Source organism: Pleurodeles waltl, chromosome 4_2 (genome assembly GCF_031143425.1).
Source record: "Pleurodeles waltl isolate 20211129_DDA chromosome 4_2, aPleWal1.hap1.20221129, whole genome shotgun sequence".
Lineage (NCBI taxonomy): Eukaryota > Metazoa > Chordata > Amphibia > Caudata > Salamandridae > Pleurodeles > Pleurodeles waltl.
In genome coordinates this window covers 691,104,669-691,248,847 of record NC_090443.1, presented here as the reverse complement: position 1 = coordinate 691,248,847, position 144,179 = coordinate 691,104,669, and the positions used below count along the sequence as shown (strand labels likewise).

General features: G+C 40.8%; 1 protein-coding gene across 1 annotated transcript; it reads right to left on the bottom strand.

The window, feature by feature from the left end:
- Nucleotides 1-33,447: 33,447 nt before the first annotated feature.
- Nucleotides 33,448-110,202, bottom strand: LOC138293930 (vitellogenin-A2-like). Its single transcript, XM_069233208.1, has 28 exons — nt 110,163-110,202; nt 109,884-109,904; nt 109,613-109,764; nt 107,453-107,704; nt 105,959-106,120; nt 105,719-105,867; nt 102,618-102,768; nt 100,121-100,278; nt 99,868-100,033; nt 87,544-87,762; nt 85,136-85,279; nt 81,541-81,642; nt 75,576-75,695; nt 75,295-75,484; nt 75,052-75,145; nt 61,432-61,579; nt 60,585-60,810; nt 60,286-60,458; nt 59,369-59,926; nt 56,835-56,885; nt 56,060-56,164; nt 46,099-46,241; nt 44,343-44,481; nt 44,115-44,250; nt 42,771-42,957; nt 35,389-35,477; nt 33,690-33,787; nt 33,448-33,600 (listed from the first exon to the last, which is right to left on the bottom strand). The coding sequence occupies exons 1-28, from the start codon at nt 110,200-110,202 to the stop codon at nt 33,448-33,450; spliced, it is 4,326 nt and encodes a 1,441-aa protein (XP_069089309.1).
- Nucleotides 110,203-144,179: the final 33,977 nt, after the last annotated feature.

Below are 144,179 nucleotides of genomic sequence, written 5' to 3'. Positions count from 1 at the left end.
TTAATGTCTCAGAGCGAGGCTATGATCACTTCCTACCTTGAAAGGACTTCAAAGTTCTCACACACGTGGAAGTATGCAATGTAAATCATGGACAATTCCATAGTAAAGCTTGTATTTGTAGTAAGGAATGTCTTTTCTTGCAGGTTGATCATTTGGAAAACGTCGGTTCAGACAACAACATCCCAATTCTGCTTGAAAGGTTTTCAAAAGTTTATGTTTCTGAGATTAACTGTGTAAATGAGGGAATTGCGTGCATTGCACCACTTTGTAAACCCTTGTGCCACGTTATGCCTGCACCAGGCATAATATATGCAAGGGGGCGTTCCCCCACTAGGGGAGCTAACAAAATGGTGCAAGGAATTCTAAGAGATTTCCTTGCTCAGTTTGTTTCACCACTTGTTTCATCACTTTGAATGCCTGCTCACCGCAGGCATTAAAAGTGGGCTTCCATTATTCATAATTGGCCCCTGTGTACTCAGCAGGAGTAGCGCCGAAATTTGGGCGCTACTCTTGCAGAGTACATGAATGGTGTAAACAAAAAAGTACTCTATTTCCCCCTACCCAGCGCCATATTTTAAATACAGTGTACACATGGTGGGGGTAGGGGGCTCTAAAGGGCGCAAGGAAAGCGGCACGGCACTAGGTGGTGCGTCACTTTTCTTAAATCTGCCCCATAGTTTAGTAACACTTAAACACTTAAAGGAAATGCCTTATTTGTAAGTCTCATGAAGGTGGTATTTTTGGAATATGTTTGAAAGCCAAGTAATGAGGCAAACATTTCCGTTGTTAGGAATAAATTAGCACTTTATTTTCCAGTCTTCCGGTTCTAGCTCAGGCATCAATTGGATTCAGGTTACAGAATGTCCCCCCTATACAACCAAAAAGAGACAACAGATATTATTTTTTTCAATAAAAGAATTAGCATCAAAAGTAAAGTGTTCTTGTCATTAGGCCATATGTATTTCAGCATAGATCAACTTCTGGAAGGCCAAATAAAGTATTTCGAACCGTCCTCTTGGTTTCCCATTATTCTGCTGCCCTTCCGTTGGGTTCTGCATCTGACACTGCACCCCTGTTGCCAGTGCCACTGCAAATTAATTCGATCACTCCTATTTCTTTGTACAGAAGTTGTAATTACTTTTCACACATTTATTACTTGCTAACTGACGTGAAAGAATAAAGTCCGTAGTTCTTTTTGATATAATGCATTGTTTATTTGGAAATAATATATTTACATGTAATTTGACATTCTATAGTTGGAATAGCAAATCACGGGCTGGCTTAACTTTAGAATAATTTAAAATGACACACAGGTGAAAGATTGATGTGGAAATCTTATCCTCTGAGTGGTTGTTTTATGCTGCGCTTTCATCATGTCACCATCATGTTGTGTCAATCAAATCTTCACTCCTTGCCCACTTTAAACTATCAGCAAGGTTCAGAGTAGAATCTGTGAAAAAAAGAGTCTTGTTATCAACATGCTACAGCCAGATTGATGTTGAAGCTCTTACAAGATTTACGGGAAGAAGCCTCAACAAATGCACAATAAATGACAGATAGATTTGCTTTTAGTGGCAGAATCCATTTGAAGTACATGCTGTGTTTTTTTTATCTGTACACTCCCAAGCCATTTGTGAAATCTGCTAAAACACTACCAAGTGCGTTATTTCACGTATCGCATTATTTGGGGACTTTATAGCACATTCCAACACACAGGATGCAATTTTTACCGGCTATGATATTATCTTCCTATGCTACGTCCCTCTTTTATATCCTGAGAAGCAAAGACCATATTGTGTTTTCCTCACAAATGTACACTAGGTTTTACCTTGCAAAACATGTGTGGGGGGGAAGAGGTTATTACAAGACAAGCTGTTTTGTATATGTGATATGACAAAATAAGTTGCTATCATGCTTTTGGGTGCAGACGTCCATGTTTGTAACTGCCTTTTAAAACAGTTAGGCTAAATTATAAGCAAACATCACTTCATAGTCAGTAAAGGCTGCATTTGCAAGATAACATTTTCCAACAGCGCACCTTTTTTGGGAGTTCAAATTTTAATTGCGCCCCCACCCTTACTTTCATCTAATTGCAAAGTAGGTGAATCACAAGCAAAGAAAAAATGTAAGTATCCAAGTCCGTTGGCTTTGTTCAAATGACATAATTGCCTTGATCCCTCATACAACTTATCATCCAACATGGTAATCCCCTTCCTCTCATCGGTATATGAATCCTCATTTCAGTCAAACAAACATAAAGCTCCCTGCCTTGTGAAATATATCACCTCCCTAGGGTCACTTGGGCCTAAATAATATAAAGTTAGTAGCAGGGGACTCAAGGTACACCTTTTGAAACAAAGCCCAAGGAGGCTGTCAACCATCTACGGTCACTTGCTTGTCTGTGCTATGGCATAATTGGTTCTTTCTCCCATTGAGTGTGATTGATTTCTATATGTGCGATCGCCTCTTGTGCGGGAAGCGTGAGTGGCAGTAATGTGATGTAACAAAGATCAGAAGGGACACCCAAGATGATAAAAAGTACCTGTCACAATATACTGGTGGCAGTTTCAGATCAGTAATTGGGCATCCAGTAAAAACTCTTCTGAACTAATCTATGAACCAATAGGTTTAGTTGGAAATTTCAAACTCAGAGTGGGTTGCAATTTAACCTACCTCATTAATATTTATCAGGTAGGTCACACATTGTGAGTTATTCCAATTGGAGGCCATCAATAAGATGGAGGCCTCCTGGGTTTAGCAGATCAACATGTCTGTGATTGCCTTTCAATAAAATAAACCTTTTTTTTAATACACTTGTTGTATCCAAAAGAAGGGAAAAACAGAGAAGGAATATTCCTGAACACGAAGTTTATTTCCACATCAACACCAACGTCCTCACAGCTCCAAGTACAGCAACTGACTCAGGAGCCGATGAAGTCATCAGAACTCCACGCACCCAGCATTCCATAAAGGTACACTGCCCACCCCCAACGACAAATTACAATTGCACATTTTAAAACACAACACATCTTCCCCCTTAACAAACAGAACAAATACTAACACATATGCTACACATTCCCTTATATGCTACAATAAAATATACAAAAGATACATTGGAAATGAAAAATCCCAATAAACATTCTAAACCTTCCATACATAGACTAAGAAATGAAAAACAAGTTATACTTAGGCAATAACGGCAAGTTGTACATAAGCAATAAAGGCAATATCCCACTGCCTCCCGAAATACCTAGTACGTCACAAACTGATTTAAATATTTGGGTCTAACAGCACTTCTTTTGGGCCTACCCATCACACCCTCCAGATTAGCACCTTCCTCCAACCTTTCAACTTCACCCTCACCCATCACCCCCACAGTATTTCCTATGCCAAAATTTCCACGACCGTCATGCATGTTATTTTCTCGTATGTCTTCTCCTGACCCTCTTCCTAGATCACTAAATTGCCCAGAAAACACACATCCTCTTTCATGTGGAGAACTACCACACCCCACATTCTCACCTGATCCTCTACCTAAAGCACCGCCATCATACCCACTATCTTTCAACTCAACATCAGCCCAAACACCTGAATGTTTTACCCCAGGGGCTACATCTGTCACTTTCGCCACATTCCTCTTATTCCACCATTTGCCACCCTCAACCATAACAGAATGTTTGGATACTCTGACCACCCTGGCAGTGGGAAGAAAACTTGACAATCCCTTTCCCTTCCCCTGAGGTTTTTTTACTCTAACTACATCACCTATACCAAATTGAACCTCCTTAACTCTTTTCAGATCGTCATATCTCAATTTGCTCTTGACCTGTTGCTTAATCACCTTGTCTTTCACCTGATTGATATCAGAAGCAACAACACCTCCTAAAGTTTCCTGTACAACCCACTCTAGAGACAGTTCATTGCAAGAATGTCTACCCTTCAAAAGTACAAAAGGGGCAACACCAGTAGAAGAATGTGGCGTGTTGTGATAACACCATATCCTTTCTGACACCATCTCCTGTATACTCTTCCCTGACCTGATGGCCAATTGAATAGTTTCCTTGAGTAATCTATTTACTCTCTCCACAAGCCCATTACCCTGCGGACTATACAATGCAGTTGTAAGATGCTTAATCTTAAGTCTTCTCAGAAATTCAACCATCTGGTGCGATACAAATTGCACCCCGTTATCTGTGACCAAAAACCTGGGAATACCTTCCCAATGAAAGATCTCTTTTAAAAATCCAATCACATTGGTGGTGTTAGGTTCTCTTAAAAACTTGTACGAAACCCATTTGGAATGATAATCTACTGCAACCAACACATATTTCTTCCCGTCATTATAACCCCCAACTGGACCAATGAAATCCAATCCCAATTTCTGCCAAGGTTTATCAGGAAACGGTACAGGACACAAAGGCACTTCTCTAGTATGCAAACCTTTATCCGCCCCCTTGCAAATGCTACAATTCTTAACTGCAAATTCCACCTCTGTGTCCATACCCGGCCACCAATAATATAAACGCAACCTCTTCCTTGTGCCAGTGATTCCAACATGCCCATCATGAGCCAGCTGTATCAACTTGTGCCTTAATTCATTAGGAGGTACCAAACGTTCCCCCCTCATGACAAGGTCGTCCTCCACATTCAATTCCTCTCTAACCTTACAAAAAGGTTTTATTACCTCTAAAACACCATTCCCTGCCGGCCAACCCTCACAAATATATTTTTTAAGAAGCAATAGAGAATTGTCCTTGTTCATAGCTTCCGCCCAAACCTGCCTGGAAATGACTTCCCCAGAAAAAAACACTCCGTCTATCATTCCCACCATGACATCCTCATCCTCCATTTGCTTCCCCTCAATTGGATTGTGAACCGGACACCTGGAAAGAAAATCTGCTCTACCATTGTTCTCCCCAGGAATATGTTTCATTTTCATATTAAACTCATAAAGTTTAGCCAACAACCTGGTCAATCTAGGACTAGTCTTATTGAAAATGTTGTCATTCCATAGATAAACCAATGGCTTGTGATCTGTTACCAAAGTAAATTCTCTCCCCCAAACATACATTGAAAAATGGTTGACACCCCAAACACAAGCTAGTGCCTCCCTCTCGATTGTGCTATAATTAACTTCGGCCTCAGAAAGTCGTCTGGACGCAAAAGCAATGGTAAATTCCTTGCCTCCTATCATTTGACTTAAAACAGCTCCTAGGCCAATCCCACTCGCATCCACAGTAATGACAGAAGGTACGTCTTCATTGAAAGGATGAAGAGCAGGAGCCTCAATTATGAGAGTCTTAAGAGTTAAGAAGGCTTGAGCCTGCTCATCCTGCCACAGAAATTTCTCACCCTTCCTCAGCAACTTCCTTAATGGCTCTGTCAGATACGCAAAATTGTGAACAAATCGCGAGTAGTACTCACAAAGACCCAAAAAGGATCTCAACTGGTCTTTATCATTAGGAGATGGAGCATTTCCAATAGCCCCTAATAAGTCCTTCTTGGGTAGGATTCCCTGTGCACAAATTGTGTGACCTAAATATTCAACCGTCTCAACCATGAATTTACATTTCTCTTTTCTCACCGTAATCCCGTGCTCTTCCAGAATTTCAAGGACTTTATCAAGTTTGTGTATGTGTTCCTGAATAGACTCTGAGCCTATCAGAATATCGTCCTGATATGCCAACACTCCGTGTACTTCCCCAAACAATTGATACATTAGCTTCTGAAACACAGATGCTGCGGAAGCTAAACCGAAAGGCATCCGCAAAAATCTGTAAGCCCCAAATGGAGTGACAAATGTTGTAAGAGAACGAGACTCCCTACTCAACTCAACTTGATGATAGGCGGACTTGAGGTCAATCGTGGAGAACACTTTCATACCCCCCAATCGTGCCAATAACTCCTGTATTTTGGGCAGCGGGAAACAATCAACTAGAATATTTTTGTTCAAAGACCTCAAGTCCACACATAATCGCAAATCCCCCGTTTTCTTAACTGCAACCACAATCGGAGAAACCCATTGAGACGAATTAGTCGATTCAATGATTCCATCAGCACATAGCTCACGTAGCTGCTCCTTTAACTTCCCTCTGATGCTCAAGGGCACATTACGCACCTTGTGTACCACAGGTATCGCATCAGGTTTGAGAATTATTTTATGCTCATAACCTTTTACAGAGCCTAGTTTATCCCTGAAAATCACAGTATGCTTGTCTAGGACATCTTTAAGAGTATCAAGTTTTATGTCCACTTTCTCAATCAGGGTGATAGGTCGTTCAGTACCTGGTCTCAGAACCATCCCAAATTGTCCTTGATCTTTCCACCCCAGAATATTGTACCCTCTCTTGGCTACATATATTTTTGTACTAATAGTCTTCTGTTGATAACAAATCCTTTCTAAGAAATACCCCATCATATCAATTTCTTGACCATCAAAAGCTACTGTTTTTATGTCAGGAGCTGACAAGGGAAGGTTACTCCAATGTGAATGATAATTTGTATCAGATACAATTGATATAGGTGAGCCTGAATCCACAGTGACTCTTAGCTTGACTTCCCCAATTTTAACCTCACATACTGGATCCTTAGAAAATTTGCAATCAGAATTAATATCATCGACAATCAAAACACATCTTTTTGAAAAGTCCACCTCCCCTCCATCTGTCAGCTTGTCAATGGCTTGCTGATGCTCAACTAACATTACTTTTTGCGATTGCTTGCATACACGAGCAAAATGACCAGACTTCCTGCATTTTATGCACACTTTCCCCAGTGCAGGACAATTTGAGGAATTGGCAACATGTGACTTAGAACCACATCTGAAGCATAGTGAACTTTTAACATTATTTTTTTTTAAATCTGGAGTGCCCGACATAACTGTCTTAGACTTCTGTAAAACTATGTTCACATTTTCTGCCTGACTTACTTTCATTTTGCTTAACTCTCTGGAAGCTGTTACTGAACGCTCGATGCCTCTAGCAATTTCTAGTGTTTCACACAAAGATGGATTTCTACAACATAAATTTTTTTCTTGGATTCTAGAATCATAACAATTCACCACTAACTGATCTCTTAGGTACTGATCGAGGGGTCCTAAAAATTCACAAGTGGCTGCTAATACCCTAAGCTCAGCTACAAAATTATCAATCGATTCGTGTTGGAATTGTTTTCGAGTAAAAAATTTGTGTCTTTCAACTATTATACTAAGGTCATCCTTAAAATGATTTTCTAACCTCTTTACAGCTTCAGTAAAAACATCCCAACCATCACTGGATGAAGGTTGCACTTGGGGTTGATGATCAAAAATTCTGTGACCTTCTGTACCAAGGCAATTATACAAAATCGCCCTCTTTCGAACCGCAGAAAAATTTACCCCATCTATCGCCACTAAGTAACTTTCAAAAGACTTGAACCAGTGTTGCCATTTTATCATGGGAATACCGGGTTCAGGCAAAAATGCCAGTGGCAAATTTGCTGTTTGCATACCGAGGAATAGACACTGTATGAACGTGTATATGACTTATAAGACACCACTAAAGATAAAAATTGAATAAGTGTGCGAATCAATGTACAAATCTGCAACCGCCTTCAATGTAGAGTAGTCGTGATACGTGCGTGAAATATTGCAAACAGATTCACAGGTCTGCAGATCCAGAAAAGCAGATGAATGTGCGAATCACTGTGCGGATAACATTTTAAGTCCACATGTCCATACAATTTGTACTTTCACTGTAAATTCACAGTCAGAATAGAAGTGTGCGAATCACTGAAAAGATCCGCAATTGCGTAGAAATATCTTCCATTCAAAAGCACCAGTGAAATAAATACCAGAATATGTACAAATCCGCAAGGAGCAATTAAAATGAAGAGTGCGCCAATTACTGTGCCCCTGTCCGCGTGATAGTGGATTCTTATTTTCTCGCAGTCAGAATAGAAGTGTGCGAATCACTGAAAAGATCCGCAATTGCGTAGAAATATCCTCCATCCAATAGCAACAGTGAAATAAATACCAGAATATGTACGAATCCACAAGGTGCACTTAAAATGAAGAGTGCGCAAATTACTGTGCACCTGTCCGCATGATAGTGGATTCTTATTTTCTGGTGCAGAAAGTCCAGCACAGGTTTTCTTTGTTTATGTGAATAAACACAGTAGAGGCACACAGAATTCCTCTGACGATTTGCGGATTTATATATCACTATTTGTAAACCAAAACATACACTACAGTAACCAGAATTTGCTCCACGTTGTTTAAAAATATGTAGATTTCAATCTCTGTAAAGAAAATATTCTTGATGTCTTAACCCAATGTCGCATTAACTACAGCAACAAAGAAGAGTTAAACCGGTTCCTCTGAGTAAAATGTTTGTTGATCAGGCGTAACTAGGCAACAGGAACTGAAACCAGAGGACTTCGCCGGGCGCAAGCAGGCAAAGGCCCTTAACAAAATACCTGAACGAGATTGTAATCTGCTTTAAAATAGATTTAAAAACACCAGCATACTCTGTCAGCTGAAAGATTTCCGCTTAATATAACCATGAAGTAAACGAGTGTGAGGACAAGAAATAAATATCATAACAGTTACGTGGGTCCGGATGGTGTTGATAGAAGCTCGTCGCCAATTTATGTTGTATCCAAAAGAAGGGAAAAACAGAGAAGGAATATTCCTGAACACGAAGTTTATTTCCACATCAACACCAACGTCCTCACAGCTCCAAGTACAGCAACTGACTCAGGAGCCGATGAAGTCATCAGAACTCCACGCACCCAGCATTCCATAAAGGTACACTGCCCACCCCCAACGACAAATTACAATTGCACATTTTAAAACACAACAACACTGTCTTCCGTAAACGAAATGAGGCTGCATTTAAAATGACAAGTTTACCTTTTTGATTGTTTTTTTTTCTCCATAAAGTGTAAGTGGTCTGAATGGGACCCTTTACTTTTTGTGAGTGGTTACTATGGACACCAATGCGGGGGGCGGGAAGTTAGTAAAAGTTCAATAATTTCAACAGGGTTTTTGTTATACAAAAAGCGAAATATACCAACGTGGTACTGAAAGGGACACCCTTAACACACTTCTTTCAGATACTGGACTGGTATCCATTCAAAATTCTGTTTTAAGAGTTAGAAAACATTTTCCAACTCCCAAAATGGGGTTAGCACATAGGAAAAAGGATTTTAAGTGCGGCACTTGCTGAGTTGTAGGATTTATGAGGTTAATATGCTTTGTACTCTACAAGCATTACCATCCAAGAGTTTTGAAACTTGAAATTGTTTGAAACCACGTTAGTGTTATATTTTAATCCCTTTAGAAAACTGAAGACATAGATATTTATATTTCCATGTCTGTAAGTGTGTTTATTTGTGACAGCTTGTGTTCATGTTGTGTGTGTGTGTGTCTGTGTTGGGGGGGCAGTTAGCAACAGCATTCTTTCCCTGGCAGCCCCACTCAACCTCATTAAGAAATATGCAAATCATTAACCTTCAAGATAGATTGTGATATTATTAAAATCTTACCATCCTACCATCAAACAAATTATACTCACACTTTGGCATTCTAGATACTCTTTGGAAATGGAGATGAAATGGGCTTAGATACCAAAGTATGATATTCGATACTGACATGGAATATACCAGGAAGCGAAATGTGGGAAAACTACTTGAGAGAGGAGATGTGACCATATATCTTTTATTCTGCGTACTGGCCCTGGACCTGTCAAGCAGAGCCCAGGGCACAGTCACATTCTGTTACCATCAGTACCAGTCAGAAACATTGGGGTGAACATGCTAAAAGGGTTACTATCTCACAATGTTCTTGGATAGATGGGCCTTCAGCCATTCTATATAGTAGACTTGGTTCTAGCAAACAGATGGCCACTCTGCTAGAGTTGCTGCAGTCTTCCAATTAATCAGTTTTGTCAACTCACCATTTCTGAACCTTTTATCACTGATCAACATGATTCTGCTGTAATCCAAGATTGGACAAAATGTTCCTCGTCTTTAGCAACAAATCCATCTGGCATCTGATATTCCTGTTCCCGCTCATCATCATGATGGCCACAAACTCCACAGGTCTTGCCCTTCATCCACAAAGCTGGTCTAACCTTTATGATTAAGAAGGAAAGAGACTTATGATTTAAAGTAATCTTGTCAATATAGCAAACTGTGCAGTGAGTGGAATGGACCAGAATACCTGGCATGTGACTCCATTGTAGTAAAGCTTCTCAATGCCAAAGTCAGGTGCAAGAAGTATCAGCCCATCAGTCCCCTTTTCAATCCTCACGTGAGGTTCTGGAATCAAAAGAAGTGTGCTGTGTTTGAATTTCAAGAGAACAAGGAACTACATAATACATTGTAGAACAAATGCAGCAGAAATCAAAAAAGTGCTATGGATGCAAGGAGGAATAGAGATTCATTTTTTAAGCAATAGGAGCTGTACATATAGTTTTATTTAAAGGATCCCCTTAGAATTCAAGGAGTTAGCTAATAAATACGGTTTCCATGAACAAAGGGTCTTTTGATTATTTTGCAGGGTTTATGCAGGGTTTATGCAGTCCCAAGAAAAAGTGGACCAAATAATAACTTCCCTGCCCTACCCTTGCCATCAAACTTGATCCACTAACTGTAAAGGCTCATCAATTGCAGGTTAGGTTCTTCTGTGTGAAACGTTGTGGCCACATCGTAATAATCCCTATGCCATAACCAATGTCTCACCATTCCAGTGTATGAGAAGTACACTGGTGGGTTACAAGGGAACTGTCAAGGGGATGGACATCCATGTAATCAACAACTTCTAAAGAAAGTACAAAACATTTTTTGACTGTGTTTGATAAGAAATGGAGTGTGGGGGAAGGTGTATTTGTGAAAAGGCTGGAGTGTTCATCCAAAGGCAAATCAAAGTTTTGGGAGCCTACGTGTTTTAACCAAGTAAAGAAAAATGTGGTTTTGAGTGATGGCAAAGTCTGGAGTATGTCAAAGTTGGCCAATTGTGCAGCTGAGGATGATCTCTTTCAAACTGCATGTAATTCATTTCAGAATTCGTCCAAAGTCTCGCTATTACCTTAATTACTCTCTGGGGCACCTTCTTTGCCAACACAATCATGGGAATGTTGTGAGGCCTGTCACACTCATGTTGATCTTGGTCAAGCCTCATCCAAGTATAAAGGGATCCCTAACAGTTCTTGCATCAAGATGAGTCTGTTTTATTTTAAAGACTACCAATCAAAGTGTGTGATGTCATATTTTTATCTTTTAATAAGTAGTTCTAGATTGGGGTAGAATTTCAGGAACTCTCCAGCATGTAATTACCTACTCTGGCTCTTTTCCAAGTTTATCATTTCATTGTATGAAATTTTAATTTTGTTCCTGTGCTTTTCATTGCAGCTTGTATTATTATTCATCCTATAGGTACAACTGGTATTTATCCCTATGATATGTACCATGTATGTTTTATTCTTGTTGTTTATATTCTTCATAGGTCCCTAAGGAAGGATATGTAACCTGCCAATTGGTTGGTTACACAGTGTTCCAACTAATCTCCACATTTGATGTAATGTGTATCATGGGATGAGAGATTGTAGAATGCTAGATTGAGCTGAAACAGTCAGTTACAGGAGGAGTGTTGAGGATGGCTGCTGTTGAGGAAGGTTGTGCTGTGTTGTTGGTGTAAACAATAAACTTAGAGGAACTTGAATGATTGCCTCTGCCTCGTTCTTACATTAAAGATGTGAATGATGTTAATGTCTCAGAGCGAGGCTATGATCACTTCCTACCTTGAAAGGACTTCAAAGTTCTCACACACGTGGAAGTATGCAATGTAAATCATGGACAATTCCATAGTAAAGCTTGTATTTGTAGTAAGGAATGTCTTTTCTTGCAGGTTGATCATTTGGAAAACGTCGGTTCAGACAACAACATCCCAATTCTGCTTGAAAGGTTTTCAAAAGTTTATGTTTCTGAGATTAACTGTGTAAATGAGGGAATTGCGTGCATTGCACCACTTTGTAAACCCTTGTGCCACGTTATGCCTGCACCAGGCATAATATATGCAAGGGGGCGTTCCCCCACTAGGGGAGCTAACAAAATGGTGCAAGGAATTCTAAGAGATTTCCTTGCTCAGTTTGTTTCACCACTTGTTTCATCACTTTGAATGCCTGCTCACCGCAGGCATTAAAAGTGGGCTTCCATTATTCATAATTGGCCCCTGTGTACTCAGCAGGAGTAGCGCCGAAATTTGGGCGCTACTCTTGCAGAGTACATGAATGGTGTAAACAAAAAAGTACTCTATTTCCCCCTACCCAGCGCCATATTTTAAATACAGTGTACACATGGTGGGGGTAGGGGGCTCTAAAGGGCGCAAGGAAAGCGGCACGGCACTAGGTGGTGCGTCACTTTTCTTAAATCTGCCCCATAGTTTAGTAACACTTAAACACTTAAAGGAAATGCCTTATTTGTAAGTCTCATGAAGGTGGTATTTTTGGAATATGTTTGAAAGCCAAGTAATGAGGCAAACATTTCCGTTGTTAGGAATAAATTAGCACTTTATTTTCCAGTCTTCCGGTTCTAGCTCAGGCATCAATTGGATTCAGGTTACAGAATGTCCCCCCTATACAACCAAAAAGAGACAACAGATATTATTTTTTTCAATAAAAGAATTAGCATCAAAAGTAAAGTGTTCTTGTCATTAGGCCATATGTATTTCAGCATAGATCAACTTCTGGAAGGCCAAATAAAGTATTTCGAACCGTCCTCTTGGTTTCCCATTATTCTGCTGCCCTTCCGTTGGGTTCTGCATCTGACACTGCACCCCTGTTGCCAGTGCCACTGCAAATTAATTCGATCACTCCTATTTCTTTGTACAGAAGTTGTAATTACTTTTCACACATTTATTACTTGCTAACTGACGTGAAAGAATAAAGTCCGTAGTTCTTTTTGATATAATGCATTGTTTATTTGGAAATAATATATTTACATGTAATTTGACATTCTATAGTTGGAATAGCAAATCACGGGCTGGCTTAACTTTAGAATAATTTAAAATGACACACAGGTGAAAGATTGATGTGGAAATCTTATCCTCTGAGTGGTTGTTTTATGCTGCGCTTTCATCATGTCACCATCATGTTGTGTCAATCAAATCTTCACTCCTTGCCCACTTTAAACTATCAGCAAGGTTCAGAGTAGAATCTGTGAAAAAAAGAGTCTTGTTATCAACATGCTACAGCCAGATTGATGTTGAAGCTCTTACAAGATTTACGGGAAGAAGCCTCAACAAATGCACAATAAATGACAGATAGATTTGCTTTTAGTGGCAGAATCCATTTGAAGTACATGCTGTGTTTTTTTTATCTGTACACTCCCAAGCCATTTGTGAAATCTGCTAAAACACTACCAAGTGCGTTATTTCACGTATCGCATTATTTGGGGACTTTATAGCACATTCCAACACACAGGATGCAATTTTTACCGGCTATGATATTATCTTCCTATGCTACGTCCCTCTTTTATATCCTGAGAAGCAAAGACCATATTGTGTTTTCCTCACAAATGTACACTAGGTTTTACCTTGCAAAACATGTGTGGGGGGGAAGAGGTTATTACAAGACAAGCTGTTTTGTATATGTGATATGACAAAATAAGTTGCTATCATGCTTTTGGGTGCAGACGTCCATGTTTGTAACTGCCTTTTAAAACAGTTAGGCTAAATTATAAGCAAACATCACTTCATAGTCAGTAAAGGCTGCATTTGCAAGATAACATTTTCCAACAGCGCACCTTTTTTGGGAGTTCAAATTTTAATTGCGCCCCCACCCTTACTTTCATCTAATTGCAAAGTAGGTGAATCACAAGCAAAGAAAAAATGTAAGTATCCAAGTCCGTTGGCTTTGTTCAAATGACATAATTGCCTTGATCCCTCATACAACTTATCATCCAACATGGTAATCCCCTTCCTCTCATCGGTATATGAATCCTCATTTCAGTCAAACAAACATAAAGCTCCCTGCCTTGTGAAATATATCACCTCCCTAGGGTCACTTGGGCCTAAATAATATAAAGTTAGTAGCAGGGGACTCAAGGTACACCTTTTGAAACAAAGCCCAAGGAGGCTGTCAACCATCTACGGTCACTTGCTTGTCTGTGCTATGGCATAATTGGTTCTTTCTCCCATTGAGTGTGATTGATTTCTATATGTGCGATCGCCTCTTGTGCGGGAAGCGTGAGTGGCAGTAATGTGATGTAACAAAGATCAGAAGGGACACCCAAGATGATAAAAAGTACCTGTCACAATATACTGGTGGCAGTTTCAGATCAGTAATTGGGCATCCAGTAAAAACTCTTCTGAACTAATCTATGAACCAATAGGTTTAGTTGGAAATTTCAAACTCAGAGTGGGTTGCAATTTAACCTACCTCATTAATATTTATCAGGTAGGTCACACATTGTGAGTTATTCCAATTGGAGGCCATCAATAAGATGGAGGCCTCCTGGGTTTAGCAGATCAACATGTCTGTGATTGCCTTTCAATAAAATAAACCTTTTTTTTAATACACTTGTTGTATCCAAAAGAAGGGAAAAACAGAGAAGGAATATTCCTGAACACGAAGTTTATTTCCACATCAACACCAACGTCCTCACAGCTCCAAGTACAGCAACTGACTCAGGAGCCGATGAAGTCATCAGAACTCCACGCACCCAGCATTCCATAAAGGTACACTGCCCACCCCCAACGACAAATTACAATTGCACATTTTAAAACACAACACATCTTCCCCCTTAACAAACAGAACAAATACTAACACATATGCTACACATTCCCTTATATGCTACAATAAAATATACAAAAGATACATTGGAAATGAAAAATCCCAATAAACATTCTAAACCTTCCATACATAGACTAAGAAATGAAAAACAAGTTATACTTAGGCAATAACGGCAAGTTGTACATAAGCAATAAAGGCAATATCCCACTGCCTCCCGAAATACCTAGTACGTCACAAACTGATTTAAATATTTGGGTCTAACAGCACTTCTTTTGGGCCTACCCATCACACCCTCCAGATTAGCACCTTCCTCCAACCTTTCAACTTCACCCTCACCCATCACCCCCACAGTATTTCCTATGCCAAAATTTCCACGACCGTCATGCATGTTATTTTCTCGTATGTCTTCTCCTGACCCTCTTCCTAGATCACTAAATTGCCCAGAAAACACACATCCTCTTTCATGTGGAGAACTACCACACCCCACATTCTCACCTGATCCTCTACCTAAAGCACCGCCATCATACCCACTATCTTTCAACTCAACATCAGCCCAAACACCTGAATGTTTTACCCCAGGGGCTACATCTGTCACTTTCGCCACATTCCTCTTATTCCACCATTTGCCACCCTCAACCATAACAGAATGTTTGGATACTCTGACCACCCTGGCAGTGGGAAGAAAACTTGACAATCCCTTTCCCTTCCCCTGAGGTTTTTTTACTCTAACTACATCACCTATACCAAATTGAACCTCCTTAACTCTTTTCAGATCGTCATATCTCAATTTGCTCTTGACCTGTTGCTTAATCACCTTGTCTTTCACCTGATTGATATCAGAAGCAACAACACCTCCTAAAGTTTCCTGTACAACCCACTCTAGAGACAGTTCATTGCAAGAATGTCTACCCTTCAAAAGTACAAAAGGGGCAACACCAGTAGAAGAATGTGGCGTGTTGTGATAACACCATATCCTTTCTGACACCATCTCCTGTATACTCTTCCCTGACCTGATGGCCAATTGAATAGTTTCCTTGAGTAATCTATTTACTCTCTCCACAAGCCCATTACCCTGCGGACTATACAATGCAGTTGTAAGATGCTTAATCTTAAGTCTTCTCAGAAATTCAACCATCTGGTGCGATACAAATTGCACCCCGTTATCTGTGACCAAAAACCTGGGAATACCTTCCCAATGAAAGATCTCTTTTAAAAATCCAATCACATTGGTGGTGTTAGGTTCTCTTAAAAACTTGTACGAAACCCATTTGGAATGATAATCTACTGCAACCAACACATATTTCTTCCCGTCATTATAACCCCCAACTGGACCAATGAAATCCAATCCCAATTTCTGCCAAGGTTTATCAGGAAACGGTACAGGACACAAAGGCACTTCTCTAGTATGCAAACCTTTATCCGCCCCCTTGCAAATGCTACAATTCTTAACTGCAAATTCCACCTCTGTGTCCATACCCGGCCACCAATAATATAAACGCAACCTCTTCCTTGTGCCAGTGATTCCAACATGCCCATCATGAGCCAGCTGTATCAACTTGTGCCTTAATTCATTAGGAGGTACCAAACGTTCCCCCCTCATGACAAGGTCGTCCTCCACATTCAATTCCTCTCTAACCTTACAAAAAGGTTTTATTACCTCTAAAACACCATTCCCTGCCGGCCAACCCTCACAAATATATTTTTTAAGAAGCAATAGAGAATTGTCCTTGTTCATAGCTTCCGCCCAAACCTGCCTGGAAATGACTTCCCCAGAAAAAAACACTCCGTCTATCATTCCCACCATGACATCCTCATCCTCCATTTGCTTCCCCTCAATTGGATTGTGAACCGGACACCTGGAAAGAAAATCTGCTCTACCATTGTTCTCCCCAGGAATATGTTTCATTTTCATATTAAACTCATAAAGTTTAGCCAACAACCTGGTCAATCTAGGACTAGTCTTATTGAAAATGTTGTCATTCCATAGATAAACCAATGGCTTGTGATCTGTTACCAAAGTAAATTCTCTCCCCCAAACATACATTGAAAAATGGTTGACACCCCAAACACAAGCTAGTGCCTCCCTCTCGATTGTGCTATAATTAACTTCGGCCTCAGAAAGTCGTCTGGACGCAAAAGCAATGGTAAATTCCTTGCCTCCTATCATTTGACTTAAAACAGCTCCTAGGCCAATCCCACTCGCATCCACAGTAATGACAGAAGGTACGTCTTCATTGAAAGGATGAAGAGCAGGAGCCTCAATTATGAGAGTCTTAAGAGTTAAGAAGGCTTGAGCCTGCTCATCCTGCCACAGAAATTTCTCACCCTTCCTCAGCAACTTCCTTAATGGCTCTGTCAGATACGCAAAATTGTGAACAAATCGCGAGTAGTACTCACAAAGACCCAAAAAGGATCTCAACTGGTCTTTATCATTAGGAGATGGAGCATTTCCAATAGCCCCTAATAAGTCCTTCTTGGGTAGGATTCCCTGTGCACAAATTGTGTGACCTAAATATTCAACCGTCTCAACCATGAATTTACATTTCTCTTTTCTCACCGTAATCCCGTGCTCTTCCAGAATTTCAAGGACTTTATCAAGTTTGTGTATGTGTTCCTGAATAGACTCTGAGCCTATCAGAATATCGTCCTGATATGCCAACACTCCGTGTACTTCCCCAAACAATTGATACATTAGCTTCTGAAACACAGATGCTGCGGAAGCTAAACCGAAAGGCATCCGCAAAAATCTGTAAGCCCCAAATGGAGTGACAAATGTTGTAAGAGAACGAGACTCCCTACTCAACTCAACTTGATGATAGGCGGACTTGAGGTCAATCGTGGAGAACACTTTCATACCCCCCAATCGTGCCAATAACTCCTGTATTTTGGGCAGCGGGAAACAATCAACTAGAATATTTTTGTTCAAAGACCTCAAGTCCACACATAATCGCAAATCCCCCGTTTTCTTAACTGCAACCACAATCGGAGAAACCCATTGAGACGAATTAGTCGATTCAATGATTCCATCAGCACATAGCTCACGTAGCTGCTCCTTTAACTTCCCTCTGATGCTCAAGGGCACATTACGCACCTTGTGTACCACAGGTATCGCATCAGGTTTGAGAATTATTTTATGCTCATAACCTTTTACAGAGCCTAGTTTATCCCTGAAAATCACAGTATGCTTGTCTAGGACATCTTTAAGAGTATCAAGTTTTATGTCCACTTTCTCAATCAGGGTGATAGGTCGTTCAGTACCTGGTCTCAGAACCATCCCAAATTGTCCTTGATCTTTCCACCCCAGAATATTGTACCCTCTCTTGGCTACATATATTTTTGTACTAATAGTCTTCTGTTGATAACAAATCCTTTCTAAGAAATACCCCATCATATCAATTTCTTGACCATCAAAAGCTACTGTTTTTATGTCAGGAGCTGACAAGGGAAGGTTACTCCAATGTGAATGATAATTTGTATCAGATACAATTGATATAGGTGAGCCTGAATCCACAGTGACTCTTAGCTTGACTTCCCCAATTTTAACCTCACATACTGGATCCTTAGAAAATTTGCAATCAGAATTAATATCATCGACAATCAAAACACATCTTTTTGAAAAGTCCACCTCCCCTCCATCTGTCAGCTTGTCAATGGCTTGCTGATGCTCAACTAACATTACTTTTTGCGATTGCTTGCATACACGAGCAAAATGACCAGACTTCCTGCATTTTATGCACACTTTCCCCAGTGCAGGACAATTTGAGGAATTGGCAACATGTGACTTAGAACCACATCTGAAGCATAGTGAACTTTTAACATTATTTTTTTTTAAATCTGGAGTGCCCGACATAACTGTCTTAGACTTCTGTAAAACTATGTTCACATTTTCTGCCTGACTTACTTTCATTTTGCTTAACTCTCTGGAAGCTGTTACTGAACGCTCGATGCCTCTAGCAATTTCTAGTGTTTCACACAAAGATGGATTTCTACAACATAAATTTTTTTCTTGGATTCTAGAATCATAACAATTCACCACTAACTGATCTCTTAGGTACTGATCGAGGGGTCCTAAAAATTCACAAGTGGCTGCTAATACCCTAAGCTCAGCTACAAAATTATCAATCGATTCGTGTTGGAATTGTTTTCGAGTAAAAAATTTGTGTCTTTCAACTATTATACTAAGGTCATCCTTAAAATGATTTTCTAACCTCTTTACAGCTTCAGTAAAAACATCCCAACCATCACTGGATGAAGGTTGCACTTGGGGTTGATGATCAAAAATTCTGTGACCTTCTGTACCAAGGCAATTATACAAAATCGCCCTCTTTCGAACCGCAGAAAAATTTACCCCATCTATCGCCACTAAGTAACTTTCAAAAGACTTGAACCAGTGTTGCCATTTTATCATGGGAATACCGGGTTCAGGCAAAAATGCCAGTGGCAAATTTGCTGTTTGCATACCGAGGAATAGACACTGTATGAACGTGTATATGACTTATAAGACACCACTAAAGATAAAAATTGAATAAGTGTGCGAATCAATGTACAAATCTGCAACCGCCTTCAATGTAGAGTAGTCGTGATACGTGCGTGAAATATTGCAAACAGATTCACAGGTCTGCAGATCCAGAAAAGCAGATGAATGTGCGAATCACTGTGCGGATAACATTTTAAGTCCACATGTCCATACAATTTGTACTTTCACTGTAAATTCACAGTCAGAATAGAAGTGTGCGAATCACTGAAAAGATCCGCAATTGCGTAGAAATATCTTCCATTCAAAAGCACCAGTGAAATAAATACCAGAATATGTACAAATCCGCAAGGAGCAATTAAAATGAAGAGTGCGCCAATTACTGTGCCCCTGTCCGCGTGATAGTGGATTCTTATTTTCTCGCAGTCAGAATAGAAGTGTGCGAATCACTGAAAAGATCCGCAATTGCGTAGAAATATCCTCCATCCAATAGCAACAGTGAAATAAATACCAGAATATGTACGAATCCACAAGGTGCACTTAAAATGAAGAGTGCGCAAATTACTGTGCACCTGTCCGCATGATAGTGGATTCTTATTTTCTGGTGCAGAAAGTCCAGCACAGGTTTTCTTTGTTTATGTGAATAAACACAGTAGAGGCACACAGAATTCCTCTGACGATTTGCGGATTTATATATCACTATTTGTAAACCAAAACATACACTACAGTAACCAGAATTTGCTCCACGTTGTTTAAAAATATGTAGATTTCAATCTCTGTAAAGAAAATATTCTTGATGTCTTAACCCAATGTCGCATTAACTACAGCAACAAAGAAGAGTTAAACCGGTTCCTCTGAGTAAAATGTTTGTTGATCAGGCGTAACTAGGCAACAGGAACTGAAACCAGAGGACTTCGCCGGGCGCAAGCAGGCAAAGGCCCTTAACAAAATACCTGAACGAGATTGTAATCTGCTTTAAAATAGATTTAAAAACACCAGCATACTCTGTCAGCTGAAAGATTTCCGCTTAATATAACCATGAAGTAAACGAGTGTGAGGACAAGAAATAAATATCATAACAGTTACGTGGGTCCGGATGGTGTTGATAGAAGCTCGTCGCCAATTTATGTTGTATCCAAAAGAAGGGAAAAACAGAGAAGGAATATTCCTGAACACGAAGTTTATTTCCACATCAACACCAACGTCCTCACAGCTCCAAGTACAGCAACTGACTCAGGAGCCGATGAAGTCATCAGAACTCCACGCACCCAGCATTCCATAAAGGTACACTGCCCACCCCCAACGACAAATTACAATTGCACATTTTAAAACACAACAACACTGTCTTCCGTAAACGAAATGAGGCTGCATTTAAAATGACAAGTTTACCTTTTTGATTGTTTTTTTTTCTCCATAAAGTGTAAGTGGTCTGAATGGGACCCTTTACTTTTTGTGAGTGGTTACTATGGACACCAATGCGGGGGGCGGGAAGTTAGTAAAAGTTCAATAATTTCAACAGGGTTTTTGTTATACAAAAAGCGAAATATACCAACGTGGTACTGAAAGGGACACCCTTAACACACTTCTTTCAGATACTGGACTGGTATCCATTCAAAATTCTGTTTTAAGAGTTAGAAAACATTTTCCAACTCCCAAAATGGGGTTAGCACATAGGAAAAAGGATTTTAAGTGCGGCACTTGCTGAGTTGTAGGATTTATGAGGTTAATATGCTTTGTACTCTACAAGCATTACCATCCAAGAGTTTTGAAACTTGAAATTGTTTGAAACCACGTTAGTGTTATATTTTAATCCCTTTAGAAAACTGAAGACATAGATATTTATATTTCCATGTCTGTAAGTGTGTTTATTTGTGACAGCTTGTGTTCATGTTGTGTGTGTGTGTGTCTGTGTTGGGGGGGCAGTTAGCAACAGCATTCTTTCCCTGGCAGCCCCACTCAACCTCATTAAGAAATATGCAAATCATTAACCTTCAAGATAGATTGTGATATTATTAAAATCTTACCATCCTACCATCAAACAAATTATACTCACACTTTGGCATTCTAGATACTCTTTGGAAATGGAGATGAAATGGGCTTAGATACCAAAGTATGATATTCGATACTGACATGGAATATACCAGGAAGCGAAATGTGGGAAAACTACTTGAGAGAGGAGATGTGACCATATATCTTTTATTCTGCGTACTGGCCCTGGACCTGTCAAGCAGAGCCCAGGGCACAGTCACATTCTGTTACCATCAGTACCAGTCAGAAACATTGGGGTGAACATGCTAAAAGGGTTACTATCTCACAATGTTCTTGGATAGATGGGCCTTCAGCCATTCTATATAGTAGACTTGGTTCTAGCAAACAGATGGCCACTCTGCTAGAGTTGCTGCAGTCTTCCAATTAATCAGTTTTGTCAACTCACCATTTCTGAACCTTTTATCACTGATCAACATGATTCTGCTGTAATCCAAGATTGGACAAAATGTTCCTCGTCTTTAGCAACAAATCCATCTGGCATCTGATATTCCTGTTCCCGCTCATCATCATGATGGCCACAAACTCCACAGGTCTTGCCCTTCATCCACAAAGCTGGTCTAACCTTTATGATTAAGAAGGAAAGAGACTTATGATTTAAAGTAATCTTGTCAATATAGCAAACTGTGCAGTGAGTGGAATGGACCAGAATACCTGGCATGTGACTCCATTGTAGTAAAGCTTCTCAATGCCAAAGTCAGGTGCAAGAAGTATCAGCCCATCAGTCCCCTTTTCAATCCTCACGTGAGGTTCTGGAATCAAAAGAAGTGTGCTGTGTTTGAATTTCAAGAGAACAAGGAACTACATAATACATTGTAGAACAAATGCAGCAGAAATCAAAAAAGTGCTATGGATGCAAGGAGGAATAGAGATTCATTTTTTAAGCAATAGGAGCTGTACATATAGTTTTATTTAAAGGATCCCCTTAGAATTCAAGGAGTTAGCTAATAAATACGGTTTCCATGAACAAAGGGTCTTTTGATTATTTTGCAGGGTTTATGCAGGGTTTATGCAGTCCCAAGAAAAAGTGGACCAAATAATAACTTCCCTGCCCTACCCTTGCCATCAAACTTGATCCACTAACTGTAAAGGCTCATCAATTGCAGGTTAGGTTCTTCTGTGTGAAACGTTGTGGCCACATCGTAATAATCCCTATGCCATAACCAATGTCTCACCATTCCAGTGTATGAGAAGTACACTGGTGGGTTACAAGGGAACTGTCAAGGGGATGGACATCCATGTAATCAACAACTTCTAAAGAAAGTACAAAACATTTTTTGACTGTGTTTGATAAGAAATGGAGTGTGGGGGAAGGTGTATTTGTGAAAAGGCTGGAGTGTTCATCCAAAGGCAAATCAAAGTTTTGGGAGCCTACGTGTTTTAACCAAGTAAAGAAAAATGTGGTTTTGAGTGATGGCAAAGTCTGGAGTATGTCAAAGTTGGCCAATTGTGCAGCTGAGGATGATCTCTTTCAAACTGCATGTAATTCATTTCAGAATTCGTCCAAAGTCTCGCTATTACCTTAATTACTCTCTGGGGCACCTTCTTTGCCAACACAATCATGGGAATGTTGTGAGGCCTGTCACACTCATGTTGATCTTGGTCAAGCCTCATCCAAGTATAAAGGGATCCCTAACAGTTCTTGCATCAAGATGAGTCTGTTTTATTTTAAAGACTACCAATCAAAGTGTGTGATGTCATATTTTTATCTTTTAATAAGTAGTTCTAGATTGGGGTAGAATTTCAGGAACTCTCCAGCATGTAATTACCTACTCTGGCTCTTTTCCAAGTTTATCATTTCATTGTATGAAATTTTAATTTTGTTCCTGTGCTTTTCATTGCAGCTTGTATTATTATTCATCCTATAGGTACAACTGGTATTTATCCCTATGATATGTACCATGTATGTTTTATTCTTGTTGTTTATATTCTTCATAGGTCCCTAAGGAAGGATATGTAACCTGCCAATTGGTTGGTTACACAGTGTTCCAACTAATCTCCACATTTGATGTAATGTGTATCATGGGATGAGAGATTGTAGAATGCTAGATTGAGCTGAAACAGTCAGTTACAGGAGGAGTGTTGAGGATGGCTGCTGTTGAGGAAGGTTGTGCTGTGTTGTTGGTGTAAACAATAAACTTAGAGGAACTTGAATGATTGCCTCTGCCTCGTTCTTACATTAAAGATGTGAATGATGTTAATGTCTCAGAGCGAGGCTATGATCACTTCCTACCTTGAAAGGACTTCAAAGTTCTCACACACGTGGAAGTATGCAATGTAAATCATGGACAATTCCATAGTAAAGCTTGTATTTGTAGTAAGGAATGTCTTTTCTTGCAGGTTGATCATTTGGAAAACGTCGGTTCAGACAACAACATCCCAATTCTGCTTGAAAGGTTTTCAAAAGTTTATGTTTCTGAGATTAACTGTGTAAATGAGGGAATTGCGTGCATTGCACCACTTTGTAAACCCTTGTGCCACGTTATGCCTGCACCAGGCATAATATATGCAAGGGGGCGTTCCCCCACTAGGGGAGCTAACAAAATGGTGCAAGGAATTCTAAGAGATTTCCTTGCTCAGTTTGTTTCACCACTTGTTTCATCACTTTGAATGCCTGCTCACCGCAGGCATTAAAAGTGGGCTTCCATTATTCATAATTGGCCCCTGTGTACTCAGCAGGAGTAGCGCCGAAATTTGGGCGCTACTCTTGCAGAGTACATGAATGGTGTAAACAAAAAAGTACTCTATTTCCCCCTACCCAGCGCCATATTTTAAATACAGTGTACACATGGTGGGGGTAGGGGGCTCTAAAGGGCGCAAGGAAAGCGGCACGGCACTAGGTGGTGCGTCACTTTTCTTAAATCTGCCCCATAGTTTAGTAACACTTAAACACTTAAAGGAAATGCCTTATTTGTAAGTCTCATGAAGGTGGTATTTTTGGAATATGTTTGAAAGCCAAGTAATGAGGCAAACATTTCCGTTGTTAGGAATAAATTAGCACTTTATTTTCCAGTCTTCCGGTTCTAGCTCAGGCATCAATTGGATTCAGGTTACAGAATGTCCCCCCTATACAACCAAAAAGAGACAACAGATATTATTTTTTTCAATAAAAGAATTAGCATCAAAAGTAAAGTGTTCTTGTCATTAGGCCATATGTATTTCAGCATAGATCAACTTCTGGAAGGCCAAATAAAGTATTTCGAACCGTCCTCTTGGTTTCCCATTATTCTGCTGCCCTTCCGTTGGGTTCTGCATCTGACACTGCACCCCTGTTGCCAGTGCCACTGCAAATTAATTCGATCACTCCTATTTCTTTGTACAGAAGTTGTAATTACTTTTCACACATTTATTACTTGCTAACTGACGTGAAAGAATAAAGTCCGTAGTTCTTTTTGATATAATGCATTGTTTATTTGGAAATAATATATTTACATGTAATTTGACATTCTATAGTTGGAATAGCAAATCACGGGCTGGCTTAACTTTAGAATAATTTAAAATGACACACAGGTGAAAGATTGATGTGGAAATCTTATCCTCTGAGTGGTTGTTTTATGCTGCGCTTTCATCATGTCACCATCATGTTGTGTCAATCAAATCTTCACTCCTTGCCCACTTTAAACTATCAGCAAGGTTCAGAGTAGAATCTGTGAAAAAAAGAGTCTTGTTATCAACATGCTACAGCCAGATTGATGTTGAAGCTCTTACAAGATTTACGGGAAGAAGCCTCAACAAATGCACAATAAATGACAGATAGATTTGCTTTTAGTGGCAGAATCCATTTGAAGTACATGCTGTGTTTTTTTTATCTGTACACTCCCAAGCCATTTGTGAAATCTGCTAAAACACTACCAAGTGCGTTATTTCACGTATCGCATTATTTGGGGACTTTATAGCACATTCCAACACACAGGATGCAATTTTTACCGGCTATGATATTATCTTCCTATGCTACGTCCCTCTTTTATATCCTGAGAAGCAAAGACCATATTGTGTTTTCCTCACAAATGTACACTAGGTTTTACCTTGCAAAACATGTGTGGGGGGGAAGAGGTTATTACAAGACAAGCTGTTTTGTATATGTGATATGACAAAATAAGTTGCTATCATGCTTTTGGGTGCAGACGTCCATGTTTGTAACTGCCTTTTAAAACAGTTAGGCTAAATTATAAGCAAACATCACTTCATAGTCAGTAAAGGCTGCATTTGCAAGATAACATTTTCCAACAGCGCACCTTTTTTGGGAGTTCAAATTTTAATTGCGCCCCCACCCTTACTTTCATCTAATTGCAAAGTAGGTGAATCACAAGCAAAGAAAAAATGTAAGTATCCAAGTCCGTTGGCTTTGTTCAAATGACATAATTGCCTTGATCCCTCATACAACTTATCATCCAACATGGTAATCCCCTTCCTCTCATCGGTATATGAATCCTCATTTCAGTCAAACAAACATAAAGCTCCCTGCCTTGTGAAATATATCACCTCCCTAGGGTCACTTGGGCCTAAATAATATAAAGTTAGTAGCAGGGGACTCAAGGTACACCTTTTGAAACAAAGCCCAAGGAGGCTGTCAACCATCTACGGTCACTTGCTTGTCTGTGCTATGGCATAATTGGTTCTTTCTCCCATTGAGTGTGATTGATTTCTATATGTGCGATCGCCTCTTGTGCGGGAAGCGTGAGTGGCAGTAATGTGATGTAACAAAGATCAGAAGGGACACCCAAGATGATAAAAAGTACCTGTCACAATATACTGGTGGCAGTTTCAGATCAGTAATTGGGCATCCAGTAAAAACTCTTCTGAACTAATCTATGAACCAATAGGTTTAGTTGGAAATTTCAAACTCAGAGTGGGTTGCAATTTAACCTACCTCATTAATATTTATCAGGTAGGTCACACATTGTGAGTTATTCCAATTGGAGGCCATCAATAAGATGGAGGCCTCCTGGGTTTAGCAGATCAACATGTCTGTGATTGCCTTTCAATAAAATAAACCTTTTTTTTAATACACTTGTTGTATCCAAAAGAAGGGAAAAACAGAGAAGGAATATTCCTGAACACGAAGTTTATTTCCACATCAACACCAACGTCCTCACAGCTCCAAGTACAGCAACTGACTCAGGAGCCGATGAAGTCATCAGAACTCCACGCACCCAGCATTCCATAAAGGTACACTGCCCACCCCCAACGACAAATTACAATTGCACATTTTAAAACACAACACATCTTCCCCCTTAACAAACAGAACAAATACTAACACATATGCTACACATTCCCTTATATGCTACAATAAAATATACAAAAGATACATTGGAAATGAAAAATCCCAATAAACATTCTAAACCTTCCATACATAGACTAAGAAATGAAAAACAAGTTATACTTAGGCAATAACGGCAAGTTGTACATAAGCAATAAAGGCAATATCCCACTGCCTCCCGAAATACCTAGTACGTCACAAACTGATTTAAATATTTGGGTCTAACAGCACTTCTTTTGGGCCTACCCATCACACCCTCCAGATTAGCACCTTCCTCCAACCTTTCAACTTCACCCTCACCCATCACCCCCACAGTATTTCCTATGCCAAAATTTCCACGACCGTCATGCATGTTATTTTCTCGTATGTCTTCTCCTGACCCTCTTCCTAGATCACTAAATTGCCCAGAAAACACACATCCTCTTTCATGTGGAGAACTACCACACCCCACATTCTCACCTGATCCTCTACCTAAAGCACCGCCATCATACCCACTATCTTTCAACTCAACATCAGCCCAAACACCTGAATGTTTTACCCCAGGGGCTACATCTGTCACTTTCGCCACATTCCTCTTATTCCACCATTTGCCACCCTCAACCATAACAGAATGTTTGGATACTCTGACCACCCTGGCAGTGGGAAGAAAACTTGACAATCCCTTTCCCTTCCCCTGAGGTTTTTTTACTCTAACTACATCACCTATACCAAATTGAACCTCCTTAACTCTTTTCAGATCGTCATATCTCAATTTGCTCTTGACCTGTTGCTTAATCACCTTGTCTTTCACCTGATTGATATCAGAAGCAACAACACCTCCTAAAGTTTCCTGTACAACCCACTCTAGAGACAGTTCATTGCAAGAATGTCTACCCTTCAAAAGTACAAAAGGGGCAACACCAGTAGAAGAATGTGGCGTGTTGTGATAACACCATATCCTTTCTGACACCATCTCCTGTATACTCTTCCCTGACCTGATGGCCAATTGAATAGTTTCCTTGAGTAATCTATTTACTCTCTCCACAAGCCCATTACCCTGCGGACTATACAATGCAGTTGTAAGATGCTTAATCTTAAGTCTTCTCAGAAATTCAACCATCTGGTGCGATACAAATTGCACCCCGTTATCTGTGACCAAAAACCTGGGAATACCTTCCCAATGAAAGATCTCTTTTAAAAATCCAATCACATTGGTGGTGTTAGGTTCTCTTAAAAACTTGTACGAAACCCATTTGGAATGATAATCTACTGCAACCAACACATATTTCTTCCCGTCATTATAACCCCCAACTGGACCAATGAAATCCAATCCCAATTTCTGCCAAGGTTTATCAGGAAACGGTACAGGACACAAAGGCACTTCTCTAGTATGCAAACCTTTATCCGCCCCCTTGCAAATGCTACAATTCTTAACTGCAAATTCCACCTCTGTGTCCATACCCGGCCACCAATAATATAAACGCAACCTCTTCCTTGTGCCAGTGATTCCAACATGCCCATCATGAGCCAGCTGTATCAACTTGTGCCTTAATTCATTAGGAGGTACCAAACGTTCCCCCCTCATGACAAGGTCGTCCTCCACATTCAATTCCTCTCTAACCTTACAAAAAGGTTTTATTACCTCTAAAACACCATTCCCTGCCGGCCAACCCTCACAAATATATTTTTTAAGAAGCAATAGAGAATTGTCCTTGTTCATAGCTTCCGCCCAAACCTGCCTGGAAATGACTTCCCCAGAAAAAAACACTCCGTCTATCATTCCCACCATGACATCCTCATCCTCCATTTGCTTCCCCTCAATTGGATTGTGAACCGGACACCTGGAAAGAAAATCTGCTCTACCATTGTTCTCCCCAGGAATATGTTTCATTTTCATATTAAACTCATAAAGTTTAGCCAACAACCTGGTCAATCTAGGACTAGTCTTATTGAAAATGTTGTCATTCCATAGATAAACCAATGGCTTGTGATCTGTTACCAAAGTAAATTCTCTCCCCCAAACATACATTGAAAAATGGTTGACACCCCAAACACAAGCTAGTGCCTCCCTCTCGATTGTGCTATAATTAACTTCGGCCTCAGAAAGTCGTCTGGACGCAAAAGCAATGGTAAATTCCTTGCCTCCTATCATTTGACTTAAAACAGCTCCTAGGCCAATCCCACTCGCATCCACAGTAATGACAGAAGGTACGTCTTCATTGAAAGGATGAAGAGCAGGAGCCTCAATTATGAGAGTCTTAAGAGTTAAGAAGGCTTGAGCCTGCTCATCCTGCCACAGAAATTTCTCACCCTTCCTCAGCAACTTCCTTAATGGCTCTGTCAGATACGCAAAATTGTGAACAAATCGCGAGTAGTACTCACAAAGACCCAAAAAGGATCTCAACTGGTCTTTATCATTAGGAGATGGAGCATTTCCAATAGCCCCTAATAAGTCCTTCTTGGGTAGGATTCCCTGTGCACAAATTGTGTGACCTAAATATTCAACCGTCTCAACCATGAATTTACATTTCTCTTTTCTCACCGTAATCCCGTGCTCTTCCAGAATTTCAAGGACTTTATCAAGTTTGTGTATGTGTTCCTGAATAGACTCTGAGCCTATCAGAATATCGTCCTGATATGCCAACACTCCGTGTACTTCCCCAAACAATTGATACATTAGCTTCTGAAACACAGATGCTGCGGAAGCTAAACCGAAAGGCATCCGCAAAAATCTGTAAGCCCCAAATGGAGTGACAAATGTTGTAAGAGAACGAGACTCCCTACTCAACTCAACTTGATGATAGGCGGACTTGAGGTCAATCGTGGAGAACACTTTCATACCCCCCAATCGTGCCAATAACTCCTGTATTTTGGGCAGCGGGAAACAATCAACTAGAATATTTTTGTTCAAAGACCTCAAGTCCACACATAATCGCAAATCCCCCGTTTTCTTAACTGCAACCACAATCGGAGAAACCCATTGAGACGAATTAGTCGATTCAATGATTCCATCAGCACATAGCTCACGTAGCTGCTCCTTTAACTTCCCTCTGATGCTCAAGGGCACATTACGCACCTTGTGTACCACAGGTATCGCATCAGGTTTGAGAATTATTTTATGCTCATAACCTTTTACAGAGCCTAGTTTATCCCTGAAAATCACAGTATGCTTGTCTAGGACATCTTTAAGAGTATCAAGTTTTATGTCCACTTTCTCAATCAGGGTGATAGGTCGTTCAGTACCTGGTCTCAGAACCATCCCAAATTGTCCTTGATCTTTCCACCCCAGAATATTGTACCCTCTCTTGGCTACATATATTTTTGTACTAATAGTCTTCTGTTGATAACAAATCCTTTCTAAGAAATACCCCATCATATCAATTTCTTGACCATCAAAAGCTACTGTTTTTATGTCAGGAGCTGACAAGGGAAGGTTACTCCAATGTGAATGATAATTTGTATCAGATACAATTGATATAGGTGAGCCTGAATCCACAGTGACTCTTAGCTTGACTTCCCCAATTTTAACCTCACATACTGGATCCTTAGAAAATTTGCAATCAGAATTAATATCATCGACAATCAAAACACATCTTTTTGAAAAGTCCACCTCCCCTCCATCTGTCAGCTTGTCAATGGCTTGCTGATGCTCAACTAACATTACTTTTTGCGATTGCTTGCATACACGAGCAAAATGACCAGACTTCCTGCATTTTATGCACACTTTCCCCAGTGCAGGACAATTTGAGGAATTGGCAACATGTGACTTAGAACCACATCTGAAGCATAGTGAACTTTTAACATTATTTTTTTTTAAATCTGGAGTGCCCGACATAACTGTCTTAGACTTCTGTAAAACTATGTTCACATTTTCTGCCTGACTTACTTTCATTTTGCTTAACTCTCTGGAAGCTGTTACTGAACGCTCGATGCCTCTAGCAATTTCTAGTGTTTCACACAAAGATGGATTTCTACAACATAAATTTTTTTCTTGGATTCTAGAATCATAACAATTCACCACTAACTGATCTCTTAGGTACTGATCGAGGGGTCCTAAAAATTCACAAGTGGCTGCTAATACCCTAAGCTCAGCTACAAAATTATCAATCGATTCGTGTTGGAATTGTTTTCGAGTAAAAAATTTGTGTCTTTCAACTATTATACTAAGGTCATCCTTAAAATGATTTTCTAACCTCTTTACAGCTTCAGTAAAAACATCCCAACCATCACTGGATGAAGGTTGCACTTGGGGTTGATGATCAAAAATTCTGTGACCTTCTGTACCAAGGCAATTATACAAAATCGCCCTCTTTCGAACCGCAGAAAAATTTACCCCATCTATCGCCACTAAGTAACTTTCAAAAGACTTGAACCAGTGTTGCCATTTTATCATGGGAATACCGGGTTCAGGCAAAAATGCCAGTGGCAAATTTGCTGTTTGCATACCGAGGAATAGACACTGTATGAACGTGTATATGACTTATAAGACACCACTAAAGATAAAAATTGAATAAGTGTGCGAATCAATGTACAAATCTGCAACCGCCTTCAATGTAGAGTAGTCGTGATACGTGCGTGAAATATTGCAAACAGATTCACAGGTCTGCAGATCCAGAAAAGCAGATGAATGTGCGAATCACTGTGCGGATAACATTTTAAGTCCACATGTCCATACAATTTGTACTTTCACTGTAAATTCACAGTCAGAATAGAAGTGTGCGAATCACTGAAAAGATCCGCAATTGCGTAGAAATATCTTCCATTCAAAAGCACCAGTGAAATAAATACCAGAATATGTACAAATCCGCAAGGAGCAATTAAAATGAAGAGTGCGCCAATTACTGTGCCCCTGTCCGCGTGATAGTGGATTCTTATTTTCTCGCAGTCAGAATAGAAGTGTGCGAATCACTGAAAAGATCCGCAATTGCGTAGAAATATCCTCCATCCAATAGCAACAGTGAAATAAATACCAGAATATGTACGAATCCACAAGGTGCACTTAAAATGAAGAGTGCGCAAATTACTGTGCACCTGTCCGCATGATAGTGGATTCTTATTTTCTGGTGCAGAAAGTCCAGCACAGGTTTTCTTTGTTTATGTGAATAAACACAGTAGAGGCACACAGAATTCCTCTGACGATTTGCGGATTTATATATCACTATTTGTAAACCAAAACATACACTACAGTAACCAGAATTTGCTCCACGTTGTTTAAAAATATGTAGATTTCAATCTCTGTAAAGAAAATATTCTTGATGTCTTAACCCAATGTCGCATTAACTACAGCAACAAAGAAGAGTTAAACCGGTTCCTCTGAGTAAAATGTTTGTTGATCAGGCGTAACTAGGCAACAGGAACTGAAACCAGAGGACTTCGCCGGGCGCAAGCAGGCAAAGGCCCTTAACAAAATACCTGAACGAGATTGTAATCTGCTTTAAAATAGATTTAAAAACACCAGCATACTCTGTCAGCTGAAAGATTTCCGCTTAATATAACCATGAAGTAAACGAGTGTGAGGACAAGAAATAAATATCATAACAGTTACGTGGGTCCGGATGGTGTTGATAGAAGCTCGTCGCCAATTTATGTTGTATCCAAAAGAAGGGAAAAACAGAGAAGGAATATTCCTGAACACGAAGTTTATTTCCACATCAACACCAACGTCCTCACAGCTCCAAGTACAGCAACTGACTCAGGAGCCGATGAAGTCATCAGAACTCCACGCACCCAGCATTCCATAAAGGTACACTGCCCACCCCCAACGACAAATTACAATTGCACATTTTAAAACACAACAACACTGTCTTCCGTAAACGAAATGAGGCTGCATTTAAAATGACAAGTTTACCTTTTTGATTGTTTTTTTTTCTCCATAAAGTGTAAGTGGTCTGAATGGGACCCTTTACTTTTTGTGAGTGGTTACTATGGACACCAATGCGGGGGGCGGGAAGTTAGTAAAAGTTCAATAATTTCAACAGGGTTTTTGTTATACAAAAAGCGAAATATACCAACGTGGTACTGAAAGGGACACCCTTAACACACTTCTTTCAGATACTGGACTGGTATCCATTCAAAATTCTGTTTTAAGAGTTAGAAAACATTTTCCAACTCCCAAAATGGGGTTAGCACATAGGAAAAAGGATTTTAAGTGCGGCACTTGCTGAGTTGTAGGATTTATGAGGTTAATATGCTTTGTACTCTACAAGCATTACCATCCAAGAGTTTTGAAACTTGAAATTGTTTGAAACCACGTTAGTGTTATATTTTAATCCCTTTAGAAAACTGAAGACATAGATATTTATATTTCCATGTCTGTAAGTGTGTTTATTTGTGACAGCTTGTGTTCATGTTGTGTGTGTGTGTGTCTGTGTTGGGGGGGCAGTTAGCAACAGCATTCTTTCCCTGGCAGCCCCACTCAACCTCATTAAGAAATATGCAAATCATTAACCTTCAAGATAGATTGTGATATTATTAAAATCTTACCATCCTACCATCAAACAAATTATACTCACACTTTGGCATTCTAGATACTCTTTGGAAATGGAGATGAAATGGGCTTAGATACCAAAGTATGATATTCGATACTGACATGGAATATACCAGGAAGCGAAATGTGGGAAAACTACTTGAGAGAGGAGATGTGACCATATATCTTTTATTCTGCGTACTGGCCCTGGACCTGTCAAGCAGAGCCCAGGGCACAGTCACATTCTGTTACCATCAGTACCAGTCAGAAACATTGGGGTGAACATGCTAAAAGGGTTACTATCTCACAATGTTCTTGGATAGATGGGCCTTCAGCCATTCTATATAGTAGACTTGGTTCTAGCAAACAGATGGCCACTCTGCTAGAGTTGCTGCAGTCTTCCAATTAATCAGTTTTGTCAACTCACCATTTCTGAACCTTTTATCACTGATCAACATGATTCTGCTGTAATCCAAGATTGGACAAAATGTTCCTCGTCTTTAGCAACAAATCCATCTGGCATCTGATATTCCTGTTCCCGCTCATCATCATGATGGCCACAAACTCCACAGGTCTTGCCCTTCATCCACAAAGCTGGTCTAACCTTTATGATTAAGAAGGAAAGAGACTTATGATTTAAAGTAATCTTGTCAATATAGCAAACTGTGCAGTGAGTGGAATGGACCAGAATACCTGGCATGTGACTCCATTGTAGTAAAGCTTCTCAATGCCAAAGTCAGGTGCAAGAAGTATCAGCCCATCAGTCCCCTTTTCAATCCTCACGTGAGGTTCTGGAATCAAAAGAAGTGTGCTGTGTTTGAATTTCAAGAGAACAAGGAACTACATAATACATTGTAGAACAAATGCAGCAGAAATCAAAAAAGTGCTATGGATGCAAGGAGGAATAGAGATTCATTTTTTAAGCAATAGGAGCTGTACATATAGTTTTATTTAAAGGATCCCCTTAGAATTCAAGGAGTTAGCTAATAAATACGGTTTCCATGAACAAAGGGTCTTTTGATTATTTTGCAGGGTTTATGCAGTCCCAAGAAAAAGTGGACCAAATAATAACTTCCCTGCCCTACCCTTGCCATCAAACTTGATCCACTAACTGTAAAGGCTCATCAATTGCAGGTTAGGTCTGACTAAATAAAAAAGGCAAAATTACAAGTGTGATTGTGTGTCAGAATATTGACTACAAACATACTGACATGCACAAATATTGTGGCCAAAATATTGACAACCAGAATATTGTGAAAGCTGTTACATGATGGAAAGTGTAGTTACTTTTCTTAACTTTACTTTTGTATCTTTAAGATATATTGTCAAGGTCTGCCTGAAATGTAAATGATCAAAATGATTTCAGATTTTTCAATGTTTCTAGCAAAGACAGAAATGAATATAGTGATATGTGTAACTAATGATTTATTTAACTGTCAAGGAAATATAGTTACTCTGGGAAAACTGGTGCAATGGAGTGTCTTTTTGGAAGCACAGTGAACATTTTGAAATTAACTTCCCACCTTGGAAATATACATAACTCTATTCCTGTCAAGAGCATCAGTAAGTGCTTTTTCAGCATAGTAGAGCAAAAAGAACATTCCCATATTTCACATAAGTGTAAAGAGCAGAACTAGGGAGTTCTACATTTGGGAACAATCTTGCTTCCGATGATAAATGTTACAAATGCAAACACACATTTGCTCATGTTTACTCATGCACATTATATGGGCAGTGAAAACTAAAATGAGTACAATTTTGGGAGTAGTGGTCCTTCTGGAATTGTATGACTGTCATGGATTTCCAGGATTCTGTCTGTTATTGGTTAGGCAACCCGAACAAGTCAAAAATCTGCTTCAAACATATTCCTAACTTTTTAAAGGTGGTGTTTGTGAATTGGTCCAAAAGAAATATAGGAATGTACATGATCTACTCATTGAAGGACCAACAACCAAGGTAATCTGCACAACACATATTCCACTTTTCATGTGTTTCATAGAAATAGAGTGCCTTACTTAGACTACTTTCTATGATTTGAGGTCATAGAAGAATATACAAGCAGAGGAAGAGAGCATAGCCAAAAGGAAGGGCATGTAGGACAGAGCACAAAAAGGGGACACGAAAGTGCCTGAATGCATTTATACATGACAGTGGAAAACTCCAGGACTCTTGAAGAATCCTGACTGAGCATTTTTCCCTGATGTTGATCTTGATAACATATGTGGATAGAGTAAACATAAACTGATAGCTGCATCTCATAACTGAAGAAAGCAAATCATTCCGACGCATTAGCTGTAACTGGGCCAGTGACCCTTATATGGGGTCTTCATTCCATTTGTGATGTAATTGATTATTTGATTATTGGTGCATCTAATAAAATTCTGTCACCTACCAGAATGTGATTCATATGGCAGGCTGTACACTTCAATGCCATTTATCGTCAGCTTCAGGGAGTCGGCAGATGGATACATATCAATATTACTGAAGAAAAACAGAATATATGTAAGTTTTCCAATGTCTTTTACTAACAAAGTCAAATCACAGGCTTTATTATGGTATATCTGCGGCCCAGTGCTTATAACAGTTTATTCTGTTTGTCTGATACGCTTGCCTTTTGCAATTTATGAAAACCATTTCTGTAAAACCACACATGGTCACTGCATCAATACTAAAATGTTAAAGTGGTTGCATTCCAGGGTTTTCCTGAAGTGTACATCATGCAAATCAAGGACTCCTTTATGCCTAATGGCCGTTCAAAAAAACATAATGTTGCACCAACTGATTGCACACCTGGCAGAAGTGCATCACATTTACCACCCAGAAAGTGGACTGTACCCACCACCAATGCTACAATCCTGTTCTCTGGCATGGTGTAGGCAATAGACTGGTCTTCATGGCAGGCCACCTTCCTCCCTATAGCCTGTATTGTGATTGTTATCCTATTGTATTCTTATTTTTATATCAGTTGTATTTGGGATTAGCCCAGCCCTGGTCAGTAAACAAGTGTCAGAGTGTTACCTTGCTTTTAATTACAGCATAAATCTATGCTACTTGTTACGTATGCTAGATCCTTTAGTTCATAAATATTTGGTCACAATATTTGTGTTTACATGGCCAAATTCAGAATAGGGGTTCTTTTACAAAATTGTAAACTTCAGGAGGCTTACCACTCTGTTATTAGCTCACTGACAACACTACTGGTAAAACATCCATTTATCACTAACTGGGAGGAAAATTAAGTGAAGTGGACAACTATTCTTAGGGTGTATGCTGAAAACAACTGGAATAGACCACCACAATTATAATGTAGGTAAAATGAAATATAGTCCCTTGCTGTCGATTGAGCCAACCCACTCCAATACTACATTCCATAAAACAATCTTACTTGATATGAAGTTTGTACAAAGTAGTGTTAGAAGTCAGTAAAATTTGTATTTTAGAAGGAAAATGGATATAGCAATGTAAAATGTAAAAATGTTCCCAGTAGAGACAAGCTGATCATCTTTTGTCTGGTGATGAACACAGTTAGCATCTCCACTGTATTAATAATACAATACAGATCACTCACCTATCAGAAAGCTCAGAAGAGAACAAACAAAGGGTGGGTATTTCTTGAGTTAATGTAGAACAAAAATCTAATACACGCAATTAATGTACCCATACTTATGAAAAGCTACGCTTTAGAGCATGTCCTATCTTTTAATTGTCATTAGGTAAAGCTTCCGTCCTACCCTCTGCCTATATGACCACCATTTTATGAAATTCTGGTTATTGTTACACTAGGAAAACCTGCCTTCCTATGCAATAAGGGTTACTTTGTTGTGAATAGAGCAAAGTCAACTGCTATTGCCAAGTCTCCTAATGAGACTAGTTTTTAAAAACAGAATTCAGTTGAGTCTTAATGGCTACTTTTCTTACAGTGGTCAATGAAGGCATTTAATGGGCATGCTCTTTTGATTACTAAATGTGCTTCTAATGACCTTAAACCTGTTCGATAGTACTCCTATGATTTAGCACAGGCCAAAGCCAAACCTCACTATCTACACTGCAAATTGAGTGGATCATTCAGTTATCATGCTAAAGAAGAGTTTAGAAAATACCTCACTGCATACAAAAAATATTTTTTGTTCAAGCAAATGTTTCTTTCTGTGTGATAAATGATTCTTCAAATAAGCACAAAGACACCTTTTTGATTGTTAAGGAGCTCTATGACACTTCTGGCTCTGGCCTAGATGTTGACAAATTTATTTGTCCTGCCTCCCTAGCCCAGAATTCAGTTTGGTGAACTCCTCTTTTTTAGGCCAGATGACTTGGAAACACCTACTCTTTATGATTTCCAAAATAAACTCAGGCACTCCAGTGGATCCTTGCCCACCACACATAGCTATTGCTATACCTGATCCTTCGCTAGGTTTAAATAAAGGCTCCACTTGGAAAAGGCTTAGTTCCTATCACCCTTAGAGAAGTTTGTGTTGTTGTACTGTTACAAAAGACAGGCAGTGAGTTATTAGATAGAAAAAGTATAATCCAATTTCCCTTTTACCAATCTGTGCCACAACCACTAAAAATGTGTGCAAAGGATTCTACATACTCATTTACAAAAAACACAATTCTTGGATGATTCACAAACTGAATTTAGACCACCAAATATTACTGAATCTGTTTTGTTACCTATTTTGTATGACCTACAAATGGACTTGAATCAGAGTCATATCAATGTCTCAATACTCCTGGCTCTATTTGCGGCACTTTGTACAGTAGATCATACTATCCTTCAATTCTGCCATATCAGCAGAGGAGGATGGAAGGGGTGTGAGTTTATTTGGTTCTAGTTCTTTTTTTACTAGGTATTATCAAACAGAAAGGTGGGCAAATCTCCGTGCTATTAAGCTCCAAATCAAGTGTAGGATACCAGAGGGACCAACTGTCTCCCCTCACTTGTTCAATAAGATCTTTGCTCCTCTTGCTAAGGCTTTACCCACAATGGACCTGAAAATATAAAAGTACACAGGTGAATAACAAATTCCTCTGAGATTGGTTAATAGCTCCTCTTCTCACAAAGCCTTTCAAAACCACATGCTTTTTATTTGGAACTGAACGGAAAACAGAGGCGTAAACCGACTGGTGAAACAACTGAGGTTTAATCATTAATGGGAAATCTGATCAGTCGCTGGACTCTTAATGGCCACTTGAAATAGAAGATCTCTTCACTCCTTTCCCATTAGTGGAACATCTGGGAATTAAAATTAACAGCTAATTAACTATGTCCAGTTGAATCACTTCAGTGGCTTCTGCATGTATTTTTTCTTTTAAAAGGCTTTTGGAAATCTTATCCTTATCTGACAGAGAATGGGAAAATCATGCACCAGATTCGGTTATGGCAATTTGCTTTATCTTGACCTACTAATTTAGCAATTGAAAAGATTGCAAGTGGTGCAAAATGCAACTGCAAATCTGATTTCGAGACCTTCCAGATTTCCTATTAGCCAAAGCATTCACTTTAAAACACTGCATTTAAAGGCTTTTTTCATAAATGTCTCTCCTTTCTTGCTCAGCGAGTGTCAAGATGTTGCATTGGCTGTAAGCTATGCTCCTCCTCAGTTAACAGCCTCAGTGTTCCTAAACTGTGTTCCTAAACTGTATGAAACCAGAATTTGAGTCAGTCTTTGAGTAGAATCGAATATTTTGATGTGAATTGAAGACCTGGCATTTATAAACAGAAAGTTTTCACTTGGCAGTCAGTACCATAAATCCTCACTGGTCAGTGTCAAGAAACCATTTGGTGCATGTTTGTTCTACAAATAAAATTAATGTAACATACCATAGCACAACTGGCCTTCAAATTTGAATCCCTTACTAGCTACCTATTTTATGTTGGCTATTTTTAGTACAGAAGACATTTCTGTGTTGCACATCAGCACCAAAAGGTTTACCACTGTAACATAAAGTGAATTTCTGGTTAAAGCTAAGTATAGATAAAAGTGTTTTAGTTCGAGTTTTAGGTAAAGATTAGGGTAAATATTTGGTAACGTCCAGAAGTTAATCCCACTGGAAATCCAGAAATGGCCCCTGGCTTTCATTCTGGGAAGTTAAATGAGTAATATTACCCCTGCAACACCAGTCAATTTAATTTTGTTGCACACACTGACTGGGAAAAATTCTGGTTTGCATACCTTCAGGTCCCGCTCGATAGTGCCAAACACTTGTAACTGACTGTAGTTCACAAGACTTATAACTGAATGCTGCCTTTATTTTCTTTGGAATAGCAATTCTGTTATTCTTATTTCTAGTACTTCATCCTACTCAGTATTAATTTTGCTAGGTGGCAATGGCTGTGCGTTGACAATTAGAAATGATTGACCTATGTTCCTCTGAAAGTTTATTTTTTGACATTCTTATGATATTTGCTACAAAAGTAAGGATCTTCTGTTTAGGAAGGTATTTGGATTATTTGAACTTGTATTAAATAGACACATCTAAACCACTGAAAAAGGAAGTTGTGACATGACATTTATGTGAATACTGCATGTTTATTACCAGAATATCACACATGAAATGTCATACAACAAAAATATCATGGACAAAATATCAGCTAAAAAATGTTGTGGAGATAAGCGCATAAAGGAAAGTATTGGTTTACTATACTTACAGGCAGGTTTATTAAAGGCTTGGGGTGCTTTTGTATCACACAACCGGGTGCAGGCAGGACGCAACCCTTAAACACCATCTTGCAAGGCCCTGAGTGGCTTGATAAATCCGGAGTAAAGAAGTGCAGCACAAATCACTGTGTCGTGTTACTTTGCCACAGGAAGGCATTCAATGGGTGGTAAGTGAATGGATTTTGATGCAATCCCAGATTTACCATAGGTAGTCGAATCTGGGCATGCCCCAAAACTATTATGCCTCCCTAGGTGAGGCATAATGGGAAGACATGTGTGCATTTCTTCTCGATTTTTGCTCTTTCTATGTGTGCTGTGTTATGCCTCAGAGGATTGTTTTTTTGTGCAGGAATATTCTGCACAAAAACTGTCTTGCTTACAACACAGGCACCCTTGCACCATGTGCAAGAGTGCCTCCATTGGCACTAGGCAGCACGTTGTGCACCAGCGCTGTGAAAAGGCAGGGATGCAACACATAATGTTAGATACAGTGCATTCTTGCACTTTCCCTGCCTGGCAGTGCAGACCAACAAGGTGGTTTGCTGCACTTTGCTGCATGACGTTTTGATAAATGTGCCCACTAAATCTACAAATAAATAGCTTGCAGATATATATATATCTCTCCAACACCATCAATTGTCACACAATTGATTTGTTGCACTCCAAGAGAATTTTATTGCTTCTATCAAAAGAATGTTTACATAAGTCCTCCAATATATAGAGGATGATAGATACATGTGAGATAATGAATACCTGGTTTTGAGAACTGTACCAAGTATATACAGCAGATTGAAAAATATAAGGAAGTCAAATGTCCCGGGAACTTGGCTAATAGCATTATTCTCATAACGTAAGTACCTCTCATTAATGTATGAGATACAACCATTAGTCCAATATCCTTCACTTGTGATAGATACGGCAACAGTTATCCCATTCATTGAAAACACATATTATCCGTTCCTTATTATATGTAAATTACTAGTATTACTAATCTCTGTTGGCATTACATATATTTCTGTATTTTATCGTATAATTATAGTTTGGATGTTCAACAATAACAGAAAAGTTTAAGCAGAATTTTTATAATGTTTTTCACTTGAATTTTCTTAGGGTGACTACGTGTCCCAGAGTGCACTTGGGTGGTTGTAGGAAAATGAACTATAAATAAAGACTCATGGGACTGTTTTCTTTGTAAACTGTGATCAAGACCGAGATGTAGAAACGCGTAGGTGGTGTCCTTTTACACTTCTTTTGATAGAAGCAATAAAACTCTCCTGGAGTGCAACAAATCAATTGTGTGACAATTGTTGGTGTTGGAGATTGTGGAGGAATGGTCCTTTCCCCACGTTTGCACCCGTGAAATTTGCGCTCCACATGGTGGACCTTTGGATGGAATATATATATAGATATATATATATATATATACATACAGATATATATATATATTTACACACACATATATATATATATATATATATATATATATATATATATATATATATATATTTTACTGGTTCAAGGATGATGAATTATTTTGTTCTCAAAATTTAAGAAACAACATTTTGGAAGACAATAATTATTTCATTGATATCCTGGTATATAGCCTTACTGAATGCACTTATGTCATTACACAGTTCCTCAGACTGATAGCTATGTGGTTTCAGTTCCACTAGTTATCTCGCTTAAGGTTGAGGAATGAAAAAATAGTTAAAATATTTGTAGGGAGTCATTTGTGAGAGGAAAAGATTCTGAAAATGTCAACTTGGAGCATTTCCTTCAACCATTCAAGTGTAGGTCTGTCCTATTATAGCCATTAGTAATCTTGTCATCAGTTCTTTGGAATTGGTCACGTCTCCAGTGCCATCACTTGTGGGTTACATAATTCCTTTAGGGTGTAGAGGGTGTCCTGCAAGTCCACCAGCTTGCCAGGACAGCAGAGGCTCTGCCCTCCACACTCCTAGCAGAGGTCACCCCAGCAATCACTACCTGCCATGCAGATGTCTGTGCCTTCAGTAAAGGTGCTGCTGCGGAGGCTTCGCTAAAGGCACCATATAGTTGATGAGTGAGTTCCAAGTTTAATATGCCTTCTAGCCAAAGTAATTTATTCTACAAGAACAAACTTCCAAAGTGAAAGTTTGTTTCTAAACAACAAAATAGCAATGCCTCCGACATGCTGTGTGATTTTTCACCGAGTGTGCGAGCCACAATGCGATTTTCCTAAGCAGGGCCAGAATTATCTCATATCAGTCATGCATTGTGCTCCCAGTGGGGAATACGAGTTACAGTTGCACTGCCCTAAAAAGGTTGGGTCCACTGGCCACTATGGCCCTTTGGTCCCCTGATCAATGGACCACCAGTCAAGGGTTTCCATCAGAAGAGCTAGCTGAGGTTCTACCAGTGAAAACCCTGTAGATCATTCCATCTCCACAGGGCACAGGACCTGCAAGTATTGCATAGAGGTGCATCTACTGGTTTATAGAGAATGCACTGTGCTGTCAAACTCGAAATACCCCCCTAAGTGTTTGCAAGTGTTTGATTTCTTTGTGTGTCAGGAAAACACATAATGATTGCACTTTAGAAAATATTTTTTTCTGATTTAGTATGTTATGTGACTAAATTAAGATATGCTAAGATGTTGCATTGATAAGAAGTAAAGGACTTTACTTTAGGGCTATAAATGCATGTTGCAAGAATTGAATGAATGTTTTTTTTGGGTTACAAAACATGCCTTTTTTGGAATACTGGGATACAAAGGTGGAGGCTTTGCAGGGGAAAGAGGAACACGAGATTGATGAAACAATGTGCAGTTTGGTGTTCTATCTTAATTTATATGCTGTAATAAAACTGACATCTTAGCCCATAGAGGACATCAATTGAGTAAAGAAGATGTTGATATTTGAATTGCTCAAACACAATGCTCTATAAAAACTTCTATGTAGCATACTACTTGATGGAAACCAATGAGTCAGGATTCTCTTTATTCTGTTTAATCATAATCATCATTAAATTATTAGGTCACTTAATACGATGCACAAGGAACATATTGCTACTGATTTAGAGAAATTAATATCTAAACACTTTTGAACCTTCATCTTGTAAGACTCGAAATACTCACTAGCTGCCAAGTTTGACATTGATGGCCTTTTGTTCTGAAGACTCTCCCACTTTCTTAATCATCACCAGGAAGCTCAGCTCAGGCGTACAGTCTTGGACCAGGACATGGTAACAGCTTTTGGGCATTGAGTAGTTAAAAGCAACATTATTGAAGGTGGTGATTGTGTCTTTGGAAACCATGCAGTGACCTAAGAAATATTAAATATTAAGCAAAAGCTTAAATAATTATATTTGGAAACCTTACAGTGAGAAAAACAGAAACTCTAAAAAAAGGACATAGTGTAACAATAATGCAAGGGGGACTGGAAGTGGCATGACACATTTTTGAATCTTGATGTTGCTTCATAGACCCCTTCTTTCAGACTTAGGGCCTCATTACAAGTGCGGCAGTCTTCACACTGTCACACTCCCGGTGGGAGTGGGACCGCCACACTCCTAGTGGTCCCACTGCGATATTACAACTTTGGTGGGCGGGACCCCATAAAAATTTCCCTCACCACCAGGAACGTGGTTCCCATTGTGTAGATGGTAGTCTGAGTGGTGCTCAGCCACAGTGCCACTAAACTCAGCCCCATTGCACTGATTACAACCCAGTTTTCTGCCAGCTTTTCCATGGCAGTCACCCCACTAGAGAAAGGCTGGCAGAAAGTCTGTGCCAGGGCCCCCCCCAGCCCAGCACCATCAGAATGCACACTGTCTGCTTTGCACACAGTGCGCATACCAAGGGTCCCTTAAGGAGTCGAGGCCAATACCATAGAACTGTTCCCACCAGTCAGCCCAGCAGGAACGTCATATTACAATGTCCCCACCGGTCAGCCTAGCAGGAACACTGTAGTATGAAAGGGAGGGAGTGCTTTCCTCTGTACAAACCTGATTTTATTTATGTTCACTTCAGGTAAATGAGTGCACATTTTCTTCTTCATGCATACACATGTATTTGTTCATTGCAAAGTCATGGCTGCTTGGATTAGAACAGGCCTCATTAGAATCCTCTATGCATTGCCAATTTCAAAACTCAAGCATAGACACAGATATGAATATATATTATTGGAGTGCCTGATATATAAGCATTTAAAAGTTCCAGGGCCTCTATTTTTAGATAATTACATTAAAAGTATCTTAACACTGATTTTTATTGGGTCTTACGCTCAGTGATTTTATGATATTGCACGAGCCAATGACTGTTATGAGGGGGAAATGTATATATTCTACATTTTATATAGTAAGGTTTTTACATAAATGTGTGGTGTGTTCCGATACAAATCAAATTCGAGACAAACAGCAAGTGCAGCCTTAAAAAGAAAGTTTGCTATTGAAGTGCAAAAGGTTATATAGATATAAGTACCTCTTAGGTTGTCCAGCAGGTAGTCAGGGGCTTCAGTAAAAATATTCCACCTGGGGGACTGAATGGCTGAGACCTGGGTTGGGTGACTAGCAGGGATCGCAACTGGAAGTTGAATGGATCTGTAATAAAGTGTGAGCTGCAGAGCAATCATAAAAAGGCCTTAAATATCGATGGATTCACCCTTTACATAGATAGAAACATGTTACTGTCATTAGCTGTAATATTTACCCTTGGAACCTGTATAACTGCATCAATGGTTCTTGGAGAGCTTAGTGAGAGGATGATCGTTGCTTGCTTGGAGGGATTTTTCTGCAACTTTTCAGAGAACCCGGCCATAAGTGCAGCTCCCGGGACAAACTGTGCAGACCTAGATAATCAAGAACACATTCTTTTTTTTATGATGATCTACTTATTTAGATGAAACATGAAATTAGGTTTTACTGTTTCCATAATCTAGTGCACTGCGATGTAGGAGCATTTTAAATAGTTATTTAAGCTTCCTATTGCCTGACTTTTGTTTTGTTTTGGAATAAAAAAAATAGTTGAAATATCTGTAGGAAGTCCTTCATGGTTGGTTGAGATTTTGCATGCAGGTGTATGTTCTGTTCTTTAATAGCCACTGGCAATCATTTAATTAGCCTTTTTGCATTCATCACGTCCCCAGTTCCATCACTTATGGGTAAGATGATTCCTGGGGATTCCTTTAAAGTGTAAAGTGTGGCCTGCCAGCCCACCAGATCAGCAGAGATTCTGACCTCCACATTCCTAGCAAAGGATCCTAGCAAAGAATGTCCAGATAGATGTAGCAATAACTAGCTGGCAGGCATAGATTCCTGTGCCTTCAGTGAAGGCTCTGCTGTGAAGGCTTTGTTAAAGGCACTATATAATTGATGAGCGAGCGCCATGTTTTATATGCCTGCTATGCAAAGTATTTTGCTCTGCAAGAACAAATTCTCAAAGTGGTAGTATGTTCTTAAAGAACAAAATAACAATGTCTCCGTCATGCAGTGTGATTTTTCACTGAGCGTGAGTGCCACTTTGTGATTTGCCTAACCAGACCCACAATGACCTCACATCAGTCACACATGGTAGTCCCAGTGGGGAATACACGTGATAGTTCACTGCCCTAAATATGCTGGGGCAACTGTGGTCTCGTGATTGCCTGACCACTATTCAAGGGTTTCCACCAGAGGAGCCAGCTGAGGCTCTGCCAGTGGAAACCTTGAAGGCCCTAGCATCTCCACAGGACACAGGTATTCTTAGAGGTACGTCTATTGGTTTATGGATGATGCACTGTTCCGTCAAACTCTAAATGCCCCCCCCCCAAACCCCACCTAATTGTTTGTAACTGTTTGATTTCTTTGTATCTAATTCCCATTAGAGGAATTACCCAATGCAGCCTTCAAGCCTGAATTGAATGTATTTTATTTTACAAAACATCCCTACTTCAATGTAGTGGTTTGGCAGCGGAACGAGTTACATGTGCTAAGTTAGTTAAAAAGTGGCAACAGCTTTTTTTTTAAGTATAAAAAGAGCTGTTCAATTTATTCATAAGTTAGGACACTGAAAAATGCTCAAGAGAAAAAGGTCTAAACAAATTTAAAACTGACCTGCAGGTAAAGCTGCAGTTCTAGTACAGGTTAGTGGGGAATAACGCCATGGGCCAAATGACTAGGATGCTGGTTTATTTGTGTCTGCTTAAACGTTATGGCTGAACATGATGTAAACTTTGTTAGTTTTAAGAAGATGTCTATTTTGCAGTATTGCAAGAGATAACTTTTTGAATCCTCAGTTCTATGTTCTGTATTCCTAAGACCTAACATCCTGTAGAACACTTTTTAAACAATACGTTGAATTTGAGACATAATATAGTCAATCTGTAAGTCACAAATGAAATCACAAGTCAGTATGTATGTCAGAATATAGCAAGTTTGGCTTTTTATGAATATACTCAATTAGATACTGTATAATGTAGAAATTGTACCATTTTCCAGCTGATTTCAGTTTGGATGGGATTCTTGGCCACTCCATCTTCAGCCTCAAGCCTGTTTGACTGCCAAAGTGACCAGTTTGAGCCTTCATAGCAATTTTGAAGTCCTGGCAGTTCTGACCCCATTTCAGATAGGCCTAATCATAAAATTGAGAAATGCCATATATTACATCTGATGCATTAAATACAGACTTCCCTGCATAAATACAGACTTCCCTGTGTCTTTTGCTCCCCTCACCGGCTGCATGCGGCTGCCTCACCTGTGCTTCATGAGAGTTGACAACCACCGCATTTGCACAAGCGCGCCATCTACTGGACCCAGCGATGTCCATTGCATAGGCCTGGATTTGTGGTTTGGAGCTGTGGTAGTCGGCGTACACAATCACCTGGTATCCTTATTTCTTGTTGTCATTTCTCACAGCTTGAGCAGTAACAGCAAGCACTGGGGGCTTGTTGTCTCCCATAAATGCAGGCTAGAAGCATGTGAAAAAAGTGGAAAATGCTATTAAATTAAGCATCTGAAAGTTCTAGATTAGTTTGTTTGTCAGGGCTGATGGACAGACACTTTCCAAAATGGATCTAGTTCCAGACAACACCTTTGTACTATTAAGCATGGACACTCTTCTGAGTGGAAAAACCTACTATATAATGAGAGAGAAATGCGATATGTAAACACTTTTGATTTCCATAGCTGGGACTTGCAATGTGATTGGTCAAGTTTTGTACACTCTGAAATACACAGGCAGCTAGTTGCACTCATGCTGTACAGAACAACACCAAGAAACCATGAAGTCTTCTATCAGACAGCTCAGGACTGCTACGGTCCATAATATTACACATATTTGCTGGTTTCCAAACAGGTATTGCTTAATCTTTACAAACTTCATCGCCTTCTGTGGGAAGCCCTGTCTAATTCTCCATCACTAAATATTACAAGCCTTCTCCACCTAGAGTCCCTCACGAAGTATAAATGGTAATGCAAATGTTGTTAGTCAGCAATTATTCAATCAATCAATCAATAAATCAAGTGGATCTTGTACAGGGCGACTCATCACCCCAGGGGGTCTCCTGGAGCTGGTGGGTTCTGCGAGCCTTGGTCGGAAGGTGATGGCTGTCGAAGGGCCAAGTCTTAAGCTGCCTCCGGAAGTCCTTCATAGATAGAGAGGTATTCAGGTGGAGGGAGCGGCTGTTCTAGGACTTGGCGGCGAGGAGGGAGAAGGAGCACTCTCTGCAGTTGTCGCGATTTATGCAGGGCTCGTGGGCCAGGGTGAGGGTGGAAGAGCAGAGTTCTCTGGTTGGTTGGTGGAATATCAGGTCGTTGTTGATGTAGGTGGGTCCAAAATTGTGGAGGGCTTTGTAGGAATGTGTAAGGAGTTTGAAGAGGCATATTTGCTGGACGGGGAGAGAGTGAGACCCTGAGGTGAGGGACAATGCTGGTTCTTCTGGGGAGGTCGAGGATGAGTCTTGCTGCTGAGTTCTGAATGGTCTGCAGGTAGTTCAGGTGTAGAATGCATTGCTATTGTCGAGTCGGTTGGAGATGAGGGCCTGAGTGACTGTCTTCCTGGTTGAGATGGGGATCCATTGGAAGATCTTGTGGAGCATGCAGATGTGTGGAAACGGGCATAGGAGATGGCACTGATCTGTTGCTTTGTGGTCAGTTGGGTGTCCAGGATAATTCTGAGGTTGTGTGCGTGACTGGGTGGGGTGGGTCGGGGTCGGGTGCGGAGGGCCATCAAGTTTTGTCCAAAGGGTAGAGCTTGTTCCGGAAGTTGAGGACCTCTGTTTTGTTCAGGCTGAGTTTAAGGCAATTGGCCTTTATCCAGGTGGTGACGTGGTCATGGTGTTTCAGAAGTTGGCTTTTTGTGGTGATGGCACCTTCTGTGAGGGATAGGGGGGGCTGGGTGTTGTCGGCATAGAAGTTGATGTTGAGTCCATGGGTGCAAGCGTTGTCTGCCAATGATGTCATGTAGGTGTTGAAGATGGTGGGTCTGAGGGAGGAGCCCTGGGTATACTGCAGATGATTTCTTTGGATGCGGAGGCAAAGGGTGGTAGGTGGATCTTTCGTGTGTGGCTGGAGAGGAAGGAGGAGATACAGTTGAGTGCATTGCCTTGAATGCCAATGCTGTGGAGTCTGGTGACATGACTATGGTGGGAGACAGTGTTGAAGGCTGCCAATAGGTCAAGGATGATGAGGGTAGCTATTCCACCTAGGTCTAGGAGGAGTCTGATATCGTCCGTTGCTGCGATCAGGGCAGTCTCGGTGCTGTGATTGGTCCGGAAGCCGAATTGGGAAGGGTCGAACAGGTTGTTTTCTTCTAGGTAGTCCGTGAACTGGTGGTTGATGGCTTTTTCCAAAACTTTGCCAGGGGAGGAGAGAAGCAAAATGGGGCAGTAGTTTTTGAGTTTGTTGGGATTGGCTGATGGCTTCTTCAGGAGGGGCTAGACCTCGTCATGCTTCCAAGTTTTGGGAACGGTGGCTGTGGTGATGGAGGTGTTGAGGATTTCTGTGAGTGAGCATCCTCAAACTTTGAGGAAGCATCCTTAAACTGTCTTCTGTTGTAAAGGACACTGATGTTTCATCTCATTTATTCTAATTTAAGAAGGAGAACATTATCAGTATCTGCTTTGTTGAATGAAAAAACATCCTTACCTGTATATCATGGAAACAAACATTCCTTTTCTGGTTTATTTTAAATAACATAAAGAGTTCTTCCCTGAGTTGCAGAGAGTATGATTGCTTTCTTTAATATGTCATACAGGACATGATGGTATTTTCTAGATCAGCACAGCAAAACACTTTCTTGAGTTTGTTATAGACATTACTAATGCATTGTGAAGGTGGCTTACAAGAAAACTAGAAAGGAATAAGTGCAATGCTTGAAATCACTAGTAATGAACTGAGCCTTGTATTAGTCAATTGTTTTCTTTCTCATTGTGCTACAGTAGACAAAGACCAATTTAAGTGAGGCCCTATGTGCAGTGGGTAAAACCAGATGTAAATTCCCAAATCACCATGTTATTGGACTCAGGCTGCACATCACTGATGGGTCACATATACCCTATAACCTGTCTTAAGGTGCTTGCACCATCCTCTGTATGGGACCTGGCCCTGTAGCCCAGAATGTCCTGTATCTACTGAAGTTGGGCCCCAGCTTGATTAAAAAATGGCTGGTTTCTGGTTAAACTGGCATCATTGGCAAAAATATGGACTGGAATGCAGCTAGGGTAATTATGAACGATTGAAAATATTTCAAACATTCTTCTCATGATTTATTCTTTGTCTAAGAATCACTAACATAACACAAGTACATAGAAATATGTACAGAACACTAATGTATCATCTGGATTAAGAAAAAAATAGTAATGCATCATCTACAGCACACAGTACATACTGGAAGTGAGCATTTTGTCTGAAATTCCGCCAAAACACTAATCCATGGTCTGGATTATAAGAAGACGGCTAATCTAGTATCTCTCTGACCTACAGAAGACTACTACATCTTGTGAACTGTGTTAGGAACACTAAAAATGCAACATCAACACTGCACAAACGGTTTCACTGGTTTGTTATTGAGAAAAATCAAAGGTATTATTATATATATATAAATATATAAATATATATATATATATTGCCGTATACCACGCTAATACATAGTTCACTTTTTTGTTACACAGCTTTCTATTGCATGGACCACACAGCCAGAGGCTGAAGCACTGTGTAGGAGAGACATATATTAAGTACAAGTATAAACATTTCTTTTTAAGACAAAGGCAGGAGCAAGACTATGCCAATGCATGAGAGTGAAAAGCCAATTAACTATCATGAACACAATACAACAGTAATGCCTTTTCATAAAAACGAGATTAGGCATTTTGTATACCACTTATACTCTGAAAAAGGTAACATTCCCTTGGTAAATGGAGAATGGGAACTTGTAGATTCATACACATTCAAAGCAAAATGTGTGTACTAACTTAGGTGTGCCAGACAGAAGATGCAGATAGGAAGCAAGTTCAAATATGATTTTTTTCAATACAAAATCATATGTACAATGGTGATATTAAACAACAGTAACCAATCACAAACAGACCTGTATTCAATATAACATAAGGTAGATTGGTCATGGAAAGAAGCAATTCAACTTTTTCAAAGCACACTTTTATCAGATACCTTATGAACATCTATTTAAAAATGTTGTAAGTAAGTGTTTTTCAGAGGTAAAGTGCTAGAGATTTTTCTATAATTTAAGGGTCACTGCAGAGAAAACCCGTTTCGAAGTATTGTGATTTAGAGATTTAGTAATTTTATCATACAACTTGTTTGCTTCTAGAAATGTGGGCAACCTCTGAAGTAATGAGTTGACTCTGCTCAGTGACACGGGCGGAAGGCTTGGCTGAACCACACCTCTCAGGAGACCTGAGGGAGGAGGCCGCCCACAACCCTCTGATGCGCCCAAGGCACCTTAATTGAGACTCGCACTTCCACTGCGCGCATCACTCTGCTCAGTGACATGGGAGCGGAAGGCTGGGCTGAACCACACCTCCCAGGAGACCAGAGGGAGGAGGCTGCCCACAACGCTCTGACGCGCCCAAGGCGCCGTAATTGAGACTTGAGCTTCCGCTGCGCAGAACAACGGCCGACAGAGGCTGGGCCTGCCTTCTTGGATTTTTTACCTTTCCTCCTCCTATGCATTATACTTCTTTGGCTTTGTGAGAACTCCCCAGTAATATAGGCCTAGGCTATTGGGTAATTCCACCCCCAGATAGATGTTGCCTACTCAAGGAGTTGATAACTCTAATCCTAATTATTGGTAAGAGGAAGGTGGGGGGACAGAAGGTAGATATGTAACCATGCCATACCACAATTGACTCCTTTTTAGTTAGAGCGGTCCGGGTCATTTCAAAGGAAATAGACCTCGTCGAAAGGTGTTTATCCTTGGGGGCAGAAGGATTGGGAGAAGGATTAGAGGGTACTCCTGTACCCCCTGAATATGTACCCAATATTCATCCCACAACTGATTCAGTGGTCACGAGGAATGGAGGCTCTCAGATAGAGCCTAGAACTCCACATAGCATAAACCATACACTAGTAAGCCAGTCACCCCATCACAAAAAGGAAAAAACGATATAGAAGGAGGGCTGATAGTAACATGGGTCCCACCATGTTTGAAAATATGATATCTACAGATTGGAATGATTTCATCCTTTCTTGAAAACTTGCTTAAACCTATTAATGCAAAATTGAACAAATTGGTGGGGGAGGTTAAAAAATACTGGCAATTTGCCAAAAACTCCCTCTTCCAACGGTGTCTCCCAACCCCCAGAACCCTGTGGTACAGAATACTACTCCTAATGAGTCAGGTCATTCACATATATCAGAGGACACAGACATCTTAGATCTGCCAGGAACTGCATTGAGCACTGGATTTAGGGCCCCCACACAAGGGCAAGTAAGGGAGGCCATATAGACCATCCCAGGCAAGTAAGGGAGGCCTAAAATATAGACCAACCAGCTGGGTGGCATATAGCCTCTAAGAAAAGACCACCGGGTCTTGTTCCAGATGGCTTACACCCTATACAAAATCCTGAAGCATCCGAACGATTTCCCTTGTACCCCCAGAAGAGTGGGTCTGCCCACCTACATCTGAGAGAAGAACTGCCTACTGTCAATCTAACCCCAGAGAATTGTCCTTATGTTATTATTATGGCCAATGTCCCCCCTCTAGGGCCTCATCAGAGTGAGCAACAGGGGGACCTGAAGAACAAGGTTATGCATTGGCTTGTGCAGAACAATCTATTCTCAATGGACTATGCCCACCATATAATACTAACTTGGAGAGTAGGATGGGTGGGCCCGTTAGGGAAAGACCATGGGGGTGATTGCATAATTATCAATTTAAGAAACCCTTGGCTGGTGAGAGATATCCTGTCTAGGGCCTCTTTTCACCCCCTAGCTAGAAATACCCCAGAATTACTCCTGCTAGGTGTATTCTATAGACATTTGCATACTGGTCAGCCAGGACACAGACACTCCCCCCATATGCAGCCAGGCCCCGTACATACCAATAATTTACATTCTACCTCCCCGCTACCACTAAGTAGTAAATATCAGGCATTAAGTTCACTGACAGATATTGATTGACTGCTATGCAAGAGTTCTGTAGACAGTGAGAGGATGAGGCTAAGGACAGAGGGAACAGCCAAACGTAGGACGGTTATGAGCCCCAACAAGTTATTCATAGTCCACCAGAGTGCAGATGGTATGGCCCGTGGGGATTCTATAAAAAATGGGGATGGGAACCATCTGGAGTAGTTCCAAAAGTAGCCACCCCCGGTATGGAAGAACCACAGACGCAGGTGCTTGTCGACAACACTAATGGGCGCCACTACTTTGCAACATGGAATGTGCAGGGCCTACATAGTAAAACTGAGACCGAAGAGTGGGGTTCAATAATTAGCAAGTTAGGTGTGGTTTGCATCCAAGAAACTTGGTGTGTTTCACCCGTCTATGTACATGGATTTACCTCAAACCCCCTGACAGCTACACAATCACAATCTAGGAGAGCCAAGGGAGGCTCCTGGTGCTTATTTCTAATAAACTCCCGGTAGTGGTTAAAAAAATCCCATATGGAGACAGCACACTTCAAATTGCTATGGCTTAAGTATCAGAATATGGCAGATGTGGTCATAATTAATTACTGTAACAATATTTTTGATGCAACTTGTTGTAGGGTCGCCCATACCCTGGAACAAAGTTGAAATACGTTTTTACGACCTAATAGCTCTAATCCCATTATGTTTTGGGCCAGGGACTTTAATATCCAGCCTTGTCCTCGCACTTCCTCATGGTCTTGTGGGCTCACCACCCTTGATGGGTCAGGGATTGACCATTTATGCCACACAAGCACGGAGATAACGGCGAGATAATCCCAACTCACAGGGGCCCTAACTCATCCTCAGTCATAGACCATTTTATTTTATCATCCTTTACAATAAATGGCAGTGACACACCCCGTACGGAGCTGACCCTACTCAGCGATTATGATCCGATCATTCTTCCAACCATTTTTTGGGGCCAAGGGATGTGTTTTATACCACCGCCAATCAGGTCGAAGCACATAGAACCACCGGGGTGAGCCGGAAATGGGAAGATATTGAGCATGGTAATTTTCTGCAGAATGTCATACGTGGCAGCCCGCAAGAAATTGGTTATTGCTTATAGGAGGATATTGTGGCACCTACACTACTAAGATGTTTTTGTATAAGTGCTGCCTGTATACTGGGTCTCCTGACCTAAGAGCCCACAACATAGACGGCCTATGTATAATAAGGGATGGTTCAACCATGCCTGTACAAAAGTGAGGGGTAATCTTAAATTAGCACTGCAGACAACTCCTAGAGACTCAATAGTAATTAAGTCACTCCGAGTAGATTATAAGAAGGCACAGGAACAAAGGAAAGAAGAACTAAGGGAATAGGTATGGCGACAGATACTAACAACGTTAAATTGTTTTGGGAAACAATTAATGCCCCCTTCTTATCAGAATTGGTGCTATCAGATTTGGGTTCAAGTGTAGACTGTGCAACATGTGTGACCGACTACTCAAAGAGGTCTTTGAGGAAAGGACTGGGTCGGTAGATCTAATCGGGCAGATTAAACTGGGGCAGCCCAATTATCCACAGATTACTGCTATGGATGAGGTTTATTCTGCCATTTTAGCTAGCACTGAAGGTAAGGTCCCAGGACCTGATGGGGTACCAGTGGATGTCTTTAGACATAACACCAATTTCTGGGTACCAATTCTGACTAAACTATTCAATTTGGCCATATCTGGTGACATACCGTTGTCCTGGTACACCTCCGTTATCATACCAATATATAAGAAGGGAGAGAAGGCTAACCCTAAAAACTATCAACCAATATCATTGTTGGATTCTTCTCTGAAAACATTTAGTAGAATCATTCTGGAAAGATTAAATGATTGGGTCTTGGAAAACAACATCCTATCCCCTGTACAGTTTGGTTTTAGGAAAGGATTAGGTACCATAGAGCAATGTGTTAACCTGGACCTAATTATAGGGAAGTACACCAAGGCCAAAAAAGTTGCTTTATATTATGTTTTGCAGACCTCAGTAGCGCTTTTGATCTTGTGGAACATGCCCTCCTATGGCCTACACTAGTGGAGATGGGTGCCCCGAGGTATATCATCATTTTTTTTGCTCTCCTATATAGACATTTGACATACAAAGTTTGTTTTAGCCAACTAGGAGAATGCACCACCTCTTTTAAGATAGGGGCGGGTTCCGCCAAGGTTGCATCCTTGGCCCGCTATTAATTAATGGGGTAGATAAACATTTGCAGAGACTACAGGCTGATCCTCCGTTTGTGGTCGGATGCCCTGTGCCTGCTCTACTTTATGCAGATGATGTTGCCCTGATCTTGCAAATACCCATGGGGCTCTAGAATCTAATGTCCAGATTTGAACAGTTTATGTCATCAAGGGGTATGATAATTAACAAATCCAAAACATTTACTATGGCTTGTGGCAACAAAGTAAAGAAATGCAGAAGTTTCTAGATTGAGAACATGGAAATCAGTACTGTCAATTGCTTTAATTATCTGGGGGTATTGTTCTCTAATAACAGGCAGTGGGACCAGCTGGTCTGTTCAGGCAGGAACAAGTTAAGAAGAAATTCAGGTGCTATATTCAGATTTGCTAGTAAACTAGGGAGTCGCCCCATAGGCACTATGTTGAACATTTACAGGGCTAGAGTTATATCTACAGTAGCGTATGGTGCAGGGGTGTGGGGTTACACTAAGACCACTCCCCTAAAAATAGAGGAGAACCGTTTTCTAAAACACATGTTATGTTTACCCATCTCTGCCTCTAATTTATTTGGAAGATGTGCTACAGGTGAGACCTCTGCTCTTGTAACACTGCATATGGCCTAAGGAAGCCACTGTTTTTACAAAATATCTCATATTAGACTGGATGAAATTGGATAATGCCATGTGTATACCATGGCTGGCTTTTATTGATTCCTCTTTTAAATCTGTTTGTAATGGATCTATAAAACCTAAACCAGATGTCATGCTGTCACTATCTAGAAAATGAATAAAGGGCACTTTTATGCAGCACAAGGCGGATGATAGGAAGCTAATTGAATCTACTAAAACCATTGTTGGCCTTTAGTTGTCTTACTCGTTCGATGCAAGTAGGCTTGGCTGTCTTTCTATAGTCACCAACATGCAGCACCGGTTTGTTTTAACTAGACTAAGATTGGGCATTGCGCACCACCTAGTAGCATTTCATCAAACTAGGCGTTGCCCACAAGAGTCTGTTAGATGCCCTTGTGATGCAGCTAGTAAACAATGCACATTGCATTTTATCTTATTCTGTAAATTCTATGAACATCTTAGAATCTTCTACCTCAAACCGCTTTTTATTGAACTTAATATAAGAACTGGAATTTTTGTTAGCCTTAGACTCCCCGAATGTGTGCTATAGGGTGGCAAATTATATTTTAAAAGCAATTAATGTTAGCAAAAGCCTTATTGCACTTTAAAAATGTGTTTATAGTATCTTTAAATGTTTGAATATGGTGACAGAATGTATCCCGATAATTTATTTATTTTATGACCTTAAATATTTATGAGTCTTATTGATCTATTGTCTTATGGTTTTATTGTATTTTATTGTTTATTTGCTTTTATGTCATACTCTTGGTATAGCCGAAGAGAGATTATGAACTGAACTGAGTTGTTTTAACAGTTTGGATGGCACCCTGAGTCCTCATTCTGAGACCCACCCCTTCCACAAGGTGGTGAGTATTCCATCTCCACTTCCTGAGTGTGCGCCTAATGTAATTTGTTAATTTACAAAATCTGAAAAGGAACCCTCACAAAATGTCTGACGTGGAGAGACAAGGTAGCTACTGATCTATTTGCACCTACCCTCTGAGGTCTTCTGGCACTGGAGGCACTGCTGCTGCTGCTGCTTGAAGAACTGGAGCTGGACTGGGAAGAAGATCTGTGTCCTGAGGCTCTCTTCTTAGGATTCTGAATTATTACAAAGGAGTTAATGAAATACACAGTTTATAAAGCAGATTACTGAATGGAGAGCTATGGCAATAACTTTCAAAAGCCAACTTTAAAATATATTTTCAGGCCTGACTGCTACGGAGAGATCTCAGGACAAACTAAAGCCTCACGAGTGAGCTCAGTGATCATGTATTTCTGAGTTACAGTTAAACATTATTTTTCTCATCTTTCGTCCTCCTGCTAAAGATTGCTTCGATAGAGGTATTGCAGCGCTAGATGTGTTTAAAGGTCTTCCTTCCTGATACAAGAAGCAGGTATAGCATTAATATTACTATTGTATGAACTGAACTAAATTAAGTAACGGAAGGACAAGTGCCTTCGAGATTTAAACACACTTGCATTTCTATCTACGAAGTTATACCTGAACTTCCAAGCTATATCCAAACAGTGCGAACTGCAAAAGATACTTCAGATGGTAATGCACTCATGCAATAATGAGTGTGTTCTGATGTTGTGACCATCACCACGTAGTTCTCATCTTAGATAAATGGCATAGTTCCCCACATGAAAACTGAAAAAACCCACATTCTTGTATATGGAACATGGTGCTAACATTACAGAAACATCATTGTTCATTACACATAATTTGAGCAAGTGTTAACTCAAAATTATTTAGACCAACACTTACAGAGCGTCTATGTGCTGGGGTGAAACGCAGGTCATAAATTTCGGGGTTCATCTGCAGGAGAAAAAATGAGAAGAGACATGTTTGGGGACACAATGAGGCACTGGTCCTTTTCTTTTAACATGAAACTGATGCTGCAAAACTGGTGATTAACACACCTGACGCATCATATTCATTCCCGGCATCATCATGTAGAAGACTGCCAATACCAACAGCCTTCCATACATTTGCAACCAAAATCAGAGTCTCTGGGACAACATAAACAAAACGTAAGAGAAGAGTGTCCCAGCTACAAATGATGAGTTGCAAGAAGAAAATTAAGGGGTGACAAAGCTACACCTAACCTGCATCCAAAGGTTGAAACAATAACCCAAATCAAATCCAGCCGGTCAGATCACTTCTCCAGTTCTAGAAAGAGAAGAAGAACCATCTCTTCAAGAAGCACCCCATCACTTTATTACCGCCGGTCAGATCACTTCTCCAGTTCTAGAAAGAGAAGAAGAACCATCTCTTCAAGAAGCACCCCATCACTTTATTACCCCCTTGCCATTTAAACTAAGCTTCCCCACTCCATGAGTCTCCTATCTCTCTTGCTTTCCATTCATTCTACTATTAGCTTCATAAACCTATTTATTTTGCCCCCATCCTCTCCCTATCCCAAAAACGTGTATTGTTTCTCATCTACATATATTGCAACTTGCCTCCTGTACAGAGCTTTGTTGCATTGTAGCCGGATTCACACATTCTAAATCACATTAAAATGTACATGCTCATCACTTTAAATAACGTTAATATTCCGCATTTCCAAAACGTATTTCGGATAAAATGAAATACATTCAATTACGTTTTCAATCTCAACTTTACTGGTAGCTTAGTCACAAATAGTACACATTCATCTTTTAATTCTTCAGGCAGGGTAGCATGATCTTCTGTATTAGAGGTAATGGAGGAATCAAGTAGAATGAGTGACAGGTTGTATTCCTTCTATTTCAACTTGACAACCTCTGTTTATCCAGTTTTTAGTTTATCTAAAAGGCTGAAAGAGTTTTTCTTCATCCTGATTTTATATATTTTGTTCCATCCAATTTTCAGGAACAAATACCATTGATCTTGCAAAATATGAGATGCGTAATGAACTCTCATTACATTTTTACCATCAACGTTTATTTCAAAGGGTATATGGGTTAAGAATTTTAGCAGGATCACGGATGAAAAGGAATAGCTGAATTGTGTGTTAATTAGTAAGTGATATCTATACCTGTTCTGCTACATATTTTAACTTGGCCAGGTTTTTGTCAATCTGCATTGTATTTGCACACTTCTTTCAGTGGCTACTAACAGTATTTGGTATTGGGCTATTTTAACTATACTCTAATGAACGGTCCACTTCTTCAAAAGTAATGATATCTTGTAAACATGCTCACAAAATACAGTGATATTTTTGTTGTGTAATAATGCTAGGGTATGGCTGTACCAAAATGTTGTTTGTATATGACTTTACTACTGCAGGATAAAAAGCTCTTCTGAAGCCAGTATACAGTATCAGTGATCACCTGGACTCGCTGCTGGAGTACATACAGACTGTTTGAAACCAGGATGAAAAGTAGGAAAAATAATGCACATGTCCCCTTGAATGTGAACATACAGACAGATCTACGGAACATCAAGAAAAGGAGGGAACAAGACATAGGCAACACTAATGAGAGCTCATAGAAGGAGCCATTGATGTACCCATGCAAAGTATCACTGAGGTCAGATATTCAAATAATGCAATTGTAGATGCTCCATTGACTATACTTCATGAGGGTTCAGTTAAAAAAATGCATGACTACCACTGATCATCGCTTGGGAGGATGCTAGTCAAGCTGCACCTTCATACTCATGCTATTGAGCTGCCCAAGCATAGGAATGTATTGGAGAAAGGTGTGTGTGGAACTGAAATCAACATTTGGAATTTCCTCTGTACCTGAAAGCACCTACTATACTTCTGGGCATTTGAGAAACAAATGATGTCACTAGGTATTAAGAACACCAGAAACGTAAAAGTGTTATTGTAGTAACCAAAGCCACTCTACAAAAATGGTGTAGTCACCCCCCATAACTGGAGCAGTAGCATGAACTGGTGAATGATGGCTGAGAACACGATGTATGCCAAAAGAGGCTGCCTGAGGAAATTTGATAAGATTGTTGTGGTTTAGTTGGAATATAGTGGGCGGAAGTGACAGCTACGAAGACAACATCACAATGCACATCTCTAATTTGCAAGTGTTGAATGCCAAGGAATTAAAATGAATCAATGGTATGAAAAATGACGATGCATCATAGTGTTTGTGTTCACATTCAACCTCAACTAGATTTACCCTGGATATCCTCCTGTATGACTACATGAGTTGGGTGATTATTCCCATTTGATCCCGAAGGGACTGCCCATGCAGTCAGCTCAGCCGCAAATATGAAGACTCAACTATGAAGATTACTACTTTAATATACTGTGGCATCGTTATGCAATTTATATCACAATGAAATCAGTACATTACCCGTTTCCTCTGGGACTCGTTGCTACTGCTGCTGCTGCTGCTGCTTGCACTGCTAATGCTCAATTGATTCCTACGATTATGTTGATGCTGTTGTTGGCTTCCATGGTGAGAGGTTTGATGGTGTCTGTTACTTTTTCTTCTTCTGCTGCTACTGCTACTGCTGCTGCTACTGCTGCTGCTCCTGCTGCTATTGCTGCTGCTGCTTCTGCTGTTTTGCCTCTTTTTGTTTCTGCTCTTACTGCTACGGCTGCTGCTGCTACTGCTGCTGCTGCTGCTACTACTACTACTGCTGCTGCTTTGACCTTTGTTCTTTCTAGTGCTTCTGCTGTCTCTTTGCTGGCTGCTTCTTGAGAGACTGCTAGATGATGATGATGATGAGGAGGAGGAGGAGGAGGAGGAGGATGAGGAGGAGGAAGTAGAAGATGAACCAGAGGAACTTGATGAACTTGTCTTCTTTCTAGTCATTGCAACTTCAGCACCATTTGGAGAATGTGCCTTAGAATGTTTGTCTTTTCTCTGATGTTTTTTGTTTTTTATAAGCAAGGTTTCATTTCTAACCTGCAAACAGAATACGAATATGAATCCAAGGTCTTGTAGTTGCTTTATAAAATATCATGAGTGTTTGTTTAGCCAACAAAAATCTATTGCACAGTTACATAATGTTTGAGGTCCCCAAAGTAATTTTGCACAATGCACCATGGACTGACATTTCAATATGATTATTAAATAAGTAGTGTAATAGATTTACACACACAACATTATATATAGAAACGTACGTAAACATATTTGTCCAATATTAGCCAAACGTTCCTCAAGAGAGTTATAGTGAACTTACTTTTATTAGAAAAGCATTTAATATCATTTCCCATGTCTAAGAACAATTTATTTAGTGGGTTATATAGTATGACGCTAGTTACCGCATGTTCTTCATCAATGCCCAGAATCTTCTTTAGCTTCATTTGAACCACAGAGTCTTCAAGCTCTTCACCTTCATTCTCCTCCACAGCTACCATGGTGATTATTTTTGATGCTGCTTTTGATCCTGCCTGGACCTCTAGCATCAGTTTCTCAATAGCTGCATCTGTATGAGCTGCAATCACCCAGGGGAATTACATTATATTATACAATCTTTAATATATCTTCAGATATCTATAATGTTCAACGGTGTGTACCTGAACGCTGAAAAGAAATTGCTCAAATGTTGTAATAGGTGTACCTGGTTTTATGACAAGCTTCGCTTCATTCTCTCCAATTAATTTGTACAGAGGTGAATTTCTGAGAAAAGCAGCATTTTGTGATTTGTACTCGAGGCAGACTTGGAAGCCAAAGGTTTTAGCCTTTGCACAGGCCTGATATGCATTAGTGTTTCTGGCAGCAGAGCGATGATCTTTATCTTCTGCAGAGTAGGCATACCTCTTGGACAAAAGTTCCGATGATACTTCCTGATTTTAAAGACAGAAAAAGATTATTCTTAATTGTGTTATTAATGTGTTTGTACAAGTAAAGCACATTGTGTTTGCCTTTCAAGGTCTGTGCATTGTGTGACAATGTAGGTAATAATGGGTAATTAGTTTATTTCTCGGTCTATCTTCTTGTACATCTAGCTCGCTAGTGTCATTGAGTCTGTCTGTCTTTTGTGCTTGCCTGTTTCTCCTTTGCTCTCTGTCTTGCACGGGTAGTTAGGTAGATCCTATTTGGTGAACATGAAATAAAAAGGAACAAAATACCTATTTTGCAATCAATATTCAAGTTATTCTTTAACTTGGATTTCTTTTGAAATCCAATCTATCCATTGAATTAGATGAAATTTAGCATTTTAGTCATATACATGTCTAAATAATTTTCACATCTGGTCACAAATTATTCTGCTTTGTCATGATCTGACACCCAGGTATGTGATTTAAAGTGAGCATTAGGTTTGAAACCATGCTCAGATATTATTCTTTTACAGAAAACAACATTCAAGCTATAAACAGAATTGAATTAACTTTACTGCATTGTCCCTATTCATTCTTTTTTCAAAGAGAATCAGTACAATTTAAAGTAATACAAAACCATACTACCATCATGCTGGCAGCTTCCGCTGATGACTTTCCTGTTGTCTCAAAATGTTTCTTAAGAATGTTCGGCACAGCACCTTGTGTCAATAATGGGGTTCTCTTGGCTGTATCCATGTCTTCTACATTCCTTGTCACAGCAAACACCTGAGTTCTTGGGGACACAAATATGAAATACTGTGAATCTGACGGATGGACTGGGCATGTCCAAAAAGTTTCAGAGGTGAGGTTTACAATATAGATTTAGGGCCTGATTTAGAGTTTGGTAGATGGGGTTACTCCCTCACAAATGTAACAGATATCCCGTCCATCGTATTACAATCCCATAATATCCTATGGAAATTGTAAGATGGCAGACAGGATATCCGGCACATTTGCGACAGAGTAACCAGTCCGCTAAACTCTAAATCAGGCCTTTAGTCTTCACACAATGTGATACACTTGTAAGTTTCAGGCATAGAGGAAGAAGTTTGCTCAAAGGGGAGTTCATATGGCAGATGTTCTGATTAGCATATCTTTTGTTTTTGTTAACTTTTCAACACATGCCACAGATACCCATGTACAGTTGTAGTACTGAATACACATATTTACATGTGCATGTGGCATGTCCTAGAAGATTGCCAAGTATTGGAGGCACAGAGTTGACCTTTAATTAATTGACCCTTTGTAGAATAATAAATGTTACTCTGCTGCTCATGCATTTCATCTCCTTAGTGTTCTGATGAAGTTCTTGCTTCAGATCCTATCACAAAAACTAGTCAGATTAATTATATAAGCAATTGTGGTGGCAGTCATTGAACACATAGCTTATGTTCTCTAGCTCTAGTTGATTATCCATGAAGTGTTCTTTTTGAAGACTTTTCTGTTTATGTTTGTTCTAACTAAAAGTTGCCTATCTGAGTGTGGCTTGAAAACATGCATTACCCCAGGAAGTTTTGCACAAGAACATCATATTCCGATTATCATCCAATCGAAACATTCTGTCCCACATATTCCCTACAAAAATATTGCATCATTAGAGTTAATAATAAAAAAAAACAGCAGCAAATGGAGAACAGTTTTGTAAACTATATGTAGATCACAATATTTATGCCAGGCCATATATACTCAAGTGCAGCCTTAAAGCTATACTCCCAGCCTTCATAAAACAGATCAAGGTTTAACAGACAGAGATTGAAAAATGTAGGAACGGGTGCAATGAAGCAACTTCACCCTAAAGATAACTTTGGAGATGTGGGATGATGAGAGGAACAGTTTTATCTTAGTGTATAAAAGTGACAGGCGAAAACTCACAAAATCAATTGAACAGTTGACTGTCTCTTTTCTTGTGGCAATTTATCCCTCAAGGTTGCTGTGTTTAACTTTGACAGAGCCTTGTCTGGTGAATATTTAAGCTGTCTGTAAATTGGTGATGGGTGCACATATTTAATGTATTCTTTAACAGCTCCTACATCTGCTTCATAGATTGCTAATAAAATCCGTATGGCCTTTCTACACACTCACAGTGAAGGATATTGCCACGTACCATCTTATCACTACGGGGTGCTTTGTGTGTAGTTGAATCTACCTTGTAGCTGTATCTATAGTAGCTTTTAATTATTAATGTGATAGGCATAAGTAGCATATTTGTTTTATGAACACTCTATCAGTTAAACACAGTACTAATTAGGGTGGAGTTGAGCCTATTAAATAAGTTCCAGACATGACTACCAGGCAGAAGGGAAAAGGTGAGGCTAATTGTCCATGGCTCACTCTAAGCAGTGTCCAGGAAATCTGTTGACAATAAATCTGGTTAATGGCTCACGATAATTTGAAGTTATCAGGATCAGAACTGACGGGGCAATTTTAGTTTCAGTTGTTGAGCTGCTAAGCAAAAGGCAATCAAGCCCATTTTGGAGGGGTTGGTGTGGGGAAAACAAAATAGATGACCCTTTCTACAAAAAACAATACTGCAGGATGGGTGGGCTCTCTTGTTATCCTTCTCCATTTTAATAAACACAGATAATCATTTTCTGTAGCAAAGAAAATGTTCATCTTGACACAGACACGTATTGGAAATAAGGGTAAAGAAGGACTTGTGGTGGATAAAAACACAACAGAGACTGTGGCGTGTTTGCTGAAGTATTTGTTTTGGGATGGTAAGGGTAAAGTCACTGTAGGGTATACTGAATTTTGCTGCCAGACCACTTTCAAGGTAAAAGAAGTTGAAATACTGAATAATATATATAGTCCTTCATAATTGTGTTCTGCTTGTTTCTAAGCACTCGATTATAGAGTGTGCTTAGAACAATTAGCATAGGTTAATGGTTTACTACACCTGTTATAAATACCTGAGTGACAGATGTATCATAGCATGTAGGGGCAAAAAGTACTGACCAAAACGTGTTAGAGATATGAGTAACCCCACACTTGAGGATTTCTTTAGCTCAGGAGATGGCACCCATATATACTTGGACTAAGGAAATATGTAAAATGGAAATAGAGTGACAGTTTGTCTTTCAACGCTACACCACCTCTCTGTGCCTTTCAAAAGTAGGGAGAATGGTTGTATTCTTATCAGGACTGATTCCACATTTACCTTCAAGAACATTGACACCTACTACAGCTATTTTCATGCATTTTTCCCGTTGAAGCCAAGACGTTGTGCCCATGCCTTCAAATAATGAAATTGTAAGTGTGGGGTGTTTTTTTACACATTTATCATTGCTTAATATGAAGGGAATATTTCATGAGGTAAAGCAACAGAAAAGGTCATTCAGTCCCAAAGATACTGATTGCTGTATGTCAGAGCTTTTGCCTTGTTAAGAAGGGATGCTCAGAACCTTGATAATATGGACAATGAAGCACATTGTTTAGTCTTTGTCATAAGTGGATTCCAGTTAAGACAGTTAGCCTCATGTGTGGTTACTGATCAGCTGAGGCTTGTTAAGTAGGGGCCAGCTTCGTTACCTATGCATCCAAAGGGGCTTCAATAAGGAATAAATGACTGGAGTTGGTTCTGTAATAAAAGCACTCAAATGCTCTCTTGTTAGAGAATGATTTAAGTTGTGTCTGACCTCTGTAATCTTGCTTGTCAAAGATACATCAACTTTGAGAATAAATGACATTTATATAACATATTAGAGTATCAAAGAAACACTAACATCCATTGATTGCGGATTGCAGTCATCTCAATTTCTCATGCAAATAATTACAATCAAATTTTTTATGATAAATGAAACAACACCTGAGCATTTGTAAAAAAAAAATCCATGTTTATAATAAATAGATATTCGAAATAACAAACAGATGGAGTACCTGGTTATTAAGAGTTCATTCTCCTGCTGACATGGGGTTGTCTCAACCTTGATATTTTTGGCTTTCATGTCAATCTTGGCTGTGAATTTCATTGGAGCATTTGCACGAACCTTGGCATGAAACTCAATTCCAGCCTGGATGAGGTGGGTGTTGATTCACATAGTTGCCACTGTGTGCTTGGATACACTGAAAGAGAGATTGTACTATATGTGGTCAGGAACGTACAATTGAGGCCAAAAAAAGGCAATGTGGACCAGCACAAGGTAGCCACTGAGGTTCTACATGCATACAATAGGAATCACTTATCTATCACATTTGTAATGAGTATGCGTATTTGTTAACACAATATGTGTGACACTGGGTTTGTAGAGGAAAGCCTGTAGACTGAGGTAATATGGATCCATTCTTTAAGTAGAGAATACATTCAAGTCCTGGCCTAAGATAAGGTTTCTCCCGCAGTAGCTAGAGAAAGGCAAAGGTAAGCTCATATTTAGTAATATTATCCTGGCTGCAAACTCTTGGGTCATTAACACTGGAAACAGCAGAACAGCTACATTGTATTAGTAAGATCCTTCAAGATAAAGGCACTTGGAGTAAAGGGAAAACATATGCCAGGGGTCTAATTTAAAGATTTGCGAATAGGTTACTACTTCATAAAAATGACAGATGTACCATCCACATTATCACAAGTGTGATGTTATCCACAGCATTTGACCTAAGGTGGATGGGATACCCCTCACATTTGTAACACAGTAAACTATCTGCCAAACTCTAAATCAGACCCCTAGTCATACTGAGGGCCTGATTCTAACTTTGGAGGACGGTGTTAAACCGTCCCAAAAGTGGCGGATATACCACCTACCGTATTACGAGTCCATTATATCCTATGGAACTCGTAATACGGTAGGTGGTATATCCGCCACTTTTGGGACGGTTTAACACCGTCCTCCAAAGTTAGAATCAGGCCCTTAGTGTACAATTGTTGATGACTGAAACCAAATCCTATCTATCAATCTGTCCTCTGATTATCATTAGTGAACTGTATCCTTTGTAGAGTAACCTTAGCACACCTCAGACAAGGAATGTGGGTATCTTCCCCCAAATGTGTAGTGGGACACTCAGAAGACTGAAAACTATGAGACAAACAGATGACTTTGCATATTTTGATGGTCTGCAAAAATGTAACTTCTGCTTATGTGTGTTTTTAACAAATAAATCGTGTGGCCTGGCCATTAGGATGAGATAAACGTGAAGCATTTCTTATGTCAGAAATCACTATTAACCAGTACCTTCGAATTATTTATAGCATTTGGTTACAGTGAAACTAATTTGTAACTGGCAAGTAAAGGACCATCACAGAATTATGTTTTTAGAGTACTTTACAATAAACAGATATTAAAATTCACACTAGGGATATCATGCACAAGGTAAGGGCAGCATACAAAAGTCACATAAATCCAGTACACAATAAGCAAGTGGAAACAAACAGTACACAAAAGAGCATGAAAAGAAGAATTGTACAATTATGCTTCAGGTACTGCAGTAACATTTTGTTGTCATTAAAATTCACTCCCCCTCTCCATCCCTCAGTTATCACGGGAAACACTTAAGATATTCCTAGTTACTGCATTACCAAGCCCACAACTTAATATACAGGCTCTCTAACCCCACCTATATTTCCACACAATAAATCTTTCCTCATCCTCATTCCTTGCAACCCTGCCATCTGCCTAAACATCACTTCTCATCTTCTTTTTTGCTAATTATTTTTTGGTTTTTTTTTTGCAATCCCAATCAATAAAATAGACAAACAGGTAAGGGGCCAGCCGCCCAAGTCATGTACAATATTCCTTTTACATACATCAGTGCTAGGCATCAGGAAGCAATCAGCATTTCAGGGTCAAATCTGCAATATTCCCGACACTTACTCCTGATCTTGGTGTTTTTTTCTAGACAGCCTCTTGCTGCATAGAGAGGGGCCTCTTGTTGGACAAACCAGTTCACTCCTTTGCACCACATGGCCAGTGTAGGTGGATGCCTGCAGTTTCATAATCGGGCTATATCTCATTTTTACACTAAGGTGGCTATGCCCTTCATCTTCTTGTATCCGCTGGTGCACCCAGGACTTCCAGTACTACCATAAAACACTCTTTGGTGTGAGGGTAATATGAAATTCTAGGATTCCAATAATGAGCAAAAAGGGGACACAGCAAAGTCATGTGATAAAACTCTGCATCAGTTGGCAGCAGCAGGGGCAGGCCGAGGTCTGTGTCTGACCCGCTAACACCTCAGCCATAGGCATTGAGGGGTGAGATATGTGGTGTGAAAGTATTTAATTTGGGTTATATGGAGCTGGGAGAAGATTGCTAATTCACAAGGAGACCATGCAGACCTCGCACCAATCAATGTCTTTGTGAGGGCTCACCCAAAAATCCCACCTACATCTGAGGGATTCAAGGAGGTTGAGGGCTTTGAGTATCAAGTTTGGAATATAATGGGGAAATCCCCTTTCTTCCAGCAGTTCCCATCAGGAGTTTGGCCTCTAGTGGGCTGTGTTTGGGTAGGTCCACAAACTCCATTTTGTATTCCGTTAGTGTGTGTCAGAGATGGAGGTCTTTATCAAACTAGGATTTTGAGAGTTGGAACTGTGTCTGTAATTCTGGAAAGAAATTTAGATCCCCTCTCTTCCCCATATGTCCCCAAGAGTGAATATCCCAATACTGTCCCATTTGATGAACCCCTCCAAGTGTTGAGTGTTGCAGGCTAGATGCCCCTGCAATAGGGGAGTCTGGAGGGCCAGTCCATCCAGCTATTTGGAGGGCAATGACACTATACAGGTTAAAAACACCATTTGTCCCATGTCAGGGAGGGTTTGGGGAATGGGATCCCCATATAGCAATTCCATCAACTTCTCCATACACAGTATAGAGAGTTTTGAGCGATATGCCTGGGCATTTCAGCCCTCGCACATCCAGTCATTGATCACTAGGAGGTGGACAGCTGGGTAGTATATTTGTATATCGGCAATCCACATCCCTCATCATAACTAAAGTTGGCATGTGGTCATGTATATTCGGGGTGATTGTTTGGCCCATAGGAAGGAATGGATATCTGCAGTCAGTTCCATGAACCAGGTGTTAAGAATCTTTAAAGGGAATTTTTGAAGGGTAAATAGGGAATGAGGGAAGATCATTATGTTAAACAGGGTGGCCCGTTGTAGTCTATTGTGTGAATAGAGGCCCAGCTTGAGAGTTCTATTTTCAACCTGGTAAGGGCTGAGGTTCAGGCTCTGTGTTAGGTAAGGTTCAAGAGCCAGCGCAACCCCCAAGTATTTAAAGTTGAGTTATTGGATTGGAATATTTTCCTGCCAAGAATTATCTATTGGGATGAGAAGGAATTTAGCTTTATTGAGTTGGAGTCCTGATGCCTGTGCCCAAAGGGCTACTATTCGCAGGCAATATGGTCTCTATTGGTGAGGGCTTTTTAAACAGAGGAGAACAACATTGCTGTAAAGGGAAATTCTGTCTGTGAAATCCTTTGAAACCCTCCCCCAGTCCCAGCTTGTAAAGTGGACATCCCAATGGATCAGCCTAGCTAATGGTTCAATGGTGAGAGTAGGAGTGGAGAGCAGGCAGGCCTGGCGGGTTTCTCGTCAGAACAGGAAGGGGTCAGACAAGACTCCATTAAACTTCATTTGTGCCATCTGGTGAGCATAAAGAACTGCACAAAGGAGTGGAAGCGATGGCCAAAGCCCATGCGGTTGAGGACCTTGTCCAAGAAGTCTTGTCTATGGAATAAAACGCCTTTTAGAAGTCCAAGATCACCAGGGCACACAGGTCTTGGAGTTCCCCGGCACAGGCAAGTGCCATATGTGATCATCTAATACAGTGTCTGGTACTGTAACCCAGCATAAAGTCACATTGGTCAGGGTGGACAAGTGTGCAAAGAAAAGGATTGAGTCTGAGAGCAAGGAACTTTGCAAAGGTTTTGAGCGCTATATTTACCGGGGAAATGGGGTTGGAAGGCTTCACGTTTGGAGTTAGGATTGATGGATTTTGGGATGACCACAATGATAGAGTCCATATTTGCAAGGAAGCACTTGGATATAGCACCAGGAGATGTGGGCCCTGCATGTCTTGATACTTTTGATAATATTTGGAAGGGAATTCATATAGTCCTGGAACCTTTGCGGTATTTAGAGTTAGTATTGCCTCCTCTAATTCCTCAATTACTAGGGTGGTCTCTAGTGCAGCTCTCAACATCTTTGATAATGGGGGGGTATGTCTACCACCAAAAGGGCATGTAGTTTCTCAGGGGGACCAGGACAGTGGGCTTATAAGTCTCATTAATAGGACGCAAATGTGTGTGCCATTTTGATTAAGGTGCAGACCAGTCAACATTGGTGGCAATCCATTAGAGTATTTTCCCATTTTTGTTGCCATGTTCGTGTACCCTATGTGTCACCCTCCAGCACTGACAAGCTTCCTCCAGGGCCAGTTGTCATAAGGAGACCCTGACATGCACTAGTTTCTGATGAGACACATCCAAGTCCTCAGACGAGGCCCATCTCCTAATTTAGAGGAATTGATCTTCCAGCTATGTGATTGCCTGTCTTTTGGCACCTTCACACCATCTAACATAGGATTTCACCAGTCCACATACAGTGGCCTTATTCGCCACCCAGAGTTTTGTGGGAGAATACACCGACCTCTGTTTAGTGTCAAAGTAAGCAGTAATCTCTGTGGCCAGGAAGTCCTTAAGTTGTGAGTTTGAGTACATTTAGGTGCCATAGAGGTCTTGGGCCCAAGTATTGTAGGCCATATTGAAGAGTGAGTGGTCAGATATACTACTGCAGAGAAATTTGGTAGCTAGAACCTGTATAGAGTTTTCTGTAGGGAGTAAGAGTAGACCAATGTCAATGCGAGAGTTGGTATTATGTGTGGCCAATGTATGGATAGAGCCTCCCTCTCCAGGGTGTCTACTACCCCAAATATCACAAAGCCCTAATGAGTCTATCCAGGTCTTAAATTGCATTGCTCAGTGGCTGCATGAATGCATGAATGTGTAGGGGTCCTGAAGCATCCCTGTCAGGGTCTGGGGGGCATTAAAGTCCCCCCCCAGCAATAGTTGTATCCATTGGGAATGCAAGGAGAACTGTTTCCATGTCATGGAGGGCAGCTGATGCCAGGTGCGGTAGCAAGTGCATACTGAGGAGGTTGTATTTTTGCAGTTGTAGGAGACCTTCTACCCCACAAATCGACCAAGGTTACCATTTATACAGTTAATCACTGTCATAGGAAAATGTGGCCACCCCACTGAAGCCCCTTGTGAAACCAGAGTGGTAACATTATGATTGAGTGTTGAAATCTTTTGACATGCTTCAGCACTGCAGATCGTTTTATGAGCTCAAGGAGACTGATTACATTCCAAGACAATAAGGAGAGCATCATTTTCTCTGGGCTGTGCTCATATTGGGGTCATGTATGAGTTGAAGACACTGTGAGAGATGTCCCCATTCTGGTGAGCCATTTGTGGAAAAAATACAGATGCATGTTATGTATCAGGGTCTAGCTGGTTAAAACAACAAATTAATGACAGATCACCATGTCCTCTCCCCCAACAACACCCTCCACCCTAAACATCCTCCCCAGAAGCATCTTTAGTCCCAAACGCCCCCTTTAACAAAACTCATAAACAAACACAGACACAAGATAACAGGGTTTTTACTAAAGCCCCCTCCAACCCAGGATCAAGCAGTCATTCTTCCAGTCACGCTGTATAGTTCCAGAACAAACCATAGTAGTCAGAAGGGCTTAGCACAAGGGGTCTGTATCTGGATTCTCTTCTTGATTTGAAGCTCATGGAGAGAGGTGACCTTATTGATGAAAGTTATCTACATTAATTGGTCTCTCAGTTTCTGGTATCTTGGGGCACTGGGGGCTAAGCAAGAGGGTGTACGGCATCTCCCCTATCAGTGGTGGCCCGGTTCCTGGAGGATCATTGCAGGACAGCCACTGGTGCACAAGAGAGGTGGCTCAGGAAACAACCTCATATCCCGTAGGTCAGGCCTCTCCATCACACTGACTAGGGGTATCAAAGAAAAGGGATTGCTCTTGAAAGAGGACTTTGAGGTGTGCTGGGACTATCAGCATATAACATAGGCTAATGGTGTGAAGTTTTTATTTGACTTCTTTGATGGATTGGAACTGCTTCCCAAGTATACTCTGGGAAGATCATTCTTTGGAATGACCCATAGCGGAAATCTCCCATCTCTCTCGCCCCTATGAGGATCATGTCTTTGTCTTTATAGTTCTATATTCCGATAATCAGAAGTCTCAGGGGCCTGTAGAGCATGTCCTGTCTGGCAGCAGTGCTTGCTTTCAATTGTGAACCACTTGGACGAGCAATCTAGTAGTATCCAGGACGTGAACCAGGATTTCAGGGAAGACTCAGGGTCCTTAATCTCTGTCTCTTCTAGGAAACTCAAAAAGTATAATTTATTCAGTCGCAACCTGTTTTCCTCTTCCTCTGCTTGGGTTACCAGGGCAATGGCAGTAAACAATGGCCTAGGGGCCATCATTTTAAGGAATGCCATGTTATCGTCAAGGGTCAAGACCCTGCTCTAGGCTTTGGTCACCTTCTACGCCACACTCTGGAGATGTTGGCGCAGGTTAGAGACATCAACTCCTACTTCTTCTTTTTTGGATTCCACTGTGTGCAGGGAGGACCGAATGGCCTGGAGGATGGTTGTCAGATCTCCAGGTTCTGTAGGGAGCTGTGGGAGTTAGGCATCCTTGGGAGTCTGGTAACACCAGAGGAGGGAACCATGTATCTTTTTGGATTGGGCACCCATGCCCTTGTCTTTCCGATTGCACAGGTCTCTGGGGTCTGCTTGATGATACTTTCCAATGTGTGGTATGTCCAGGACTCACCCAGTGCCCCCAAACCCATGCAGGGGTGACCGACTCAGGTTCTGTTTCCTGACTCTCCCCCCAGCGATCTATATGGCTGTGGACTCTGTGTTGCACAAGTTTCCCTTTAGATGGTCTGATGCACTGGTGTCCTGCCAGAGGCCTGCTTACCACCCTGGGAGGACTTGGAGGAGGGGATCAGCAGCACGAGCAGCTTACTCTTTTGCATGCATTGTCAGGGGAGGGAAGGTTCCTCCTCCCAGGATTTGTGGCCTCCACTGTAGCCTGCTTTTCATGGCCCAGCATAGGCCATGTCCAGTTCTTCACCCCTCGCAGAAGTCTCCCACCTCACTATGTGCATGCAGACATCAGCACTCCTGGAGAATGCATCAGAGAATCCGGTATGTGTGACTAGTGTGGGCTGGCTTGGAAATGTCAGTTGTGGCCTGGGTTGAAGTGTGGCAGTAGATTCCTTGTTGCCAGCCCATTTGCATCCCCTGGGGGATTTTAAGAAGTGTGAGTCAGCACAAGCAGCTGGAGACTGACTATACATGTCTCTCACTGTGGGAGGGAAGGGCACCTCCTCCTAAGAGAACCACCCCCCCCCGGCTACAAGTTTCCCAGGCCATAGTGAGGCCTGATTTATTGGATACCTCTTGCAGGGTTCTGGGATCACTTTTGTCGGGGACGTGAAGATACAGAATAGTGTGCCAAGGCCAAGGCTGATCACCCTGGGTCGTGCAGCTTTGATGCAGGTATACTCCATGGGGTCAGCAAGGGCTCAACTGCGCTTCAAATATTAGTTGGACACTGTTAAACAACTCAAATCAACTTACTCTACACAAATTGTGTTATAAGTATTGCAAGGTTTTTCAAGTTAGTTTGCAGCAACCTCATTGATGAAGGTTTGCCAAAAATGTATGTGTGTCTAGTGTCTCCTTACTACCCTTTTAATCTACTTTTCATAATTTTGGATTCTTGCTACATTTTTTCGAGAAGCAAGCTGATACGGTTCTGGCTCTTCCACCTTATACTTGCATGAAGAGTAATTCAATATCTGGGTTGTATTAATGAGAGGCTTCTTCCCCTGTCTTTGGCATTTAAAGATATTCAACAGGTCATTTTCAGATGATCATACTTTTTCAGTCACTTCCAGGAGGCAGTTATGTATGTAATCCCTGGACCACGTATAGCATTAGATTTACACATAGACCTTCAACCTAATTGAATGGTCCAATTAGAGTTGTTGAAACAACCTCTATATTGTCAAGTTATCATCATATTTGTTGAGAAGTCTTAAACCGGTATGTTAATAGTGCTTCTTGGAAGTAAATGTTGTGCTATACATTGTCATTTTGTTGTCACTTTAAGCTCATAATTAAGTTTGATTTACCCAAGTGACTCAGTGAAGGAAACATTCATCACTGAATTAGATGGACGTCCTTTCTATCTAAAGAGGAACTATTTTGGCTCCAATAAGCTGGTTATGCTTGAACCTCAATGGCAACTACACTCACTGAGGCAATGCTCACTGTCCAATTAAACTGTAGTCATAACATGAATCGGCCTAGAATCCTTCACATGTTCTGCTAAAAGGCCAGACAGATTGTTAGTCATTTATAGTTTTCTGGTAAGGTCAGCATTTTGTTGCTCCCATTAAGTTTTCTCAAAATGATTAAATAATTTTCCTATATTTCCCAACTATTCGTTTTCTAAAGTGTGATTGGTAAGAACGGTATAGTGTAGGTAACTTTCTCATAGCATGGATTAAAACAACATGTCCTTTCTTTTAATTTACTAGCTTTTTTAATTGCTGTTTTTATACCTTCCTGATTCGCCTGGTGTACGCTATCAACTTGACTCATAGAACCCGAGGCTAAAAAAAGATAGCTTTAAGAAGCTTTTCGTTTGCACCAGCCATCAATTAAACCTATTTTGTGGGGGCTTTGGTGTAGCAGACATCAAATGTCTGTGGCTACTCACTCATCAGCCTGCACTAGTGGAACCACTTTCACTCGGCCGCCCTAGTGGACTACACTAATATGACACTCTTCCTCTTGAAAGAATGTCTCCAACTAACACTGCCTATTACCTAAAACCTTCCTCTTGCCAAAGACCCAGAGTTGTGAAGATTATTGTTCTGGTAGTTGGTTAAGAAGGGTAAACTAACTTAGGGCGTGATTTAGAACTCGGTGGATGGGTTACTCCATCACAACTGTGACGAATATCCCATCCGCTGAAATCTAAATCCCATTATATGGGAATTAGAATTTGGCAGACGGGATATCCGTTACCGCTGTGGTGAAGTAACCCGTCCACCGAGTCCTAAATCAGGACCTTAATTTTCGATGCTCGTTTCTCAGCTTGACCATTTCAACACACTGAGAAATTGAAAATATCCTTAAGCTATCATCAGTATGATTCATATTAATATTATAAGGTAGATATTGTAAATATCTGCAAATATGCACATGTGAGATGCAAAGATAGTATTGTTTCTAGTTTTAGAAATATTTGACCACCTGACTAGGCCTACTTAATATTTTTTATAAGAACCTGTGAGTTTGAAAAGCAGTTTGAAAGTGTATTTGTGCTGGTATGGGATATACAGACACACATGCCAAATGCATAATAATCACAGCCTGTGGATCATAACACATTCCTGTCTTTCTCGTAATCTTGAACATGTGGGGCTTATTTTTTTTCTGTGCTTTGGGGTTGTGGTAGGTGTTCATACACAAAAGCCTTTCAAGGTTCATTTTAAAATTCCCTTTTGTTTGGTAACTGTAATGTACAGTTGATAAACTGTTGTGCCTAAAGTAGAAAAGGGGTAAGGTTGAACCACTCTCTTTCTAAGTGCCACATACTCTATTAAGTCATGTGGTAGCAATCAGTGTTTATGAAATATTGCATATCCCGCTTTTCACTGAATAGAAACATTAAACAATAAAATATAAGCTGGTAAGTAAAAGAGCTGTTGGAAAGGGCTGCACTGTGGCACTGCCCCTGTCCCCAGTACCTGGCTAGGGCAAGGGGAAGGCACAAGTCTCCTAGCACACATTCCCCATCTGCTTAGAGCGGGGGGACACGTGTTTGTTAAATCCCACATAGTTCTACTGTTGAATCTGGGAATTCACTGCCAATCCCCAATTTCATGAGATGTAACAAATAATAGACATAGATAGGTGCAAACATACTATCCAGAACAATTACCTTCAGCCACCTGTCATCTCAGCACCTAGTGCAGCTGAATAATATTTGTGGCCTAACTGCTATATCTCACTTTTTAGAACTAAAAACAATTCACTAGGGATTTGGCACTTTAGTCACCCTGGATATTAACAATGATCATTTTTCTCACTCATATGTGTGCCAGCTGCCAGGCTTCAGTGGTTAAATGATTGAATCATTATTTTACCTTGGGGCAACATCAGCGTGAACCTGGATATTAGATTCAAGCAGCTGAGCAAGGCTGAAATCTGAGGACGGAGAGGGAGACACCTTCACATCAGCTGTAAAAGAAAGATTAATATTAAAATAGAAATACAAAAACATTCAGAAGAGGCAAGCTTCCCTGTGCAGCACTTGTTCAATAATAGACTGTTGTTCACATCATCCTTTCTTGATTTAAGTATTCATTAAAATAATATTAGAAACATACTGTTAACAGCAGCGTTTGCCACAGCAGCAGAATATATGCTCAATTCCATGGGCAGACCAACACAGGTGGGAACGATCTGTCGAACCTCAGCTGCCAACACCGGTTGGGCAAATTGTCCAACAACACCATTAAGAAGTTTGTTGATAGACGTTTTTACCATACTGTGCCTTGCTGCTGGTTCATTGACAGCCTGTGGTAATAGAAATAAACCAGAAAATCGTTGAATGAGAGGTATTGCTGCTGTAGAAGGCAATGTGAATACAGAATGGAGCAGTGGTTACCTTAATGGCAGTCTGAATAAACTCCTTGTCAATGTCAAGGAAAGCCATCTCCTGACCAAACAGCTTGATGTAAGCCGAGATTAATGGGGCATCTGCAGGCAGCGCCTTAAAGCCCATCAGCTGTGGAAATAGCGAACAATAGTAGTAGATATTATTAAACAACTTTATAAAATTAAAATGCTTTGCAATACTAAGCTCACCAGTAATTACAATTTGTATAGCTGTTGAAAGCATATAGCATTTGACATGTCACTGCATAAGACTCAGCCAGTAACACTTTACCCAGGGCATGGGCAAAATAGAACTGCACTGACTTCCTCTGAGTCTCTCATTTTAACTTAAATCCTGGCCAGTAGAATAGGCACACAAAATCAGTGTGTACCTGGGCTTCTGGCAACCTGCTGAAAGATAGAATAAACTGGCAGTTTTAGCTGCTTGTCACAGGATGTTTGCATAAGGATCCTCTGACTGCTGGTACAGGAAAAACCTGGCATCTCCCTGAGGGAGAGTGCCATAGGTTGTCAGACCAGCCATCCAGCATGTGCTGATTGAGAGGGTCTACCTATGGAGAAGTTGGGGCCCTGGATGCCCGTACATCAGAGAGGGTCATTGGGATACTTATAGTCTTTCACATGACCTAGTGCAGTTGCTTTGTAAGTAATGAAAACGTCTGCAGTGGAATCTGTCACTGCAGTAGTCACACATTAAATAACCAGGTTCAAAGAGCACCTCTGTTTAAACTATCTCCATACTATTACCAGAGAACCCTTCAATCACTTTATGTAATCAGACACTATTTGCACCAATTAGAGTCTGGCAGAACAGTGGTCCTGCTGTAATTTGACAACGCTCCTGTGTGTCCAAAATTGAAGTTCCTTCACCTTGTTTAGCATTGGGACAACCATTATGTTTCTGTAAGCAGAGGCTCAGCAGGCACTAGCGTGGGATACTCCTGACCCGGTCACCCATCTGCCATAGGGTCACCTGGCGGCTTATAACTTGGGGCTTGATTTAGATTTTGGTGGACAAATTATTCCATCACAAACATGTCATGATGAATACCCAGTCTGCTGTATTACAATGTCCATAGAATATAAGGGAATTGTACCATAGGAGACGGGATATCGATCCTGTTTCTGACAGAGTAACCCCATCTGCCAAATTATAAATCAGGCTCTTGGTCTATACCTCAGTTGGACCCATTTACATGGTTTTCTTTTCAATGCATATCTTTCCAGCCTGGGGCTGCTATCTGCAGGGAATCAATAGTCTGTATGCTCAGAGTGCAAACACCTTGCATTTTAAGGCCATTGATTTGTTGTCTCCTCCCTTTAGGGGGGTGTAATGCTGACAGGTTGCTATTGCATGGTGGTTAGTTGAGCTTTTCCAAAAGTGCTCATGACATGTCAGCAGAAGCGCGTGCATCAATACTCTGCTCGCCAGGGAGCCAGAAATTTCTCAATATGATGGGTGGTGCCCTGCTAGGAACATACAGGCAAGGACCTTAGCTGCCAAGAGAGCTCCAAATTGCCTCCATTACTAGTAACAGTTTTAAACTCAGATGGAGCACTATAATAGCACCTAAATACTTTGTTCATATGCCAACACTGTAAAATGAAGTGATCCTGTTTATTTAATGCCTTAACCTGTTCTAGCCAGACCAAGTGACGTTTCAGGCACAGAGTAAAACCTACATTTTTCAATACGAATATTATCATTAGACAAACCCATTTCTGTGTCTCTTCTTCATGACTCTAGTAGCAAAGTTCATCAACATTGTTTTGGTTTTATTAACCTTTTTTAGGTTGAGCGTAAGCGTACGGCCTCTTGTATATGTCTGTTTGTTTAAAGCCAGTTCATTTGTTTTTTTCAGTGTCATTAAAAATCATTGTTTGCTTGTAATCAGTCATGCTTCTTTGTCCCTCTTTTGTCTCTTTCTGAGCAGGGACTAACTACTGTATAATTACCCTTTGTTGTGTTTATCTGTTCTTTGGGGGACTTGTTTTTTTCTTGGTTTCCTGCTTGTGTTTGGCAAAGCTTTCCTTTTCATTTGAAGAACCTTCTTGCTCTTAACTAAAGTAACCATGTTGTTCCTGCTTACATTTCCCACGCTTCACTTAATGTAGCATTCTTAATGAATATTTCTCTTGTCTCCCCTTCCTCAGAACCTGAATGCACATGGTAAAACTTTTCACAAAATTGGTGCTGTGCTTCATTTTTCAGCACTGCGCCCAAAGGTCATTGGGAATGTGTTGAATTCAAGAATGTAGGGTGCAGCACCTTCTGTGGTCAAAAGAGGTTCCAAGGGACACCTAGGGACAGCCTGTTGAACTGCACCCTTTCTCTGATTCGTGCATATTAGAAGGTAAATGTTACAAGTCTGGCATAGTTCAAAAACTGCTCCCTTTGTATCTTGGGAACAAGGTTTGAGTATCTGCATTGGTTCACTATCTTGTGATTCTGGGCAATTCACTCAGTCTTCCAATGCCCCAGTAAAATGAATATGCACTTGTGTAATTGAATTCTTTCTCCTATAAAGTGTTTCAATTCTTGCTGGTCGAATTCACGCTATATGAAACTAAGGTGATTTTGTAGAAGATTTTAAGCCATAAGTCGTTCAGCACCAAGAATTCACATAGATGCTGAGCTTGAAGTTGTTTTAAATGGATACCCTGTCATCCTTTATGGCATGGAAAGGTGCTTTCAGTTGGGTATACTCCGATGTCTGTTGGATGTGTTAACGCTGAGTTTATTAATGAATTTTCATGAAGTTTGAGTGCTGGATTTGCATAAAAAATGTATTAACTTAGAGAAAAATAATGCACGCATTTGAGGGCACACCCACCTGAGTGGCCGCCAATGTTTACGAAGTGTACGTATTCATGGCTTAATAATATGAAATGTTGAGTTTATGTTTGATTAATTTAGTAATATGTCAGATTAAGGGTTATGATTTATGTATTAGCCTTATTAATCGTTGGCCTTAACTTAGCGAGGTCTTTGCCTAGTTGCACAACCTTATGTCAAGCTGCATTTCTTAGGCGACTGACAAAATGGTTGCTTAGAGAATTAAATTGTGATTTTCTTCTGTACTGACCATATGCTCGTAGCTGAAGTTAGTTCTCATGAGAAACTGCTTGCTAGACAATGCTGTACTAGCTAGGGAGACATTGTATATCATAGGATGTGTAAGACTGACCTTCCCAGGAGAAGAAGAATGCACTTACTGAGGTATACGTTGCAACAATATTGATACCTTGCGGGACGAACGATGGGAACAAGAGAAGAGGAGCCAATCATCAACATGTGAACCATTAAATATGGGGTCTTATTTTCATTGGACTAAATGCAAACATGAGATTCTTTGACCAATGAGGATGTGGGAAGTAGTTTTAGGAAATCTAACTTAGCCAGACTGCACAGAGAGGAGAAGCCCATTTTTCGATTATTCTTTTCCAAACAGCATGACAAAACTTTTGCTTTTTCTGAACTTTGATGCTGAATCCTGATGTCTTGCTGACAGAACAGATGTCCTGTTGTCGAAGACTGTCACAGCTTGCTGAACCATATTGGGGACAGGTATTAAATGATGTTACTGATTGTTATGTCTATTTGTTTTTGTTTCTAGGTACCAACCGCTATTTTGATAGAGCCATAGTTAGATGTTTTTCAAAAGTCATGTTGACTAAATTGTGTTTGCATGAAGTCCAAACTTGCTATTCTAATCTGATGCTATTTAGGGTTCTCACTGATGAAGTTAGCTACATTGAATAATAGTTGATGTCTTTTCTTTGCTGAATCTAAATGTATGTCATTTTGTTTGCGCAGTTATTCTTGCTATTAATTTCTACTGTAACATTAGAATTTGTAGTGGCTCAAGTTTTGATTAGGTTGCAATTCTTTCACTGCTTTGGTCAGCCAGTATTGTTTTTGTATGTTTATCATCTGATATTGAGATTAAGTTATGTGACATTAGCATTGTTAATACAGGGAAATAAACACTCTAACAAATTCTAACTTTTATATAAAGGTCTGATTATTTGTGGCCGAGAGTCCATGGTGTGTGCAAATTACTGCCTCCTATTGATTAATAATGTAATTGATTGTTATTTGCTATTGATTTGTATTGGTACGGGGTTATATGACGGGAACTTCTCAAAGCGCAGTCAAAAGGTCCATCGGCCTACACGCGTCTCCCTTGTAAGTTTACTTAAGAAGGTCTGATGCGCTAACAGATGTCACCAGTGATTTTTACACACAGGGAGAATCTGTCCACACTTTCTTCCTCTCTCTTTTTGGAAAGGCTTCAAAAATCTTTGTCACTTCACAAAATAATGTGCTTCATCCCATATACTACACCTACAATTTCTCATTTTTCTCCCATTCCGCTGCCACTTAAGCGCCACTTGTGACCTTGCTTAGCATATAATAGTATGTTTCCGCCTCTGAAAGCGTGGGATAAAAATGTTTGTTTAAACAGATTAGCACTTGTCACGTTCATTAAAAGTCACCACTCTAGCTCCAACTTCTTCTTAGTAACAGCAGTGAAGACATATCAGCCATCATGACTCAGTTTTGCCCTATGTAAAGCTCCATGTCTGTCGTAAACTCTTTAGCAAATGCTTTTCATGAGAAGAACCTTCTTCATAAGACTCTCCCACCTATTGACAAAGGCAGCCTAATCCAATTCCCTACTTTTGCAACCACATATTTCATACTTTTGCCTTAGTTCTCCAGTGGGGGATCTTAAGGATTTTTGGGGACCTGGGCCAAACTTATTTTGGTGGCCTCTGTACATAACAGATTTGAATGTATGATTTAGTTCGCCCTCTTTGGCCAGGTCACTGACAATGCAAAGGAACAACCATCCAAATTCTTAATGTGTTCACATCTAACATTCAGGAATTTCAATACTTGTAACACAGCAGCAGCTCATTAATATTACTGCAAATAACCTCTGTGACACCCTCCCGTTTCTCATATGTGAGGTCCTGTTTTGGTCTTTAAAAAAACTTTTTCCATGGATGCTGCATGAAACAAACACATTTCTCTGAAAATGTCAGTAATAGTCCCTCACACACCACCCACATTAAAAATAAATTACAAGAAAACGGTACTTAACACAAGTTAAGAAATGTTTGAGGTCATCAGGGCAAGACTCTCTGCAGTAAATGGAAGTTCTTTAGTTATAGGCAGGGCCACTGGAATTATGTGGCACAGATGACTAATTTATATGGCAAGAAACGTCTAGGTATACATTTACAACACCGATATCTCTATGTCAAGTAAATGCGAAACCTATTGCATTGCAAATGCTTTTTATGAAATAGGTGTGTGCCTTGAGTCAATATCACTATTGTACCTCCTTGTTAGTAAATTTATAAATGGTACAAGAAAAAGGAGATCTTTGCCTATGAAAGACTGATTTAATATACATTGTTAGGCACAATTTAGTTTAATTGGAAATTGTTAAATGCAAATTTAGTGTTCCTGAACAGAAGACTACAAATGTTTGAGTGTTTATAAAATCTACTGGTTCCTAAAAGATACAGAAAATCCTGATAGCATTCCTACCACTGATGCCAGCATTCAGACCATTGTTGGCAGCATTCACACCAATGCTGCTGGCTTAAAAAGCCTGGTGATAGATTTACATCTGACAGGAATCTGTGAAATTTACATCGTTGACTACTTATAACTCAGAACTAAAACTATTTAGGCAATCTAAATAAGAATGTGGTAAAGCGATCCTTTTTTGAGATTCAATGATAATCTAAAATGGTCGATGTTTGCAATAGTGCACATAGTGGGAGCTTGTGAAAGAAATTCGAAGGGTGTATGTCCTATGTTTGAAAGGCATCAACTGTCTAAAGTAGAAATGCATGTGCCATGGTATTCATGGAACTCCTGCCATTAAATGTATTGTGTAAATAATTTGTTCAACAAACGTGAACGAATGCCTTACCATTTTTACAATCTGCTGGATTTTCTTGCACATTGGATATTCAGCAAATGGAATATTCTGTTTCCTGAGAGTTTGTTCCAAACCTTCTGCTCGGACAGCAATCTAGTAAAAAGATGTAATATTTAATATGTAAGTTTCTGTATTGACAAGGGTGATGTATCAGCTAGGAACATGTTCATCACTGATTTGGTATATTATAGATCGCAAACATTAATACCTCACAGTGGCACACACAGAGGAGAAGGAAAGCACTTGTAAGTTGGCCTTTGGTTTGCAAGGTTCCTCCCATCTTCTGATACCCACTTTACTATAGCTGCCTTTGCATCAGTTAAAACAATAATTCATCCAGTCTTTATATACTGGTTTAGAAGTGGGGTCTTTTACAATGGCAGACTAGTAGTCTTTACCTCTAGGATATCAGCCTCTGCACCGGTGAAGTACCCTCGGGTTTTGGCAAGTAGGAACACAGGGAACATTGTGTTAGCACTGTTCATGATCAATACATCTGCAGTTGCTCCAGCCATTAGTGCATCTATAGTAACAAAATATATATATATATATATATATATTTTGTTTTAAATGGCATAGACATTTATCTTCCTTATACTTTATTGTGGCACTCCCGTTTGGCCACGACAACTCAAGCCATTGCACAAGATCCTAAGTTTCCAGAACACTCATACTTAATACTAACACATCTCACCATCAGGTTGTAATGTGTTGAATATAAAATACACAGAGGATTCAGAGACTATGGGGGTCATTCTGACCTTGGCGGTCTTTTCGCAAGACCGCCGAGTTACCGCCGCGGTGAAGACCGCCGACCGCGGCGGTATGCCGCTGTGCGCATTCTGACCGCTGGGAGCGTTCCGCCGGAAAACCGCCAGCAGCCACACTGGCGGTCGGCGGGAAAGTGGAGACTGGTCAACCTCCACCGCCACGCCAGCAGAACACCGCCCACAGAATTACGACCCACATTTCTGTGTGGCGGTCTTCTGTTGGCGGTCTTCTGTTGGCGGTCACCTCCCCATGGCTCCCGTCACCTCCCGGAGGACCAACGCACAAGGTAAGTTGATCGTCCGTGAGGGGAGGGGGTGGGGGGGTGTTGTGTGATGTGTGCGTGCATGGGGGTGTGCGTGTGAGTGTGTAGAGGGGGTGTGTGAGTGCGTGCATGCGGGCGGGGAGTGCTGCTGTGCCTATGGGCAATGTGTGTAGTTCGGCGGGTGCGCATGTCGGCATGTATGTGTGCGGGTATGTGTCCCCGTTGTGTATATGTGTGTGTAGGGGGTGTGTATATGTGCATGTTGGGGGTGTGTGCATGTCGGGGTGCGTGTATGTGCATGTCGGGGTGGGGGTGGGGAGGGGGTTCGTACCACCTCTGGGGGGTGGCAGGGGGGTGGAGGGTGTGGGGGGAGGACTCGGGGGGGGCAGTGGGGGGTGGGGGAGATCCCTATCAGTGCCAGGGAAGGAATTCCCTGGCCCCGATAGTGCCTACCGCCATGGTTCGCATGGCGGTTCCCGAACGCCAGAAACCGCGGCGGTAAGCAGGGTCATGACACCGTTGGCGGTCTTGGGTCGACCGCCGGACTGGAGTGCGCAGACTCCAGCCCGTCGGTCATGACCGCCGTGGCTGTCGGAGTGGGGAAGTGGCGGTCGGTCGCGGCGGTGACCGCCGCGGTCAGAATGCCATTTTTAATACCGCCGGTCTGTTCGCGGTCCGACCGCCGCCTCTCCGCCGACCGCCAAGGTCAGAATGAGGGCCTATGTTCTGACACTATATATGCATAAAACAACCATATTTCACTTCTATATACCACCTAAAGATGCTGGTCATCCATGATGCTGTAGACGAAATGTGCTGTTGGATAAGTGAGGCACACATCACATTTGCAATTCATGTACATATCAATAGAGCCACCTTCCATAAAGAACCACATTTGGAAATACATGTTCACAAAACTGATCAATTTAATAGGCATATTTTGAGCGGCGTCTCAATCTGATTCAGTGGAAGTCAAGGTTCACCACCTTAGTACTGTGTGCAAATAGGTACATTCCCCTTAATGATTGTTTGTCACTGTCAGGGACTTAGATGAATCCCAGTTTCCCCAATATACCAAAATGTGTGATCCTAGCAAATAATTTCATTTCACTGTCTCTCCTTTTTCTTCATTATCATATATAAAAGGACTTTGACACATGACTTTAGGATGTGTGCTGTACTATCCATTTTCCTGTGTTTGATTTAATAACTTATAATGTTATTTGTGTATAATAGTAACCCAGGCCAATGAAAGACTGCACAGAACATCTGACCTTCCGCTTATTTACTGTTTTTTATTTATTTTATTGGCTTTGTTGTCAGGGTGGGGGGAAAACAAATGTTTCTAAATTCTTGTTTGAAAACTATTGTTTTTTAGAAAATGCTTCTCAATGCCCTGATATAATTTGATTTACCAAGATGAAACAGATCTGCGTGTTAATGAAATACACTTTTCGAATTTAGAAGAGACTTTATAATATCTATACACTTTTGCTGCATGATGTCTTGAAAAATGAAGGTGTTCCTAAAGTTAAGCAGCAAAAAACACCCTAGTTATTTCCTTTCTTTAACTTCAATTAACCATTAAATAAATGCTTGCCTCTTTTATAGCTTCCTTTTAACATTTACATTTATTAAATTCTTACTTATGTCTGAGTCAAGTAAACAGCAGTCCAGTGCTGCTGCTGACCAGGGAGCTGCATATAAAAGTCAGGAGGACCGTACTTTAAAGTGTAAATAGTCTCGGTATTTCTTATTCCACTTAATGTTAGTTTCAATGGCTCTTATCTGTGTCACCATCAAATAGGTGAAGTACACCCAACAGATCAAGGTCTTCACATCAGAGATGTTTAGTGCACTCCTGATATCAACAGGATCCTGTATACAGATTGTCCTTGTGGAAGGTAGGAATTTTTCTGAAAATTAGTATCTTGTTTCCTTGTGTTTGTGTCAGAGCATTCATATTTGGTACTGAAGGCAATCATGACAGTGAGTGAAGGTTTGAGGTTTTCTATAATGAGGGATTTTCTTTGTCTGTAAAATGTGGTTGACTTTTCACAGTTTGGAGAATAACAAGAAAATTGTGATTTCATTGCATTGCTCTTATATGAATGTTATTACTTAATTCTAGTCATAGCTCTGTATAACTTCACAAGACAACTATATGTCTTTCCACCTTAGGCATTTGTATTGATCAACATCAAAGCTGATATGGTTTGGGGAAGTTGAAGACGACTCCCAAAACAATTCAAGAAGTGCTCAAGTACCATTTTCTGTACTGGAATGAACCCATGTGCAAAGCTTTGCTGTAACGATAACTCATTCTGTCTAGCACAGGGTTCAACATCTTTACAGCAACACTGGAAGCAGCAGCCCTAAACAAAAGGATTGCGGTCTTGTTACAGTTTACCTGGCATGTATGATCACATTGCAATTCTCCGTTCATTTTCTAACCTTGTACTTTCACACTTACACTTGATGAAGTGATGGGACTCGGTTTCTGGACAAGGCCTTTATCTGTGAATAGATGAAACTAGCAAGTTGCAGGTTCACCTTGCTCTCCTTTGATGCAATGTTGGCGATGGTTGTTACTAAAGCGAGACCAGGCTTGGTTTCAAACAGAACCATGGAGACCATCATCCGAACTTCAGTACGAACCCGTCGGTCCATGAAGATCTGTAGAAGAATTTCCTGAACCTACAGAGATAAACATAAGAGATCTATTTAAATATCTAGGGCTAAAACACATCAGCCGTATCCAGTCATGCATGCTTATATTTGTACAAAATACATGTTTTTGCATTTTTAAAAAGCTTGATACCCAGAAGAAGCTCTAATGTATGTACTTACTAAAGAGGTGTCTTCCTCTCTAATGTTTTATTCTTCAACAATCAATAACCGTCCAATTTCAAAACATTTTTCTTCAGTGCAACAACAACAGCACAATCACCAGGCACTATGAATGTGCAATTAATATTCAACAGATTTAGAATGCATCGTTAATGTACTTCATAAGAAGTGACTAATTATGACTAATTATGATTTAAAGTTATATTTCTAAAATGTGCAAGCGATAAGATGTGGAAGAGTATCAGTGAAATAGACAAACTCTATACCAGATGTGTCCTCCAACAGCACATTTACCATTCTCAATGAGTGAACCAGTAGATTTGTTAATGATCCTGGACATGCAAAGCTCTGGCTATGAGAAGCAGTATGTTACCTTGAAATAATGTGTGTTACCATAAAACACAGTTTATCTCTTTAGTAGCATACTTTGGCCTTACTTACAAAACACATTGCGTGTAAAGCAGACATTTGTGGAAAAAGGTCAAAAACCCTGTATGCAAAATGACAGGTTATTGGCAACACCAGTTTCACATACAGAAGTGTAACCTATCTCAAGATAAGGATGATGATTTTCTGAAAGTCAGATATGTCATATGCATAGGATTAGGAAAACAAGAGCCTGTGGGAAATGTATTTAAATCAGAATGTTCCATAGCGAATGACGATACGTTCTCTAAGACATAACCACATTTCTGTCTCACATCACTGTCCTCATATGCATCAGAGGCCTTTTTCTTATATTATATTTTAAATCAATGAAATATTGATGTGAGGGAAACATTAGGAATTCTGGTGTTAATCAAGTAGATGGGCTGTTCTTATCTAATTATTTAATTAAAGAATTGTAATCAAAGTTTTATTCACTTCTGGAGGAAATGTCACATTAAAACATGTAATGTGGGAAACAATAAAAAGCACCTCAGACAAGCTGGCACAGTTATTTCAACACTGTTCTGAATGTGTTGGAGGTTGGCAAAGTCTGATCATATGATCTTCCTGTGACTATAGAAGCAAATCTGCTGACCAAACAAGCAAAATTAATATTGAGGGAACAGGATGCGCAGGCACTGACGAAGAAGGCAGATAGAAGTTGGCCAGTAATGCTGTATAATCAAGGTATTCTTCTGTTCTTCATCTCACAACCTTTCAGCAAGGACATGAAAAATAGCTGATGAGAGCGAGATTCGGTCTGATCCCCCTAAAAGCCTACTGATATGGCCGATGAGATCCAGACGATGACAACAGGCAATGCAGATTTTGTTCATAGGGAGAGGAATCTTTTTCTCACATCCTCTGTACCTATGAAAAGCTACTCCCTCTGAGAATATTCTGACTGTGCCCAATATGGTGAGTAATTATCATCAGGACTTGCTAAGGGGCCATCCAGGCATACTTCAAAGCGGAATTAACACAGCTAGCAGTTTGATTTTTGGAATTTCTAAAAGGCAGCCTCGCAACCCTGCAGCCGTCACAGTCTTCTCTGGAGAGCAAACAGTGCCATTTCTGAGAGTATAATAGAACAAGGTGGAATACAGCCCCTTAATGTCGCTGGTGGTCAGCTAGCAACATTGTTGTTGCACTTTAGTTGAGCCTCAGAGCCATACCCTACATCATAGGCCAGAATTGCACTTTAAGGACTTGGGGAAGAGAGCTTTTTCTTTACAGAAATTGACTGTTTTTATGATTCTTGTAGTCTTTCATTAGAGGCCATGTCCTGCACTTTAAGCACTTGGGGTAGAGGGCCTTCTTAATATGTGCTCTATTCTCAAATTCCTTCAAATTGTTGCCCTTATTACTTTCTTTTCACTCTTTTTAACAAATTAATTAATGAATTTGATACATTAACTGTGCCTATGATTGTAATGATTTTAATAAATCATTCAATAAAGAATTTTCTATCTATCTATCTATCTATCTATCTATCTATCTATCTATCTATCTATCTATCTATCTATCTCTCTATCTATCTATCTATGTAGACAAATCAACCAAGTGAAATGGGTGTTCAATCTAATTTTGTGATTTGAGTGAACTATATAATTTTTCTTTTGAATCTGGTATGCATCTTAGTACGATGGTTGCTTTGATGAATCTCGCTCCTTCTTTCTTACCCTTCTCGGATCCTCCTTCGCAATGTTCCTCAAAGCCATCACTGCATCAGTCTGAATCCTGACAGGGAGCTGAAAAGCACTGGAGGAGAATCCTGGCAGAAACTTCTGGATGCGCTTGATGCTGGCGGGCTGCCCTGCATTTCCAAGAGCTTTGAGAGCCAGTGCCATGTCCTCTTCATGGGCATTGTTGGCCGCCTCAGCTGCCAAGTCATGGAGGGGCTGTAAAACAAAACATATCTAATGCTCATAATTTTGCCTCTCTTTAACTCTCACGCTCTCTCGCTCAGTCTTTATTTGTAGCTTTTTTTATGGATTAATTCCATATAGGATGGTATAAGGATATCTGTCAATAGAATAGCTGTTCTCACCCAGAAATTTTATTTTAGACAATACAAGTGAAGCTTGAAATAGCTATAACGTGACTTGGCAACAAGATGTGGAAAACTCATTTTACTGACACATATTCATCCACCATGTTAAATCATGTATGCTTCCCCATGAAAACCTCCAAATGGATTCCATGAATTAGCAATGCAGACTAAGTGAAATCATGGGGTCCATTGTACAAATATATCTATCCCTCACCTCAAAAAATCCCCTTCCCTCATCCTGTTTAGAAAGGTGCTTTATTGACTGTTTTTTTCCTACATCCAATGATAACAATAACTTGTTTTCAAATTGCTATTTTACGCAATACCCTTTGAGATCAGAAAATAGAAATAGTTACTATTAGCTAATTAAATTATGCTCATTTTACCAACCTCTGAAAAATGGAAAGCTGATTTCGCCTTTTTTAGATTTGTCTTAATAGCTCCAGATAGTTCACAGAAGTAAGTGGTGAGCATTTATCTCACTGAGCTACCATACAGCATCATTTAAACTAGTGGTCCTTAAACATTTGACTTCTGTGGTCCTCCACCTAATCATTACTGAAACCCAGGGACCTTGACTGAATCATTATTGGAATCCAGGGCCCTCCATTGAGTCATTTCTGGTAGCCGGGGACTTTGGCCTAAGCATTTGTGGCGATTTGAACAACAAAGCAATACACCAAAAACACAGAAACAAGCTGTCATCAAACAGAATTAGAAATTATGAATTTTTCACAAATGAATATAAAATATGTTTTTTTTTTTATTAAAGGGTAGGCTGGAGCTTTTTGAAATTCAATTGAGGCAGCTAATTGTCATACTATATTCTATTGGATGCACTTGCACTGCTCCCAATAATAAATTTGAGGATACTAACTTATGGCCTGATTTAGAACTCAACAGACAGATTAGTCTCTTACAACTGTAATAGATATCCCATCCACCCAAATCTAAATCCCATAGGATTGAATGGGATTTAGATTTTGGTGGATGGGATATCCATCACTGTTGTGATGGAGAAACCCGCCCGCCAAGTTGTAATTCAGGCCCTAAATTTTGATCTCTCAGTTTCAAATTCCTTCACATTTTCAGAATATTTAAAGTTTCATTTTTACATTTTACTTCTTTATATTATGCAATTTATTTTTTTGCATATTATATCATTTTTATTAGCAGGTACTGGCTGCCTGAGTGGGTTTTGAGGACCCCCAGAAATCTCCAGACCACAGATTAGGAATTTATGCTCACATAGTTATGTGACAAATTAAATTACCCAGCATCCTGCCACCATCTCTAACGACGTCTGTGTCTTAAATCTTCACTTTCCTAAAATCTATATGAGAAATGGTTTGCACTTTTATTGTTAAAATATTTGATTGCTAGCACTCATTTAAAGGAAAAAGCTAATCTGTCATAGAAACAACCATGTTCTACTTGATTGATGGGCTATTTTACAAGCTTAATACATGCAGAAGAACTTGTTTTACCTGGTGCATTTATTTGAGTCTTAGTGGGTGCAAATAGAATTAGCAACTGTGGCTGCAGTGCTCATTAGGAAATTAGCGCATAACATGCTTATTTCTGGATTTATTTCAGCACTTTCCACTGGTGTCTACCAGGAATGAATGGACCCAAAATGGGCACATATGCTGTTTTTGTATTTTAAGACATACACTTTAGTGCATAGGCAGAATAAGGCAAGCTGATTGCCTTAATAAAATAACTATGGTCCTTGGGGAGTGGCTAAGGTGCTGTATGAGATGGCCACCTGAGCGTGAGGCTCTGCAACCCACCAGGACTGTTGTTTGTCGCCTGGCAGTCTGCGTCTCATTTTTGTTGGGAAAAACATGTATTTCGCCTCAGACAGCTCCAAAGGTCATGTTATCTACTAATACACTGCATTTACTAGAAGTTGTTTTATTTATTTGATTAATGGAATGGTTTGGACCGTTGCAGTCACCATTTTGAATTCCAAAGCAGTGGGAGAAGCAATTTACAGTGCAACTCTGACTGAAATATGGTCAATGTCATATGGCCTCTTCAGTGAGTTTATTCCAACACATCTTGGTATGTCTCATTCTTCTTTTTATTTATCTATCTAGAACTTTGAATTGATTTATTTAATACAGTTTACATTTAAAACGACTATCTTGAGCAACAACGACATTGTCCCTTCTTACATGGGCCATGAAAGTAGAGTTACAGTATACAAACAACTGTGTTTTTTTCTACCTATATTAGTTTTTCTTGGTGTCCAGCTAATTTCTTTCATGGGCAGAAATAAGAAACTACCTTTTTCCAAAAAGAGTCAACATTTAAAAATTTGTGACTCAGGCGTATCCTTGGGAGAACCTTTAATGGAAGGGATAGGTTCCTCACTAGATATGATTCATTCTGGTAATATTCGCCTATGCTCCAGTGAAATCGCACTCACTTTCCTCTAACAACAAAAGACTCAAACAGTACCCCTCTTTCCCAGATAAATCATCCACTTCGATTTCTTTACAAACTGTGTTGTCAGAAATTAGAGCCTTGAGACTGTTTCATAGAGCAGGCAAATACACAGATTCAAATGCTTGACAAAAAGTGGTCTTCTATGGAATGTAGATCAACACTGATAGAACAACGTGTGAGTGACCTTCATGATGAACCTACTAAAATTGTAGCTCTGGTAAAGGAAGTACTTATGTTGAAAAAACACTCAGAAGATCTGAAAAACAGAAATAGATGCAGCAGTTTATGGAGTTATGGTCTTCCTGGAGGTATTGAAGAGGATGATTCTGTAACCTTCTTGACCTAATTCCTGTGAAACTCCTCGAGTTGTCATCTTTCATGACCTTATACATCCAAAGTGCTCATAGACTGGGTCATTGACTATCTTCCCAAGTGGCCCCTTTTAACCTCAGGGAGTGATTATTCTGTTTCTGTTTCTGGAGTTTAAAGATCTCTTGATAGTTCTACATGCTGCCAAGTTTAAGAAACAACTTACTTGGTCTGGTACAAAAATATTTTTCTCACAGCTACAGCTCACAGATGAAAATAGTTTCTTAATCTCTGACCTGTGTTATGAGATTTAGGGGCCTGCTATGGCTTAGTTCATCTTGCACCTTCAATGTCACCTATCAGAACAAGACTACTTAGTTTGATGATCTTGCCAAACTCAAAGCCTTTATTCAATTGCATTCAACTGTTTAAGTGGACATTGCTGGTTGTCCCTCATGTTGAGGTTTTATGATGTGTTTTAAGACATTTCTACCTTTTTTTCTTTTCTCCACAGATTATTACTTGCTAGTTGTTCGATCTCTGTTCATACTTTTTTCCCCTTCATATTTTCCTTGCAGGCAATAAAGATTCCTGATATTTGTATTTCCCATTATTCTCATGTATCATCCCAGTGTGGTCTTCACTTGAGCATCCCTCTGTTCTTCAATCAGGCAGTGTTTTCAGATGTAATTTTATGACATGTCCAGTCCTGTATTACATTTTCTTCATTCTTTTGTTTCTCTCCTTGTTCTATCTTCTTCTATTCCCTTTACAATTTATTTATACTCGTTATTGTATACCATATTGTTACATATCTTTTGATTGTTTATAAAATTTACAGTTGTTTCTTGGAATGTGAAAAGGTTTTGGTAATCCTCTAAAAAGATAGAGAATTGCATCTCATTTGGCTTCCTATAATTGAGACTCATCTTGCAGAATTGGAAGTCTTGAAACTTAAGCGTAATTGGGTAAGTTCAGTTTTTGTCTCACCTACATTGAACAAGAAAATTGAGTAATAATTTTATGCCATACAAAAATGAAATTGACTGTTGTTACTCCAAAAAACTGATTCAGTGGGTAGATGGATAATTGTTAGGTTTCTTATTAATGGTATCTCTCTAACTGTTTTTAATATATATGCTCCTACCAAACCAAATTGCTCATTCTGGCTAAATATATCTAAGAAATGTCTTCAATACATGGATGACTTTGTTATTTCAGGCAGAGACTGTAATCAGATTACTGACCCATTATAGATTGTCAGTCTCAGATTTTTTCCCATAAAACTCATAAACAATTTAACTCCACTATTTCCCTCAGTTACTGAGTAGATGCATGGAGGCTGTAAAAACCTTCCATAAAAGAATTCTCATTTTACTTTTCTCTACATGATTCTCTCACACAATTGGCCCACTTCTTTGTGAGTAAATCATTATCACAGAATCTCATCCATTGCACTATAGAACCTGTAGTTATTTCTGACCATGCCACAGGAGTTGCAGATATGGACCTGCTCCCAGCACACCCTAAATCTAGCAGATGGAGGTTTAATAATTTCCTTTTACTTGATCCAGTATTCTCTTCTTCCTTTGCCTCCTTTGCTGATGAATTCTTTGCAGTTCACTCAGAATCAAACTTGACCCCCCAATTACTATGGGACACCTTTAAAGCTGCATATCATTGAGTTTGTCACAAAAAAGAAGAAGCATTTTGCCCTACAACATAAGTAGCTCTTATCATATACTAAACACCTAGAACACAAATTCTAAACTTCGGCTACAGGAACTACTCATCAAGAACTTGTTCATGCTAACGTTCATTTTAATAAAAGAACCAAGGACAATGCATCTTCCATTTGACTTCTCAGTAGTGCTCACTACTATGGAGGATATAACAAAGTTGGTAAACTTTTTACTAATTGTTTAAAAGTTCATAAACATTTCACTACTATTGACTCAATATATTCTTGCACTGAAAAACAGTTGTCAAATGATCAAGACATTCTAAATGAATTTACTACACTGTATCAAAACCTATATACTCCGGAATCGCTTTCTCATCTTTCTCTTATAGAGGCTTATGTAAAAGAGGTCCCTAGTCTAGTACACGATAATATTAATTTTACATCCATTGAACAAGATCTATCTCTTTCATAAATTCTCAATTCTCTTAATTCACTCACAAAAGGTAAATTTCCAGGACCAGATGGCTTCACTGCTGAGTTTTATTTATACTTTTCAAATATGGTTCTTCCTAAACTCTTACAGCTTTTTATGTTCTTTTATACCTCTGATACGGCTCAAGGCCCTTTTCACAGAGACACTATACATCTTATTCATACAGATTGCCGAGATCCTACCCAGTGCAAGATTCATAGACCTATTTCCCTTGTAAATGTGGACTATAATATTTTTGCCAAATTACTTGCTTTACGTTTAGTTCCATTTTTACCTTAATTGATTGGTAAGGAGCAGTCTGGATTTGTTAAGGGATGTCTTGCCTCAGATAATTCTAGACTATTTTTTTAAAGTACTGACTAAAGCCTCCTCTTTCTTCTATTCCTCAGTTGCTGTTGCTATAGATGCAGAAAAGGCATGTGACAGGATTGACTGTATTAAATAGCTGCATATTGGTTTTCCGTATGATGATAAACATTTGAAACTCTCAGCTTATGTAGAAAACACTCTGCCTTTTCTCTCCAACCCGGATAGCACGATCTCCGCCCTGCTCCATGAGTTATCTCAAGTCTCCTTACTTTCAGGATATAAAATCAATTCAAGCAAAATGGAGGTCTTGACTTTTTCTTTATTTTGTCTCAGGCATTCTTTTCAATCTACTGGTTTCTATTGTAATGCTTTTAAGGTTAAATACTTAGGTATTTGGTTCACCAATTCTATTAAAGGATCGTTGAATATAAACATGAGAGAAGGAATAAATATAGTTGATAAACTAATATTTTCCTGAAATCCTGTATTCCTTTCTTGGTGGGGTCATCTTGACTCTAAAAAAATGATGATTACTCCAATTTGTTATATATTTTGTCCAAGATCCCAGTTTACCAGGTCATTTTTTTAAAGAGTTGATTCACTTCTGTCTACATTTCCTTGGCAAAAAAAAATCTGGAATATCCCTATTACATCTTAAGAAAGCCAAGGTGAATGGTGGAGCCAACTTTCCAGGTTCTGGGTCCTATCTTAAAGCCTTTTTTCTCAGTCAAGACTCCTCTAAATGGCTCCTTATTGTACCTTTCTCCTTCACTCTTTTATGGCTTGATATGGAACACTCTATGCTTACACCATTCTATCCTAAATAATTTATTTCATTCACCTCCAAAATATTATTTCCTGTTCACTTTTGTTTAAATATACTTGTCTTCTCTTGAAACCTTATTATCAACCTCACACCATTGTTTGCAATTCCTTTTTACAATCCCCTGTATGGAGTAATCATTTTATTACTATAAAGAATAAACCACTATATCAAAAATCTTGGAGACAAAAAGGTGCGATATGGGTTCATGATTTATTTGATGGTTCTAATTCTCATTTCTTTCCTCACTTCCAGGCAGCTTTTACGTGTCCTTGATCATTTTGGACTAAATTTACCTTACGTTTACATATCATTTTGAACACTCTTCACTAATTACCTTTAAACTCTGGAGTCTCTCCATAGAACCCACCTGTGATTAAAATAAAAAGTTTCCCTTATTTAAAAATAATGTTCACTCCTGATATGTGTCACCCTAAAACTAAAATTTAACTCAGCTGGGAGACAGATTTGGGATGTGCTTGGCCAATAGTGTTTTGGAATAAAAGTTGGTCCAGATTACACAAGATTTCCAGATCTGCTGCTACTATCAAGTCTTTATTCTATTTAAATTATAGGTTATATCATACCACTTTACCTATGGCCAAATTCTCCAACACAAATAGCAGAGCCTGTTGGCCCACTGAAGCCTTCAAGCATCTTCTCTTTCTTTGTCCTCCCACTGCATCTTTTTTGGTCTCAACTCTCCAACATTTTCCATTTACACTGAACTGTGTCCCCCTTATTACTTTTTTAGGTAGTTGAGATGAGTCTGTGCTATTACCTGCTCATGAAAAAAGATTGTTTGATCTTATGTTGGCCTTAGGCTTCCAACAGATTACAAACAATTTGAAATGTTCCTCTAATGTTTCGTATTAACCTTGGTGGTATACTGCTTGTTATTATGATAGGTTAGATACCCTTTTTGCCTCCTTTTGTTTACCACATACTGATAGAGAGTTTTATTGGTTGCATATTTATAAGATAAAATAGTTATGCAGAACATTAATTACATGCTTTCTGAGAATTTTAAACCACTGTAAAGTGTCATCTTCTCTGTTTCTTTCTAACGTTACCTTCTTTTTCTTTACCTTTCAAATTTTTAGTTCATCTTACCAACCATTTTCCTCTCATATTATTGTCTTTATTATTTTTTCAATTCTGTTTTTTTTTGGTTTTCATTGATTGATGTGTGCTTTCCTCCCCTTCCTCCTCTCTCTCTCTCTTTCTGCCCCTCTACCCATTCAATCTCAAAAAGCTAGGGGGCCTGATTTAGACCTCGGTGGTGTTACAACCAAGTTGTGTCAGTGGTGGATCAGACAAACCTGTCAAGTCAACAGTGTTCCACCCACGATATTTAGATGTTACAGTTCTGCTAGCAGAGGACTGGTTACGGATTGCTGTTGGGGGGGAGACAGAGGCAGGACCCAATTGACTTCGTACAATGGCAGGGGCTATGGAATAGAGGTAAGTGGCACATTCACTGTCTCTTAGCCACATGTGTCCCCCTGCACTACACAACACACTACATACACATCATCATCCATTAAAATTACATGCCGAAAACACACATTGACATACATCCATGACACAACACACACACCATTGGCACTGCACCCACATGTGACACAAGCAACACAACTACACAGTCAGTTACCCAAACAAGCTCACGCACATGTGCAACTACACACATCATGACAACGTCTGACAACAACAACACTCACCTGAATGTGTCACACAGCAACACAACATGCACAACATCGGTCTCACATGCAAGTGACACACATACAGGCACAACCACACCACCCAATACGGCTCCCTCCACCTCAACCAGATAATCCACACACAACATACACACATACACACACATACATGTATTGCCTCACATACACAACAGATAGCACAAAGCTTCAAGTATAGGCCCCATGCAATGTGCATACATGAACACCATTGTCAAGTGTAAGTGTACTGTCATTGTGGTGCCAGCATTTATTTGGTAATGAATGATGGCACAACAATGACAGTTGTGTATCTGCACGATATGCTTTTGATGCTAGTGTGACCCCATCCGTGAGTGACCCACTTGTGTCCCCGACATTTCCATGTCACAGTGATTTTAAAAAATGACTGTGACATGTGTATGTCTGTAACGGTCCCGACTTCCTGTGTGGTGCCCACCGAATATACCCTGGCAATGCAGCATCCCTACCTTTGAGTCCAACGATGGGGGGTTGAGTTGTCTCTGTGGGATGGTGGCAGCAGTGACAGCAGGTGTTGTTGAGTCGTAGCCAGTCATAGATGGAGGTGGAATGGAGAGAACTGGTGAATTTTCACCCCCTTTCCCACCCCAATCTGCCAACTCAGAAGTGGAGGTCGAACCAACACTTTTTGACTTGGCAGTAAGGCACATCCAGATCTGCATGGAATGAAGGATGGATGGCGTTCCACCGGCATCCACTTTTTCCTCTCCCACTGTTCCGCAGTCAGTGTTTCTTGGTGGAGGCAGCGGTTCAAATGCGTGGTATCAGACCACCAACATCTAAATACAGCAGGCAGACCACTACGGCAGGGGACGGGTTTTCAGTCCAAAAGCCGATGGGGGAACCATTACCACCAACATCTAAGTCAGGCCCTGATAAACAGCTTTGGCTCTTTTACATTGTTTAATATCCCTATTGGCTTATGGCTTATTTGTTCTGTAAATGTATATATATATATATATATATATATCTATATATATATATATATATATATATAGATATATATATATATATATATATATATACACATTTATATACATATACATATATATATATATATATACATATATATACATATACATATACATATATATATATATATATACATATACATATATATAGACATATATATACCTTTATCCTTAATGAGGCTGATTAATCTTAAAAAATGTAAATAAATATGTTCCATGGAAAATCATTTTCCTTGTCAATACTGAAAAGTTACTCAGAGCATCCTCGGGTACCGCAGTACTTGTTCACCATGGACCCATATGCCAGAATAGTTGCCTTGTAGATGGCAGGGGATTTCTGATGTTCTGCAACTTTCACTAAATCCTGCAGGGAAATGGACAGAGGTTAACCACTGGCATGTACATCATGTTTATTTTATACACCACTAGAAAAGGCCCAGCTAAAAGAACTACCACAGATTGGAAAGGAAAAAAGAATTTTCCCCTTGGTGGTATGCTTCATCATTGGGTTTCTTCCCTTTCCGCTTTGAGGAAGTAAGTGCCTTTTGAACATTGTTTACATGGTGCTACAGATACGTTAAGATGAATCGATTTTAAAACTTTGCCAAATCTTTAGAGTGTGACTACAAGCACACACCCATCCCGGAGGAACTGGATGAGAATCTTAATACTACTGAGTAAGTTACGCATGCACCATGTGTGTGCTGTTTGGTGTGTTTCACATGTTTACATGTTTAAAAATTCTAAATGTAGTACGTCTTGTACTGTTGATTGTGACAGTACTTTAGTCTCTCAGTCCTGATATTCACAAGTGCCGTTTCCCACGAGTGGGGTGCAGTTTGTAAATAGGTGGCACCACACTCACAAACAAAACATATAGCAGCCCATTACAAATGGGGGCTAGGATAACTATGTCTTTCCACAGGTATCAATGATGCATACTATAAACAATAGGTATCATCTTATGACACCACATTAGTAAGGTGAATTGCACCATATCACAGAGCATGTATTATGTATGCTTTCATTAGAGATAGTCAAACAAGGAGAGGCACCAGGGAGTCCTCCTTGGTCCTGAATAGGAGCCTAGTGGTAAGTCTCCGAAACATGTAGACCAGAAAGTCAGGTACATTACATCCCCCACTTCCACAGCCCCTTTTTAATCATGCCGCCTCAGAGAGATCTATTAAATCATTGGAATTACTAGGAGACTGGTATTTTTAACTCACTCAAGACGTCACCACTCCTTTCCCTCCTGTGATTCACACTGACAAGACTACATCAGTGCTCCCACGTAGCCGTAGGTCGTAGCACACCCGCTCCATAGTGGAACGGGAAGAAACCCAATGATGAAGCATGCCACCAAGGGGTAACCCTGGTGGGTGAGGGTTTTTCTAACAGGAAAATCCTTTTTCCTGTCCAATCTTTGGTAGTTCTTTTAGCTGGACCTCTTTTGTAATGTTATATAGGCTATAAGGAGGGCAGACCCAGCCCCACAACCTCCTTCTCCCTCTTTTTTTTTGTATATTTTATACACCACACATGTTATGGACATTTTCACTAAATGTTGGCAATTATATAGAATGTGGTTCAAAATAAAAGATGTCAAACACATTACTAAAAAGAACATCATCCAGTTACATCATGTAGTGCTGCACTCTGTAGAACAACCTTTTATCAAGTAATTTTCAAAGATGGGTCTTGGTTTACATGACATTTTGTGTTACTTGTTGAACTTCCCACACCGGTGGTACAGAGACACTTAAGAATATATTGGGTGATGTTATAGATGTTTAATAGCACCTACAGTGTCGAATTAATTTCAGCACTGATGATCACCGAGGTTGCATTCTAGTCATTTTGTTCATTCACTACGCAGCTCTAGTAGAGACAAGTCAAATGAAAATCCATCATGATCCTGGCCCAATGGTAACAATGCAGCTCAAGCTGCCAGACAGGCCTCCAAGGACACAAGTAACCCCTGACCAGTTGAAGTCGCATAGTGGTTGGAAAGTTGTTTGGGATACTTGTGTTCTCATTCAGAGGGGACACAGCTTGGCAGTTCAAGCTGGACTGTTCCTACTGGAGTAGGACCAATGCCGAATTGCATAAGGCTGGTCTCTGTTTGAAGTGGCTTCGTAGGTGAAACATGATGGACTGGAATGGGACCCAAGTGCTCATCAGTGGCTGAGGCTTTTTGTCAAGCATTCCACCCATCTTCTTTATGGTTTCCTCCATACATTGCTGTAAGTGCTACAGATAAGCCCCGTCTTAGTCCTGTGCTCATTGTGCCACAGAACTGAAGCTATTCCTTGCTGACAAGGCATAAATAAGACAAAATGGGCCAGATGGTGCAAAGGTTTTTATCCATTCAGTGTCTATGGGAAAAAGTGTTCGTACATATGGCCCAATATGTCTTAGATCATTTGTATTCCGTCTCAGACCATGCCTGGGAGTTTGGTATTTATTGTTCCTATTGGAGCAGAACCAAAGCTGATTTGTATGTCTGAAGTGGTATAGTGGGATAAAAATCATGAACTGGAATGCAGCCTGAGCAATTGCCAGTGGCTGAGACTTTCTGCAAGCACGTCACTGACACTGCATTTCCTGCTGGTATGTCCTGTCCCAAACTGCAAATCATTCTCCTCTTGATCAAGAAAATAAAACAGCCAGGTTCTCTTTACAATCAAAGTTTAGCAGTCTTTTGGGGAAGGAAAGTCACATCAACCACAGATGGATGGGTAAATAAAATTTAACGTAACCATTGCAATGGAAAGGTATCTGTAGTTGTGGGTCGCTCAAGGCGTGACTTTGAAATCAACTGCATATTGGTACCCCTAGTTAATTATGTGTCCTGACTATTGTTCCTGTTGTTTTGCTGTAAGTAAGAACCAAGGCAAGGGTACTAAATAAAATATTGCTGTTGTTTGTACATCAACAGAGGTGCCCTTTCTGTAACACTTATTTCATGATGTTGCATATGTGGAATAACAGTTGACCCAGGCCTCAGTTGGGGGAGCCATTAAGTGGGGATGTTTAGGTGCGTTAACCTCCATTTGAGCTACCCTTTAGGTATACAACAATGTCCTCCTCACATGTTTTATACAGAATACGTCATTGGTTATTAAATTACAAATGTATGAGTTAACTTACTTGAGCCACTTGTAAGGTCTGGTGATCTGCTTTGGTGAACTGGACAGTTAAAGTGACAGCCTGAGCTGCCTCACTGGGGCTCAGCTCTTCATTGTGGATCTTTTGCTTGATAACCTTCAGTGCATCAATCGTTCCCACTGCTGGGATGGCATTCAGCAGCCAGCGCCTGCAGGTAACATACAAATCTCATGTGTTAAACAAATGCAGTACCAGTAAAACAAGCCATTGGTGTGGCATCATTAAAACACATCACCTGTACTGAGGTCTGTCCGCAAACTGCTTCCATATGGCTTGGATATTTTCATAGTTTGCAGCGCGAAGAATTTGGGCGAGCTGTAGGAATTTGGCAGGAGCATCGGCATGTAACTGATGTTGGTTATTTTGCACTAAATGCTGCAGAGTTTCTGCAACCTGTAGCAAAAAGGTAAATAGATGAAACTTGTTGATATAAAAATACTCAGGAAAAAGAGAATGAAACATAATGTGCCATTTTCCCTCAACCTGTGAAAGGTAGTTATTGCTTCCCCTTCTCTTGCACTCGCTCTGTAATCGCATGGTTCCTATTGCACAACTTTTATTAGAGTGCAGCACATGAGGGCTGGTTACTGCTATACAAAATCTTTAAAAAATAAATAAATAAGTGAAAGATTTTTTAAAAAGTATATCTGTGAATTGTTTCTCAAACCAAGCGTAAGTACAGCCTGTACCATAGAAGCTATGTGAATAGTGAGATAACTAAACGGAACAACTCTTTGCTTGACTGACTGCTCATGGAGCCTAGGTGGTGCCCCATTGATCTATCTCTAGCATTACATCAATGATTAAGAATTTGTGTGTGGAGTGACAGATTGAGGTCAGAATCATTGTGCATTTGTCATTGGCGAGGCATGTGAATTTGAATATAAATTGTATTTTTTATATGCATTTCAGAAGAGTCAGTCTTGTGGCTTCCATGTTTTCTTCTTGTTCAATAATGTTTTAAACTCTTAAAGCAGTGTGGCATGCCTTCTACCTGTATAGAAGAAGTAGCCATGTACTGTCTTTTTATGAGTACAAACCTCCCTCTTTTGATTCAATAATTTGTTAGAGCAATGTAGGTAAGCAGAGAAGATGGTGCTAGAGGTCGAATGAGTCCCAGTTTTATGATTAGATATGATTCATTAAGGAGATATATGGAAATCACCAGAGAATACCTACTTCTGTGTTATTAAAGATTTTCTAATCATTCTAAAGGGTCCATCTGACGAATAATGTATCACTATGTCTTAAATCCCAAGGAGGTCGCATCAAACAAAACAACATTCTGAATACTTGGTGCGTGAAAAGTAATGTTCTTTTATTATGCATAGCTTCCATCAGAAGCCTTTATAGTTTGCTTCAGATTCTAAATCACTTAGTTCACTGTTATGACGTAGCAACAGTTGATCACAAAGCTTGATACCCACTGTTGCGATGTCACAAAGGCCTTCAATGCCAGACTGACTTAGCTGTAAGCAAGACTGTCAGTACAGTGCTGCTTATCTGCTTTGAGTGAAAATAGAGAGTACAGCTGCAGAAGGGGTAAAGAAGGACGGGAAGGTGTTTGAGGTTGGTTATGGTTTGCAGGTAAAAAAAATAAAATTACATTTGAACCAGGGTAGAGGGGCCATGCTCCCTTATTACTCATAGAAGGTTAACTGTGAGTTACGGGAATGTTTTCCTCAGCCCTTCTCTGTGAAAAATGTCCCTGTGGCTCACTCTTACCCTTACTCTTCCATATATTTATATGCTATGTATGGCTCAAAAAGGAAGCAGCTAGCACTAAAACAAGATTCTAGGTATGGTTATTCACTGCTATGAAGTAGGAACAGTGAGAAACAAGCGCACTGATGCTACATCATAAAGGAATTACAAACTGCTGTACAGGACTCTCTGAGAGCCTGTCAGTGCTGTGCTGGCTCTAGCACAGGGCAGAAGGACACAAAGGGTAGTGGGGGCTGGTTATAGGTGGCTAGGGATTTTTGTTACACTTTGTGACATGGGATAGAAAGGACAGGCCATGGTATGTATGGCTCCCTCATTACTCGTGTGCCTCTGCACAGAAGATGAAGGCAGGGGCACATGAGTTTGGGGGTTTACTGGACATACATATCATAAAACTACTGATGGGTGGAAAGTGAATCATGGATATTTTTCACCTTGTGGTTCTGAGTGACATCATACACAACTCAAGTCTGGGCTTTCCTTGTGAACTTGAGATCACCCAGAATCCCCAGCGAAAAACATCCCAGGTATTTCAAGTTATACATCTATAATTCTATGTTTATTCACTTAACAGCCCCTCTAAGAGTTTAGTATCAAGTCTCAAAAAGTCCGATTTCTTTGCTAAATAGGCACACATCAGAAATGTATTACTCTGCTGAAGTGTCTGCTGTGCATGTGTGGGGAGATGGACTGAACATGGAATGAAGACGGATCATTGAAATAAGTATCCATGCTGAACATATTTTGTGATCCGTGTGTCAAAAGTTTAAATTCTGGTGTGTCTGACACCCCTTTCATGTTTCAGAGGTTGCTGGAATAATTTTGTCAGGCATTTACAGTTCTGTGAAATCAAAAAATAATATTGAATGCGTCCTTTAATTATATTGTTCCATAACATCTATACATGTTTGTTTCTATATTGCTTAGTACTTTGTTGATATCTAAAGTAAGTGTATGTGTGACAATGTGAGGTTATCACATACAATTGTACATTAATATGTACATACTTGTGCCTCAGGACTCCTTGTCTTTACTAACTGAATTGGCATCTGGAAAACTTCAGAAGCAAACTGGTACTGAAGACCCCCGCGGTTCTGCAGTTCAGTCTGAGGGGAGTTCACTCGATTGCTTTTAGTTTCCACAAAAGTTAGCACTTGCCTGAAAGAAAGGTGAACAAAAAATGTATGAATTCCTCATTTGCCTTGTCAAGGTCTAGAGCTTGCATAAGATTAGGTAGGCAGAAGTCCTAAATCACCATGTATTGGTGAACCAAATTCCAGAAGACCTAAGACATGACCATTTTCCAGTCTTTAGAAAAGTCTCCAATAGTCAAAATGCTATTTTTGTTTAAGTGTTGAATTATTTGGACAGTTGATTATGAACGAGAGATGGACAAACCCCATTCTCACCTCATTATGCCTTGGAGCATTTAAGAATTGTTTCTTGATCATCTGAATGGTGCACTTTGGTATAACCAGTATATGTAGTAGCGTTTGGGAACCATGCTAATTCCATTGATATGGATGTGACTGTTGGCAGCCAGCAAACTAAGTTGATCAAGTATTGGTCAAATGCAAGTACTCACAGCTCCTAAAAGGTACTGAAATATTATGATTATATCTTAGGCATTATATAATTTATGAAAGAATCTGTTAGAAATAGCATCCTTAGGGTGTTCTTAACCCAAATGTTTCGCCTTTCACCTACTGTTTTTGCTGTATCTTTTTGTTGGTCTGAGGACACTGAGCTGTTTACCAGTGCTTACTAGCACTTAAGTGAATGTTCTTCTACCCTAAACATGGTAACAATGTTATATCCACAACTGGCATATTTCATCCACTTAAAAGCCCTTGAAAAGTGAGATACCATACACACAGGGCCAGTAAAATAAATGTGACTAGGAGCCCTGCAGTACTGATTGTTCTACCCACGTAAGTAGCCCTGCAAACGTATTTTAGGCCTGCCACTGCAGAGCCTGTGTGTGCAGTTTCACTGCCACTTTGATTTAGCATTAAAAACATCTTCCCAATCCTTAAACTCCCCTTTTATTACATACAAGTCACCCCAAAGCAAGCCCTAGGTAGCCCATGCGGCAGGTTGCCATGGAAGTAAAAGGCAGGACATTAACTCTTAATTTGTACATGTCCTGGTAGAGAAAAACTTCCAAAGCTGTTTTTCACTACTTTGAGGCCTACTCCTCTCATAGGACAGCATTAAGAATTCCTTATTATACTTTTATACTGTAAGTGCTGATCAGAAACTAGTAGCGACATCAAGTTTCATATCATTTGAATGGTAATGATACATCTAGTTTAATGGTAAACTCAGATAAAACATTACTAGTTTAAAAATGCCACTTTTAGAAAGATGTTTTTTCTCTGCTCTTCTGCTCTGTGTGCCTGGCAGCCTGTCTCCAATAAATGTATGGGCTAGGTGACAGCTACACTTTGTGCATTCCCTCCAGACACCCATAAACACAGGAAGGGTGGGTGTGACAAAGTATTAATCGGTTTTCATCTGCACTCTGATGAGCGTTCTTGGGCTGGAGGGGTGGAGGGGACCTAACACTTACATTTCAATAGGGAAACACTGGTCCCCACACAAAGGGCTGATTACCCACTACTGATAGTCTGGAGCCAGGGCTGCTATGAAAGGGGGACCTGTGCACTTCAAGGAGCTGCCTTGAAGTCACCAAAACTTTAAAGTCGCATTTAGGTATACATACTAGGCCTCTTACCTAACAAATCAGTACTCTTCTGGGTCTGGTAAGAACTCTGTTGGAGTAAAAATTACTGCACTGTAAAGATTGTCACTCTCTCTGGACTGACTGCTAAAAGGAACTGCTTCTCTGCTTTGCTGAGCTGTCCTGCTGCCTGTTGATATCTGCCCTGATGAGAACAAGGATTGGACTCATCTTGCTAGACCAGACTCCAAGGGCTTTCTGGCTTGCACCCTGTCCTCCTGCAGTCTCTGGGACATCAAGGACTGCCTGCAACTCTCAGAAGTGGGGTTCTGTAGCCTTTTCCACCTCAACATTGAGTCATCAGGGATTTTGCTTCGACCAGAGCCGAGGCATCGCCTTCTAACACTGAAGCAGTGGCTCCTCAATGTCATTGCCTTCGTGGACATTGGTGCTTGACATCAAGGACTGCACGATCATTGCCGATGCTTTGTCTACGTCCATGGGATCAAAGACAGGGCAGCACTTCCTCGACTCCTCACATCGAGTCTTCGACGTCGACTCTTGCTCCATCCATGGCACTTTGTCAGTGGGCCTGTATGAGTCCTGTAGCTAGTCTACCTTCCATCACTGTTGGCCTGAACTTTGGATTTGCACCAGTCCCTTGTGACCTCAAGTAACCTTTCAATCACTAGTGACTTCTAAGCACTATTTTTGCAATTAATCTTTAAATATCAATATCTCAACTTCCACTAATTAGATTTTTGATGTTTAGGTATTGTTTTACTCAGATCCATATTCCCCATTTTTGTAAATCTGTGTGGAGTCTTTTTGTGGTGTTTTCATTGTGTTATTGTGTGTGGCACAAATTTTCTGATTTCTTAAATTAAGCCTCACTGCTCTGTGCCAAACTACTAGAGGGTGAGCCCAAGTTAATTTTGAGAGTGTAACTCACTTAACCTGACTAGAATTGTGGGCCCCACTTGGACAGGCTGCAGGCCTCTGCCACCTAGAGACCCAATTTCTAACAGTTGTCCTTTCAGTAATAAGCATTTTCCATATATTTTTTTTATATAAACAAACCCACTTCTAAGAAATGGGCGCTGAGTAGCTGACTCTCAAGTGAAAAAGCCTTAAACTGTAGATTATCTATTGAATATTTTGTATTTATTCTGAAACCGTTAAAGTCTTTATGTTACTAGTCACATGTATTTGCTGGTTTTGCAGCAAATCATGTTATGATGTAAGTTATTTTGAAAATAAAGAGCAACTGTTTCACTGAGAAATAAATACTCTAAATTAAGATAAAAGTACAAAATTAATCATGAACATTGTTATGGTCCTTTTTAGCACATGATATCTACTTACATGATGATTGTACACATGACGGCACACAATGAGACTGGTGATTATATGAAAGACACCCACCTGGCTTCCATTACAGCTGCACCATAGAGTTCATAGAATGGGGAGAACTGATACACCTGCCGTGCAGTCACTTCAGTGATTAGAGCACCACCATCTCTGGGCTTCATCTTGTAAGTAAATGTTGCAGCCCTTCTTAAATTCTTTACAATCTATGGTAAAAAGCACACACTGTTAGCATGAGGAGCAAGAGCCTTAGGAGTCACTATGGATTTTAAGTACAGATGTGCCACACAATCAAACCTTCTGACAAGATGAGCACTTCTCCACATAAGCCATGCCGATGTTCATCTCCACTTTATCCTGGCAGTTGTTTAGGTCCCTGGATTTCACCACAATGATTCTATCAGTTCTCTTGTCTTCTTGGATAACGTACCTTGTATGGCAGACCCCGGTGACTCCTGACTATGGAAATAAGTGGAGAAAGTGACTTGTTGGGCTGCATTCTGGGTATTGGTTTGTCCCTATAGCAACAGACTCAGAGATAATAAGATCAGCCACTTATCACATTTTTCTGCTGCAAATAGTCCATCATGTATTCAACCTACTGATTTGCAGGCCATGACAGAACAAAGAGTGTTCTTATGGTTGTTTGCTAGATGGATGTTCCATGAGAGATCTCCGTAAATCAGATTACTGAGCTTTAAGGGAGGACACCATGCCTTTGTACGATGTATGAATGCTCCAAACAATGGGAGATTAACTCACCCTCTCTGTGGGTCTGCACTGAATGCAAAGGTAGAGGTGAAAAATCAGCTGCTGAGAAGATGTGGCCTGTGATCTAGTGGCTAGACTTTGGAACTAAGGAACCAGGTTCAAATCCCGGATTCAGCTCAATGTCCTGTGATTCTTGACAAATTTCTTATTCTCCCTGTACTTACAAATGTGAAATGTCTGGCTCTCAATTCAAGTACTCTAATGCTCTTGGACCGAGTTTGAGCTATATAAAAATAAAAAAGGTTAGCAAAGCCATCATGACTGTTGCTTAAACTCTGAAGTTTAAGTATATCCAGAGACATGCATTTTGGAGATTAGAAACACCTTATAACATGAAGCCCAAATCTCAAACTGTGGTTTTACACCGTTATCCGAGTCTGCGGGAAGCTACATTTACAGCGTTTTTTTGCTGTAAGTTAATGTTATTGGATGCATTAGTATCACTGGTTCTATCAAAGCAACTGGAGTAAAAGACCTGTGGCACACTAGGTTAGCAGATGGAAATCTGGATTAAGAGCATATTCACCCAATGTGAAATAAAATGGTAACCACACTTTAAAACAGTCTGCAAATCTTAATATGTAACTGTGACCACACACCACACCATGTATGAACTCAGAAGCATGAAAACAAGATATTGAAAACTAGTACATTGCTCAACAGGTGCCAATCAAAACTAGTTTAGGTGGAGAGCCTGAATGTTATGAGTGGGTTTTAATTTGTATCAAGCTGGTAGTCTTGGAAAGAAACACGATTTAGTGAAACTAACTGATCTTACAAGACCTTCTGCAGTTCAAATGGGGCCCTACGTCAAGATCTCACTCCACAGAAAACGTATTTTGATGTCTGTGTGACAGGAAACCGACTTGAAACTTTAAGTTACTTTTACAGAATTTTGTAGAGCGCTACATTATTTGGGGAAGCCATTTAAATATATATTCAATAAAGTATTTGCATATGCATTTACTAATAGATTGCAATGTTTTGTTCACAATTGTTTTTAAAATATTTGAAACCAACCTCTTGCAAGTCATAGACATTTTGTGTTTTTTTTATGGTGACCTGCAGCATGTTCACAATCCCTCTGTGAATGTTAAGTATAGTTTCGGAAACACCATCTGGGGCGTACATGTTTCCAACACGTCCATTGCTGTATTCAAACTTTACAGGTTTGCTGAGTTGAGCAGCGAGAGCCTGGGTCAGGTTTGAGGAGCGAGTGAATGGATCCTTGGGCCAGATGCCATTGTACTCTTTGATTTCAGGAGATGTAATCTGGAAAATAAAATAGTTATATTTAGACTGTGTAGAAATACTGTGTATTGTGAAGACAATATCATCGGAAAGTTAGGTGTCTTGTGCAACCTGTAGAAGTCTGGTGTTCCACATTTGAACAGAATGCACGCGCCTATGTATAACACTGCGCTCCTGTTTATGATGCTGGTGCCATTGAAAGGGTATTCCTAAGTACACACATGTAAATCAGAACTTTATAAAAAATATTATAGAGAAAAATACATGCTTTAGGATTATACTTTTAAGGTCAAATCTGACTTGTGGTTATCGTTTTGTAAACCATGCCTTTCAGGAAACACAAAGCAATGTGTTTCAAACCACCAGTGTAACTTATGCAATTATCTAAAAGTTAGAGGTACTTTATAATTAGAATTGTTGTACAGCACTTCTGTGCTGGAGAGGCTTATGCCACAATTAAAAAGTTCTAGTTAAGTAGAAAGGCCACTATCCTGGTCATCACCAAGTAGAGTTGAGTTTAACATTCATTCATGATAACAGTGCAGAAAATATGGAAATATAGGTGGGTGACTGTAAGTAACTGAGATAGTTTACCATCTCACTCTGAATCAAAGGTGAAAAACGTCCAATTTATTGTCAATTATCTGGCTACAATTTTATGTTGTACATGTCACGAATATCGCATCCCCTTTTTAGATTATAGACCTGAGGATGTGAAGTCATTTTAAAGCTACGCACAGCATGGATTTAGCTGCCTCACCTACCTGTCTCCATTTTATATGTACATAAAGATTCTTATACAGGATGCACTGTCATTCATTCCTCTACTGTCATGCAGTGTTTTCCCTCCACCACGTAAATTCAAAACAAAATACCTGTCATCCCATAAACCTTCCACTCCACCCTCAGCAGCACCTAGCCTTTCCAATCCCAAATATTGAAAAATAAAATACTAGTGCACTGCTATATATCCCCACCACCCTCTCTTGGATGTCCCTCCAAACTTCACCCATCCACAAAAAAGTTACTATCTGGTGTTCTGCAGCCTTGTTCCACAACCATCCGTGCCTTCCCCCCATCAATTGAAGCTGTGCTTTGGAGTAGGTGCAGTGCCAATAGTGGTTGCGTGATAGGCACATTAGCATGGCGTAGAATCCCATGCCAGCTGTGAGTCTCTGCAGACCTACGGTGACAGTGAATACGTTGGATAGGGAACAACAGAGCATGATCCATGTTCATCACCTCCCTCGGATTTGTGGATACCCAAGAGAAGTGGCATGAGTGGTGAAAAGACGATAATTAGGTGCCATTCTGCTGCTTAGGCCGATCTCTAGTGACATGGGTGAGGTGGAGGAATACCAGGGAAGCGGGCACTACCACTGTTGCCATAGCAGTGGTAAAACAAATTACTGTTGTGAAATTATAGCAGTAAATAACTGGATTTAGAGTCCAGTGTGTTGAATTTCCAGTATATAAATAGACTATTTTCATCTAAAACATCCCTTTTGTTTGAAAAACACCTTCCTCTTCAACGACCCTGGTTGATTGAATGTATGTTCCATTAAACACCTACTAAAAACTATGCCACTGTCAACTTTTGTTCCACTCAAAAGGATCCAAGAGAGTTACGTTTATTATTTCATCGGGGCCAATATTTGACTTTTATGTCAGAATTTATACTTGTGTGTGACCGTGAATCCAGTAGGTCCTTTTTATCATTAGTAAAGTTACAGTTGGAACAATACTGTCTTATAATAAACGAGATCAAAATTAATTTAAAAAACACAATTTCGATTACCTGAAGAATGATTCAACTGTTGACTTATTCTGCACTTTCATCGCTTATACTGTGATTGTAGGAAATCCTGCTACCATTGCAAACATCTAGTCATCTGGTTATTGTGCTTTTCACATTATGTTCATTCTCACCTTGAGGAGATACGCCTTCTGTGCAAATCCACTGATCTCCACCTTGCAGTTCAGTTTAATTCCAGATCTGGCCAGGCCAACCTCCGGTAACCCATTCAGGATAATGGCCTCGTACTGGAAGACGTAGGTCTTACTTTCACTGAAGACGGGTTCTGGAAGAAGACACAGAGATGAGAGCTTAGTTGGCCACTTCACCTGGCATTGCGCAAAATATTAAACTACAGTGAGGTGGAACAGGTAAACACACCACTTATAACCAAAAAATACATACCAAAGTTGTACTGCTCGCTGCCTGTGGGGAGGAATATCAAACAGAAAGGTGAGAAGAGGCTTAGAATCAAATTCATAATTCATTCGTATTTTTAAAACTCTTTACATTAAATGAATCAGGATTATCATCATTGCTCCTCTATTTTCCGCTAAGTGCTCTAAAACAAAACCTAGCTGTACTGTACTCTCCAAAAACTTCAAAAAATAAAATTGAAAATCAGAAAGATTTTCTATCCAACCCCAAATGTTTCCATTGAAAAGAACAGAAAAGTCAACTTACCTACAAAGGCAACCAGAAGAGCTAGGATGACTCCCCTCATGGTGGTGGTGAATGAAGGTGAGCGGTTGTGCGGCTGCTTTTATAGCAGAAAAAGAGAGTGTCTGGCTACTAACCAGCTTATCTTTGCTGACGGGTCATTTTTTTCAAACTGGACAAACAATTGTCTCCTTCCACAAAGACATCAAGTTTTAGTCAGAAATATGTGAAAAAATTAAATTGGTTGTTCATTTTTACAATAGAGTACACATTAAAATAGATACAATTTGTTTTTGCATAGAATTGTAAAAAACATAGTTTTCACACAATGAAATGCATGTTTGGTAATGCTGATTAGATTCACTTGAGAATTCTTGGCAGGTCTTACTGTACACTTGAGAAAGGTTGAGATAACCTTGCCCTGGTCATCCTGACGCAACCCTCCCGATCTTATCTAAATGATAGTGAATCCAAAGCATTATGCAAATTACGTGATGGCATCCGAGTAGACAGTTTAAGGTTAGCGTTTATTAATGTACACTTCAAGTGAATTTTGTGAACGCAGTGACATACTGTGACTAATATCTTGGTGTGTTTATAAAATAAAAGTGTGCCTCATTGTTGCTTATTGGCGAACCTGTTGTTTACTGCAGCTGTCTCCTTCAGTGCACCCTGTTTTACCTAATAAACCACAGACAGTGGGGGCACAAGTGACATATAAAAGCCCTCAATACCTGTGTATACATTTGTATTAAGTCCATATTACGCTGAGTTCATAGCACTACTCTTCACTGTAATAGCAAACAACATCGCAGCTATAATGATGTATTACTGTTCACTTGTGACGTGATAGCAAGTGCTGCCAGGGACTTAAGACAGCTGACTAAGCATAGTTACCAAGCGCCACTTAACCAGTTAGCCTTCGCAGGTTATACTAAATAAGGAGCTATCCGTGTCAGCATATGTATTTAGCACTCTGCTTGAATTCAATATAAGTGGGCAGTAATAATCCGCTAGCTGGCACACATGTGCACTTGCTTTAAACTGTCTTCGACAAATTTCAAACTAGATTTTGTTGTGTCTTTTTCACGGCACATGTTATATATGCACTGTCCATATCTGCATGAAGAAATTATCTTGCATGTAAGAGTAAGTTACCAAGTATTGTGAAGTTATCAAGAATTGTAAGGAAAATGGTGTGGCAAGTACAGTATCTATATGTTTAATAATATTTATAACAAGAGATAAATTGTACCCTTGAAGTACTGTGCAAGTTATATCTGAGTTCCCTGACCGTACAATAGGACTCTTGGTTTAGGTCATTCTTCTATAATGTCACAGAACTCCTCTGTGACTTAAGACAAGAGTTTAGCCTGATGTAACTCACCCCCAGAAATCACCCTCAAATAGAACCATGGGCATACGCAGTAATATCATGAACGTTCTACTAGTATTCCTGCCCTATATGTAGGCAAGCAGATGCAAAATATTATTGAGCTAAAAGTGTTTCTTTCAGCAATATGTTCCTTCTAATCTAGTCCCTGAGACTGCCTATACAAGCGTCAGCAAATAGTAGCAAACGTTACATTACTAAGCCTTCAGCCACAATACAGAAATAACAGGGGGCATATTTCAGAAATACGATTGACCAATCCGCAATAAAAGCACGTATATATATTTCACTGTTGCCCTACTTGGCAAAATTACTGGGGAACGTTATTAATAAACAGTTGTCCCAGTATTTGGAAGCCATTAACATCTTGGAGCCGTCGTAATCCGACTTTAGGGCAGGGCACAGTATGTGCACCACCCTTTTGGCAGTCACTGATGTGATCAAGAGAAGCACTGGTAAGGGCAGACCTGCAACCCACATCCTGTAGGACCTTTTGATACCGTTTCATACTCAATCCTTATCAAATGACTGCAGGAACTAAGCACGTACTCACAGGCTTTGGCATGGTTTGAAGATTTGTTAGCCCAGAGAGCTCAGGCCATAGCTCTGCCTCCTTTTAATTCTAATGGCAACTCGACATCTTGTGGGTTGTCACAGGGGTCTTCATTGGCCAAGGCTGTCAGGGAATATGACTTTGAGAAACTGTCCTATGCATATGACACTCAATTAGTGGTGTAATTCGCAGACAATCAGGAAGCAACCAGAGAAGGATTCTGTGAATGTATGTGTTTGGTTTCCTGCTTGGTGCAGCAGTATGTCTCCATCTTAATAGAGACAAGGTCAAGATTACGCTATGTGGCAAGAGCAGTGGGATTTGGACAGACGACTGTTGGCCACACGAACTGGGCTCACATCCTGCCCTTAAAACGTTGTCAGAAATATAGGTAGTCTCTTAGATGACACTCTCAGCAAGAGAAACCAAGTTGCAGCAGTCTGTGGTGCTTACTTTGGTGTCGTGCATATTCATAAAAATATCTTTAATTGGATTCTGCATCAATGTGAAAAAACTATTATTCAAACCCTTGTCACCAGCCGATTGTGTCAGGGCAATGCTTGCATGTTGCCATACGTGATTTGTTGCTTGCATGTCTACAAGTTGTACAAATCTCAATTGCCAGGCTGATCTTTCATCTCCTGCCCAGAACAGCATCTAAACTCCTTAAATCTCTCCATTTGACTGCCCACAGAAAGAGCAGACTCTTCAAATGACTTTGCCGTGTTTATAGAGCATTTTTACGTGGGGGCCATTATAGACAGGGTTACTTTTCATCAGTGTGGCAAAAGGTTAGGATGATCTGATATGGTTCTGGTCACTAAACGTCTCATACACAAGGTGAAAAGTGGTGGCTGCTCCGCCTATCCTGCCACATGGAACTTGAATAAATTACCTATGGCAAGCTGATCTTAATAAAACCTGATATCCTTCAAAACCTTCTAAGAAGCTGGCTTTTCCGATGTTTTGCTGAGATACTATCCTACCACCTGGTCTAATACTCCATCCTTAGTGCGTGGGTGCTGCTTTGAGAGTGAATTGTCTGCAATTAATTAATGAACATAACATAACATAACATATCATAACATGTAAAAATATTGATATAGCGTGAACCTATCTGAAAGAGCAATGGAGCACTGGATGATGAGTGACAATACCTGCAATACATTTTGTGATGGCTCACATTAAGGCAGAACATTTCAAATAATGCACGGCGATCATTCTCCTTGAAGACATGTCTTCTTATATTCTTCATGAATTGCAAAATTAGTTAGACAAAAGCTGTTCCAGATCCTGTTATCATAGATGTTCTAGTTGTTTCTTTTTCGTATTTCTTCTTCTCCAATTCATCTATATGCTGTCTGCTGGCGAGGAATTCTTTGTTGAGATAAATAGCTTCTGAGGGTAAACAGAGGTTCGGTTTCCTGTATGGTAGTAGGTAATATAGCTGGTCTGAATGGGACGCCATTGCATTTCCATCAGCATTCAGAAATGTAGTAAAGTTCTCCAAGCACTTGATGAGATAAGTAGTAGGATGCCTTTCTAGCATGTCAGTGCCAATTTGGGGAGGCCATTAAGCAGAGCGTTGCTTGCATCCAGGTGAGACAGTGCCAAGGTTTGAACTGTTGAGCAGATTCAGGTAGAAATGATTTATGAGTGCCACATAAGAAAGGCCAGGGGTAACAGAAGTGACATCATATCAGCAGTGGCTCCTTTTCAATGACAAAGGAGAGTCACCCCACTCAATCTGAGCCAGCAGCTGAAAAATAAAACAATATTGTAGGAGGCTGGCCTGGCTTATAGTGGGTACCTGATGGTACTCACACCTTGTGCCAGGTCCAGTTATCCCTTATTAGTAGATTAGTAGTGTTCTAGCAGTTTAGGCTGATAGAGGTAACTATAGCAGAGCAGCTTAGGCTGAGCTATGAGACATGCAAAGCCCCTACCATACCACTTAAATCATATAGCACTATATCATAAGAAACACAATACTCAGAGTTACTAAAAATAAAGGTACATTATTTTAGTGACAATATGCCAAAAGTATCTCAGAGGATATACTCCCTTAGGAGGTAAGTAAAATACACAAAATATACACAAAAACCAAAATCAGGTAAGTAAAACACTTAGGAAAGTAGTGCAAACACAATACAATGCAACATGAGACAAACTGGCTCTGGGCAACACAAACCATATACTCCAAAAGTGGAATGTGAATCATGAATGGACCCCAGGCCTAGTGTAGTGTGTAGAGGGTCACTGGGAGTGTAAGAAAACACTAAGGGTGTCCAAGATACCCCGCCCCAAGACCCTGAAAAGTAGGAGTAAAGTTACCCTACTACCCCAGAAAGACAGTAAAGTTGAGATAGGGGATTCTGCAAAGACAACAACTGACTGCAAAGCACTGAAGACGGATTGCTTGACCTGAGGACCTGCAAAGGAAGGGGACTAAGTCCAAGAGTCACGCAAGTGTCCAGGGGGGCAGGAGCCCACTAAACCCCGGATGAAGGTGCAAAAAGGGCTGCCTCTGGGTGGAAGAAGGTGCCAAGAACTTTTCCTTTGGTCAGACAATATCCCACGGCGTGCTGGAGGACACAGAGTTGTTCTCACGCAGAGAGACCACAAACAAGCCTTGCTAGCTGCAAGAGTCGTGGTTAAAGGTTTTGGGTGCTGCCAGGGCCCAGGAAAGACCAGGAGATCGCCCCTTGGAGGAGGAGACAGAAGGGGCGCTCAGCAACACAGAGAGCCCATGCAGAAGCAGGCAGCACCCGCAGAAGCCCCTGAACAGGCATTCAGGAAATGTGAGCATGGCGGTAGTCTCAGCACAACAAAGGAGGGTCCCACGAAGTCGGAGGTCAACAGGATTACTGTCTGGCGTGGGGATGCAAGGACTTACCTCCACCAAATTTGGACAGAAGGACCACTGGACTGCCGGGGTCACATGGATCCAGCTCCTGTGTTCCAGGGACCACGCTCGTCAAGATGAGAGGGCACACAGAGGACCGATGATGCAGAAGTTTGGTGCCTGCGTTAGCAGAGGGAAGATTCCGTCGACCCACTGGAGATTTCTTCTTGGCGTCCAGTGCAGGGTGAAGGCTGACAGCCTTCAGAGCATGCACCACCAGGAAACAGTTGAGAAAGCTGGCAGGATTAAGCGTTACAATGTTGCTGGTAGTCTTCTTGCTACTTTGTTGCAGTTTTGCAGGCGTCCTGGAGCAGTCAGTGGTCGATCCTTGGCAGAAGTCGAAGAGAGAAGTGCAGAGGAACTCTGGTGAGCTCTTGCATTCGTTATCTAAAGAGAAACCCACAAGAGAGACCCTAAATAGCCCTCAGAGGAGGATTGGCCACCTAACCAGGTAAGAGCCTATAAGGAGGGGTCTCTGACGTCACCTGCTGGCACTGGCCACTCAGAGGTCTCCATTGTGCCCTCACACCTCTGCATTCAAGATGGCAGAGGTCTGGGCCACACTGGAGGAGCTCTGGGCACCACCCCTGAGGTGGTGATGTACAGGGGACTGGTCACTCCCCTTTCCTTTGTCCAGTTTCACGCCAGAGCAGTGGCTGGGGGATCCCAGAACTGGTGTAGACTGGTTTATGCAAGGAGGGCACCATCTGTGCCCTTCAAAGCATTTCCAGAGGCCAGGAGAGGCTACCCCTCTCAGGCCCTTAACACCTATTTCCAAAGGGAGAGGGTGTAACACCCTCTCTCAGAGGAAATCATTTGTTCTGCCTTCCTGGGACTGGGCTGCCCAGGCCCCAGGGGGGCATAAACCTGTCTGTGGGTTGGCAGCAGCGGTAGCTGCAGAGAAAACCCCAGAGAGCTAGTTTGGCAGTACCCGGGGTCCATGCTGGAGCCCCGGGGATGCATGGGATTGTCCTCCCAATACCAGAATGGTATTGAGGGGACAATTCCATGATCCTAGACATGTTACATGGCCATGTTCGGAGTTACCATTGTGACGCTACACATAGGTATTGACCTATATGTAGTTCACGCGTGTAATGGTGTCCCTGCACTCACAAAGTCCGGGGAAATTGCCCTGAACAATGTGAGGGGACCTTGACTAGTGCCAGGGTGCCCTCACACTTAGTAACTTAGCACCTAACCTTCACTAAGTGAAGGCTAGAGATATAAGTGACTTATAAGTTACTTAAGTGCAGTGTAAAATGGCTGTGAAATAACGTGAACATTATTTCACTCAGGCTGCAGTGGCAGTCCTGTGTAAGAATTGTCTGAGCTCCCTATGGGTGGCAAAAGAAATGCTGCAGCCCATAGGGATCTCCTGGAACCCCAATACCCTGGGTACCTAGGTACCATATACTAGGGAATTATAAGGGTGTTCCAGTATGCCAATACGAATTGGAGAAAATAGTCACTAGCCTGCAGTGACAATTTTAAAAGCAGAGAGAGCATAAACACTGAGGTTCTTGTTAGCAGAGCCTCAGTGATACAGTTAGGCACCACACAGGGAACACATACAGGCCCACAAACGTATGAGCACTGGGGTCATGGCTAGCAGGATCCCAGTGACACATATCAAACACACTGACAACATAGGGTTTCCACTATGAGCACTGGGGTCTTGGCTAGCAGGATCCAAGTGAGACAGTAAAAATACCCTGACAAATACTCACAAACAGGCCAAAAGTGGGGGTAACAAGGCTAGAAGAGGCTACCTTCCTACAAATATATTGTTTTATTTTTCAGCTGCTAGCTCTCGAGCCAGCATGTGCAGGGAGGGGCGCGGCTGGGTCATGGGAGGAGGAGGAGGAGTGAATGCACTTAAGTGCGCATGTGTGAGGGCCGGCGATGCTAGGCTGGCCAAACAGACATCTACACTTAGGTTTCTCCAACCCAGCTGTATTTGACAGACGGGTTGGAGAAACTGCACAGACTCCATGTACCTGATTGAGCCGTAAACCAGTCTGCTCAGACCAATGCCCACCCTGCTCTCATGCTCGGAAACAGCATGAGAGAAGTGCCGGGATTGCACAGGGAGTCTCTGAAGCTGCTGGGACCAGGAAGAAGAGTGCGAGTTGACCAGCAGTTCCAGGTAAGTTACATTTGTTTTTAATGTTAAAATTCTGTGTCCCCCTGCGTGCCCCTCTCCCCTGCACCCCCACCTGCTCTCTCCCCACTCCCCCTCCACCTGCCCCACCACTTTTAATATGTGTCAGCCGCCCCTGCATCATAAAACCTTTTACCCCTTTCCCAATTAAATCACAGGAAGGTATGCCAGGCCTTTGATTCTGATGGTGGTAAATGCATTGTACCAAAGAAATTAAAACTGGCGATAAGTCTAGTTTATTGTCACACAGGGTGCGTGAAACAATAATAACATTTGCCGTAACAGATGATAATGCCTTTCTGCTTGAAGCTACCCATATTGGTACAGTAAAAAGAGTACATAAATATTATATTGATATTACTTTTCTTACCAAAAAATTCTTCTAAAAGAAAAATTGTGCCATTACTACATGGCAATTTTGAGGAAAATGAGACATGCAAGGATTTTCTACGCTGGATGTGACAGTCATAGTTTGACTTTTGAGATCGAATAGCATCGCATACAAAGGTATTATTCTGTTACTGTTGTAGGTTGGGTCTTTCAGCGTTCACGTACTAGTACAACTTGACCATGAACTATTTCGTGATTTAGATTGATTGATATTGCAGCGGATAAATATTGTGTAGGCCCACAAAAAATGAATGGGTCTTCTTCATGCTACAAATAAGATAAAACGTGCTCAGAGTAGACTGCTATTACTGTAAATATACCACGTTTTCTGGATTATGAATGTCAAAATGTATTACTGTCGTTACATGAGGACTTGTCAAATTAATAATGCATTTGTATCAGTTTGGTTGCTGTTAGGTTTGTCAGAGAAAACAGGCTTGGCTATAATAGTAAACCCTCTCCATCCTTGTCCTACACTAACTCGTTGATAAAGAGATTTGTTTGAAACAACTATAGTCGAGTAGGAATGTTTGTACACAGTGCTATGGTGGCGTGGTTTATACTCCATGTCAAAGGGAGAACCTTCACCTAGTTTATTATATTTGTTTTGTAGACAAAACTTGAATGCTGGAACTTGTAGGCATGCACCTTCAACAATAAATGCCAAGATACAAGTCCCATAATACAAGATGTTCATTGCTGAAATCCCGTGACTAACTACAGAGAATATTGGTTTAGCGAGTACAACTGGCAAACTTCTGCCCATCGTCAATCCTTGTGTAAATTATATAGTTGGTTACTGTTCATGTGCACTGTGTGTCCACGAGTGTCTTCTTGCCATGGTACCTATGGTTATTAAAAACATATTGATCTCTTATGAAGCTAATAATGTGTGCTTGATTCAAACATCGTGTATATAATACGAGAGAGTCTTCACTGCAGCAAGATAGATTCTTTCCATAATTATTTTAGACCTAGGTTCATGTACTCGAAAGAAAATAGCACTGCTTAATCTATGCAAATAAAATTGCATCGATACACTCCTTTAAGAAAGTAAGAAAAACAAGGAGGCATGTTAGTGTATTGTGTGTGAAAACCCATTTAAATTGCAATCGCTGCCTCACTAAAAGTTACTGAATATACAATGCTAAAGATGAGATGACATCAATGGAAAGGCTTAACTTTCTTCAGGAGGGAGAGCTTGCACCGCGCTGTCTTTGTTTTCTTCATTAGCTGCTTTAATTGTAATGTGACCTCATTATTAGAGTGCAGCTTTATGATGCCAGTCAACTCTTCACTCTGCCATGCCAATTTTGGTTTATTGTACAATTGCAGTTATGCCACAAATCTGGCTCTTCGGTTGCATATGAATGCTAATCATTTAAGCAGAATCGATTATGGCTGTGTTCTCTTTTCTCCCGTCTCTCCCTCTCTTTTTCAGTTTATTTCTCTCTGATTCTTTCTGTCCCTGTCATTGAATCTGGATCACAATTACCAACATCGTGGTATAAAAAAAGAGGGGCGGTATTTGCAAAGTCCCTGAGGACTGAAGTCATGAAAGTCTAATAAAAGAATTGATGATTGTGAGAAATTGGGTTGTTGGTTGACCGGGTCAGTAGCTCTGATCAAGCACAAGACAAAATCCTTGGCAAGGTGAACCACAAAAAGTGACAAGGTTAACCTGTGCTGAACCTTGGGTAGCTCAACACAAAAAGCAGCCAGGCATAACTTAGAGGCACTGTGTAAAGAATTTATGCTGCACACAAACAGAAATAAAGTGAAAACACAACACAAAAGAAACCTTGCACCAATTTAGAAAAATATAACACATTTCTATAAATTATTTGACACCATGATGACAAAAATTCAATCAGTAGTACCAGAGTTATTAGCTTTTAAAGTGTTTAGTAAAAACGAGCTCCTAAAAGATCAAAGTGCCAAAGAGGTCAACTCTGGTGTCAAACTATTTACGTGAGATTTCTGTGTAACACACATTACAGCATGGTACTGCACAAATAAAAGCCCTGATCCATACTGCTGAAGGACATTGTGAGAAATTGGATTGTCGCTTGACTGGCGTGTTAGCCCTGGTCAAGCAGCAGGATACCTGGCAGAGTGAACCACAGCAAGTCACTCAATCAAGCTCTGATTATCCCTGAGTAGCTTGGCACTAAAAGCATTCAGGTTTAACTTAGAGGTAATGTGTAAAGTACTTATGCAGCACAAAAACAGTAATAAAGTAATAAAGTGAAAAAAACATACGAAAAATCGCACACCAATTTAGAAAAATAGAGGAAATTTTAATAAACTACTTCACACCAAAACAACACAAGTCCAATTACTAGTACCATTTTAAAGTCCTTATTAAAAATTAGCACCCAACAGATCAAAGCTTCAATCGCAAACATCTAGTCACTTGACACCAGGTAAAATTCGAAAATATGACCAACAGCGATCAGACATAAGTAGTGGATTGGGCCCTGCCAGCACAAACCTTCTGACTTAGAAAACATTCTGGTGAAAAGGTTCTGAGAAGGTAAAGTTCATCAGATTGCAGGCTGTGTCAGAGGAGGGAGCATCATCATCCAGGGGATGGCTGGACAAAGTCGCAGTACAGATTTCTATGTTCGGACTTAGTCACTTTTATGAAACTTGAAAATCTCCAGAGGGACAAGGCAGGAGGCTGGAGTTGACTAGAGTTCCAGAAGGCTGCATAATTCTTTGACAGAGGACCGCTGAATAGGATTTGCTGCTGCAGAAAATAAAGTAGCGGGAGCTACCCCCAAGCCATGCTGACTGGCCATGAACCTTGGGCTGAACGAAGAGTGGGATGGTCCAGGTCCTCCCTTGGTTATAAGAGCAGTGTTTACCCAAACGTTTTGGATTTTGGCGAACTCAGCAATTTTAGCACCACCACCAAAGGTCTATGACGTGAGGAACAACACTTGGGGGTCAGGAACACACTCCAGCTGGGTCCAGGTGCTAGTTCATGATGATTAGAACCTGTTATGCCCCTGTGGCTCTGAACAGGGGGCTAGAAAACTAGCATTGGAGTCATCATGGTAGTCCAAGGTTCAGTTGAAGATGTAGGGCTCAACAGCAAGGCTGGCCTATGAGGGTTCAAGACAGGCTCCAGCCAGCAAAGCAGTCCTTCCAGGCGAAGGAAGGAAGTCTTGTGGAATACACAGTAGACCACAGCAGCAGACAGTCCTTTGAGAGTTTTTCTGAAGGTCCAGAAAGTGAACTGAAGAGTGAGTTTGAGGGCTCTGGTTTTATATCCAGTCCTGCCTTTGATGTGAGAGAAGTTTCTAGTGGCTTTGAAGTGCTTGAAATTTCCTGCCTTCCTGCCTTTGCCCAAAGCTGTTTATAGAGACAATTTTGTTGTGACAAGCCCTTTGTGAGAAGGCAGAGCACAGACTGTTCAATTGCAGGTGGGACTGTGCGCAGCTTTGTCCCCTATCCTTCCAGCAGATGACTCATTCAGGCACACATAATCCATCTATTGGGGCGCTGTCTGGGAGGAATTCACAAGGTCCTCACTGCCAATTACACCCAGTCATGTGACCCAGGGAGGCTGCAGGCACCAAATGGTAGAGGGCACTTTCAAAATTGCAACTTAAAATCTGACATTACCATTACAGATGATTTTAATTACAACTTTATTGATACTAATGTTATCTGTCCCTTATTAAAAATTAGCACTTATAAAGTATAATGACGGAGCCCAATGTTATCTTGCGGTACAGGGAGGGCTCACAGTAGTGAAAAATTAATTTAGGAGTTTTTCACTACTGGGACATGTAAAACTTGAAAGTACATGTCCAACCCTTTAATTACAATGCACCCTTCCTTATGGGCTACCTAAGGGTGACTTATATGCAATAAAATGGCAGTTTAGGTCTTGGCAAGATGGGTATATTGCGATGTCAAATTGGCAATTTGAATCTGCATTTAGGCTGCAATGACAGTCCTGGGAGATGTTTTAAGGGCTACTTAGGTGGGTGGCACAATAAGTGCTGCAGGCCAACTGGTAGAATTTCATTTACAGGCCCTGGGTATATGGTATACCACCCTACATGGGACTTATCAGTAAATTAAATACGCCAATCAGGTGTAAACAAAATGTAGCTTGTTTAGGGGACTGAACTCAAGCACTTTATCACTGGTAGCAGTGGTAGAGTTCACAGACTTCTAAGACCAACAAAAATAAATTGCAGTAAAACAAATGAAGGGAAACAGACAAGTTGTTTGTGGTTCAACCTACAGAGCTGGCAGGGTCAAACAATTATGTTTTGTTGCCTATTTATGTTTGTTCTGCCCCATGGTGTGGCCACTTGCCTAATGCCTTAGGGCCAGATTTAGAGTTTGGTGCACAGGTGAAATGCAACCAGATAGCCTATCTGCCAAACTCTCAGTCTGCCAAACTCATTTAGAGATAAGAAGAACCTAAGCTTTCTGTTGACAGAGCCTCTGGTGGCTCTGTTGATGAAAAGCTTCTTCTGATGGCCTGACGAACTAGGGGCAGTTGGAGAAAGGGCATTATAGCACTCATCCTATTTAGGGTAGAAAATGTAAACTCCTTTTTACCTGTCTATCACTGCCAGGTAAAACCTGGCACTGAGAGACTCAAAGTAATAATAGCAACCCTCATGTCCTGGGAGAATACTCCCAGGTGTTAGGGGTCATTAGCTTTTTTTTGTTTTTTTTCAGAAACCAACTCCCATTTTGAGAGTTTGTTTGTAAAAAACAAAAACGGTTAAACGTTTGGTAGACAGAAATGGTAGCGATTGTAACTTTTTGTACCTAGAAGACAACTGCTGTGATGGTGGATACAGAGATAACCACTGGGTGGACAGTCATTACTAAAGAGCACAGCAATGTACAACTTGCACAATGAAGCACAGCAAATTTGATTGATGAACTGTGTTATTTAAACAAAAAGAATAAGTCATGTTCATATGTCTTTTGGGCTCAGGCTTGATTCATTTGAGTAAACTCAGATTATCTGGAGCGCACCTTAAGGGGTTCCACAGAATATAAAAAAAAAATGTATACAAGGCAATATTCAAATCTTGTGATATGGACCGCGTGGTCATTATTTATTACAATTTCAGATATACAGCTTGTTTCTTTGTAATCTGCATAAAAGTAATACTAACATGTGCTGCTGTACACAAAATGATACATTTTGTCATGAGGTGTACAAGAGATACATTAGTATTGTTACAATAATAAGATCAGCAGTATTGAAAATACAGCCAAATGATTAGTGCCGTAGACAGCTGTGGTGGTATGGAAACAGCCGACACTTGTTTTGTCACTTGGAGTTTGTCAAGGCTTCTGGAGAAGCTTGTTAAGGTCATTTCAATAAGTTTAGACTTTCATAGCATTCAAAACTGGCAGTTGCAGCTCTTATAACACAAAGTCACGTGGTGATCTGGCAATGAGAATGAGCTACTTTCATAAAGCATAGGCTGTGTCCACAGGATCAGTAAAGGCCAAAGTAGTGTGAGTGTCTAGGTCCCTAAAGGTTAGTTGGATTACCAATTCACTTATATGGAACAAGACACCCCACTGTGTTCACTGTGTGACTGTCACACCTTCACCATCATTCCCTTTCTGTTTTATTGACTTTATTAACTCACTGTCTCATCCAAGATTCATAAATAAGGCTGCAATAATGAATTAACATATGCTGCAGTTTGATAAGGTGTCATTGAATTTGTCAGGTCCTGGTCTGGCCATTGGGGGAGCCAGTCAAAATGTGTCACCTCCTGGAGCTGCCCACACTGCAGTGTTGTGAACTCTTTTTGACCATTTGACGTCAAAAGTGACAAGCGCTAACTTAATTCTGCCTTTATTTTTCTGTTTACACGCTGGACCTCGCATCAATTCTGGTCTACAAGGTAAGTTTAGCATAAGCTAAAGGTGGGATAATTTACTAAGAATCCTTAGGCAATTACCTACAATTTTGTTGTGATGCTTTGCCTTACATACATACACTTTTGTTTGCAGCAATACATATGTTGACATGTCTAATATTAATGACTCATTATAGCATCTCCATTGAAATAAAGCAGAGCAATATCAAGTTAATCATTGAAAAAAATGTTCTCTGTTCGACACAGTTCTATTGTTTGCCAAGACAGTGAACACAATTTTTTTTTACATATATTCAGCCCACCCTGATGATTGATGCTCTATACATAGATGTTGCATTTAAAGTCATAGGCAGATAGCCTGGTTCAGACATTATCATCAACAATCCTACTCAGAATATCTACAATGTCTTTTACCTATGATTCTATATTTTGTACGGAGGATTGAGGTTTGGAGGTTTTTTCAAAATAACTGCCTTGGGATTATATATTAGATTTCCCAGGGGGTTAAGGTACAGATACATTCCACGTTGGACTAATACATTGTTTTATGAGACATTGCAAAAATTATACTATGCAATGAGCCAAACTCAAAGGGGCATCATATAAATGGAGAATTGTGTAAAACTATGAGGCCCAGATTTATACTTTTTTTGCACCGCATTTACATAATGTTTTGATGCAAAAGAGGCGTAAACATACAAAATACAATTATATCTTGTAAGTTAACGCCGCTTTTGCTTAAAAAAATGAGGCAAATGCGGTGCAAAAAAAGTATTAATATGGACCTGAATGTTTTATGCATTGAAGCTTAACATGTTTTCTGTTTGTTAGCTTGACGCATATATATATACATATATATATATATATATATATATAAATATATATATATATATATATATATATATATAGAGATATAGGCCCTCATTCTGACCTTGGCGGTCGGCGGAGAGGCGGCGGTCGGACCCCGAACAGACCGGCGGTATTAAAAATGGCATTCTGAAAGCGGCGGTCACCGCCGCGACCGACCGCCACTTCCCCACTCCGACAGCCACGGCGGTCATGACCGACGGGCTGGAGTCTGCGCACTCCGGTCCGGCGGTCGACCCAAGACCGCCAACGGTATCATGACCCTGCTTACCGCCGCGGTTTCTGGCGTTCGGGAACTGCCATGCGAACCATGGCGGTAGGCACTATCGGGGCCAGGGAATTCCTTCCCTGGCACTGATAGGGGTCTCCCCCACCCCCCACTGCCCCCCCGAGTCCTCCCCCCACACCCTCCACCCCCCTGCCACCCCCAGAGGTGGTACGAACCCCCTCCCCACCCCCACCCCGACATGCACATACACGCACCCCGACATGCACACACCCCCAACATGCACATATACACACCCCCTACACACACACATACACAACGGGGACACATACCCGCACACATACATGCCGACATGCGCACCCACCGAACTACACACATTGCCCATAGGCACAGCAGCACTCCCCGCCCGCATGCACGCACTCACACACCCCCTCTACACACTCACACGCACACCCCCATGCACGCACACATCACACAACACCCCCCCACCCCCTCCCCTCACGGACGATAAACTTACCTTGTGCGTTGGTCCTCCGGGAGGTGACAGGAGCCATGGGGAGGTGACCGCCAACAGAAGACCGCCAACAGAAGACCGCCACACAGAAATGTGGGTCGTAATTCTGTGGGCGGTGTTCTGCTGGCGTGGCGGTGGAGGTTGACCAGTCTCCACTTTCCCGCCAACCGCCAGTGTGGCTGCTGGCGGTTTTCCGGCGGAACGCTCCCAGCGGTCAGAATGCGCACAGCGGCATACCGCCGCGGTCGGCGGTCTTCACCGCGGCGGTAACTCGGCGGTCTTGCGAAAAGACCGCCAAGGTCAGAATGACCCCCATAATATCATGCATATCATATGAGATGAAATTATCAAACTAATAACTTTTAATTATGACCTCACCTTTGCAATAATGATTAGTTCTCCTTGTGAATTAACTTGAAGGTATTGCATGGTTCATAAGATAGCATCTTTTCAGTGGTGGAAAGGGTGGAAAAATGGGAGCAAACGTTAACTGAGATCAGGTAACATAGTAAATATTATGATAGATTCCGCAGAATGTCAAACAGAATTATTGAAAAGTCAGATGGAAGAAGGCATTTTGACTAAACATCAAGAGGAACTCAGAAAAAGTAAAATATCTAGGACTTTAAGAAATGGAAGGGATCATTCATCTGGAAAAGTATGATGTCTAGAAATGTGATACTATTGTAAGGAAAATACCTACAGCTGCAAAACAGGTTGATAATAGGGAAGAGACTACACTTTCTACAAGCTTAACGTCCATCTCAGAAATCTCTAGCAGTTAGAAATTGAGGGTCCCTCTGAAGAGGATTGAAGAAGATTGAGATCAATATAATTTCATAAGAACTCTAGAGACTATGAAAGGTCAGATTTAGGGCCCCAAACAAAAGAAAAAATGGAGATACAAAACAAGGTCAGAGAGGAAAGAGAGTAGAAACGAAATATCAAACAAGAAGAAGTTATTGGGAAAACCATTGTGAAGATCACATCTGAGAGACAACAACAAATACTTTTGCTAATCATTAAGAAAGAGACACAGTTTCAGATATCAGTATTCTTGTGACAATTTAGAGTCAAAGGCTGAAAAAATATTTGAATTCTGAACAGCCACATCATGTACAAAAGGAAGGTACCACTATGTATATTGGTGATCTAAGAGTCACATCAGTTATTATGAACTTTGAGGAAAACCAGGAGATTTATATTTAGGATGTTTCAAATGAATTAGGAATTAGGGAAAAAAGTCCTAGAAGTATTGGGTTAAAACCAAAATCCATGCTTTCTTCTAATCCGAATGTCACAATGTACTGTCAATTTGGTGCTTAAAGATATTGACATCCAGATGAGACATGTATGTGTAATCTAATAATAGGCAAAAAAATAAAGTCTGATGCAGCTACCAGAATCAAGCCTGCTGGCAAAGATAGAAAGTTTGGTGTTGTGGATTTCACATACTAAAACTGGGAGGCTATTGACAGCGTGATCAGGAAAAGAATTTGGTTCTAACATGTGGATTAGGTACGTTTTGTTCCTGATGAATCGCACTGATCTTAAATGACATTATTTGCGAGAAACATGTTGACCTTTGTAGTAGTAGTTGTCACGCTGTAGATGCTCCTCAGACTCGGTGTGATGCAAATAAAGGTCCACCTCCTGACACCACCAAGTCACCTATATAAACCACGGTGCATTGGAGTAATCAGGTGAGGGAAGGAAGGGGAAGGAACAGCAGGGACGGGATATCTGTAAAGAGAAGAATACACAGTGTTAATATCACATTGCCTGTCTACTCTCGCAATGTCTCGCTAAAGTACCAACGACCGTACCTGCCCATAACTCATGAGGGCAGAACTAGTCCAACGCCTGTCTATGCTCCATCTGAATCATAGATGGACGCCACAAGCCAACAACTAACACCGATAATCTCTTATGGGTTGCTCAACACCCACTCTTATACAAGATAGTCACGAAATAATGAGGAAACAAAAACGAAGAGAAAGGGAATAAAAATAATGACGGTAAGAACCTATCTCGTACTCCTTTCTATGACTCAGTTAAAACACTGAGCCTCATGTTATAGTCACGCAATTTGTAGGAATAACCCTGTGTTACTTCACTACGCATTGAAAAGAAAAAAAAATCGTCCCGGCAGTTCAATTCCCGCAAAAGTAAACATTAACCTTGTGTCGCAGCCATATATAAAATGTTCTCTGGCTCTAAAGATAATCGTTCGTGCTTAATTGGTAACTCAAATAAAGGACCGCCGTGCTTCAGAAGTTTACCGGTGTCCTGGTCGAACTGAAATAATGGGAAAAAGAAAGGCGAGGGATTCCGGCACCAAATCGTCTCACCGCTTACCACCTCTCCTTCGTGTGTCAGGTTCCCCAGGGAAATAACTCGAGACTCCCGCTGATATCGGGAATGTCCCAGTCTCTGAGGGAAACCGGATGAGAACAATTATACCTCATAAAGCAAACAACTCCAACCTCGGAAACGCCATCAACAAGAGCCCTCGTTGTCCATCCGACTGGGTTCTAGGAAACGAATAACGCACAATACTTCCTGTATGTGCGTGATTTTAAGCGACCTCTTCCCCTCTAGGCGTCATGGGATATGTAGTCCAAAAGGACTACATTATCCCGATCGGCAATGTAGGCGCCGCGGCTAACACCTGACAGTACGCCCGCCTCCAAAGCGCCTCCTAGGACCAGGCTTAGAGGGATGACGGGCATGAAACAGCCGCACAGCCCTAGGGGCATGGACATTGCTTTCCGGCTCCCATGAATCATCCTCGGCATTGTACCCCTTCCACGAAACCAAGTACCACAGCTTACCCCCCCGTCGTTTGGAATCCAACACTCTGCGCACCTCGTACTCCAGCTGCCCATCTCTGACCACCGGAGGCACCGCCTGCCGGGTCGCTGAAAGAGCCGGTTTCAAAAGGCTGCAATGAAACACCGGATGGATCCTTAAGGAAGCAGGTAAGTTGAGATGATAAGCCACAGGGTTTATCTGGCGTAACACCACATAGGGACCAATGTAACGAGGATGAAAGACGCTACGCATCTTGAAGCGTATATACTTGGTGGAAAGCCACACTCTATCGCCTGGCTGATATGCCGGCCCCTCACGCCGATGTTCATCACCCCATTTTTTATACTGTTCTTTGGCTTTCTCCAGATTGAGTCGTATCTTCTTTTGCACGGATTGGAGATTCTTAATCATGGCATGAACCGTAGGTTGATCCGTGACATCCCTAGGTATGATTATGGGCAACATTTCCGCGTGGAACCCCGTGTTAGCACGAAAAGGAGATTCCCGTATCGAGCTATGCCAAGCATTGTTGTATGATAGTTCTGCAAGCCATAGCAACGAAACCCAGGATTCTTGAGCGTCCTTTGCATAGCACCTCAGATATTTTTTCAGGGTTTGATTGAGGCGCTCCGTCTGGCCATCGGTTTGTGGGTGGAAACTGGTGGACAGTGCGGATTCAATGCGCAGAACCTTGCACCACATGCGCCAAAACCTAGCGACAAACTGGGGGCCTCTGTCCGAAATAATGGTTCTCGGTAGACCATGTAACCGCACCACTTGAGACAAAATTAGATGGGCGGTTTGACTGGCTGTAGGCAGATTTCTACAAGGGAGAAAATGACCCATCTTGGTAAGACTGTCGATTACCACCATGATAGCGTTGTACCCCTGATCCACTGGTAATCCTACCACAAAATCCACGCTAATGGTTTGCCATGGTTTATCCGGAGTGGGCAAAGGCATCAGTCTGCCCTGGCTCTTCGCGTTTTCTCCCTTGGCTCGTGCACATATCTCACACCGAGCCACCCAGGCCGCAACGTCTTTAGCCCAACCTTCCCACCTGAAATGTCGTTGAACTATTTGCGTCGTTTTGGTGTAACCAGGATGACCAGCCGTTACCGCATCATGACACCAATTGAAGGCTTGCACTCGGAGTTCATGTGTTGGCAAATACAAACAATTACATTGCAACGGTATTCCATGCTTAAGGGTACGGTCCTGACTTAACTCTGCCCATTTCTTCCACTGAGCAGCAGACTTATGCTTAGAAACCTTTTCTAGGAAATGGGAGATATGAAGGGCACAAAGCACTCTTTCAGGTTTGATGATTGCTTCCTCAGGTCTTGAAGCGATGGTTCTCACGTCCTCTTGTCGAGACAGTGAATCTGCCTTGCGATTGTCAACCCCAGCACGGAAGGTCACCACAAACTCATATTCTGAAAAAAACAGCATCCACCTCATTTGCCGCTGGGTAAGTTGTCTTGCTTCCTTCATATACTGCAGATTTCGGTGATCAGTATATACCGTGACCGGGTGTTGAGCTCCCCACAGGTAGTGTCGCCATTCCTGGAATGCCTTTTTGATGGCTAGCAGTTCCTTTTCTGCCACCGTATAGTTAAGTTCCGCAGCAGATAGTTTCCTAGATAAAAACGCAACAGGATGAAGCTGTCCGGTGGTTTTGTTTCTTTGGGATAACACGGCCCCAATCGCTATATCAGAGGCATCTGCTTCGACGATAAAAGGTGCATCTGGCTGTGGATGTTGAAGTATAGGTGCGGAGCAGAAGGCCTGTTTTAAAAAGCAAAAGGCCTCCTCTGCTTCCTCTGACCAAACAAAAGACACCCCCTTTCTTAGCAACCTTGTTATAGGTGACACAATGTGAGAAAAATGAAAGATGAATCTTCTGTAGTAATTGGAAAACCCAAGGAAGCATTGCACGTCTCTCACACTAGTGGGTACTGGCCACTCCTGAACAGCCTGTATTTTTCTTGTCGACATGCAAAACCCTTCAGGGCTTAAATCCACCCCCAAGAACTCAACCTTCCGGACATGGAACTCGCATTTGCTCAGTTTGCAAAAAAGACTATGCTGTTGCAATGCTTGGAGTACTAAGGAAACATGTTCAAAGTGGCGCTCCAGGGATGTGGAATACACCAGAATGTCATCTATATAAACGATCACGAAACGGTCTATGTATTCCTTGAGAACATCGTTCAGAAAATACTGGAATGCCGCCGGGGCGTTACACAACCCGAACGGCATTACCAAGTACTCAAACAGGCGATAACGGGTTTTGAACGCCGTTTTCCACTCGTCCCCTTCGCGGATTCTGACCAGATGGTAAGCTCCCTTCAGGTCCAACCTTGTATATATTACCGCCTCTTTCACCTGTTCCAATAACACTGGAATGAGAGGAAGAGGGTATCTATTCCTCACTGTATTCTTGTTCAGCATTCGATAATCGATGCAGGTTCTCAACTCTTTATTAGCTTTAGCTATGAAAAAGAGTGGAGAGGCTGCCGGAGAACAAGATGGTCTAATGAACCCGATCTCCAGGAAGTGATCCAAGTATTTTCTCAAATGCTTGGTTTCTGGGTCTGATAGAGCATATACCCTACAAGAAGGAAGGAGAGCTCCAGGAATCAGATCTATCTTGCAATCATATACACGATGGGGTGGCAATGTCTCAGCCTGACCTTCGTCGAACACATCCTTGAACTCGGCATAAACAGAGGGCAATATCACTGTTTTCTCCATCACTGTGGCCAACTGTAACCCTTGAGCCAACGCTAACGTGGGGGAATCGTCATACAAGAAGCAGATATTCTCACACCTCGAGGACTGAAAACTAACCGTCTTGGTTTGCCAATCGATAACAGGATTGTGTTTTCTTAACCAGGGCATTCCTAAAATAATTTCATACTGAGGAGCCTCTATTATATCCAGTCTGATTCTTTCTTTATGTTCCGGAGATACCCCATTGAAGATCAACCCAACGTCCTCAGTATGTTCTGTAAGGGGCCCAGATTTCAGCGGTGTACCATCAACCGCCAACACTATTTCGGGGTCCTTGCTCGGAATGCTAGGAAGTCCCAATCTCCTAACCACCCCTGCATCTATGAAATTTCCCGTGGCTCCGGAGTCTATCATCGCCCATACTGGAAACTTTTGTTCTTTGGACACCAGCTCTACTGATAACAAAAGGTGGGACGCCTTTTCCTCCTGTGGAAAAAGGGTTAAGGAAGTTAACCGTAACACCAGTTGGGGTTCTATAAGGGCAAATCCTCTTTCTCCGATGTTTTTCCTGCCGTAACCGCTGCCTTTTGAGTGGGGGAGTAGGAGAATCTCTTTCGTGGTTTTTGGGGACACTCTCTTACATAATGACCCTTCCTGCCGCAATACATGCACAACCCCTGTACCCTCCTACTCTCCTTCTCGGACTTCGACAAGGGTGCCCTAACGGCTCCCACGTCCATAGGCTCCCCACCTATATCATTGGGAGTAGAAACAGATCGCACCTCCCTTTCTGGAATGCCTGGTCGCCTATCACCCGCTCTACGCTCTACCCTTCTTTCTGCTAATCTGTGGTTCAGTCTCAGGGTAAGATTCACAAGATCTGTACAAGTGGAAGGCTGCGGATCTATTTGAGCGAGTATATCCTTCATGTCGTCTCGTAAGCCATGATAATAGAGAGACATTCTCTTCTCCTCTGGCCACCCTGATTCCGCCACCAATCTATTGAAGGTCGTGAGATAAGAGACCAGATCAGACCTCCCCTGTCTCAGCTCCAGTAATTCCCTATCAGCACTAAAAGTGGTTGTTCTATGATCAAACACCCTCTCGAAGGCCGTCCGAAAGGCATTCCAATCCGATAACAAGGGGTCATCGTTCCTGACTAATGGCACGGCCCAATTGGCTGCGTCTCCCGAGAGATAAGAAATAGCGAACATTACCCTGGAAAGGTTAGAGGGAAAAGACGCGGGTCTACAAGAGAATTGTAGAGACAACTGAGTTAGAAAGGCCTGAACTTTCCTGGGGTCCCCTGAATACCGTTCCGGGCTGGCCAAAGGGATAGGAGGGGAGACATTCACGGTCACCTGTGGTGTGGATGCTGAGGCATCGAAGGCATTCCTAGTAAGCCTTTCTACCCTTTCCTTTAACGCCGCTGCCTCAACCCTAGAATTAGCCAACTCTTGTTGCACTACTACTAACGCCTGTAATACATCATCCATAGATGCCATCTTTGCATCACACCGAGCGGGAGGAGCGTTATTTGTGGGTGCGTTATTCTGTCACGCTGTAGATGCTCCTCAGACTCGGTGTGATGCAAATAAAGGTCCACCTCCTGACACCACCAAGTCACCTATATAAACCACGGTGCATTGGAGTAATCAGGTGAGGGAAGGAAGGGGAAGGAACAGCAGGGACGGGATATCTGTAAAGAGAAGAATAAACAGTGTTAATATCACATTGCCTGTCTACTCTCGCAATGTCTCGCTAAAGTACCAACGACCGTACCTGCCCATAACTCATGAGGGCAGAACTAGTCCAACGCCTGTCTATGCTCCATCTGAATCATAGATGGACGCCACGAGCCAACAACTAACACCGATAATCTCTTATGGGTTGCTCAACACCCACTCTTATACAAGATAGTCACGAAATAATGAGGAAACAAAAACGAAGAGAAAGGGAATAAAAATAATGACGGTAAGAACCTATCTCGTACTCCTTTCTATGACTCAGTTAAAACACTGAGCCTCATGTTATAGTCACGCAATTTGTAGGAATAACCCTGTGTTACTTCACTACGTATTGAAAAGAAAAAAAAATCGTCCCGGCAGTTCAATTCCCGCAAAAGTAAACATTAACCTTGTGTCGCAGCCATATATAAAATGTTCTCTGGCTCTAAAGATAATCGTTCGTGCTTAATTGGTAACTCAAATAAAGGACCGCCGTGCTTCAGAAGTATACCTGGTCGAACTGAAATAATGGGAAAAAGAAAGGCGAGGGATTCCGGCACCAAATCGTCTCACCGCTTACCACCTCTCCTTCGTGTGTCAGGTTCCCCAGGGAAATAACTCAAGACTCCCGCTGATATCGGGAATGTCCCAGTCTCTGAGGGAAACCGGATGAGATCAATTATACCTCATAAAGCAAACAACTCCAACCTCGGAAACGCCGTCAACAAGAGCCCTCGTTGTCCATCCGACTGGGTTCTAGGAAACGAATAACGCACAATACTTCCTGTATGTGCGTGATTTTAAGCGACCTCTTCCCCTCTAGGCGTCATGGGATATGTAGTCCAAAAGGACTACATTATCCCGATCGGCAATGTAGGCGCCGTGGCTAACACCTGACAGTAGTATAGTGATTTCTGTACTCATACTCCTCACATTCCCTGACCCTAGGGACTGTTGACTTAACTACAATTTGTGTCCTTTGAGGGTGGATTAGACATTACTTCTAATCCTTACCCACATTTCGGTTTTTAATCATGACAGGGGTCTGTGTTTGATTAAAAATGAATTTTACAGACCTCTAGCCATTTTTACCTTCACACACTCATATACCAATCCCATATTCCAGCACTCAACAAACGGCATTTCTATATCCAAAAGATCTCTTGCAAAGAGCCCCCATGAGGGGCCCGTCAAGCATTGCAGTGCCGGCCTGACGAGGAGCAAAAGCCCGATGATGAAGCATGTCACCAACTGGTGAGTGAGGCTCTTGTTCCAAAATAAACAGATTCACAGGATCCACTCTTTACTCTATGAACCTGTACAGAACCCACTGTTTGGAACTGTGTACCTTTGGTTTTTTAAAGTTTGATGGAAGTACTGTACACAGGATCAGCTACTTTCTAAACACTCCCGATGCATTAGCCCTCTCTTGTTTGTTTTCGGTAATTAAGCAATGTTCCACTCTTCACCTCCCCGAACGACAGCCCTGCTGTACTTCTGACAGACTGTCATTTCCTTGCACACACTTCTTTAATTGGTCCAAAAGTATTCACCCTACTACCTTCATGACAGAGTTGAGAAGTGAAATGGACCAACAGCACACAGGATTGTCCCTGTCCCCCTTTTTGAAGACAGGAACAATGATAGAAGACGCCCATATACTTGAGCCTGAGGAGACCAGCATAAGGACACACACACTAGATTATGATCAGTAAATGGGCTCATGGGTATCTCTGTCTTAGTGACACAGGGAAAAAGGGATGCAGACTCAAAAATAACAATCAATAAATGTCTGGCAGCCTCTCCCAATAAATGTGGGATTTAAAACACACCCATTTGGAGAAATCTTATCCAAAGAAAAGACTAAGGCCTCTTTACAAGTTTGGTGGTCCATCGACCGCCATGGCAGCGGTGGCGGTCCAGCCACCATTGGGGATGGTGGTCAGATATCTGCATTACAAATCATGCTGTCCTATGGAGCAAAGACCACTGTGGTTCTGCAAGCACCGGCAAGCATCACAGACCGCCACGGACACAAGGCAGCACAAACAGGCCAGTGGAGACCATTTTTCCACCCAACACATTACAAGGTTGCACACTCCCATTGTGACCGTGGCGGTCCACCCACAACATCTCAGAAGGCGGAAACACACAGTATAAAGGGAGACACTCACTTGCAGGCAGCTTTATAAATCCGGGGCCGCCATGGAACCCATCATGCATATCCTGCCACTGTTGTTGGTCACTGAAGGAACACAAAATCAACACCGCCATGGGTACAACAGACCGTAAGTACACACACACCTACCTGTATCATTAACCTTAACAAAAGATAATTGTGCAGTCGTCTACATCATATGGGAGTCACGCTATGGGCACCAAGTACACATCTCATTCTGAACAAAGTCCAAATCATACATGAAGGTGGACACATTCACAGTCACAAAATGCCCCTTTTGGGCAGCTCACTCCCACTGTAAAGCAACATTATACAAAAGCAAGCATCCACACTTCTCAGGCGCAGAGTTAGTGAAGGCTACACAACTTTGTCTCACACATCACCAAAAACACACAAACATCACATTTACCAATATAACTCACATTCCACACAAGCCATGAACTCTCATCACATACAACACACATATGTATTGATGTGTCATGAAACACAAACACCACTACTAGTAAATAAAGGTTTAAGCACTGATCCACTCTTGACCTCCCGAACAACAGTCATACTGTACTTCTGAAAGACTGTCATTTGCCTGTGCACACTTCTTTAATTGGTCCAAAAGTATTCACCCTACTACCTTCACTACAGAGTTGAGAAGTAAAAAGCCCTGCAGTGGACACTCACATCACAGCAAAATGGAAGGACAATGGCATACACAATAGACAGAGAAACAAATAGACAAAAAGCACTATGCCAACAATACCTGCACAATAGGAATGGGGGCGTCAGGAGCACTCAGGGAAAGAGGCTGTACTGGGACACATATCACTTTGCACATGCCCATAAAACAACATGTGCACAGGAAATTGCCCTACATGTGTCTAACGACAAACAGTTCTAGACCCAAATGTCATGCCCATTTGCAAATTGTGGAAGTGCAAGTCAACAAAGCACTTAAACTCCAACTGCATGGGACACACTTCTACAGGAACTAGATGCAAGGTAACACAGCTAAATGGACACATGCACACTCAAATGCAAACAAAGATAGCACAACTGAACACACTTCATGTATGCACAAAAGCAAAACCATACATGCTCACTTTGGATGACACAAGATGACATACTTACCATGACACCACCACTGCATTTACACTCACATATCCATAGACTCAACATATACCCTTCTCTTGGAGGACATCAGCACCGCCCCCAAAGTCAGATACTGCAAACAACAGTAAATGGTGCAGCAAGCGGGCCCAAACACACACAACTGTAGCCAAACAACATAAGTCACTCATGAACAACTTTAAGCTAGAAAAGGAATTGCAGGACAAATGTATACCCAAGAAAAACAACTGTTTGGACTCAATAAACAATATGTATTTGAAGTCCAAAGGCTATTAGCCAGTCCAATATCAGTCCAATAATAGTACAGTGTTGTGCCTAAACTTGACTTTCAACTACCATGGAACCTCCACGGGAAGGGGCATCAAAGGGGCAGGCAGGCACCTCAGGGATTATCCCGGGATGCGAGGGGCAGATTTGAGAGGAGGGGTTTGGGTTTGGGTTTGGAAGGGGTGGTCTTCTTATTGGGAGGTGTGAGCTTATTCTTGGGGGAAGAGGTATGAGTGCTTGAAGGGGAGCCCTGGGAGGTGGAAGGGAGGGGCTGGGAAGTGGGTGAGGACCTTTTGGGTTAGGGACTGGGTGGAGGGAACATGGGAAAGGTGCAGGTCAAACAAAAAAAAGATTCTTAGGGCCACGGGATGGTCAGCAGAAGGGGGTTGGAATTTGGAAGTCAAGGGAGTGATTTATGCTGGGTCGGTGTGGATGTCATGGGTGCGTACTTCTGGGCGGTATGCTTATGTGTGGTGGGTAAATGTTGGGTGGGTGAATAAGTGTGTTTTTTTGTCTTGGGGGAATGGGAGGTGCTGGGGATGGAGTGGTGGATGTGTGTGTGTCCGACCACCCACAACAGATCTCCCACCGCAGTTCGAACAAGGTCACCGAAGACCAACTTATCAAGACCCTCTCCCAGAACCCAGCCATCAACATCACTGACACTGATGCAGCTTCCCCCAACTTCAGGCAATGGGTCAACACCTGTGTCAATACTCTCTCCCCAATCAAGAATCCCTCCAATAGATGCACTGGCAGAAAGGCCTTCTGTTTTATTGTCAGAGTCACCAGATCCTCGGGGTCTGTGCACGTTCCCAACACGTCCACCACTGAACAGCTCCAAGACTCTGATAGATAAATCACAGAGACTAAGAGAGTCCAAGAGGGGAAGAGGGGATTAGGAAGGAAGAGCTGGGAAGGAGACCTGTAGTAAGAAAAAGGTTAGAACACACAATATGAAAATTATATCTCCTGAAATCAATACTAGACTATGATTCTAAGCCTAGTCACTCTGAAAACATGAACAATCTAAGAGTTAAATTTAAAATTACTAAGTTTCAAGATGGCCGGATACCTGTAGGGGAATCAAGATGAATTAAATGAAAACTTTCTTATTCAAGTACTTTCCTTTATATGAGAATCAGAAAAAACATTCTGACTAATTTTTAAACCAGTCATATAAATCCTGTTTTGAGAATGTATACTAGGACCATACAATATTGCATCTAGAAACTCTGGCCTTCTGTGTACTCTTAAAATGTTTCAACACGAATTGCGCATATTGCAGATATATAGATATATATGTATATATATATATATATATATATATATATATAGTAAAACACCTTAAAAGGATTGTGCACTATGAATAACACAATATGGATTCAGGAAACAAATCACATAACTTGTCAACTCGAATATTACATAATAAATATCTTAGAATAGTGGCATACAATAAACAACATGAATTAAACTCGAGGAGAAAATCATGCGTTTTGCCAATTCGAGTGTTACCATGTAAAATACCGAGGAATGGTAGCACGCAATGAATATCAAAGTCAAATCATCATTAATCGAATCGCGTGTCTTGCCGATTCGTAAAACACAATGTAAATGTCAAGGAATAACAGCTCACAATAAATAACAAGATCAAAGTACAATGAAACGAATCGCGCTTCTTTTGCCGATTCTTAAGCCACCATGTAAAATGTCAAGAAATGGTAGAGAGCAATAAACAACAAAGTTAAATGCTCATGAAACGAGTTGTGCGTCTTGCCAATTCGTAAAACATAATGTAAATGTCAAGAAATAGTAGCGCGCAATAGACAACAATGTTTAAACACCATAAAACGAATTGCGCGTCTTGCCGATTCTTAAGCCACCATGTAAATGTCAAGAACTGGTAGCGCGCAATGAATAACAAAGTCAAATCTTTATGAAATAAATCTCTCGTCTTGCCTATTTGTAAACTACCATATAAATGTCAAGAAATGGTAGAGCGCAAGTAATCTGTTACTCATTTAAGAATTTAAACCAAGAATATGAAAATTCTAAATAACGGTGTCGGGACAGTCCAACCACCGTCTTACCGCCTGGAACAATGATCACCAATGAAGGATTAGGGCAGAAGACTGGAAGATTCAAATAGGCCTCCGGGACAGGAGCTCAGGAAGAAGCTGCTGCTCTGTACCGGGACCTCTGAATAGTGAGGACTGGGAGTTGGGCTGGCTCTCTTTTATAGAGTCTTGGCCCAGCCCAGAACCACACCCAGGCATGTTGCAGGGAAAGTCTCTGGAAGGCCCTGGAAAGGGGGCACACCCTAACACGCTCTGAAAACCTGCAGCAATACATTGCAAAGGAACAGTATTTGTAAGGATATTAAAAATAAGTTTTCAGGAATGAACTCTGCAATGCAAAAGGTTAAACCACAACATATCAGCACAATGCATAAATTACTTTGTTTTGAGAGTGCTGTGTTTTTGCATTTTTGTCGCTAATAGAGCGCATATTGCTCTGGTGTTGACAGTACTCCCAGACGTGCGCTAGGGCCTGGTTTGCTTGGATTAAGACAATGAAAGCGTCTCACAAGTACTGGAGCATGAACATCAGATGCGGAAACCCATGAGTTACTTTCAGGACCATAACCTTTCCATGAGATTAAGTACCATAGATTACGCCCTCTCAGTTTAGAATCCAACACTTTCTTGACTTCGTATTCTTCTTCCCCTTGTACTAGAACAGGAGGTGGATGAGGGTGGACCTTTTGGACTGCCTTTTTCAAGAGGGAAGTGTGGAACACTGAATGAATCCGTAAGGATCTGGGCAATTGTAGTTTATAGGTCACCGGATTGATTTGCTGAAGGACAGTATAAGGACCTATGAATTTAGGGTTAAACATGTGCTTCTTCTTGAAGTCTATATGTTTTGTGGAAAGCCACACTTTGTCACCTGGTTGATATTGCGATCCCTCACAATATTTCTTGTCATAATGCCTTTTATATTTTTGTTTGGCTTTTTCTAAATGCTGTTGAATCAGTTTCTGGGTTTAATGTAAATGCTGAATGGTTTCTGACACAGCTGGAGTAAGAGAACTTTCTTGAGGAATTGTGATGGGCAAGGTGTTAGGATGATAGCCAAATAAACCAAAAAAGGGTGTAACGCCAATAGAAGTGTGGAATGAGATATTGTAAGCTAACTCAGCTAACCAGAGCATAGATGTCCAAAAATGAAGTGCCTTTTCAGCGTAGGCACGTAGGTATTGTTTCAAAGTCTCATTTAGTCTCTCCATTTGACCATCTGTTTGAGGATGGTGACTAGTAGATAGCGTATATGTCACTTGGAGTGTTTTACACCATGTCTTCCAGAAATTGGAGGAAAATTGTGACCCCCGATCGGAGAGGATAACCTTTGTCAGTCCATGATAATGAATCACTCTGTTCAGTAAAATAGTTGCCAATTCACTAGAAGTGGGCAATTTTTTACTGGCGATGGAATGTCCATATTTCGTGAGACTATCTACTACCACCAGAATTACTGAATGCTGTTGAACCACTGGCAGACCGGTAATAAAGTTTAAAGAAATGTGCTCCCATGGACGACTTGGGGTTGGAAGTGGATGTAACAACCCTTTTGGTTTTGAATGACTTGTTTAATGCGAGCACAAACTTCACAGTTGTTTACCATTGCCTTTACATCTTTTGTTAGGGTAGGCCACAAAAAACAGCGTTGGATCAGTTCAAGAGTTTTAGGAGTACCTGGGTGACCTGCCGTAGGTATAACATGCAACCAATGAAACACTATCGTGCGAAGTTTGGTAGCGGGTAGGAACAAACGAGCGTCATGAAAGGGTGAACCTTGCTTGATTGACCTTTTGGGATCTGCTTGGGCCCCTGTTTGCCATTTTTCAACAGTGAAAGAGTTGCAAATTTCTTCAAAGAAATCTTCAGTTTTTATGATACATAGAACCTTGTCAGGAGCAATGATAGCTCTGGAGGCTTGAAATGCAGGCAACGTGGTAGACTCTTGACGGGACAAGGCGTCAGCCTTGCGATTATCTTTACCAGGCCAGAAGGTTACTACAAAATCAAATTCGGCAAAAAAAAGCATCTAGCGTAATTGCCAAGGGGTCAAAAGTCTAGCGGACCTCATGAATTGAAGATTACGTTGATCAGTATATAGTGTAACAGTGTATTTGGCACCCAACAAATGATGCCTCCATTCTTTAAAGGTGTCACGAATCACCAGAAGCTCATTTTCAGCAATGACATAGTTCTGTTCGGCTTCGTTCAACTTCCGAGACATCTAAGCTACAGGATGAAGTTGACCAGTGTCTTTATCTCGTTGTGATAAGACGGCTCCTATTGCTACATCTGAAGCATCAGCTTCCATTATGAAAGGTTGATTTGCATCAGGATGAGTCAAGACTGGAGCAGTGGAAAAAGCTTCCTTCAAAGTCGAAAAGGCTTGATCAGCTTCTGCGGACCATACAAACTTTTCTTTCTTTCTTAGTAGCTTAGTGATTGGAGACACTGTCTGGGAGAAATTATTTATGAACCGCCGGTAAAAATTTGCAAACCCCAGGAAACATTGTACATCACAAACAGTCTTTGGGGGGGCCAATCAGAAACAGCTTTTACTTTCTTTTCTGCCATCACCATACCTTGAGGGGTAAGAATAATCCCTAAAAAACTCAACTCTGGTAACATGAAACTCACACTTGGTTAGTTTGCAATATAAATAGTGTTTTCAAAGGGCTGCAAGAATTTTCTTGACATGTTGGTCATGTTCGTTTTCATTGCCTGAGTAGATCAAAATGTCATCGATGTAGACTGTGGCAAATATGTTGAGGTACTCTCTAAGAACGTCATTCAAGAAAAATTGAAATGCTGCTGGAGCATTACACAGACCAAAAGGCATGACGGTGTATTCAAAAAGGCCATATCTTGTCTTCAACGCTGTTTTCCATTCGTCACCCTCTCTTATTCTGATCAAATGATAAGCACCTCGAAGGTCAAGCTTCGTGTAGATTTTTGCTTTCTTTACTTGTTCCAATAAGACCGGAATTAGGGGCAAAGGATATTTATTCTTGATGGTGACTTTGTTCAAACCCCTATAGTCGATGCAAGTTTGAAGTTCTCCATTAGCTTTTGGAACAAAAAACAAAGGCGAAGCTCCAGGAGACTTAGAGGGGCGAATGAAGCCATTCTCCAAAAATTGATCTAGGTATTTTTGTAAATGTTGATTTTCATGTTCTGACAGGGCAAATACACGACAGTTGGGAAGTATCGCACCTGGGGCTAGATCAATTTTAAAGTCATAAGATCTATGAGAAGGTAGAGTCTCTGCTCCTTTCTCATCAAATACATCTTTGAAAGATGAATACTGTTTGGGCAGCTGAATTTCTTTCTCCGTGGCCGTAGCTATGTAAGAGTTGCAAACTTTTGGTACTGGAATCTTTTGGAGACATTGTTTGTTACATAGCGCAGATGAGAACACGATTTTTCATTCTGCCCAATTGATCCCCGGATTGTGATGAGTTAACCATGGCAAGCCAAGGATAATCCCATACTGGGGAGCATGGATCACGTCAAAGATTATTTTCTCTTTATGTTTCTTTCTTTGAATCTTATCTTCACAAATCATTGACAAGAGGATAGTCTGAAGAGTTACCGGACTTCCAGTCAAGAGTTTTCCATCGACTGCCTGGATGATTTCTGGTTCTTCTTTTCAATACATGGGATCCCCCATGCACGGACCAATTGGACATCAACAAAATTCCCAGTAGCCCCAGAATCGACTAGAGCTTTTTTTAAATAGATCTTTTGCTTGACCTGAACTCTTATTTCCAGTTTAAGATGTCTAGATTGTGAAGGGTCCACGGTGACACCCAAGAGCAACCCTTCTTTGCATTTCGGGTGTTTTAGTTTTCCAACTCGACTGGTGCATCGGCTGCGACCTTCTGAACTGGACCTTGCTTGTTCTTTGGTTTGATTGGACAATCTTTGGCAAAATGACCTTTTCGCCCACAATAAAGACATTGTCCATTTTTTCTGCGGAGGTCCTTTTCGTCTTTGGTCAAAGGTCTTCTGATGGTTCCAATTTCCATCAGTTCCGGCGTTCTTTCTTTCAGAGTTCTTGAGTCTCTGTTATCATGAATGCGCCATGAATATTTGTCAATCTTTTTGCGCGTTCCTTTACGTTCTGCTAAACGATGACCAAGTCTCAAGACAAGATTTATTAATTCTTGACAGTCTGTAGGTTGTGGATCGATTTGCGCTAAGATATCTTTTAATTCCTCCTTGAGTCCCTTTTAAAACAAGACCGCTTGTTTTTCTTCAGGCCAGGATGTCTCGGCAACCAGCCAGTTAAAGTTGGCCAAATACGACACTAGGTCTTATAATTCAGGATCTGCTGACTGTGTTACAGTTCTACGATCAAAAATTCTCTCAAATTCCGAACAAAATTTCTCCATTTATACAACAAGGGACTATTTTTACGCACAAGAGGAATTGCCCAAGTAGCTGCATCCCCAGACAGATATGATAACAAGAAAGCTACTTTGGACTGGGCATCGGGAAAAGTATTTGGTCTGCAGGTGAAGTGTAGTTCCACTTGAACCAGGAAAGATTGCGCTTACAAAGGGTCACCTGAGAAACGTTCTGGGGGAGCTAAAGGAATTGCAGAAGGAACATTTAGGGGAATCGGGTTACTTCCAGAAGTCTGAGAAGAAGTACCTGGCCAAGACACACCTGTGGGACTTTGTTCCTTCTTCTCTACCTTATCTTGCAACTGACTCACTCTCTCTGCTAAGCTAGTTGTCAGTTCTTTGGATGATACCACCTCTGCTTGAAGCTGGGTGATAGCCTTGACTAACTCGTCTAGCGTGGCCATGCTGAAAACATACACAAGGCAGGAGGATAATAATTCGTGGGCTCACTATTCTGTCAGAGTCACCAGATCCTCGGGGTCTGTGCACGTTCCCAACACGTCCACCACTGAACAGCTCCAAGACTCTGATAGATAAATCACAGAGACTGAGAGAGTCCAAGAGGGGAAGAGGGGATTAGGAAGGGAACAGCTGGGAAGGAGACCTGTAGTAAGAAAAAGGTTAGAAAACACAATATGAAAATTTTATCTCCTGAAATCAATACTAGACTATGATTCTAAGCCTAGTCACTCTGAAAACATGAACAATCTAAGAGTTAAATTTAAAATTACTAAGTTTCAAGATGGCCGGATACATGTAGGGAAATCAAGATGAATTAAATGAAAACTTTCTTATTCAAGTACTTTCCTTTATATAAGAATCAGAAAAAACATTCTGACTTAATTTTAAACCAGTCATATAAATCCTGTTTTGAGAATGTATACTAGGACCATACAATATTGCATCTAGAAACTCTGGCCTTCTGTGTACTTTTAAAATGTTTCAACACAAATTGCGCATATTGCAGATATATATATATATAGTAAAACACCTTAAAAGGATTGTGCACCATGAATAACACAATATGGATTCAGGAAACAAATCACATAACTTGTCAACTCGAATATTACATAATAAATATCTTAGAATAGTAGCATACAATAAACAACATGAATTAAACTCAAGGAGATCATCGTGCGTCTTGCCAATTCGAGTGTTACCATGTAAAATACCAAGAAATGGTAGCACGCAATGAATATCAAAGTCAAATCATCATTAATCGAATTGCGCGTCTTGCCGATTCGTAAAACACAATGTAAATGTCAAGGAATAACAGCTCACAATAAATAACAAGATCAAAGTACAATTAAACGAATCGTGCTTCTTTTGCCGATTCTTAAGCCACCATGTAAAATGTCAAGAAATGGTAGTGCACAATGAACAACAAAGTTAAATGCTCATGAAACGAGTTGTGCGTCTTGCCAATTTGTAAAACATCATGTAAATATCAAGAAATAGTAGCGCGCAATGGACAACAATGTTTAAACACCATAAAACGAATTGCGCGTCTTGCCGATTCTTAAGCCACCATGTAAATGTCAAGAAATGGTAGCGCGCAATGAATAAAAAAGTCAAACCTTTATGAAATGAATCGCGCGTCTTGCCTATTTGTAAACTACCATATAAATGTCAAGAAATTGTAGAGCGCAAGTAATCTGTTACTCATTTAAGAATTGAAACCAAGAATATGAAAATTCTAAATAACGGTGTCGGGACAGTCCAACCACCGTTTTACTGCCTGGAACAATGATCACCAATGAAGGATTAGGGCAGAAGACTGGAAGATCCAAATAGGCCGCCGGGACAGGAGCTCAG

Excerpts from the sequence above, each read along its gene's own strand:
- LOC138293930 (XM_069233208.1), bottom strand. The coding sequence starts at position 110,202 with ATGAGGGGAGTCATCCTAGCTCTTCTGGTTGCCTTTGTAG. Across the intron at positions 109,765-109,883 it reads CAGCGAGCAGTACAACTTTG|AACCCGTCTTCAGTGAAAGT; the intron begins GTATGTATTTTT and ends GTCTTCTTCCAG. Across the intron at positions 44,251-44,342 it reads CAGTTATACAGGTTCCAAGG|CTCACACTTTATTACAGATC; the intron begins GTAAATATTACA and ends ATTGCTCTGCAG.